This window comes from Pipistrellus kuhlii, unplaced genomic scaffold (assembly GCF_014108245.1).
Source record: "Pipistrellus kuhlii isolate mPipKuh1 unplaced genomic scaffold, mPipKuh1.p scaffold_m20_p_7, whole genome shotgun sequence".
Taxonomy (NCBI): domain Eukaryota; kingdom Metazoa; phylum Chordata; class Mammalia; order Chiroptera; family Vespertilionidae; genus Pipistrellus; species Pipistrellus kuhlii.
In genome coordinates, this window is record NW_023425573.1 from 25124540 (window position 1) to 25267537 (window position 142998).

The following is a 142998-nucleotide window of genomic DNA, read 5'->3' on the forward strand; positions in this document are numbered from 1 at the left end:
CTCCTACACGCAGAGGTGTTTTAAAAAGCCAAGGGCAGGGCGCAGCCTCCTCCGGAAGCACTGGAATTAGACTTGGGGTCCCGGGCTCCAGGGAGAGCCCTCCCAGGGGGCTTAGCGCTGCGCAGGCCACCCCCTGCTCTGGGCTCACACGGTGCAGGCCAAGCCACAGGGAGAACTGATGTTCCGGCTCAGCCCCGCGTGGAGGCCGGAGGAGAGAGAGAGGCGGAGGCGCCGAGAGCCAGGGCCATTGCTGGGGTCCCGCCTGCGGCTCCACCTGCGGCTTCCCTGTGATGGGCGCCCACAAAGCCCTTTGGGCTGAGCTGAGTGGAGATGGGTGTCTGTCCCAGCTGCGGGGGAGTCCGGCCTGACTCTGTAGGCGTTGAGGCGGGAGGGGAGGAAAGGGCAGGGGCCCCACGAAAGGGAAGGCGGAGGCAGCTGCGTGCATTTCCGCCTTTCTCCTCCCCTGGGTAGGAGCTGGGGCGCGGAGGTGGGTGTCGGGGGTGGGATGGGAGGAGGGGCGTCATGGGTGGGATGGGAGGGGGCTGTCGGGGTGGAATAGGAGGGGCGGCGTCGGGGGGTGGGATGGGAGGGGGACGTCGGGGTTGGGATGGGAGGGGGTTGTCTGGGGTGGGATGGAGGGGGTGGTGCCTGGGGTCCGGCGATGGGAGGAGAACAGAGATGCCCAGGCCCCCGGGTGGGGACACGTGGTTTCTGGGAACCTGTCCTTTGACCGCGGGGCTGGCACCTCCAAAAGCCGGTCCCTGGAAGTGGCCGCGGGGGCCGGGCCGAAGCCCAGTTTCCGCCAGGCTGGGCCAGGTCCGGTGGGGACGGCTGCTGCCTTCAGGCCGCACCCAAGACCCCGCTGATCCCTCCTCGCGGGACGGAGGACCTGCTGCGCTGCCGGTGTCCGCTCCTCCCGGGGGGGGCACAGGCCGGAGCAGCTGGCGCCCGGGCCCAGCCGCTCTCCTGGGGGCTGGCCGTGCGCCCAGGCTCCTGGCGCTCCCCCTGCACCCCCAGACCCTCCGCCCAGCGGGTCCCACGTGGAGCGCCGGCCCAACCGCCCAGGTTGCCGCCCGCACCTCCTGGCTCTCTGACTGGGCAGGTGTGACAGGGGCAGGTGTGACGGGGGCAGGTGTGACGGGGGCAGGTGTGACAGGGGCAGGTGTGACGGGGGCAGGTGTGACGGGGCAGGTGTGACGGGGCAGGTGTGACGGGGGCAGGTGTGACGGGGGTGTGATGGGGCAGGTGTGACAGGGGGCAGGTGTGACGGGGCAGGTGTGACAGGGGGCAGGTGTGACGGGGCAGGTGTGACGGGGCAGGTGTGATGGGGGCAGGTGTGATGGGGGCAGGTGTGACGGGGCAGGTGTGATGGGGCAGGTGTGATGGGGCAGGTGTGACGGGGGGGGGTGTGATGGGGCAGGTATGACGGGCAGGTGTGATGGGGCAGTTGTGACGGGGCAGGTGTGATGGGGGCAGGTGTGACAGGGGTGGGTGTGACGGGGGCAGGTGTGACGGGCGGGTGTGAGGCCCCAGGTGACTCTGCGGCCGCCCGGGGGGAACCACTTGGAAAGGTCCCAGCGACCTGCCAAATTCTCTCCTCACTGCCCATACTTTAACTTTTGGTTTGGTGCGACCTTTAGTAAAAGGCTTCATCCCATCTTAGCTTTGGTCTCAGGCTCGGTGGAGGCCCTGGGTCTTTCATTACTGGTGGGAGAAGGGAAATAAGGGAGTGTTAATGGAACTATGTGCACTTTTTATCACCATGAATTACTCTTTTTATTAAGATTAATTCGTTGTTTACTTGGTAACCCAGCTATCACTGTCTCACACACTCTCACATCACAGGCTCCACTATGAACACAATAAATGATCCTGTGACGTGGGTCTGGGGCAGGCAGGTAGGACTGGCTCTCAGGCTTGGACCAGGAGGCCAGGGCACGCTTAGTGGCTCCAGGAATCTCATCTGAAACATTCCATGCAAAAGGCAGGGACAGCCACAGAATTTAGGATGTTCTGTGTGTGCCATGTTAGCTGGTCCTCGAGGCGTGCAGACCTATCAGGAAATCACCCAAATTCAATCACTTTAGCATCTACTCTTCCAGTTCAGGTCAACGCTCTTTGCTCACCTCACATGCCCCACAACGTGTGTGCTTTACATATGTTTGGAAACTAGTGGTATTCCTCAAAAAATCTGAAGTGTCTTTATCTGGGAACACCACCGATGAGAGCCCAGCAGAAGTGTGCTTTCTTTGAAACGATCTCAGATCCAGATTTGCTCCTTGGGAAGCTCATTTTAAGGCCTGTGTCTTTTCTGTCAACCTCCTGCAGCCCACAGAACTCCTGGGGCCTGTGATGTGACTCAGATCTCTGGGAAAGGCAAGGACAGCACTCACCGCCCAGGTGGAACTCTGGTCTCCCTCACTGTCAGGCCTCCCTGCGCTCCTGCTCCCTGACAGCTCCCGTGGGGGCTGTATTCCCAGCAGGGTGTGCTCTCCTTCCAAGAAATCCAGCAGCTTGTGAGACGTGCCAACACCCGGGTCCTCTGCCTCTATTGTGGACTCTGGGCCAGGAAGAAAGGTGGATCTGCATTCCTTACAAAACACAACTTTCCTGGAAGGGATTTTTTTCTTTTTTTTTTCCTAAGCAGTGCCTTGCAGTAGTTCATCTTTTGCTTGGTGCCTTGTGTTTCAGTAGGCTGCTTGTTCAACCTTCTGATGAAATCCAGATCCTGCGCTTGCTCAGAGACATGTTCTTGCTCGGGGCGCCCCCTGCAGTCAGTCCAGCTGGCTGCCAGGCTTGTTGGAGCAGGTCAACCTCAGAGGGCTTCACCCCCTCATCCAACTCAGGGGTTACTGCGTACCAGCTCCCCCCTCACTGGGATTTGTACCCTCTTCCTCTGCTTTTGTCTCAGGTCTTTGCCTGTCAGTAGAGACAGCCTCCGGGCATTTAGTTGCCTACCACAGCTGCAAAGATGACTTCATTCAAAGCTATGTAGCATGCTGCAGGGATTCATGGCTTCCCACCCCCCAAGGAGCTCCAGGGCCAGGCCCACAGTGGGGTGTTGGCTGCAGAAAACTCAAATGTGTCATTCTTTTCTTTTATTGATTTTTTTATTTTTATTATTATTTTTTTTTACAGAGAGGAAGGAAGAGGGATAGAGAGTTAGAAACATCGATGAGAGAGAAACATAGATCAGCTGCCTCTTGCACACCCCCTACTGGGGATGTACCTGCAACCAAGGTACATGCCCTTGACCAGGATCGATCCTGGGACTTTTCAGTCCACAGGCTGACGCTCCATCCACTGAGCCAAACCGGTTTTGGCAGATGTGTCGTTCTTAAATGCTTCTCCAAAGGCAGCTCCTCTACCTTCGCCATGCCCTCTTCCCTGTCTCCACCCTCTTGGATGCATGGAAAAGAAAGCACGGAGATGGGAAGACGGAGCCCCACCACACAGCCTCAGGGTCTGGAAGAGAAGGATTTCTCCATCTCCAGCCAGAATTGGGCAACTTCAGTTCAAGAGCACAAGGTACAAGGAGAGATAAGATTAGCATTCCAGAGGATATGTTTATTGACTTTAGGGGGTGAGGGGAACATCGATGATAGAGAGAAACATGGATTGGTTGCTTCTCTTACAGACCATCGAACCTGCAACCTTCTGGTGTACAGGACAATACTCCAACCAACTGAGCCACCGGCCAGGGCTCCAGTTTTATTTCTAAAAAACAAATTTCGTGCGGGGGTGGGCGGGGAAGGTTTTTCCAAAAATCACTGCAAACTGCTGAGGTGGCGTGGAACCCTTGTGCCAGAAGCTTTAAGCAGATCTTGGGCGACACGTTCTGAGGTGGTCCTGGGTCACTCCAGGAAAATGAAAAATAACGAATCCCATCTTTTTCCGCGAACACTGCCCAGTGCATCTTCTCTAGCGGGTTTCGTTTTTCCTGGGGTCCAACTAGCTCCTGAGGCTGGAGCCTGAGCCTGTTGGGGCTCATCGCAGAGCTGGGAGCAAAGCCAGGGCCCGTTGGCGGGAAGGAACGAACTGGCGCATGGCAGTGGTGGAGGGTAGAACCCGACACACCGACACACAGCGGGCGACCCCCAGCGGGCATCTCCGCCTTACTTCCGCCCCAGGAAAGTTTGCCCCTTGAATTCCCAAAGCTCCCGCTTTTCCTCCCAGTATGCTCCGCGCCCACCGTGCCCGTGATTGGCTGCGCCTCCCCCACGTGACGCGGAGCAGGCGGTGGCGGTTGCCGGGGCGACGGCTGGAGAGTCGGCGGCCCGGCGGGGAGGGCGCGGTTCCCCGCGGCAGAGCCCCAGGTAAGCACGTCCCCGATGGGGCCGGGCCACACCGAGCCCGCGGCCCCGGGAGGGAGGAGCAGCGGTGGGACCCGAGGCCGCGGTGCTGATGCGCCCTCTCCCCAGAGAGAAATCCCGACTTCTCGTTGCGGTCCCGGGCGTGGGCCGAGGACAGGCCCAGCTGCTCCCCGCCACTAAATCCCTGATCTTGGCTGCAGTGGGGCCACCCTTGGCGGGGGTCCCTTCAGATCGGTAGTGGCGGTGCGAGCGGGTGGCCTGGGACTTCTGAATTCACCCCCTCCGTTATCTCCATCATCTAACCACCCTTTCCAGGCATCCCGGTGAGGTCCAGATTTCATTCACTCCAAGAAAAAACGGGATGCTTGCTGTGCAAATTCTTCTTCCAGACACACCCCGCAGTCTTACCCTTAGTCACAAACCCTGTTTATTATTTAGGAATTCAGAGGCTGCCACTGCAGCCCTCAGAAGTGAAGAAGTTTCCTCTAGTTTCTCCATGAAGTACAGCAGTGGCTCTCAAGCCTGAATGTGCATAAAGATCACCCGGAGAGCTTGATTAAAACAATTTGGGGCGTGAGATCAGGGTGGTGCTGGGAACCTCCATTTGCACAAGCATCCCAGGTGATTTGGATTCAGGTGGTGCAAACCCAGGATAATGCTGTGCAGTGGATAACGTTGGTCTGGATTTAAATTCCCACTTTCCCACTTACTAGCCGAGTTCTTCCTGGATCAAGCTCTGACCAGGAACCAAACTGGCAACTTTTCAATAGTTGGGATGATGCTCACCCAACTGAGCCACACTGGCCAGGTCCTCAACCTCATTTTTATCTCAACATCCTGGCCACACAAGTTTCTCCATCCTCCTTATTGTTAGGCTTCTTTCCCTCCATTGTCCTCATCCACTCACGGTGTGGTCATGCACCACCTCCAAAATTTTTATTTCAAGAACCCTCTCTGACCACCACCCTCTTTAAAGCTCACTTTAAGTACCTCTTAAGCAGATCTTTGGCCCCATTTCCTTTTCTCTGGCTTACAACTCCCTATGTACCTTCCTACCCCCTTCTTAGCTTCAATGCTCCATCACTGTTGTGCTTGTTTTCACTTTCCCCTATCTTCTGGGAAAACCTCACTCTGATTAACCTAACTCAGACACCGAAGGTGGAGAAAACTAGAAATTGTGCACACTTTTTGTAAATGTTTAATATGTTTATTTAGGAGCAGAGGGAGGGATTAGTGACTGTGTTCATTTACATCAGATTAATTCTAATTCCTTCCTTAAAGTAGATGAATTGACCTTATCATTAAACTCTGTTCTGTTCTAAATACACTTTGTGGTTTTGACTATTTAAATTGCATACCACATTATAGCACATTAGAAAACTAAATAAAAAAAAACTAGTCTTCCACACTATCACCAGCAATCTTTGACTTTCTCATTTACACCATCCTCTAGTCCTTGTCCATATTCATTGTAAGTGTAGGAAGAATTACTGTTACTAATTACATAGAAGAAAGAAATTACTTTTGACTTTAGGGATCCCATTTCCTAGTGCTGCTATAATAAATTACCATAAGCACAGTGGCTTCAAACAACACAGGTTTATTATCTTACATTTCTGGAGGTCGGAAGTCTGAAATGCGTCTCACTGGACTAAATCAAGATGTTTGTAGGGCTTCTAGAAGATTCCTGTATTCCGTGGCTCCTGGCCACTCCTCCGCTTATAAGGCCGGAAAATGGCTGGTTGAGTCTTTGGCATCGACCCTCTTGTTTCCCTCTTTCCTTTGGAAGGAGCCCTGTGCTTACACTGGACCTACCTGATAATCCAGGCTACTCTTCCTGTTTTTTTAAATAATTTTTACAATTTTCACCCGAGGATATGTTTTTATTTATTTGAGAGAGAGAAAGAGACAGAGAGAGAGAGAGAGAGAGAGAGAGAGAGAGAGAGAGAGAGAGAGAGAGAGAGAGAGAGAGAGATTGACGTGAGAAACAGTGATCATTTGCCTCCGGTAGATACCGTGAGGGTTCAAACCTGCAACCTAGGTATGTGCCCTGACTAGGAATCGAAACTGCAACCTTTTGGTGTACTGACAATGCACCAACAGCTAAGCCACCTGGCTGGGAATATACTTCCTATTTTATTTTATTTATTTTTTAAAATAAATTTTATTGATTTTTTACAGAGAAGAAGGGAGAGGGAGAGTTAGAAACATCAATCAGCTGCCTCCTGCACACCCCCTAGTGAGGATGTGCCTGCAACCAATTTACATGCCCTTGACCATAATTGAACCTGGGACCTTGAGTCCAAGGCTGACACTCTATCCACTGAGCCAAACCGGGCAGGGCTATTCTCCCTATTTTAAATCATGTTTGGCAACCTTAATGTCATTGGAAGCCTTCATTTCTTTTGCCTTATAATATGACATATTGTCAGCTTCTGGGGATAAAGATGTGGATATCTTTGGGGACCATTATCCTGCACTCCACAGCCACCTTTTTGTGACTTCACAAATGTTTAGAATGAAAGCTTTTGTTTAATATTTTTGCCTTGTAGAGATTTTTGCTGAGAATTAACAGTAACCTTTCAATATGGGGGATATCCTGGCTCATGAATCCGAATTGCTTGGACTAGTGAAAGAGGTAGGTATGTAATACTACAGAGAAAGCTCGCGAAAACTGGTAAAGCTTGCATTTACAATGCGGCAGGCTCTATAGTGCCTTGCCCGTCTCTTCTGTCATTACATCCCAGTTATCTATTTTCCATGACACAATTTTCCCTGTGTTTACATTTTGTTTTCATAACTAACTAAACTGAAATCTTAAAGCTGCTTTTAGAATTCTTTTAAAGAAAATTATAAGAGCAACACATAGTTATGGTAAACAGCCTGAAAGTATAAACATTGAATTTCCCTGTTCTGCTCCTGCAATGACCATAGCTAATGATTTAAAGTATTATCTTTCCAGACTTTTTTCTATGAATACTCAAAATACATCCACAGGCCTGTAATTTGTTTCACAAAATGGGATGGTCCCATACACATTGTTCATGTAGCTTGTCATTAGTCCGCCAACAATAACAGCCTGCACGTCTCCCTGTGGTCCTCACCTTTTTTAATGCTGTAGAGCTGTGATCTGTAAACTGCGGCTTGTGAGCCACACGCGGTTCTTTGGCCCCTTAAATGTGGCTCTTCCACAAAATAACACAGCCTGGGCGAGTCTATTTTGAAGAAGTAGCATTAGAAGAAGTTTAAGTTTAAAAAATTTGGCTCTCAAAAGAAATGTCAATCATTGTACTATTGATATTTGGCTCTGTTGACTAATGAGTTTGCTGACCACTGCTGTAAAGCATTTCATTGAGTGGCTGCATCATAACTCCTTATCTGGTGCCTATTGATGGATGTTTTGGTGTCCCACACGGAAAGCTTTTGAAGGGTAGGACCCACGCCTTATGCTTTCTGGTGTCCTCTGCTGCTTTTAGTGTGGGTGGCACATAGTTGCTGTTAAAGGAACGGTCGCTACTGCTTTACTGTGAGATCCAGCTGTCCACTGGGCATCGAGAGGTGCGGCCGTGGAGCAAGGATGAGGCATCCACCTGGAGACACAGCTTTGGGATTTGTTGGCATGCTTATGAATAAATTATTTTTTTTCAGTATCTGTAGATACTTTAATAATAAAACTATTTCAACATAAAAAATTCAGAGCCTTCAAAGTCATGTATGTGAACAGCAAGCTATCTAAAAGCATGCATGTCTAAAAGAAAGAAGCAGCAGGACAAAAACTGTCTATACTCAAATCAACAGGAGAGCTTTTTAAGAATGAAAAACTTAATAAGGTTCTTTAGGTTATCAATGCATGAATAAATTCTTAACACAGCGGAGGGCTGTGGACAGGCCTGAGGACAGAGTCACAGGAGAGGAGGGAACAGAAAGGTGCGACTGACAAAGTGGGAGGCGGGCGGAGTGTCACGAGCAACGGTGGAGCCGTGGTGCTGGATGCAGGGCTGGGGCGTCAGGATCAGCAGTGCTCTGTCCGGAGGCCGCTGATTGTACTGCCCATCTTCTCCTGACTTCTCTTCAGCAGAGGCATTATCTCTCATCCCTCTGTTCCAAGTAACAAATCCCCAGAGACCTACCTGACCCAGAGCCATCAGGCTGTCTGCCCATCACTTACTTTTTCCGATGGCTGCAAACGTGATTTATTTCCTATTAATAATTATAATGAATCATGGAGCTCACATTTTCATTCTGAAAGCCAACTTATTTTGTGTAAAGAAGCATTTTTTATGTTACCGTCTTTTAGTGTATATATGGAAAGTACATTCTAAGCTGGATCCCAGATTCTCCCCATAATGACAGTCCCTTAACCCCATTAGATATTGGTGATAATATTGAACTGGTGTAGTTACATCAAAGGGAGTTACATTGTTGATGTTAAAACAGAGAACTATACATTTGTGGTCTCTTTTATAGTATTTAGATTTTGCTGAATTTGAAGACACCTTGAAAACATTTTCAAAAGAATGCAAAATGAAGGGAAAAGCATTACCTAAAACAGCCCGTCGCTCTTTAAGGGACTCCAAATCATCGATAATCCAGGTAACATTTTACTTTTTAAAAATTTCTGTTGATAATCAAAATGCTCCCAGTTCGTAAAGAATGCTGCTGCTTGAGCATGTTGGAATCTCTTTGGGGGGCCCGTCAGAGTGTGAGGTATTGGGAGGGCTGTGAGAATTTTGGGTGACGGAAGAAAGGACACCCATGATTGGGCTTCAGTCTGATGTCTCCTCCACAGAAGGACCTCATTGCTGCGTTTGACGACGGAGCCCAGAAAGTGTTCTTCGATTTGTGGGAAGAGCACATTCCCAGCTCCATCCGGGATGGTGACTCCTTTGCCCAGAAGTTGGAGTTCTACCTTCACATCCATTTTGCCATCTATCTTCTGAAGCGCTCCGTGCGGAGACCTGTACGTTCCCTTGTGAGGCAGTTGGTCCGAATAGTGTGTTAAGGGAGAATGATAGCTGTTATGTTTCCTAATGAGCATTAATTTAGTTTATGGCCATTTTATCATAATGCTGAGGGTAGGTGTCTTGTGTCCTGATGAATAATTTTCTACCTCATTCCCAGCAATTTCGTCTTTCTTTCTTTCTTTTTTTCATTCTTTCTTTTTCTGTTAATCCTCACCAGAGGATTTTTTTCCCATTGATTTTTTATTTTATTTTTTTTAGAGCAAAGAGAAGGGAGGGAGAGAGAAGGGGGGAAGGAGAGGGAGAGAGATACATTTATGTGAGAGAGACATATCAATGGTTTCCTCCCATACATGCCTCAACTCAGGCTGGGGATTGAACCTGCAACCCAACTATGTGTCCTTGATCAGAAATCAAATCTATGATCCTTCAGTGCATGGGCTTACGCTCTAACCACTTAGCAACACACTGGCCAGGGCAGCAGTTTATTTTCTAGTTTACATAGAGAGTTAACAGTTTCTGTAATGAAAGCTACATTGTTTTTCTGAATACCTCAAGTTTTTGAAAACTCAGCAAACATATGCATGTATGTCTAAGAACACATATGTAGACCACATATATATTAGAAGACAAGTTTAAGCATTAACAGTAGAAAAACGGTATGCCTGTGCATTCGTTAAGTTTAGCTTCTGAAGTCTTTCCCAGGCGCGGCTGGGGACCTGCAGAGAGGAGAGGGCGTCGAGGCTGCCGGGCGGGTGAGCCTCCCGGTGCAGAGCCACGGAAAGGGAGCAGGGCCGCGCGGACATTGGACCACGTGCACTTGGCTAGTGGCTTGTCCACGCTCTACCTGCTGCTTGAGGACCTGCGTTAAATTATTGAACTGTCAGAGGGGTCAGTGATGGAGGGAGCAGCCCTACAGAACATTATAGTAGCCATTCTTAGAAGGCTGTTCCTAAGATAGCACTCATGTGGGTACCATCATGGGAGATTCTCATTTCCTTTGTATTTATTTATATTTTCTAAGTTTCCCATTGATATAAGTTTTAAAAAATAAATAAACATGATATATTTTTTACCTCTGGTTCTTACAATGTAGGTGCAGTGAGATGCTTTGATTATTAGAACAGGCTGTGAGGGGGGTGTCCTGGAAGGAAAATGCCAAATTCAAGGCTGGAGGTGCAGGAGGAGATGGAAACCCTGAGCAGGACTTGCTTGGTTTTCGTGTGGAATTAGTGCAGCAGGCAAGATCACTGCTCAGTCACCGTAATGAAGGAAAGGCGTGTGATGTGGAAATTTGTTTAAAAAAACTACTCACCTTTTGAAATCTCTCCTACGGGAATCATGGAAATGCTCACAAATATTTATGATCTCGGGAACGTGGAAACTGTGTACCTATCTGATAATGGGGAGTTGGTTAAATTGTGACAGACACACTAGATGAAGTTTTGTCCTGCCATAATACGATGTTTATGATGAATCGTAAGGCTGTGAGAAAATGGTAATAAAGTAAAAGGCAGTATATTGAACATATGTCTGTTCTCTGATATTCCTGACGGTTTCATGAAGGTGAAATTGCGGGCGCTGTCGGAATGACCGGAGACAGCGCACTTGCCGGCGCCGAGGCTGGAGAGAGATGTTGGGGTGGACGGTGGGCTGGGCGGGCTGGCGTCAAGCAGGGGACCTCAAGTGAGCATCTTCCCTTTCTCATAGGACAAAGAGGAATTGGATGAAAGGATTTCTTATTTCAAAACCTACCTGGAGAGCAAAGGGGCAGCACTGAGCCAGACCACTGAGTTCCTCCCTTTCTATGCGCTGCCGTTTGTGCCAAACCCGATGGTGCACCCGTCCTTTAAAGAGCTCTTCCAGGTGAGTGGCGGCCTCTGAGCCTTAGTCTGCAGCCTGTGGCTTCGCCAAGTTCACGCTGGTGCTTCCGAAAGGTGCTGTGAAAGCTCAAGTTGGCTTATGTTGCAGTTCAAGAATACTCAGATGATTTGCTTTAACTTTCCTGTGCTATAAAGGGTGATTTTTTTTTTTTTTGGTTGCACCATGATTTATTAAAATAGACAAGAACATAAATATTTTTACTATACTAATCTCTTAAATCATTCTGTGTATACTTTTTCAGTATTGGATGGATAATTCAATTACATTGACAGTAGCCTGAAAAAGAACTAGAGTACTTTACGTAATTGCTGGTCATATATAGATTTTTAATTGGTTTTAGAGAGAGAGAAAAAAAAAAACACACATCAATTTTTGGTCCACGTATTTATGCACTCATTGGTTGCTCCTTGTATGTGCCCTGACCAGGAATCAAACCTGCGACCTTGGCATTTTGGGATGACCCTGAAATGAACCAGCTATATATTTTAATTTGTAATAAAATTCTCACTTATTTGGTGTATATTTGGTTACCTGATTTGTACTATTATTTCCATCAGACTATTTACCTATAGGTCTTTAAAACATTTTTTTAATTGATTGACTTGAGAGAGAGAGATAGAGAGAAGTTGTTCCACTTACTTGTGCATTCATTGGTTGCTTTTTGTATGTGCCCTGATCCAGGACCCAACCCACAACCTTGGAGCATATTGGGACGGCACTCTAACCAACTGAGCTACCTGGTCAGGGCCTGCCTATTGCTCTTTTAATTTTTGGTGGGTCCGGGCCAGGCAGGGGGTGGGCCAGAAGGTGGAGCCTGTGAGGCAGAGGCGGGGCAATGCATGGGGGCAGGGCAGAGGGTGATCTTTTCATTGTTATACTTTATTTTATTTTTTAAAAATACATATTTTTATTGACTTCAAAGAGGAAGGGAGAGGGAGAGATAGAAACATCAATGATGAGAGAGAATCATTGATTGACTGCCTCCTGCACGCCCTACACTGGGGATCGAGCCCACTACCGGGCATGTGCCCTTGTCTGGAATCGAACCTGGGACCCTTGAGTCCAGAGGTTGACGCTCTACCCACTGAGCCAAACTGGCTAGGGCTCTTATACTTTATTTTAGTTAAAATTTCAGCATAATATTTATTTAATAAGATTTACCTATTATAGTAATTTTTGTTGACTTACTAAACTGAATATGTCCCACAGAATTTTATTGAAGTGTATTTTGAGCCTGAACTGTTTTGATATAGATTGTTTATCTAAAGATCTTATACTGTTCCCAAGAATCTATATGGAGCTTACTCCTCTGCCATTGAACATTGGATGCAATTCTCCTGAATTGCATTTCAATTTCCTATTCCGTTATGATCCAGTAAAACAATGTTCTCCCTCTTTAGTAGCAGCTGACAAACCAGAGGCTGACTGATTCACCAAAGCAGGCTTGTTGTAAAGTAGCCTACATTGAATTCTGTGCTTATTTGTTTTGTTTTTGGTCAGTCCAAATTTAGTTTTACCACTTTCTTCTCCGAGAAGGTTGAGATAGAAGGGTTAGGAAGGTGGTAAACTTGACAAGGATAGCAGATTTTCTCACAGTAAAGACTTCAGTTTGTGAAAACTATGACATAGCAGCATGGCTACAACTTAGCTGAGGGTGAGGTGAAGCTGGCAGTCAGGCATTGAAGACCATCAGTATTCATGGAGCCGTTTTATTCCTTTTTTTTTTTTTTTTTTTTTCTGTTTGCTACTCCCTACATATGTTCTAATAATGGTCATCATAGATACTTCAGTGTGTATGCATAATAAAATCTAAAGTTAATGTCTTTATTTTCTTTCTGACCTTACAAGGTTCTGAGAATGTGTTAACCTCATCATCCCCTTTCCAATTTATGTGCTATTATCGTCAAATATTTTAGTTTAACCCCACAAGTTAGACTTTTTTGCTATTTTATGCTGTCAGTGTGTGCATAGCTTTGTCCTCACCTTTGCCCATATTTTGCTTGCTATCTCATCTCACATTGAGGACCTTCCATCTGGGATCATTTTCTGCTCCAACTTAAGAACATTCCTTTAAAATCCCCTTTGGTTGTGGCCCCTTCTTTCAGTTCTCCTTTGTCTGCAAATGTTTTGACTGCATTCTTGAGTTTGGGGTAGTAGACTTACAGTTACTTTCTTTTAGCACATTGGAGGTATCATCATTTTGTCTCCCAGCTCCTATTGCTGCTATTTTGAATTTGGCCATCAGTCTAATTGCTGCTACTTTATAGGTGGTCTGTCTTTTTTGCTGGCCTTTAAGACTACAATTTCACTACAGTGTGTTTAGGGACACCCAGATGTTCTGTTTTGTTTTGTTTTTTTGTCTTGATTTATGCTGGCCAACATAGCAGTCCTTTCATGGGATTCTTTTCTGTACATGGAGTGGCCAGATTATTATGATCTCTGAGCGCATAATAATCTGGCCACTCAGTGTATTAATATATCCTATATAACAGTGTTTTTCAACCTTTTTTGGGCAAAGGCACACTTGTTTCATGAAAAAAATCACGAGGCACACCACCATTAGAAAATGTTAAAAAATTTAACTCTGTGCCTATATTGACTATATATAAAGTAATTCTCTTGAATAGGAATCAAATAAACACAAAGAAAGTATTTTATAATTACTTTATTATGAAATATTAAGTAAACAAAATAGTGAAAAATTATAAAATTCTTGTCTTGTCTGCACCTACGGCACACCAGGCAACATCTCGCGGCACACTAGTGTGCCGCGAAACAGCGGTTGAAAAACGCTGCTATATAATAAAAGGCTAATATGCAAATTGTCCCCTCAACCAGGAGTTCGACCAGCAGGCAGGCTGGCCAGCCAACTGCCCATGTCCCCTTCCCCTGGCCAGGCTGGCTGGATCCCACCTATGCACGAGTTCATGCACTGGTCCTCTAATATATATATATATATATATATATATATATATATATATATATATATATATATACACATACACACACACACTGAGTGGACATATTATTATGCATTCAGAGATCATCATAATCTGGCCACTCAGTGTATGTGGAGCACAGAGAGCCTAACATTGTGTTAGTTTCCTGCAGCTGCCCTTGCAGAGGACCACAGACGAGGTGTCTTATAACAACAAAAACTTACTGCCTCACAATTTAGGAGTCCAGAGGCCTGAAATCCAGGTGTCTGTGGCAGAGCTGGCCTCCCTGCCAGGCCTCCAGAGGAGGGTCTCTCCTTGCCTCTCCAGCTTCTGGAAGGTTCAAGTGTTGCTTGGCTCGTGGCAGCATAACTCCAGCCTCTAATCTGTCCTTACATGCCATCTTCTCTCTGTGTCTATCTGAAATTTCCTTTTTCTTATAAGGACACCATTCATGTTGGATTAGGAGCCCACCTTCTCTAATACAACCTCATCCTAACTAGTTACGTCTTCAGCCACCCATCCCCAATGACCTCACATTCTGAGATTGAGACACAGTTCAACCCATAATACACACATATTATAAATAGTTATGCTGTGTCAGGGAATTATGAAATCTTTTTAAAATGTAAGACTTTTCTGCTTATCTGGCAGTATTTTTTGAAAGGTAACACATTGGATGACTGGGTGAGTGGGGCAGGAGGTGTGGGTGAGGATACAGAGCTGGAGGAGAGCAAATGGGGAGGGCGGGAAGGTCTGTGGGCGCTGGGCAGGAGCTCGGGTCCGTGGATAGGAAATTTTGGTGCTGCAGCTTCATTTTGGTGGAACTTCTTAGTTTGGGTAGTAGATATTTTTATATAAAGACTGTGAGGAAAATTACCCTGAGAAAGGTTGTTGCTTATGACACCTTTTTCTTTCACTACTTATTTTTTTCTTCTCAGTGAGCATTACTTAAGAGAAATAATTTATTTTTAAGGAGCAAGTCAAACTAAAAATATATTGTAACCCCTGACACGATGGAGTACGTGAAGCACTGTCTCTCTTCCTTACCCACATGAGGTTTGTGGAAGCGAGTGCCGTTCTTCGGGAGGCCTTGGGTAACGCGGTGGTCATTGTGTGCCTGCCAGAGCCACGAGTGCCTGAACTGTACTGGATTCTTTTGGGTCATCAACCTAATAAGGTTACTTGTCATGCTTGTGTTTAAGTCACATGAAATATTCAAATCATGTACAGGGTTATTTTCCCCCTGTTTATGAAAGAACTCTGTTTTTTCCTTCCAGCTGGGACTTGAATCTGCTATAAATTGGTCAGTTGTCCTAAAATCTGTGTTTTAAGCACCACGCCACTGCCAAAACAGCTAGCTTATTTAACCCTGAAGGCCACAACTTGATGATGCTGTTGGCATTTAGTGACCTAGCTTTTATTTTATTTTCCTTGTTCTTTTTCCTTCAGGATTCTTGGAGTCCAGAATTGAAGTTGAAGTTGGAAAAGTTTCTAGCTTTAATTTTTAAAGCCAGTAACACGCCAAAGCTTTTAACATTATATGTATCCTTTCAAAGCCGGTGGAGACCACCGTGGTGTTAGAGTGCTCGCTGGCTTAGACTGCCTCACAAACAGGGATAACTGATGAGGCCACTTTCACGTGCACCGGTGAATGAATTAGTAATGGGAGGGTGTGCCGAGGTCCGTAAAGGGTTGACTTCTGTGGCATTGGGTCTCTGAGAGTGGGTAGGGCCTTTTTTTTTTTTTTTTTTTTTTTTTTTTAAAGAGAAATGAGAAAAGAGAGGGAAAGACAGAGAGAAACACTGATGTGAGAGAAACGCATTGATTGATTACCTCCTGCACATGTCCTGACCAAGACCAGGGCTGGGAGGAGCCCTTTACTGAAATTGAACCCAGAACCTTTCAATCCATAGGCCAACAACACTCTATCCACTGAGCCAAATTGGCTAGGGCTTTAAAATAAATAAATAAATAAATAAATAAATAAATAAATAAATAAATAAAATATATTTTATTGATTTTAGAGAGAGAGACAGAAATATCAATGATGGGAATCATTGATCAGTTGCCTCCTGCAAGCCCCCTACTGGGGATGGAGCCCACAACCCAGGCATGTGCCCTTGACTGGAATCGAACATGGGACTCTATCCATTGAGCCAAACCAGCTAGGACTAGGGTCATATTTTTATGTCATGTGTTAGTAGGAGGGTAGAAATGTCTTTTTTGAAAAGTACTCCTTGGAATAACTATCCCTTTGTAAAAAACTGTTTAACCATTTTTAAGGCCTTGAAGCCCTGGTTCATGGGTTATGAGATCATATAACTTGTTATTCAAATTGGGACTTTTTAAAAAAAAATTGATTTCAAAAAGGAAGAGAGAGGGAGAGAGAGATGAGACATCAATGATGAGAAACAACCATTGATTGGCCGCCTCCCACATGCCCCACACTGGGGATCGGGTCCACAACTCAGGGATATGCCCTGACCAGGAATCAAACCGTGACCTGGTTCATAGGACAACCGGCTGTGCTGTTTTCACCCAAACCCCAATTTCCTGGGATAAAGCGTTAGCACCAAGTGACAGTTAAAGGGTATGAATTCAGATTTGCACATTTATCGTAGTAGAATGTTTTGGTAGCAATGGGGAAGATGTTTTGAAGGGGGTAAGGAGGCCAGTTAGGAGGCTGTTGAAATAGTATAAGACTTGGATGTACAGGGAGGCAATTAACATGGAGAGAAGAGGATTTATTTGAGAGCGAGTTGCCCAAGTGATGAGAAGCCAGTAACCATCTTAGCTATTGGTAGCACATTAGGGAGGAAGTGGCCTTCGCTATGCTGACAATCCTCTTTCCACCATGCTGGGGTGGGAGACCCCGAGGACTGCATCCTGAGTGCCCATTTTCCTGAACTGCTTTCTCATTCCAGAAGGAGAATGGACAAAGTCACAAAGGTAAACCCTGCCATGTAGATTAACGGAGTTTTAAATAACAGCCTTGCCAACTCAAGTTTTAAGTAGTGAGATGGAGAGAATTCCAAAGACTTGGAGAATAAGGGTTTTAAAAGTCTAAATATTTATAAAATGCTTTGCAATTATTTTTATCTGAGATTCCTTGAGGCCCACTCTTCAGGAAGGCTGGTGTTTTAGCTTCGTCTTGTATGTAAAGTAACTAAGACGGAGAAATGAAGCAAATCCACGCGCCATGCGGAACTGCAGCCGCGCAGTTGGAAGAGCGGGGAGGGCGGGCCGCGGGATCATTTTAGTGTCTTCCGCTTTCTCCTTGAACTAGATTAATAGCAACATGGAATACCCATTCTTATAAAGCATTCCCATCTTTTACCTTCAAGGTAGGAATTCCAGTCTTAATTTTTTACCATTAAAATTATGTTTTTCCATGATTAGTCATTTTTACTGGAACTGTCACTTTTCAGAAAGATAAGAAAGATTGTAGTTATCATGAAATTGGCCAGAGTTGGGGTTCTATGCCTGAGTTTGTCTTTGATACTGCATTATAAAAACCACTCACATGTTTGTGCTGAAAGTACGGGATGTGCTTCAGGCGTTGGGTAAGGATAGGCGGCATCAACCTCAGTTCCAGCAGGTGGAGTCTTACCACATGCAACAGAGCATTTCCCTCCTCACAGCTGAGTAATGTTAGTGAGGATTTCAGAACTTCCTGCCATTGTCCTTCCTGTTCTCTTTAGAAAGTTGACATTTTCTAAAGAGAGGAAACATTGATCAATGAGTTAGGTCTTTGCTTTCCAGGGACTGGACAAGTGAGGGATGCTTTAGTGGCTTCAGATAAGAAGAGTTTAGAATTAGGGGTGTCGAACTCAATCAGAGAAGGGGCCAAAATCTAAAATCCAGCCTAAATCGCGGGCCGAATGGTTTACTGAACAGTCATAAACTGTCATTGTGATGGAAACGCAGCGGAGTGCAGTGATGACAGCGTGGTGCGGGCCACATTGCAAGGCCTGGCGGGACGGATTTGGCCCGCGGGCCTTGTGTTTGACACATGTGGTTTAGATGTTTGTTTTTGTGCTTGGTAGCCATGCAGATCCCCAGCCCAGCAGCTCTGAATTCTGGTTCTGCCAGCTGTGCTGCCCCTCTTAGAACCCACTGACGTTTCATGGAGGAGCCGCAGTCCTGTGCCTGAGCACGGAGGAGCAGGGTGCGGATGCGGCCTCCTGGGGTCCACACGGAATGGTCCCGGGGTTGCCAGGCTGCAGCCGTAGAGCTTCTCAAGATGCTGTGCCCCCAGCACAGTTCTATCCGAGGACAAGCCCTCCAGCCCATCTCTCAGCTGCTCAGGCCTGCTCCCTACAGTGTTGGTGCATTTCCCAGGCCCTGGCTGGGCAGCTCCCGTGCAGCTTTCTCACACCAGCACAGCTGGAATCGTAAATTAAGCTGCGTGCTCGGGTCTTGCCCTGCAATGCCTGGAAACGTTTCTTTGCCCCACTGTTTCTACTGCTGTTGCTGCCTCGCATACCACCTCAGGTGTGAAACAACAGCATCATTTTTTATTATCATCATCTTGTGTGGGAACTGGATTCAGGCAGTTCTCCCTTGCGATGTCTCCAGGGTGCAGACGGAGCTGGTGCAGCCATCGCCAAGGCATCCTCACCACGTTCACACATCTGCCGGCTGGTGTTGGCTGTCGGCTGGGGTCTCAGCAGACCCCTTGACTGGAACACCCACATGGACTTCATGTGTCCTGAGCCTCCTCAGGGCATGGTGGCTGGGTTTCCAGGATGAATGTCCCCAGAGAGAACCAATGGAAGCCGTGTCACCCTTTCTAACCCAGCCTCTGAAGTGACTCAGGGTCATTTCTGCTGCATGCTCTTCCTTAGAATTGAACTCCTGTGGTCAGCCCACATTCAGGGAAGGGGAATTATACCTCACCTCCTGGTGGGAAGGAGAGTCAAAGACTTTGCAGTCATATTCTAAAACCACCACCCCTCTCACGGGTCCCAGAGAACTGCCTCGGCCCCACACTCAGGCTGCTCAGCTCCTGCTCAGATTAATTCTCTGGATGCCCTGGCACTAGGGGAAGGAGGTGGTGAGAAACTGCTTCCAGATTCCTGATTTTCTCCAGCCCCTGAGACCCCAGCATACCCTGCAGTATTTGAGGCTAGCTTTCTGCTGGGAACAGTGATGTCTCTGAAAAGTGGCCCAATTTTGCAGGCAAAATAAACATGGGAGGGGAGTGCAAATAGAAGAACCTGTATTTTGCTACAGATCTTTTCATTTGAAATTTCAGCAAGGAGACCAGGGTTTTTGAGCCTTCTTTAATTTTGTTTTAATTGAGTTTTCTTAGGAGAGCCAAGCAAAATTGAGTCTGGCAGGCACAGTGTGTTTCTGTGGCTGAACACATCCCGAAATGCAGTATTGCCTTGCAGGTCAGACATTAGCTCTGCAGAGCACGTGCACCAGGGGCAGGCCCAGTGTCAAGACAGCCAGTGGTCACCTCTTTGTCTCTTCCTCCCAAATCTATAGTTGCACTGACCATAAGGCACAGACATGCTTCCAATTTAATTCTAGGCTTAGGTGTTGGGGGGAAGGGGATTGTGTGTGTGTGTGTGTGTGTGTGTGTGTGTGTGTTTAATCCTCACCCGAGGAGCTAGAATATTTTTAGAGAAAGTGGAAGGGAGGAGGGCAGAGAGAGAGAGAGAGAGAAACATTGATTGGTTGCCTCCCACACAGCCCCAACAAGCTGGGGATTGGATTTGCAACTGAGGTACATGCCCTTGACTGGGAATCGAACCTTCCACCCTTCGGTCCATGGGCTGACATTCTAACCACTGAGCAAACCAGCCAGGGCAACAATTCCATATTTTAAAATGATCATTTTATCTTGAACAACTAAGGGATCTCTAAAATGAAATCTCATCTACTTCTTTAAAAATTTTAAAAGCAGTGCACTTAAATGAAGGAGGAATGTTAGCAAGGGGAGGAGGCTCGACTGACTGGGGAAGATCGCCACCACTTTTCTTACTGTTCCATTGCTCAGGAACAACAGAAAACTTTCTGTGCCCTTAACTGGCGTTCTTTCAGAGTGCTCAGACCTTGTTTAAAATTCAGAATGCAGTTCTTCAGACTTTGGAAATACGAAGAATCTCAATAAATTTCACTAACATGAGTAAGCCAGTTTCATTAAAATAACGTGGAATAAGACATCTCCATTAAAAGTTGAGCTCTCACATTGCAAGGCGTCTTGGCCTAGATTTCCTTGTCTCATAAAATGTTTGGCAGGATAAAAGAGTCAATTCTGTTTAATGCTCAGAAGTAAAGTTGGTGTTTTGTGCTGTGACTCAAACAGCTTAAGTCATGTTCAGGTCCCATTTGTCAGCAGCGAAGGTGTCTGCAAGGTGATGGCTCTGGAGAGCAGGCTGTTTTGCTAAATGGTGCATTTGAAATGGTCACAAACGTGTCAGCCCAACTGCCTTCTCTCCTTCCTGCAGGCTGTGGGCAGTTAGATAGATCTCTTTTCCATCAGTGCACCATACTTTGAAGTTGTCACAAATTCCAGTTCTGGGTTTCTAAGGCAAAAAATCCATAAATAGTTTCTTACATTTACATTCATTGTATGGTGAGTTTCGAGGTGAAGAGTTCCTTAGTGCGTCCCCTTTACAGGGGACTACTTGGATGACATTGATGTTTGGGAAGTTATTTGACCCAGCTAATGGGTTTCGGTACTTCATTCAGTATCTGCCACTTGGTATGTGATGAGAAAGTTCACACAGACACTCTCTAAACTTATTACTATGAAATGGAATTATCAGTATCCTTTAAAATTTTCATTGTTGGAAGTTCCAGTTTATGTAATTTTGAGTTTTGTACATATGAAAAACTTTTATAGTACTCAGTGTAGGGAGAAGGTAGTGACCCCCTTTCCCTAATAATATTTAAGGAGAAGCTTGATAAATGACCTCCAGGGATGTCTTCCAGAAGTTCAAGTACTGAACGTAAGTTTGTGCTAGGTGGCCTTTCAAAGTTATCTTTCACTACTCAGATTTGATGGGTGCTAAATAATGATAGTAATAATTGTTCATTATTGTGTGGCTAGAGGCCCAGTGCATGAATTCGTGCACGGATGGGGTCCCTCGGCCTGGGCGGAGATCAGGCCCATCGGGGAGGCCAGTAGGGGATATGGTGGGGGAGGGACTGCAAGAGGTTGGTCAGCCGCAGGAGGTTAGTTGTGGGAGCGTACTGACCACCAGGGGCAGCTCCTGAGTTGAGTGTCTGCCTCCTGGTGGTCAATGCATGTCATAGCAACCTGTTGACTGCTATGTACATAAAAGCCTAATAGTTGCTTAGGCTTTTATGTATATAGATATTTGGGGTTTTAAGAGTTAAAATATTTTATTTCTGCACATCAATAAAAAATATAAGCTTTTGAAATACAGTTTGTATATATGGGTGATCCCCATGGCTGTTTAAGACACAAATTAGGAGGAACAGATAACAGGACAGTGGCTCTGGAGTGTTAGCATGTGTCAGAGCCATTGGGGAACTGTATAGATACTCACCCCCTCCCAGGGGCCACAAAATCAGTCGCTGGAGGTGAGGCTTGATCATCTTTATTTCTGGATGATTCTGATGTATTTCATGTTTGCAGACCACTGCTGTAGGATATAACCTTCTACCACTTTTTAAAGATATAGAAATACATTTAGAAAATATTTGTCCCCTTCCCATGAAAGGAAATAATAATAGTTACCATTTATTGATCACGTGCTATAGGTTAATATTGTGCTAGGCACTTTGAATGTATTTGTTCATTTAATCCTCACAATAACCTTTTGAGATGATTATCATTTCCCCCATTTTATAGCTTAAGAAATGAGACCAGAGAACTTAAATATCTTGCCTCAGTTTATCCAGCAAGAAAGTGATAGAGTAGGGATTTGAGCACTGGTCTTTATAATTTTAAAATATCTCTGTATACATGAACTGTGTTCTAAAGTAAAGACTTTAAATATTACACAGAGGCTGGATTGGGACAATAGTGAGTTAACTTGGGTTTTTCCATCCAAAATGTAGCATTCCAGGGAAGGGGAGAAGTGTGGTGGGTCAAAGGAGTGTTGGCACTGCTGAAGAGTCGCCTGTCCCAAATGTGCCCAGCAAGTGCTGCCCCTGGGAGGACTTGGGGCCATTCTAAGAAGGAAGCCTAGAACCTTCCGAGTTTGCCTGCTCTTAGTGGATAGTTTATGCTTTAAGAAACTGGCACAATGAGCCCTGGTTGGTGTTGGTTGGAGCATTGTCCTATACACTGAAAAAATTCGAGGGTTCGATGCCCGGTCAGGGCACATACCTAGGTTGCGAGTTCAATTCCTGGTCAGTGTGCATGTGTGAGGTAGTCAATCAGTGTTTCTCTCTCACATAGTTGTTTCTCTCTCCCTCGCCCTCTCCTTCCTCTCTCTCGAAATTCAATAAAAACATACTCAGCCGAAGCCGGTTTGGCTCAGTGGTAGAGCGTCGGTCTGCGGCTGAAAGGTCCCGGGTTCGATTCCGGTCAAGGGCATGTACATTGGTTGTGGGCACATCCCCGGTAGAGGGTGTGCAAGAGGCAGCTGGTCGATGTTTATCTCTCATTGACATTTCTAGCTCTCTATCTCTCTCCCTTCCTCTCTGTTAAAAATCAATAAAATATATATATATATATATATATATATATATATATTTTTTTTTTTTTTTTTTTTTTAAACCATATACTCAGATGAGGATTAAAAACAAATCAAAAAAGTGGCAGAATGAGCACCTGGAATCTTCTAGATTCCAGTTTTTCTCCAGCATCAGTCTAGCAGCCCTAACCTTTACTTAAAATGAAGAACTGCCTCACAGTTATGAATTGTCCCCGAAACAACCTTACAGAGAAAAAACACACAAGTTTGGTTCAACCATTTTGCTAGCTGACTATAGAATGAAATGTTGAATTTGTTTCTTATATATCAAGAGGAGAACTGAAAGAAATTGTGTGGGGTTCGGTCCAGGAGAAAGATTTTATTAGGAAAACTAGAGATGATTTAATTGAACTACCAGAGACAAAAAATAAAAAATCAGTTATTGCAAAGCACTTTGTAACTAAATGTGGCATGAAATAGAAGGAAAGTGTTAGACACAAATAGTGTCAAGTTCATTGTTATAGCAAAATATAATAGGCATGGTATTCCCTTGAGAGGAATGTTTTTTATTTTGCAGGGCTTTTTACTTTTGTTTTATTTTGTTTTAATATAAATATAAATATCTCCCTAGAAATGTTGCAGCAGCTCCACCAGCAGCTGCTAGAAGCTGAGCGAAGGTCAATGACATACCTGAAACGATACAATAAGATCCAGGCAGACTACCACAACCTCATCGGAGTCACGGCAGAGCTGGTGGATTCTCTGGAGGCCACGGTCAGTGGCAAGATGGTAAGGAAGATCCCCAGCGATTCATGTCTTTTCACAAACCATGTTGATACGTGATTCCTGGACACTCTCAGATGTGACTCTGCCTCTCTGATTCACAAAGCCAGAGTGCACACAGGAGACCAGGCTGACCTACTATGCTGCTTACAGCATTTTATACATTTTTCCTGACACGTTATTGCTCATGTCTTTATTTCTCTACCTGATTCTTAATATCAGTAAAGAATGAATTGGCAACAGAAAAAGACTATGTAGTGGCATAGAAAGAAGAGGGCAGTGACCTTCTAGTAATAGGAAAGCTATAGATTTCACACGCTGATTTTGGATCCAGTTACCTTTCTGAACTCTGTTAATCTGATAGATTTTTTTTTTTAATTGATTCTCCTGTGTTCTAGGTTAGTAGTCATATCATCTTCAAATAATATTTTTGTTTTGCTTCTTTCATTATATATCTTTTTTCCTTCTTAGCATATTGTGGCTAAGACTGTGGGACATTCTTAAATAACAAGATCGTGGGTATCTTTGTCTATTCCTGATTTAATGGGAGTGACTCTAGTGTCATACTTAATAAAAATTAGAATAATAAAATCTCTGTGTGGTAATAAAAAAATTGTAAGTGGATGTAATTGGAGGTTCACATGCAATTTTAAGAAACAATGCAGAGAGAGTCCTTGTAGAGTTTCCCCCGTTGTAACATTTTGCAAAAGTATAGCATAATGTCTCAACTAGGCTATTAACACTGATACAATCCATTGCTCTTATTCTGATTGCCCTAGTTTGCTTGTGCATGCACGCATGTTTGTGTGTGTGTGTGTGTGTGTGTGTATTAAGCTTTATATAGTTATTTTTTTATTTTTAAATATTTTTTTTTATTTTTTTACAGAGAGGAAGGGAGAGGGATAGAGAGCTAGAAACATTGATGAGAGAAAAACATTGATCAGCTGCCTCTTGCACACCCCCTACTGAGGGTGTGCCCACAACCAACGTACCTGCCCTTGACCAGAATCAAATGTGAGACCCCTCAGTCCACAGGCCAACATTCTATCCACTGAGCCAAACTGGTTAGGGTGCTTTATATAGTTTTTATCACTAATGTAAGTTTGTGTATTAAAATTGTTTTTAACAACTTAAAATATGATTACAAAATATATATTGTAAAAATTTCAAAAATATAGAACTTTGCAAAATTAAATTACCTGTAATTGTGTCATTTAATAATAACACTTGTTAACAGCCCATGCTTTTTTCAATATTTATATACATGTTTTACAAAACTGGACTCTAGTTCACATAGGTTTCTAATTTACCTGGAAACAACCTAAATGTTTAATAGCCTAACCACTGGAAGTGAGGCACTGTGAAGAATATTTTATGATGTCATGAGCACATGACTGAATGAATATTAAGGCGGATTAGAAACCTATGCTAAGGTCCTTCAAGGAGGCCGTGCTAATCTGATAAACACTGAAACAGTTCATTCTCTTAACTTGTCAACCATGGGCATTATCAATAAAATGTTTATATTTTGTGAATTTGATCAATGAGAAATAGCACCTCGGGATTTAAATATGCATTACATTGATGACACATGAAATTAAACATTTTTATATACTTTAAAAATATGTACTTTTCTCGCCCTAGCTGGCTTGGCTCAGTGAATAGAGAGTCAGCCTGCCAAGTGAAGGGTCCCGTGTTTGATTCTGGCTTAGGGCATATGCCTGGGTATCGGGCTCAGCCCCCAGTAGGGGGCGTGCAGGAGGTAGCCAATCGATGTTTCTATCTCTCTCTCCCTCTCCCTCTCTCTGTCTAAAGTCAATAAAAACGTTTTTTGTTTTTTTTTTTTAAAAAAAGCAGGAAACAGTATCAGGAGTAAGGGGTTGATTCAAAGTCTCTAAGCCACAGAAAACTTTAGAAAACTAAAACTGAAAAGTATGCAATGTTTTTGACATTTGGAAGGACATTGGTGGTGCTTTACTGAGAGCTCATGAGTTAAAGCAAAATTTCCTCTCTGACCCTTAAAGAAGTCCGCTAGAGAGAGCTGTGACTGCCAGGCTGCCTCCGCTGTCTCTGGGTGGGTCTCATCCTTTGACCAGCCGAACTCAAATGTCTTTATAGATCACTCCTGAGTACCTGCAGAGCGTCTGCATTCGCCTCTTCAGTAACCAGATGCGGCAGAGCCTGGCGCACAGCGTGGACTTCACGAGGCCTGGGACGGTGAGGCTCTGTCCCCCTGATCTGCCCCATGACCCCAAAAAATATTGTAACTAGTCCTACTGGCGTGACTTCGAGGTTGAGCATCAACCTATGATCCAGGAGGTCATGGTTTGATCCTCAGTCAGGACATATGCCCAGGTTGCAGGCTTGATCCCTAGTGGGGAGTGTGCAGGAGGCAGCTGATCAATGATTCTCTCTCATCATTGATGTTTTATCTCTCTCTCCCTCTCCTTTCCTCTCTGAAATAAAAATATATATATATATATTAAAAAGATAATGTAACTAAAAAACTGAAAGAGCAGGATAAATAAACATTCAGAGGCTGCCCCTCAGCTGATATTGGGGTCTGTAAATTCCCAGGAGGAGAAGGCAGTTTTAAAGGAATGAACAGTTGGAAGACAGCCACCTGGGGAGAGGCGTGTTCTATTCTGCCCAGTGGCACTGCTAGTGGGTGCCAAGTGCTGGTACCAACAAGGGGAAAATATAGGCAGGAGTGTTTTTTTTAACTTTTTACTTGGAATAATTGCCAACACAGAAAAGTAGCAAAAATTGCACAAAAGACACTGGGTAGCCTTCATCCAGATTCAGCAGAGTTTATCCATTGGTTACTTTCTGTCCTTTACTTTCTGTCTCTACACAATCTGTTTTCTGAAGCATTTGAGGGCATGTACCATGGCCCTTTATTCCTAAATTCTTCAGTGCAGAGTATATTTCTTAATAGGAATATTGTCCTGTATAACATGTGATTATCAACCTCAGTAAATTTAATATTGATTCAATATTCTTCTCTAATCTGTGCATTTTCCAGCAGTGTGAGCTGAGCCATTCATGTCCCTTACAGCTTGCTGCCTATTGGAAGTCCAGGGCTATGCATTGCTGTCACATCTCTTAGCCTTCTTTACTCTTGAACATTTCTGCGGTGTGTTTGTTTTTTTTTTTACTTTCATGAAATGGAGATTTTAGGAGAATATAGTCCTTTCCCTTTTCTAAAAATATAACCTTTTGTGTTTGATGTTTCCTCGTGATTAGGTTGGGTTTGCATCCCAAGCCAAATACTACATAGGTGCCATCGTATCCTTCTTGGGCTGCTCATGTGGAGGCCTGTGCTGTGGAGTTGGGGTCCTAACCAGAGGAGCAAGTACTCTAGTCTAATCTCCCAGGGAAGTTTTCAAAGTTCATGAGCCCAGGTCCCTGGAGCTCACACCACCCTGCTGCCTGGTCCAGGGCTGAGTGGAAGCAGCCAGGTACATTGGATTAGGAAGGAGGAGCCAGGGGATCCTGAGGCATCCCATGGGTCAGAGCAATGACTTTCAATTAAGGGGTTTGCCCATTAATACTGGGGTCTTTATAAACATACTAGGGCCAGAGAAACCAAGATGGCAGCATAAGGTATACACCTGTATGTATAAGAAAAAGCTAAAGGAGTTCACCACCACCAAACCAGGATTATATGAAATGCTAAAGGGTATTCTTTAAGAAGAGAAAGAAGAAGAAAAAGGTAAAGATAAAAAGTATGAACAACAAAGTAACATTAAGTACATACCTGTCAACAAGTGAATCAAAAAATCAAGTGAATAAAAAATCTGATGAACAGAATAAACTGGTGAATATAATAGAATCAGGGGCATAGAAAGGGAGTGGACTGACAATTCTCGGGAAGAAAGGGGTGTGAGGAGTGCGGGAAGAGATTGGACAAAAATCTTACACCTATGGATGAAGACAGTGGCGAGAGGTAAGGGCATGGGGTGGATGGGGGAATCTGGAGGGGAGCTATGGGGGGAAAAAAGAGGAACACCTGTAATAATCTGAACAATAAAGATTTTTTTTTTTAAGAAATAATTGGAAACCCAGGATAAAACATTAAAAGAAATTCAGCTACCATTAAAAAAAAAAAATACTAGGGTCTTTTGTAGTATTAAAAAAATAATTTATTCCCACCTTGGCTGGTGGCACAATAGTTATAGCATCAGCCTACATAACGAAGGGTAACAGGCTTGGTTCCGAGCCCTGCTCCAGTTGCATGTGGGAGGTAACCAATCAATGTCTCTCTCTCATCTGAATGTTTCTCTCTCTAACTTTCCCTTCCACTCTCTAAAAAGCAATGGAAAAAATATCCCCAGGTGAGGATTAATAACAACAAAAATAATAATGATAATGATTCTAGGAAGGAAGGTGGGGGAAGGTGGGTGGGTGGGAACTCATCCACCAAAGAACTTGTATGCATATATGCATAACCTATTGACATGGACAATAGGCTGGTGAAGGCTTGGGGGTAGGGAGCAGGGATGGCCTGGAAGGGATCAATGGGGGGAAAAGGAAGGCATATGTAATACTTTCAACAATAAAGACTTAGCCCTAGTTGCTTTGGCTAAGTGGATAGAGCCTTGGCCTGCAGACTAGAAAGTCCTGGGTTCAATTCCGGTCAAGGGCACATGCCCAGGTTGTGGGCTCAATCCCCAGTAGGAGGCAGCCAGTCAATGGTTCTCGCTCATCATTGATGCTTCTATCTTTCCCTATCCCTTCCTCTGAAATCAATAAAAATATATTTTTAAAAAACAATAAAGATTTTAAAAACAGAAATAAAATAAATTTAAAAGAAAACAAAGATGAAAAAATGAGGACATATGTAATACTTCCAACAAAAATAATGATATTCTAATATATGTGTATGGTGTCAGATGGGTACAAGATTCATTGGGATAATCATTTAGTGAGTCATATAATTACTGGAGTGTACATCTGAAACCTCATTCTCAAGTAGGTTTGAAACAGATTATTATTATTATTATAACATTAAAAAACTCAAATATGAGACATGAAAAAAATAAATAAAAGTAAAGAAGTTGTGGTTAAAACTCATAGGAACAGAAAGTAGACTGGGGGTTTCCTGGGGCTGAGGGGTGGGGAAATGGGAGATGTTGGTCAAAGGGTAAAACCTTTGGTTATAAGATGAATAAATCTTGGGGTTCTAACGTATAGCATGGTGACTATAGTTAGAAATACTGTATTATATACTTGAAAGTTGCTAAGAGAGTAGATCTTAAATGTTCTCACCACAAGAAATAAAAGGTACCTGTGTGAGGTGATGGACATATTAACTAATCTTATGGTGGTAATCATTTCACAATGTATACACGTATCAGATCATCACACTGTACACCCGAAACTTACAGTGTTATACGTCGGTATCTCAATAATGCTGGAGGGGGGTGGGGGATAAATTGTGGTTAAAGGAAAATAAAGGTAGGAATAATAAAAGTAAACCAGGGCTGAGCTAGTACAAAAATGCATGTCATAAGTTGCTGTACATCTAGAGAGAGGCATATTTGGCTCTCAGGGCTTGTGCAAAAAGGGACATGTGAGCAGTTACGTGATTTATAATGAAGAGAAAACAGTTCTCTAATATTTATTATCCACTGTTTGCTGCATTAAGCAGCCTAGAAAGCACAATAGTAACGTGAATGCAGCCACAAGTTCCCCAAATAGACCATGTCAGCATCACTGAAGTTCCTAGGTGTCCTGCAGACAGTGAAAACTTTCCAAGTAGGTGTGTTACTATTGTAAATTAAAAACATTTTAAAATATTGTAAATTAAAAACATTTATTTTATTTTTTTTAAATATATTTTATTGATTTGTACAGAGAGGAAGGGAGAGAGAGTTAGAAACCTCGATGAGAGAGTCATCGATCAGCTGCCTCTTGCACACCCCCTACTGGGGATATGCCCGCAACCAAGGTACATGTCCCTGACCAGAATTGAACCCGGGACCCTTCAGTCCCCAAGCCGATGCTCTATCCATTGAGCCAAACTGGTCTCGGCTGTAAATTAAAAACATTTAAACAGAAGGTCGAACAAGTGGCTATTCTGGTGCTAAGACCTGAGAATGATTTCGCTTGTGAATCTTCATAGAAAGGACGTGATAATGAGGTGAAGAGCAGTGACCTTGACCATGTCCCGTGGGCGCGTGGGGAAGTGGCCTCGCAGGTCTGTGTCTAACAGGACCACCCCTTTCTTCCCTGCCTTCCATTTATCCATTCATTCCAGGTTTGTGGTATAGAATCCCATCCTTTCTCACATAGGCAGGAATGCCTGTATTTCCATTTTCTGGTGGTGGAGTGGTACACCAGCTTGTTTAAAACTGCTACCATGTTAATAAGGAGCAGTGTAAAGGGAGAAGGGCACAATATAGCTGCCACTTTATCCCATTAGAAGCTAACACGTGTCCGGACCTAGTCCTGCCCTCCTTCCTGTTAGGAGCCACGAAGGCACAGAGCCACAGCCTGAGAAGCCAGGGGAGAGAGGAAGAGGTCTGTTTACTTAGGCTCATAACCGTTTTCATTTTACTGGGCTACTCAGGAACAGACAATAAAAGCTGCAACAAATCTTTTATTGTTCCTAGTAAATTTATCTACAAGATGATAAAAAGTGGATCTGAGTCATGGTAAAAGTACCAGAGAACATCGTAGTTGATTAGGTGTGGCTAATGTTGTCACACATCAGATTTATAATATGTGAAGAGAAACTTAGGGTACAGTTTAAGATGGGATGTCTAGTGACTCAACTGATAGGATTTAGGATGGAAGGATAAGGTTGCTTTTCTTTTCTTTTTCTTTTTTCTTTTTAAGGGAATAAATTCTACTCTAGGTCCAAATAGTTTCATCAATTTCAAGACCAGTAGGCAGGCACAGACCAGCCTCTTTTATACCATATTTGGTCAGCATCTCCTTGGGTGCTGGGTCTATCCTGAGTGTTCCACATCATTGCACTCTGAAAAGGGGCTCGGCTGGGGCCCATCAGAAAACTGCTAGGCTCTATCAAGTTCAGCGCATTTGGTACCAGCTTCTGAATCTGGATTTAAAAAAATCTGGCCTTCTGCAACCTCATTCACTGCTGAAAATTCAAAAGGGCTCAGGAAATAGCACCTTCTCCACTAAGTTCTGCACCAATTGAAAAATAGGACAAAGAAAAAGGAAAAAGCTGAAAATATCTTTGTCAATACTTATAAAACTTATATTGGAGAATATGGATTTTATTTGTAGGCAGGTGGGTTTCCCTTTTTTCTTAAATATATATTTTTATTGATTTCAGAGAGGAAGGGAGAGGGAGAGAGAAATAGAAATATCAGTGATGTGAGAGAATCATCAATTGGCTGCCTCCTGCACATGCCCACTGGGGATGGAGCCCACAACCCAGGCATGTGCCCCTACCGGAATCAAATCTGGCACCCTTCAAGTCTGTAGGCTGACACTCTATCCACTGAGCCAAACTGTCTAGGGCTCCCCCTCCCCTACTTTTTTTTTTAATTAAAAATTATGAAGTTTTATTCAAGGGTCTTAGGATTTGCAAAATGAAAACATAGCATATTCCAAGGAAGAAAGAAAAAAGCTGAGAGTTTTAAAAAGCACACATTTGAGAATAGTCCTGCATTCTTAGTCCCAGATTAGTTATCTTAAGAGACACTTGCATCTCCAGCACAGGAACATCCTATCTAATAAAAGAGTATTTTGCAAATTAACCATCACTCCACAACAAAAATGGCGGCTTGCTGGGGTGTCTGGGCCTGTCCACCCAAGGGGGCGGATCCCACCTTCCTGACCCACCAGTGCTGCAGAGTCTGGGCCCCTCAGCCCCCTGCGGACCAAGCGGCGGTCAGACAGAGCCAGGACAGACTTGCAGGAACCAAGCGGTGAGCCTGTCAGCCCCGTGGGGGTTTGCACAGACCAAACGGAGAAGCTGGATCTGCCCCCAGACACGGCAGACAGAGCCCGGACAGCAGGGCTTGGGAGCTTTCGCAGGGTGATGACTGTGAAGCCAGGCCCGGCAGACAGAACCTGGACAGCAGGGCTTGGGGGCTTCCTTAGCACAGTGAAGCCTCAGGACCAGCAGACAGAGCCCAGACAGTAGAGTTTGGGGGCTTCCTTAGTAAGGTGGTGGCGGGAGCACCCCAGGCCCCACAGACAGAGCCAGGACAACAGGGCATGGGGACTTCCTTAGTGTGTTGGTGTTGGCGAAGCCCCCAGGTTTGGCAAACAGAGCACACTGCAGGGATTGGGGCTTCCTTCTCATGGCGTATGGCGGAGGCAGGCAGAGAGCAGGGCATGGGGGCTTCATCTCCATGGCTGAAGCGAAACCCCCAGACCCGCAGAGAGCAGAGAACCATGGGAGTGGGCCTAAGCCATCAGTAGGACATCCCCTGAGAGCTCCTGGATTGTAGAGAGTGCAGGTTGAGCTGAGGGACCCCCGTGCTTGAATTTCATGCACAGGGCCTCTAGTTATTGATATAATTCTTCAGAGGTGTATCAATGGTATTTAGGTAAATCTAGGAAACTGATGGTTCCCTACTTTTGAACCCTGGAATTAAAGAAACGTACCCACCCGTCATGCACAGCTCTGGCCAAGCCTCTTACCACCACCACCAGGAGCAGAGCTGCCCTGTGCTCTCTGAGCAGGCTCATGGCCTGGAGTGAGGGGGTCGGGAGGGAAGGGTGAGGGTCACACTGGTGGAGGCCCTATGGAGGAAATTCGCGAGTGGGAAGAAATGTGTTTCCGTTCTGCCTAGTTCATGTCCAGTTAACTGTGTTCAGCAGTCTGCTCGCGGTATTCGAGCTGGCAATCAGCTCCAGGTGCCCCAGAAGGACTGATAAGAATGGGATTGATTTTTTTTGAGACCAGAACTCTCCCAGGTGGCCTCTCCCAGTACAACCGCCTGTAACTACCCTGACCTCAGGCTTGTCATTTGGTCATCCTTACCAATCATCTGAGATCAGCCAGGGAAAGGAGTAAGAGGGAAACTTCTTCCTCAGGACACAGTCTCAGTTTTCTAAGATTACACAAGTGATACCAGAGTATGTGTGCGCTGGAAGATATAACAATGTAGTAGTAAATGGAGCAAAACACAAATCGCTTCCCTTCCTCACACTCACCACACCTCGCCTTCCTCTCTCAGTAACCTGTTGACTCCGTTTCACATGCATCCTTCCAGACCTTTAGAAATTAAATATAACTAGGGTTTTATTGCACATAGCATTCTGCAGCTGTCTCTTAACAGGGCCTTTTAAATCTTCCATATCCGCTTAGCATGTTTGTATTTCCCTTGCCTCCTAGTTTTAATTGGGAACAGTAGCACATTAATCATTATTCTAGCAGATATTTAGGCCGCTTTTTAATTGTTTGCTATTTCTAGTCTTGCAACATGCATCTTTATATGCTGCAAAAAGCATCTGAGAGCATCTTGCTCTGTCTTTCTCTTATTAGCCCCCAATCTGCCCTGGGCAAGCATGAATGCAGAAACAGTCTGAAGGTGATAATCTGAGTGTAGCCCCTGAGTGAATCCCAGTCCCACCGACTGGCACCTCTGGGTTTGTGGATTCATTGGAGGGGGAAGTTTCCATTTATGCATCCAGGGAAAAGGGCCCATTTGAGAATTAACTCTTCCTTTCTTCAGCAACTCCAAGTAGACTCATTGGAAATACAAGTTAAAATACTTCCAGGTGTGACAGCATTAAAGCCATTAAAGGCCCAGTGCATGTAGATCTTAGAAGGCATCTACCTCTGCCATCAGCCACCTTGGTTAGCAATGAACCCAGCGGGGGTTGCGGGGGATGGAGTGGCTCTTTTCCAGGACAGCCTGGTGCAGCTGCTCAGGGGTCTTCCTGAAGCTTCCATTGTGGGGACCGGGACTTTGGCTTGAAGGCCAACATCTTCAGTCTCTGGATTCTCCCTTACGTGCCTTTCTTAGCAAGGTGCCTGCCCTGGGCCCTCATCACCACTGCGTTTTGAGGCAGTCTTTTGGGGCCCGAGCTCTGATTGTCAGCGAGGGGTTGCACAGCTGGCTCCCTGTCCCTGCTACTCCTCATATACCGTGCTGTCCCGTACCTGTACTAACCTTGGTGACCCGAGGACTTGAACACCTTTGATCTCAACCAGTTGGTAGGGTGTAATTGCACAAAAGCTAATGGCATAGGGTGACTGTGCCATTAGCTTGGCTCTTTCCCTGATCGCTAAGCCCAGGCTCCGTACCTTCTCCCCATGAATGTCTGACAGGCAAGTCACATTGTCTCTGTCTAAATCCGAGCTCATCTTTTTCTTCCAACAAGTGGTCTCTCCCCACTGTGTTTCCTGTCTAGTGAATGATACTCTGGCAACCCCTGGGAACCATTCAAGGCCCTTCCCATCAAGTCCAAAATGCTCAGCACGGAGTCCGTGGCCGTCCCTGATCTGATGCCCATCTGGCCTCCAGGCTCAGCCCAGGTTCAGAAACCCCCTGAGCTCCAGCACCCCAGCTCCATCACTTCCCCGGGTGTGGGTGTAGCTGCATGTTGCTCTGTTTTTCTCTTATTAGCCCCCTTATTTGCAGCTGGCCCACAGGTCCCTGAAGCAGGTGCCCTGGATGACCTGGGGAGCCCGAGAGGCTCCTTCCCGAGAAGCTTCTGTGGAGCTTGGGAGCTCATTCGGGCGCTCGCCCACTCTCCACCTACTTAGCTCCATTTCCAAATCTCATTCGCAGCTTTCTGTGCCAGCCGCCCCCTCCTGCTCACACAACCCTGCATTTCACGTTGTGCGAGTCCCCCTTCTCATTACAGTGTTGGCCTTCCCCACGGGATGGGATGTTCCTCTGGTTCTCCACTTCCTTCCTGTGGCTAAGGCACATTTCCTCATGTGTCCCACTGAGATCTTTAACCTCCCCTGAGTAAACATTCCCCTTGAGGGCGCTTGCCAGATGACCTGCCTTTGCTGTTCCCCTGCTGTCTTTTAATTAAAAAAAAAAAAAAAAATCAAGGGTTAAAAATTTTTTAAACATATTATCATGAGCCGTTTAAAAGCAGGGCGTGGTGACTCCAGGGTGGGAACCTGCCTGTTGTGTAAATCCTGCGGCGAAGCAACAGATAAACCAGTGGAGACACCAGTGCAGGATTCTGAGTGCCCACGTCAGAAGTCAGTCTGTTCACTCCCTCATACAACACATGTCGGTGAGTGCCTCTGTGTGTCCAAGCACTGTTCCCGGTGCTGGGACACGAGGGTGCTGAACCGCCAGCAGCTTTGGCACCAATGTCTGCTGAAAGAGAGACACCGAAGTGTTGCAAGATAATCACAAATCAACATGAGAAGCGTGGGTGATGACCATTCGACATATGAGGCCCCACAGATGGCTGAGATTTCCTCTCTTTGCCTCTACTTCATGTTTCCTGGAGTTCTTTAAAATCTATCGCCAACATATCATTTCACCCGCAGAGAAGTCAGTATTTCTAACAGAGAAGGGCTTTGAAAAGCAAACCAGATTATAACCACAATGTCTCATACAATAAGCACCGGTCCCCTAGCATCATGTAATACCAGTGCACTCTGTTCTATTTTCTCAAAATATCGTTTTGCATTTGGTTTGAGTCAGTTCATACAAGTGCCACCCAAAGCATTGGTTTATTTCTATTTTAGTATATGTTTAATATAGCATTGTGTGTAGTGGCCAAAAGGGAGGGGGGACACGCAATGTGGATACCAATAAAGCGGGCGATGATCTAGATTACAGAGGAGTGGGATGGGAGGGGATTATTTATCTTTTTCTACAAACACCTCTATATTTCTATAAGCACTTCTATAGTGTTTGACTTGGTACGAAGTGGCAATGTGTTCTTTTTATACTCAAAGATAACATTTTAATAAAGAAAAAAACAAGGTAATTAAATGATTTTTATGGCTTCGTCCTCTCTTTTGTCTTTGACCTGGCAGCTTTAGTACCTCTGGGAGTTTGGTCAGGAGAACCCACCTGGGATTTTATAGGTTGTTCCTGGGAGTGGAGTAGCCCCAAACCAAGGGGTGGATGGCTTGGGAAATGCATTAGTAGTGTATTGATTAACTTCGACTTGGGCTAATTTTTAAAATATATGATTCTGGTTGGAGAATCCTGGTAGACCAGAAACTTTGCAGATCTGTAGGTTTTGTGCTGTTACAGTAATTCAGGGTCAATGCACAGCCATCAGTGAGTAACACGGTCTGTTCTTTTTTGTTCCCTCGCCCCCACCCTCCCAGGCTTCAACCATGTTAAGAGCCTCCTTGGCACCCATGTGAGTAATTGCTCTTAGAAATTGTTATTGTGGAATAGCTGTGGGTAAATTGGATTTCCAAGTAACTTTAATAAATGCTCATCTGAACAGCTGAGCTCCATGTGGATAGTAAAGGAAATACCAGTAATTATAAGTAATAGTATTAAGCCAGAAGTGTCTTTTAATCTTAATTGTATTTGTTTTGGTGAGGTAACCTCAAATAGAAAAGCTTGTTATAGAAACTATAGGATAGTTTCTATAATATTCTCTAGAAATCGATTTAATTTACTGTCACCAGGCAGTCAGCAGAGAGTTACAATGTCTAAATTTTGTGTTCTCTGTCGACGGGCCGCAGATAGCATTGTGTGAGCCTGAGCATTTCTATCCAGATCTATTGTGTTGTCACCGTGGGGGTGTCTGACGCACGGGACCTTCACCAGGCATGTGTTTTGAACATCCCCTTTGCCCTCTCTTTCTCTTTGAACGTGTGTTGCTGAGTAGGAAACTGAAGGATGTCCCACTGCTGCCCTCCTTGGATTATGAGAAACTGAAGAGGGATTTGATTTTGGGGAGCGACCGCTTGAAAGCTTTCTTGCTGCAGGCTCTGCGCTGGGTACGTATCTTGTATCTTTCCCGCGAAGCTGAGAAAAAGACTGCTGGCTTATCGGGCTGCTACCTTGCTCGCATCTTTTAGCCCATCTACTGAGACCTTCCTTCCTGCTGCCTGCTAACACCCGAGCTAAAGTGAAAACAGCTCCTGAAGTATAGCCTGGCCTCTCTGTAAAAACTCCTACACTGGCCTCACTGTGGCCGTTGCCTTTCTGAGGCCGTTTCTCACAAGCAGTTCTAGGCCCAGGGGACTTCCTGTCACCCAGCCCCTTCCTGGTTGAGTCACACTGACAGCTGGTGGGGTCAGCCTGGTTCTCACAAAGCCCCCGGTGTTCACGGCCACACGAGCAGGCCTCAGGGTGAAAACTACTCCCATTCCTGTGAGGGAAATAGAGTCTAACTTGTTGCTTCTCTCCCCGCTCGGCATGTCAATCATGGGTAAGACAGTGGTCCTCAAGCTCTTTGCTCTCAGACCCCTTTACTCTCTCAGAAATTACTCAGGACCCCAAAGAGCTTTAGTTTACGTGAATTTTATTTACCAATACTTACAGTGTTAGAAATTAAAACTGAGAAATTATAAAATGTATACTTATCAATCATTTAAGATGAACAATGATAAACCCAGGCTATAGCAACCTATTTTTTTTTTTTTAATTTTCTTCCAAAGCAAAAATAAATAAATAAATAAATAAATAAATAAAATTAGAAGAGCAGCATTGTTTTATAGTTTTGCAAAATTCTTTTGTCTGGCTTCGTGAAGGACAGCTGGATTCTCATATTTGCTTCTGCATTTGATTTGTCACAGTAACACTTCACATAGCCTCTGAGAGACTGTGGGTGAAAACAACATTATGCTTAGTAGTAGAATGAAAACAGTGGTGACCATATAGACTCCCCAAAAGGCCTTCGGAACCCTAGGTTCCCCAGACTACACTTTGAGAAGTGTAGATCTAAGCTAACACTGGTTAGCTGCTGAACTGGACGATGCATTCTAACTCACCCTGGAATAATGTCAAACTCCTTCACGGGCCCCCGAATTTCAGCATGCCTTGGCATCAGAAGGCCTTTGAGCAGTTTCCCCATCTGGATAGAAAAAGGTCTGTCTCCTCTCTCGCACGTCCAAGGCCTGCGTGCTTCCTGGGACAAGGTCTGGAGTGCTCCGCAGAGGCGCCAGGAGCAGCAGGAGGAGTCCTGTGTCAGTCGCGATGTCTGCTCATCTGCTGTGTTTGCGGGAGCTGACCAGATGGGTGTGGCGGCATGATTCATCTCTGGTGGCCATCCCGGCCCCATGTTTGCCTCTCTGCTCAGGGGAGCAAACTCATCTTGTCTTTGGCTCTTCCAATCAGTCGGTGCTCCTGAGCCTCTTGGTGAGACAGGATGTTCCAGAAAAGATAAACAGGTGTCTTGAGTTTTGTCTGTGCCCCCTCCAGCATCTCTACTCCAGCCCCGTGCCCCTCATCCCACCCAGTGCCCCAGGCCTGACCTCAGTGAACTGGACAGAAGGGTGGCACCCACAGATGGGGCACGCCTGGCACCACCTCCTTTAACCTAGTCCTCTCCCCGGTTGGGCCTCCCTCCTTGGCTATGTTGGCCCAGTCTCTCAGTGACACCAGCCTCCGCCTTTCAGTTCTGGGGGCTTGTCTTTTACACGGCAGCTTGACCTCCGCCAGAGCAGGGCCTGCAGTCTCAGGGATCATCTAGTAAGATTTTCCTTCAAAAGTAAGGACATTTGCTCATGTTAGACATGTGGTTTTCTTATATCCTAAACTCATGCCAATCCACAAGCATGCACCATTTCCCATGCTCCATTTTCCTTCTAGCCCTGCAGGCAGTAAGGAAATTCTAACTTAAAACAGCACGATTTAGGCTTTTCAGAATCTACAAAATTCTACCTAACCACCCTTACACACACACACACACACACACACACACACAGTATTGCTGTGTCAGTCCTAATAAAATCTATTTTGTTGGTATGGCTTTCATTTTGAGCCCTCTACAACTTCCCCTGTGCCCACCCCTGTACTTCCCCTCTGCCCTAAGCTGGCCCACACTCTCCCCACCACACTCACATCCTCTGTGCTGGCTGACAGTCTGCTCACCCTTCAGAGACCAACTCTTGAACCCCTTCCTGAAAAAAAAAAATCCTCTCCAGGCATTGGTGAGTGCTCTCTTATCTGTACATGCACAATCCAGACATTTTCTCACTTCCCTGAAAATGTCACATGTGTAGGTTAACTCCTACATCTCCCATATCATCCACTTAAAAGTACATCATAATTTCTTTTTTTTTAAACATATTTTATTGATTTTTTTACAGAGAGGAAGGGAATGAGATAGAGAGCTAGAAACGTCGATGAGAGAGAAACATCGACCAGCTGCCTCTTGCACACCCCCTACCGGGGATGTGCCCGCAACCAACATACATGCCCTTGACCGGAATCGAACCTGGGACCCTTCAGTCCACAGACCAACGCTCTACCGCTGAGCCAAACCGGTTTCGGTACATCATAATTTCTTATTAGTGGATAGGTTGGCTGCTTACCTCGCTCTGCAGGATGTTACTTATTCTGTTTAGTTAAATGCTTAGTTACTGGGACTGCCGTTTAAAACATACCCACTCTGCAGACATTTTCCTCCACAGTCAGACTTGTTACTTTTGCTTCTCTTTGTTCAGCGCTTGACCACATCCCTTCCAGGAGAGCAGAGGGAGACCGTGCTGCAAGCCTACATCAGCAATGACCTCTTGGACTGCCATGGCCACAGCCAGGTGGGTGAGCGATGGGCCGGGGCCCAGCGGGGCCTTCGTTCCTCGGGAATGGTCCTAGCTGTTGGGGAGATGTCCATTTCTGCATGTTTCAACCTGGTGACTGTGTCAGCCTGAGCTCCTAAGCTCTGCTCTTCACCCTGGATGTCAGCCCCCTCTTCACGTCTGATGAAGAGTTTTAAGAAGTTAGAACTGCTGGATTCAGCTATGGAGCTCTGTTCTGCCATGTTTCCTCTTCTCAAATTCCCAAGTCTTTTCCTCACCCTAGTTTATCTTGAGCCCTGAAATCTCAGCATGATTTATGATCGGCAAGGTAGGTAAGCAAATTCAGTGTTTCTTCTTTCTTTTTTATTTTGGAGATATGTTTTTATTGATTTTTACACAGAGAGAGGAAGGCTGAAGAAGAGAGAGAAACATGGGTTGTCTTTCGTACATGCCCCAAACAGGGATTGAACCTGCTACCTAAGTTTGTGCCCTGACCGGGAATCAAACTCACAACCATTTGGTGTATGGGATAATGCTCCAACTAAGTCAGCCACCGGCCAGGGTGCAAATTCAGTGTTTTTTCACCTGGGCCTGCCTTAAAATGTGTCCAACACCATATTTGTATATATAATAGCTCTGGGCCAGCTTGTTCTAGTGGGAAAATGTAGGATTTGGAGTGAGATGAACTAGTTCCAGACCTCTGCCCTACCCCATACCCCCTATGACATACCTTTCATGGGGTGTACTTGGGTTCACTGGGCACTTAGCCAGCCCTTTCAGTCTGACAGCTTTAGTTCTGGGAACTTTCCTGAGTTATTTTGTAGCTGAGTCCTTCGGTTCTCTCTCTGTCTCTCTTTGAGTGTCGGACCTCCTCTTGAACTAATTCTCTCTCTTTTTTTTTTTTTTTTTATCTTCTGTCTCATATTTTCCTTTTTTTTTTTTTTTTTAACTCCACTTTCTGGGAGATTTTTTTATCTTTATTTTCCAACCACTCTGTTGAGATTTTCATTTCCTTTTTTATAGAATTCTTTTGTTTTGTAGGTAACATTAACTCCTGATACCTTTAAGTATTATTAGTGACATCTTTTTGTTTACATTTTGTTTTCTTATCCCTGCCTAGTCTCATTTCTTCTAAGTTTGTTCCACTAACCCCTTCCCCCTGTTTATCTTGGCCCTATTTTCCATGTTAGAAACTTGGACTTCTGGTAGACCTTGGTTATCTCCTAATGCTTAGAGTGGAGGACTGAAAAGCCTATTGGGAATTCTGATTGTGAGGGCAGGGACTGTAGACAGAGACTCCCACTGGGAGTGAGCCAGGTGGGCCATGCGTCAGGGGCGCTGACTTCAGGACTGTAGTTCTTTCTCTTGGGCCAGGCATTTTCCTCCAAGAAGAGTTTTCTGGTCTTCCTCCTAAAGGGAAGGGTCTGGTTCCCAATGTTCTGGGAGCCAGGTAGGGGAAGAGGACTGGGTGTGGCTCTTTAGACCCCCTTTTTGGTGTAGAAGCCCTTCTCACCTGGGCTGGTGTCCCCCATCCAGAAACTCTTGTTACCATAACAAGAGAGCACCCGACCTCTGGTGAGAGGAGGACAGCATGAGCTGCTTCTTTAACAGCTTTCATTCATTCATAATTATTTTCTCACATCTTGAGCCTTTGAGGATTAAGTGATGTAAGTGAGGTTACCTTCCCTTTTTTAAAAAAAATATATTTTATTGATTTTTCACAGAGAGGAAGGAAAAGGGACAGAGAGCTAGAAACGTCGATGAGAGAGAAACATCGACCAGCTGCCTCCTGCACACCCCCCTCTGGGGATGTGCCCACAACCAATGAACATGCCCTTGACCGGAATCGAACCTAGGACCCTACAGTCCGCAGACCAACGCTCTATCCATTGAGCCAAACTGGTTTTGGCGGGGTTACCTTCTTATTGCCCACATAGCATTCTTGAGTCTACTAAGTCTTTCCGTCTATATTCCCACTTCCAAAATTGTGTTGTTGTAATTTCTTTTGCTGTTCTCTCAGATCTTGAGAATTTGTGTCATTCTTTAAAATCCATTTACTATAGTTTTACTGTGGCTTCAGGGAACCAAACTAGAAGTGTGTGTTTGATCTGTCATCCTAACCTGGAAAAAAATATCAAAATAAGAGAAAACCGTATATTGCTGGCTTTGTATCAATCATTTTTTAAATAAATTTTTTCATTTTTCAATTATAGTTGACATGCGGTATTATATTAATTTCAGGTATACAACATAGTGGTTAGACATTTATATAACTTTGGAAGTGATCACCCTGATAAGTTGAGGACCCATCATATAATTCTTTTAATTTAAAAGTTTAAATGACTGGTATTCATCAGATCTCAGGAAAAATCAGTTGGCCATCAAGATTTCCAGACGAACTCTTTGGCTTTAGCCTGTTTATCTCACTTGTAATAAATTTGTGCAGAGTAAGGCAACAGCGGCCCCACGGAGGAGCCACGGTTGTCTCTCCCGGTCTCTGATTCCCTTGTCCCTGCCTCTCTGCTGCCCCCAGAGGAGCGTGCTGCAGCTGCTGCACGGGAGGAGCGACGTGGTGCGCCAGTACATGGCCAGGCTCATCAACGCCATCGCGTCCCTGGCAGAAGGTGAGACTCCAGCTTTTCTTCAAAGAGAAGAGCTAGGCCTTACTGATGCATTTTTTCCCTTTAAAAATGGACGTTCTTCTCCAACTTTTTTAGAGATGATGTATGTATGTTTCCTCAATTTATGCCTGTTTAATGCATATAAGGTTTTTTGTGAAAATTGGATGTTGTCATATTGCTGTACTTTATGCCAGAGCAAATTTTGACGGTTTTGGAGTTTCTTTTGTAAGCCTTCTGGCTTTACTTTATAAGCTTCCTGGTCTTATAACTGTACATTTTGGATTGCCTTCAGTTATATAATAGATAATACATTTTCTATAATTTTCTATGTCAGTATATTAAGGCTGGTGACACAATTAATGCTGATCCCAATAATTGCATCATTTCCTGCAAAAGGCTAGAAGGTTTAAAAGTTCCAAAGATAGCATGCCAGTGTGACTGAATTCAAATGATTTTACAAAGTGTCGTTATCTTCCAAGTTTAAGTTGAGCTCTTTTGAGAGTGAATAAAGGGAGTTTCAAATTATGACTATAAGATACTCCAAAAATGTGTCCCTTCATTTATTTGTACATTTTCAGCTGTTTAGTAAACAGTTATCATAAGCCAGGGTATGTGCCAGGGACCAATTATATAATACTGTTGAAATTTATGTCCAAAATTAGCATTTCTATCAAGCCACGAGCCCACAACAGGCTAGTGATAATTCAAGCCCTACTCTAGGGTTCCAGGCCTGGTCCCCAACCTCCCTGGGCCATGGGCACGTCCAGAAGGAGCAAGGGGTGTGGCCAGAAAGCACTGCTGATGGATTCATGACCCACAGGTTTCCCTCCCCGTTCTTCTCCTCGATCTGACTTTCGGGTTCACGATTTCAGGTGAACAAAGGACAATGCTCCCCACAAGAACACAGTGGTAAATTAGGTTTAGATTACAAGAAAGCGTTTTCTATTACTTGATAGTTGGTTGACTAAAACCAGTTTTGCAGAAGAGACCCAATGCACAAAATTCGTGCAGGAGTAGGCCTTCCTTCCCCCAGCTGCCAGCACCGGCTTCCCTTTGGCTCCCGGGACCTGGGCTTCCCTCGCAGCCCCAGCTTTGTCCAGAAGGTCATCCCGAAGGACATCTGGTCTAATTAGCATATTACACTTTTATTTTTATAGATAGGTTTTTTAGAATCTAAAATTATATAAGCTCTGCATGTGCTAAAGGCAAAGGTTTCATAGAAAGTGGTTTTGGAGCATGAACTTAACACAAGAGCAGTCTTCCCTCTTTTACTTGTTCATCTCTGGTTGTGTTACCAGGTCGTCTCTACCTTGCCCAGAGCACAAAGGTGCTGCGGATGCTGGAGGAGAGGCTGAAGGAGGAAGACAAGGACGTCATCACCAGGGAAAATGTGCTCGGGGCCTTGCAGAAGTTCAGTCTCAGGTGCTGACCATGCAGCAGGTCACAGCAGCTCCTGCAAAATCAAAGTGGGGTTTTCAGAAGCCGCTGTTTTGTGTTTATTTAGCCCAATGACACCCCAAAAGGCAGATGACATTTTTCAGCTAACATCTAGGCAGCTCACCTCAAATGTGATGGAGGAAGATGATTTAAAAGAGCTATTGTAGCCTGCTAGTGAGCATGATTATGTCTCAGCTTCACAGATCCTCAGCCTTCCCATGGTGACAGTCTTGTGTCCCACGATGAATAGTCACAGCAGGTGGGCGAGGCGCTCCAGGACCTTGTCCACGTGTCCCAGAAGCACACCCTGGCGTCTCAGCCCTGACACTGTTGTGACTTAGAACTGCTCCGCATTAGAAATTTAAAGTCAGACACCCCTTCTTTAGCCAGGTCTGGTGTCCTCACAGCTTTCTTTTTTAATCCCTAGCTTTATTGAGGTGTGCTTTACATACCACCAAATTCACCCATTTTAAGTGTACAGTTCAGTGATTTTTAGTATATTACAGAGTTGTACAGCCATCACCATAGTCTAATTTTAGAACATTCACATCACCACAGAAGGAGCTTCATGCCTGTTTACAGTCATTCCTAAGTCCGACCCTGAGCCCAGGTACCCACAACTCTGCTTCCTGTAGACTTCCCTGTCCTGGATGTTTGATTAACTGGAATCAGATAAGGTGGCTCCTTTGTGACTGGCTTTTTCCACTTAGCACAGTGTTTTTGAGGTTCATCCATGTTATATAGCATGTGTTGTGCTTTGTTCCTTTGTATTGCTGAATGGCATTCTATTATGTGGAGAGACCACAATCCTCAGTGAGTGGATATTTGGGGTTCTTTCCACTTTGGGCTATTATGCAAGATGCCCCTGTGAACTTTGCATACAAGTCTTTTTATACAATATATTTTGGTTTTTTAAAATTGATTTCAGAGAGGAAGGGAAATGGAGAGAGAGAGAGAGAGAGAGAGAGAGAAGAGAGAGAAAGAGAGAGAGAGAAACATCAATAATGAGAGAGAATTATTGATCAGCTGCCTCCTGCATGCCCCCTACTGGGGATTGAGCCCACAACCTGGGCATGTGCCCAGGACCCTTCAGGCTGACACTGTATCCACTGAGCAAACCAGCTAGGGAGCATACGGGTCTTTGTGTGGCCATGCTTTCATTTCTCCTGGATAGGTATCTAGGAGTGGAATTGCTGGATCCTAAGCTGATTCTTCCAGCATCCACAGTCCCTCATGACCACCTTGCTTTCTCTTTGATTTTATTAAGAATTCTATTACCTCGAGTCCTCAACCTTTCCTGAACACACTTCCTTCCCATCAGTGTGAGTGACCTGCCAGTCTGCCAAATGACAATCTACGTGTGTGTATGCTTAGTGGGAAAAAGTGGCACGTAATCAGCTCTTGCTTTTTGCCAGGTTCCTGCCAATGAAAATTTCTTATCCTGACTCTATGAATTGAAAAGAACTGTGAATAATCTCCAGAGTTATTACTTCCTCAGATCACATAAACACTTCATTTCTGTTTGTTTAAAAAGATAATAGCCAACTGGAAAATTTTTAGAAATTCAATAGCTTAGTTAAATAACAGCTAAGATAAGGGGAAGAAATACTTCCGCCTGGCAATGCAAATATTTACTTACAATTTTTCCTTTTCCTCCAAACAGTCATTTGAGCTTTTTGTTCTGAAAACATGCTAATGTTTTCCATGGTCTCTACAATGAAGGTAGAAAGTAGCTAGGCTTACCAGGAGTGTGTGTCCTCACTGTATGCTCCTAACAGTCACCCGTGGGTGCGAAGACCAGCACGAGCAGGTGCCATCCACTGGCAGTCTCACCATGACCTGTCCCTCAGGAGATGCACAGCATTGCTTAGATTTTCAGAGAATTCAGACAACTTCTCATGGTGGTATCAGGCTCAGGGTTATCAGTTCTTAAGGCCTGCGTGCTGATAGGCACCATGGCACATTCCGATGAGGCACTGCATTTTGTAAGCTGTGACATCTGGACTTTGGGGGGAATATAGTTCTGTGTAAATTGTATTATCCAGGTCACTAAGTCATCCTTACTCTGTAGAGATCTGAATCAAAATGGTATTGAGCTGGGCTTTTTTGTTTTGTTTTGTTTTGGTTTGGTTTTTTTGTTTGTTTGTTTTTGCTTCTCTCTTATGTTTTCTTTATTTTTTCACAGAGCAGAATGCCTAAGTTAGATGACAGTAGACTGGAGTTCAGTAAATATTTGTTTGTCAGTGAACTATTTCTATGGCTCTGCTTCCTGGGTTAAGTAGACCAAAAACTATCAATAAATATTTTAAATATTGGAAAGGAATTCAAAGTAGGAGGCCTCCTTACTACCTTATCTTTCTTTAAACTCTTTTTTTTTTTTAAAGTATTTTATTGATTTTGTACAGAGAGGAAGGGAGAGAGATAGAGAGTTAGAAACATCGATGAGAGAGAGTCATTGATCAGCTGCCTCTTGCACACCCCCTACTGGGGATATGCCCGCAACCAAGGTACATGCCCTTGACCGGAATCGAACCCGGGACCCTTCAGTCCCCAAGCCGACGTTCTATCCATTGAGCCAAACCGGTTTCGGCCTTTCTTTAAACTCTTAATCATACCCATGAAAGGTAAAGAATTTGTTGTTTCAGTTGTATGGGTCTGACAGTGAAATATTCCTCCACATCAGTATCTCGTGCACTTGTTCTTCTCTGACATGCCTTGCTGTTGCTGTGTCCTCCTATATGAAGTTTCTCACCAGCATGAATTGACCTGTGGGCTGTTTCCCCCAGGCGCCCGCTGCAGACAGCCATGATTCAGGATGGCCTCATCTTCTGGCTGATCGACATTCTGAAGGAGCCCGATTGCCTGTCCGACTACACGCTGGAGTACTCGGTGGCCCTGCTCATGAACCTCTGCCTCCGGAGTGCAGGTCTCACAGCCTCCCAGCCCAGGCCCCGGCTCCAGGCCCCAGCCCAGGCTCTGGTGTGTGGGAGGGGAGAGGTCCTGACCCTCGAATCTGATGACCCAGTAGCCTGTCATGGCTTCCTCTAGTCTCCCTTGTAGAAAACCAGAGACAGGAGGAGTGTAAAGCATTTCCAACTGGGTATCAAGGTGTGAATCCCTGAAGCCAAAATACCAGTCTGGCCTTGGAAAGAATGTTTTATAGCTATATAGAAATTTCCAAATACGTATATAACCACCTATATGCAATATGTATATGTAGTAGCTGCATTAAGAGGGAATTAAATTAATTCATGTTTTTCTTCATCTTCATTGCGTGACTCAAAGGTAGGAGGTTAAGAATTAGAATCCCTTCTGTCTGAAGGCAGAGAAGCATGTTCCCAAGATTGTACAGGATTAAGTTGGTGGCCTAGCCTGCTGCCTGCCCTTAATCACAGGTCGTTCGGGTACTTGATCAATAAAGGTAATGATGTCAGCTTTCTACAGGCTCCGTCCCACTTAAGCGATGTGTTCCCTGTGGTGAAAGAAGCTTCCTTAAAAGAGGTGCCAAGGCCAGCCTGAGGCTGAGCTCCGCTGAGCAGCCCAGTGTTGGCAGGTGGCGTGGCTACGTGGCTCAGGGCTGTTTGTAAGCAGCTCCTTCGCCCTCGGATGCTTTGTGAGCTGAGGCACGGTGTTGCTGACTGAGTAAATGACTGCTTCAGTCTTCTGTTTTAAAACTAGCCTGTGCTCAAAGTCAGAGCCTCTAACCATTACTAGTTTATAGTCAGCTTTTCTCACTACCCTTGGTTTATCTGCAGTGAGTGTTTGGGTGACCTGTGTGATTTTGATGGTGATGGTCTGTGTGAGGCAGAATTTCACTGTGATGAAGAGCTTGTGCTCTGCCTGAAGGAAAATAACCCCATTTGCTGAGCACAGGGGTTGCCAGTCTATTCCTGTACTTCGTTCCACGTCATCCTTTGAGGTAGATATTAATGGTCTGCGGATCCCAGAGGAAGAAATTGGGCCCAGGTTGGTTAAGTGACTGACCCAAGGTGACACAGCTCATAAGCAGAGACTGACCTGGAACTGTGCTTCTGAGTTTAGACACGTCATGTTTGTTTTGTTTTGTTTTCTTAAGGGAAGAACATGTGTGCCTCGGTGGCAGGCCTCGTGCTGAAAGTCCTTTCGGATCTGCTGGGCCATGAAAACCACGAGGTACTCAGCCACCAGGGCTTGGGAGGGCTGGCCGAGGACACTTACCACACTCTCCCTGCTGAGAGTATTTGTATAAGCTGCTTCAGAGCGTTCGTAATTTCTGAATTCTAGACTCAGGAGCAGGAAGTCTTCCCGCCACGCCTCCCTTATTGGCACACCACCAGCACCGGCCTGTGCGGCTGCCTCCTCAGTTATTTTTCTCCTTGTCTTCCATGGTGCTTCATTCCCCGCATGGTGATTTTCCTCTATTGTGATTAACATGTGTCTGTGGACATGTAGGTAGTCTGAAAATGCATTAATGTTATATGTGTTTATTTTATATAAATAGTGTTGCAGTCTAGATCTCATTACTTTCCTTACATTTTCCGTGTTTTCGGGACCTTTCTGTGTTGCTCTGTACACATCTCTGATGAACAGCTCTCACTACTGCAATATGGGCTTCCATTCACAGCCCTCCCACTTTCCCTGCCCCTTCCCCAAGGTGCCCCCTCCCCAGGGTGCCTGCTCCCCAGGTCTGCCCACTTTGGTTGCCTCCAACTCTTGCCACCTGTTAAGTGCACCTCTGTGAGTAAAACAGGAGAAACAAGTATAAATCTCAACTACACCGGCTCCAGTCCAGTGGTGGAGGCACGTGAGGGGCAGAGCAGAGCCTCTGAGCTGGTGTGAGAGGAGGAGTCATAGTTTTTTAGTGGGGAGTGCACCCAGCAAAGTGAACTATTAGAACTGGGGCTCAGGCACAGGCATGTCTCAACGAGATGAGGGCGTCCCCTACACAGTGTGGACTCTGCAGTGTGCACTTCATGGCGGCAGGGAGGGTGGCGATAGAAGCCAAATCCTGAAGGGTACTGCGTGCTGCACTAAGGAGGTGAGAAGGCCGAGGGCCCAGGCAGACTGTGGCCGGTGGCCGAGGTAGGGAGAGCGGGGATTTGGGCAGTGGTGTGACAGTTGGATTAAAGGATGCGAATTAAAGGTAGAGACTCGTTTGGAGTTTGATGTAGCCTAGATCATGGACATGTTGTCTGAACAAGGACAGTAGCATGCGGGTGGGAAAGGGGTTCCCATCAAAGACAGTGTGGGGACTCCACAAAGGAGAGTAAAAACAGAGAGGAATCGGTGATGACTCTTGAGTTGCCAGCCTGGATGACCAATGGCTGATTCTGAACTCTTCGTTACAGCTGTCACGGGGACATGCAAATGGAGAACATCTGTCATTTGGAGACACTCACCGTCCTCATCAGCCAGAGGGTCTCAACTGTGCTGTTTGATAATTGCGTTGTATAGTATGTGAGAACTTGCAAATGACTGTTTTTTTCTCCCCTTAAAGATACAGCCGTATGTGAATGGAGCGCTGTACAGCATCCTCTCTATCCCGTCCGTTCGTGAGGAAGCGAGAGCGATGGTAAGAAACACTCTGAGACCTGTCCGCTTCTGTCAGTGCCACTGTCACTGTGAGAGCAAGGGCTTCCTGGGCCAGCCCCACTGAGGGCTCTTAGATAGTTCATGAACCCCCAGAATTGTACACTAGATACATCAGGATGTCCCCCAAAGTGGACACACACTTTAACAGCCGATGGTTCAATTTTGAAAATGAAATGTATTTGAATAAACACAGCCTTTATCATTTCCCAGAGTGTGTGTATACATTTTTCTGGGACACCCTATATTTGCAGTTATTTTATGAAAGTCTGTAGCTTTTATCAGATTCTCAAGGGATCCCTTCAGTGATTAAGAACCACAGTGTTAAAAACTTTCCAGCAGGTTTATTTTTGGAAAGTTATCGACATTCTTTTTTAAATTTAAATGACTCATGTAAATTTGGGGCTTGGGGGATGCGTATGGATTTCGTAGTAGCAGAAGCTTAGCAGGAGAATGGTGAGATGGAGAAAACATCACTCAGATTCACCTGCAGGATTCCTGGAGGAGTCATGGCAGCCTGAGAATTGGTACAATCAAAACTCTCTGAATCTGCAGACATTCTAGAGCAGCCTAATGGACAGAAAGGCTGGAGAAGATGGCATACAGCCGGACTTGTCTTGATTGCTAAACCGTGAATTCAGTTTTTACTGTGTCTACGTTAGTGCTTGTATTCAAAGTATACAACAAGCCACAGGTGGTTAGTGTCATGTCTGGCGATGACAGATGTATTTAGATCTGATCCCCCAAACCTTGGAGTTTTGTCCCTGGGATGGGATAGAGAGTGTGAAACCCCGTTAACAGTGTGCTTATTAAATGCTGTGATAGTCCAGCTGTCATGGTTCAGTGGTTGAGCATCGGCCTGTGAACCGAGAGGTTGTGGTTCGATTCCCTGTCAGGGCACATGCAGGCTTGACCCCCAGTATGGCGCCAACAAGACATGGCCTTCCACTTTGTTTTGCTTACTTAGAAGAATTGTTCAATTTCTAGTTGGTCATCTAAATTACACCATCAGTTAGACCAGAGATAACAACTCGTTTAGCTGTTCTGTGTGGTTGCAGTCAACAGTGGGCCTTAATTGTCTACTGCTTTTAAATTAAAAATTTGTTTAATTTTTTTAAGAACAGGGGAGAATAAAAGTGATTAAATTCTGCATTATAGTCATTCAGGTGGGAGAGAGGAATTGTCAGCCAACCAGGGCACAAGGAACAAAACCTGGGCTGCAGAGAAAGAAAGAATGGAGGCGACATGGAATTAAAAGGGTGAAAGGCAGCATGGAGGAAAGACCTGCAGGGTGGAGAAGGCAGAGGGGATGGCAGTGAAGGGACAGGGACCAAGCAGGGAGGGGAGACACGAAGTTGTAAGATGTTAGAGAGGGTGGTTCCTAGAGGTCATCCTGGCCAGGGGTGATGGGGAGGAGAAGGAGAGGGAAAGAGCTCAGAGACTGTGACCATGACCAGAGGTCTTAACTGGAGCCCTAGCAGGAGAGGACAGAGCAATAACAGGGCAGAAAAAAGGTTGACTAAACAAGGTATCTAGGAAATCCCCAAATGTTTGGAAATGAAAGTGTTGCTGCTTGTAAGAGCTGTCTATTGCTGCATAACAAATTACCCCAAAGCTTAGTGGCTTAAAAACGTTTTTATCCCCCTCTGTTTCTGTGGGACCAAGTTCAGGAGCCGGTAGTGGAATGGTCCTGGCTGAGATTCTCGCATTGTGTTAGCCAGGATTTCAGCCCGGGCAGCCCAGGCTTTAGTTCTAGTTGAATCTCTTCAAGTTTTCCTTTATGATTTCAGACACGCCTTTAGACAGCCTCTGAATTACTGTCTTGTGGGACCACTTGGGAAAGGTGTAAGCAGCATAGCCTCCCTCTGGCATTTTAACAGGCGTTGGAGTCAAGGTCGGGAGGAACCCAGCAGCCTGAGCAGGGAAGCTTCTGGACACAGCACCTAAGTGGCTGCCTACTTAACTGTTCTTAAGAGAGGCCTCTAAGGGAGATTGTGGCCAAACTCTCAAAACCCTGAGATGTCCCACAGTTCACTCTTACCCCTGAGGAAGTTTTTCAATTGATAAAGGAATTAGATTCTTTTTGCATGTGACTGGAATAAAGCTAACCAGGCCATGAGGGGGGGAAAACATCATAATCTCATCACCTTCCTCAGCTCCTCGTGTGCTGGGGAAGTGGAGGCAGAGCCGCCTTCTCAGCCTGCTGGTGTTCTCGGAGTGCACAGCCCTTTCCGAAGGCAGTTGGCCGTCTCCGTGAGAAACCACTAAAACCTCTGACTCGTTTATTTTCCTCTGCTCATCTATGCAGAAAAGGAGCTTTACCAGAAGATACACATCTCAACGTGTTTTTGTTTTGTTTTGTTTTTAATTTATTGCCCACCAGCATGGCTCAGTGGTTGAGCATCATACTATGAACCAGGAGGTCACAGTTCGATTTCTGGTCAGGACACCTGCCTGGGTTTCAGGCTGGATCTCCACTGGGGGCCTGCAGGAGGCAGCCGATCAATGATTCTCTCTCACTGATGTTTCTATCTCTCTTTCCCCTCTCCCTTCTTCTCTGAAATCAATTTTTAAAATGTATCTTTATTATTGAAAGTATTACAGGTGTCCCCTTTCTCCCTCTACGGCCCCCCTCTACACCCCTTCCCCCCGGGTCTTCACCGTGCTATCAACACGTTTGTAATAGCGAAAACTGGGAGCAGCACGAGTTCCTGGTAACAGAGGAATTGCTAATGAAACAATGTCCTTTTGCTCGCAGGACTAATAGCTATTGACGATGATAATTAGGAAAAGCAGTGTGAGGCAGTGCGGAAAAATGAGAGATAAAAGCAGACTATATGACAGTATAACAACTCTGCTTTTGCAACTGTGTAAAACATTTGTGTACTTGTGGGAAATGACCGAGGCTACATAAAAATATGTTAGTACCAAGTGCTACCACGTGGTTTTAAATAATAGGGAGAACAAGATACATGAGTGCCCTGGAGCCCCTGTGAACTTGGAGAGACTGTCACAGTCTGGGCCGGAGAGCAGAGCAGGGCAGTGGGGCTGCCCTAGCCCACCGCACCGATGGGCGGGAGCGCTCCCCGGGGAGGTAAACCTGCCAAACGTTCTGCCGGGCTGGCGCAGACCAGGTGCCCAGTCAGGAGCTGGGTTAGCAGCCGCAGGGCCAGGAGGATGCCCACGTGCTCCATAGGCTGCCCCAGTAACAGCTGGACCATGGCAGCTTGTACCATGACCCCAGGCCCATGGCTCACGCCTGTGAAGCAAAGAGAAAAAGCTGCCTCTGCTGGACCCCAAGGACTGGATGCCCCTGCTTCCCACCTGTCACATCACCCACTTTCAAACCAGTCTCACGCGGGTACATTGATTGGCAGAATCTGGGTCCTGTGCCCATGGGATTGTTTATTAAGAAATCTTTCCTCAAATGGTCCTTCTAATTACAGAGAAGGAAGTTGTAATTTTCTTTTCTTTTTTTTTTTAAACCCCAAGTAACAACTGAGCTAGAGCTACTAGTACATGCAAGAGGGCAAGTGGGGGGGGGGGGGGGAGATTTTTCAATATATGAGCAGATGATTGTTTGCAAAAGTCACGTCTGGGAAAGAAAAGATAGAGGAGAGCCTGAGTGAACATCTCACTCCGCTGGTGAAAATATTAAAGACATTGACCTTGACTGGTGAGTGGCGACCCTGTTCTTTGGCCTTTTAGGGCTTATACTGCTTTCGCTTCATATGCTCTTCCTTCTCTGGCCCTCACCTTGGGGGAGGTGGAGAATGCAGAGACCAGTTTAGGAGATGGAGAGGCATACACTCAGCTTTCCTGACAGTGAAGGGCCTATTGCTTTGGTCAGACAAGCCCAGGTGTCTGACTGGTCCCGCAGGAGCCCTCAGCACTGCTGACCTCGCCTGCTTTGAAATGCTCATATTGACTTAAGGGCTTTCCAGAGCTCGTTCCTCCCTACCCTCCTTCAGGTTCTCCTGAGCGCTTACCGACCTCTGCCTGCTAGCTGAGTGTTTCTGTTCCCTACGGTTCCGTCCTCACCCCCTTCTCACTCTGCTGTCACTGGGAGCCTCCTTTACCTGCCAGCTGTCTCTTCTGAGCCACAAGCCCCTCAACAAGCACAGCCTCACCCCTTAATTGAGCATCGGCTGGGTGCTCGCCATTGGACTAGACACTATAATTTTAGGCTTAATTTACAATGAAATGCACAGTCCCTACATGTGCATTTGACAAATATATTCACCTACAAAACCAACACCCAACTATATTCTTTATCTTTAAAACTCTCATGTTAGCCGAGACCAGTTTGGCTCAATGGATAGAGCGTCGGCTTGGGAACTGAAGGGTCCCGGGTTCGATTCCGGTCAAGGGCATGTACCTTGGTTGCGGGCATATCCCCAGTAGGGGGTGTGCAAGAGGCAGCTGATCGATGACTCTCTCTCATTGATGTTTCTGACTCTCTATCTCTCTCCCTTCCTCTCTGTACAAAATAAATAAAATATATTTTTAAATAAATAAATAAATAAATAAATCTCTCATGGTAGCTCAAGTTGCTGTCCTCACTTGGAAGTTAAGAGAGGTAAAGTAATGTGACCAAGGTCACACATTAATTGGGGAGAGCTAGGATGACAATCCAGATTTAACCTCTTTAGAAGGTGATGATGCTCTGCTTTATTTATTTTTTATTGATTTAGATAAAGGGAGGACAGGGGAGAGAGAAACATCGATTTGTTTCCCACTTATCTATGTGTTCATTGGTTGCTTCTTGTATGTACCCTGATCAGGATCAACCCCACCATCTTGGCGTATCAGGCAATGCTCTAACGAACTGAGATACCCAGCCAGGACTGATGCTCTGCTTTACATGCTGATAATCACCATGTTTAAATCTACTCTTGGCGCTTCTTTAATTCGGTGCTAGAGCTATGGATTCCAACATGGCCTCCATGAGAAGGGAACTTGTTAGCTCATGTAACTGGACAGTCCAGGCATAAGTTTCAGGCACAGCTTGACCAGGGTCCACACGTTACTAGATCCATTTCTTTGCCTGCACCTCTGTACTCTGCTTCCTCTTTTGAGTTCATTATTAGGTACTCATTTCCCTTGCGGTGGTGAGAAGGCTTCATCAGGCCATACATACTCATTCAAATCATGCAAGGAAAGAGAAGGGGAAACAGACACTTAACCTCTGCATTTCCCTGAAATTCTGTTAGTATTGAAAGTTATGATGTCAGTATTTTGTAATAAAGTAAATGACATATAATGTAATGACTTTATACTTCTTTTGAATAATAAAATATTTACTGCTTTTAAGAAGGTCCTATTTGTTCACTTATTTCCCTGAGCATAGATTTTTACTTTGCAAAGACCAAATTTGGCCCTAAAATCTGGAAGGCAGTGTATAAATTTAAGGAAAACACAGGAAAGACCCTCCTCCCTCCCCCCAAAAAAAACAAAAACAAAAACCAACAACATATTGCCAAACTAAAGGAAATATTTATGCAGTAAAATTGTATGATAGATGTGTGTTTTTTTGTTTGTTTCTTTGTTTTTTACTAAATGTGTTGTAATTGGGTCAGATAATTGACCAAAAAGGAAATAATTTCACTGTGCATTATAAAAAGAACAAAAGTAACTTAAAACACTGAGCTGAGGAATTTTCTTTGTGCAAATGGAGGAAGTGTTTGGGGGGATTAGCTGAAACTATGACATGTTAACGGCTGCTCTCCAATGCCTTAGGGAATGGAGGACATCCTTCGCTGCTTCATGAAAGAAGGCAACGCTGAAATGGTCCGCCAGATCGAATTCATCATCAAACAGCTTAATTCAGGTCTGTAATTCATCATCAAACAGCTTAATTCAGGTCTGTTTGATGCAAGAATCTAGAATCTATCTTTTGAATCTTTCACATGTGCCAGAAAGATAAGAGAGGGCTTGTCATATCTTGGAGCTTATTCAAGAGCCCAAGCAAACCCAGAAACAAAAGTTCAAGCAGACAGTGAAGGCCACATTGTCCCCAAATCAACAATCATTTACCACAGTGTAGGCAACAAAACCCTTCTCTGACTGTAAGTTCCCTTTATGTGGGTCTCTCCTAATTCTCCCCCCACCTCCAAAGAGTGGCTTCCCTGAGTCCTCTAATGAAGATCAGATAAATAATGAAGACGGATGCCGATCTTCCTAGCGCCTCTGTAGAAAATGTGATCCTCCTTTCACCTGCACTCATTCACTCCAGGAAAAGTTATGTTGCCATTGAGAGCATGGGAGGATGTGATCTTTCTTTCCAGCTTCCTCCATTACCATGACAACCCACGTCCCATAATGAGCAGAAAGGCTGGTGAGGGATGCCTTGGATGGGACTGGGGTGGTGGGGAAACGTTTAGCGCTTCCTGTGGATTCCTGACTTGTACATGTGCCAGGGGCACCTGGCACTGCCAGCATCTAGAGGCCAAACATGTCACTTATGTCTCTACCTGTCCTTCCTGGACACCCAGCATCCACATCACTGAGAGTCCAAGTGCACAGATCTGCTCAGCACATGAACAAGGTAGAAAAGGAATCTCTCTATCTCTGCTCTGACCCCAAGTCAGCAGTATGGCCGAGGCCAGGCAGAGAGATGCCAGATGCCCTTCCCTGGAAGAAGCCTGCAGGTGGCTCCTCCAGCTCACGGTGCACAGCCCAGCTGCGCGGGGCAGCCCCTGCTCCAGTTAAACCAGAATCCCTGGGGGCCCAGCTGCGAATGGTGTTTAGAGCTTCCAGGTGATTCCAAATGCAGCCAAAGCAGCGAATCCCTGTCTTGGAAACGGGAGGCATCGGAGGGCCTCACTGGGCTCCTGGCGGACAGGAGGCAGCGGGACAGCAGCCAGGAGTCTGAGAGCTCGGCTCACTTCAGGCCGGGGCCCATTTCCACCTGAACCTCTCCCTCCGGTTTTCATGGAGCAAGTATAATCCATCCCAGCATCAGGCGGACAGCAATAGGACTTCATTTTCTGCCTTTGAGCCTCCATTCTGCTGGGTGGACATAAGAAAAAAATTAAGTGAAAGAAAACCTGGCTGAGGTTACTCCCTAACCTTCTGTGGGTAGCAGCCCCAGCTTGGGAAGGTGGCGAATGGCCGGGGAAAGCTGTTCCCTGTCTTCTCCAGGGTCACCACCCTGCTGAGGCTTCCTCCGGGACCAGGGCTCCTCTGCAGCCCAGGGTCCTGCTGGTCGGGACTCCCCTTCGGGGCCGATGTGTTCAATTTACCGACACTCACCACCTCGCTTCCTGGTCAGCCCTCCCACCTCCCTGGCAGCCAAGAAGCAGGGTGGGCCCCTCGCTCTCCATCTCTTTTCCTTCCATAAAACGGGCACTTGGACCAATTTGCCAAAGAATGTGAGCAGGGAGGGGTCAGTGTATGTTTCTGTCCGGGATGTGCTTTGGCAAGAAGTTATCTGGGCAGAGCTGGGCTGTGTAACCTTGTGTGCTCAGGAAAAGCTTGGGAAGTACCTGGTTAACTCAGTAAGTTCCAGCTTAAAGGAAGACTATCTGAAGTATTTCTCTTTTATCTCAAGCACCTGAGTTATTCTGTATCCAAAGGACAATGGCAGGGCCCAGAGATGATTCCCCAGGAGTCCGCTTCTCTGACACAGCATTAGAAAGTCGAACATTTGGAGGGAGGGCCAGACTTATGAGCACAAATACCCTAACAAGTGAACCCCCAGCCACGTAATGGACCTGGGGGGGCGGGGGGGGGGGCTGGAGAACGTCTGACCAGGCGGCCTCCTCCTCTGGGGTGAACGAGCAGCAGAGTGGGAGGCAGCAGCAGTTCACTAGTGTGAGCCCCGTAAAATGGCATTGCCTTGTTCTAGCTGAGTGAACATAAAACCTGTGATTGGGTTTTCATGCTTTCAAGTCCCTCTCAGTCCTCCAGCGCTGTTTTCCCAATAGAGTTTGGAGATCTTCAAGTACAGAGATCCCAGTACATTTTGGAACCTAACCCACAGGCGGGGAGGACTACTCTGGTGAGGCCTCAGGGGTAACCCCGCCCTCAGCTAGGGGAGCAGATACTGGCCGGTCCCTGAAGAGAGGACAGGAAGGACTGACCCGGCCTCACCGCAGGGGCACCTTCTCGGGGAAGGAAAGGTACTGGCAGCTGCTGAGCCACGCCCTGGTAGTTACTGGGGAGCCACAACAGGGAACTGTGTGGGGCAGGGCTCATGCCCCCTCCCCCCAGAGAGGAAAGCGGAGGTCTCTAAGCACTTCAGTTCCCAGGTCTTGGTTGTTCTGAGATAGGATTAGACTGAACCAGCAGGCTCAGGGATGGGACTATGGCTGGACCAGCCTGTGGCCTCATGAAATGTCTGAGCTTCTTTTTTTAAAGGCATTTCCATATTTGAAAAGAAAGGTTTGTCACTGATGAACATCGCAGCACCTCCATTTTGAAAGCCACTTGCTTGCAGGCCCTTTGGGGAAGGTGGACTTCGGTCATGCTGTCCGGGGGCCGGTGGGGAAGAGAGTCAGGTAATTACGCTTCAGTGACAACAGCCTCCTGTCTGCAGAGGAGTGGCTTTTTGACTAAACAGATTCCACGACAACAGCCCGAGAGAGGCATGGAGGCATGCAGGCCCCACAGGTGTGTCCTGCTGCCTGAGGGCCCGCTGCGTCAGGAGGGCCTCGCAGGGCTCAGGGAGGGCCTCACAGGCTCCTGGTGGACCGGAGGCAGGGGGCAGCAGCCAGGAGTCTGAGAGCTCAGCTTCCTTCAGGCCGGGGCTCATTTCCATGGAAACCGGAGGGAGATGTTCAGGTGCAAGTGGGCCTTCTCTTTAGAATGAGGGCTGTTTCGAGGACAGGCTGGGTTGTCCCAAGGTTTCTGCCTGTTCCCTTCTAGGAAATGGCTTGGGGCTTGATTAGTTAGGGTGAGTCTGCCACCAGTCTCTTCAAGAATGACAGCCTTTGATTCCTTCTTTCCTCCTACTTCTTGTTTGACTTCCTTTCCTCTTTCAGGCATTCTTTACTTTCATGTCATCTGTTCAAGAAATGAGTGATAATGAGGAAGGTGCAGAACGGATACAAAGATGAGTACGTCAGGGGCGGTGTACCAGGGACTCACTATCCAGTGCAGTGGGTGAGGAGGATACTCAGACAAGTCAGTAGCCTTCGTCAGTAAACACGGATTGTCCAAAAGTGGTGGTATGACCAGGTTGTAGACAAATGCCGAGTGTGTTCAGGGGAGACACTGTCGACTGCTCAGTGAGGGATGGAGGAAGGCTTCATGGAGGAAGAGTAACAAGTTCTATGGAATGCCTGCTGTGGGCCTGCCCTGGGCCAGGTGCTTTAGTTCTGGTATGTTGAAAGACCCTCCCGACAACCCCAGGAAGTAGGTGGTCTCATACCCATTTTACAGACAAAGAAATAGAGGCTCATTCTTTCTGTGACTCCATTGTGCTACTAACGTATTCCTCCTTTGTAAACTCTTTTAAGATCTAGCAGTGAACCCCGGAGTCTTCAGGAACCCTACCTGCCATGACCACTCCCCCTGGATTAGCCTGTGGTCTCATGAAATGTCTAAGATTCTCTCTTTTTTTTAAAAGCTTTTCCATATTTGAAAAGAAAAGTTTGTCATTGATGAACATTGAAGCACCTCCATTTTGAAAGTCACTTGCTTGCAGGCCCTTTGTGGAAGGTGGAAAAAACATTGGGTTTAAAATTCAGAATCATTTTGAATCTCAACTCTGTGACTTACTGGGAATGTGGCCATAAGTCCCTTATCCTCTCTGTGTCTCCATCTGCTATAAAATGGGGGTAAGAGGCAACAAAATCTTCGTTAGAGGGGCGGAGCTTGAAGATGGCGACCGAACAGTCGGACTTGTTCTGACTCTGGTCCCAGAACAGATAGAAACAGCGTCTGAGTCGCTCAGGGAATGTTGATTGGCAGCTAAGGGGCTTCGGAATTCTCTAGGAAGGTAAGGAAAGGTCCGTTGGACAAGATTTCCTGACCAAGAGGCCAGCACTGCCGCGGCTGCAGCGGCTCTCCCAGCGAGCTCTCGCGGAGAGAAGGCAGCGCCATCTTACCAGGAAAGGAGGAGCATCCCTGAGGCCTGGAAAAACACACAGCGGGGAGGTCCATCAAGCAGCTGAGAAGCCCGAATCGGCACGGGCGCGTGGAATCCAGGGAGTTCTTCGGTCACCCACGGAAAGGTCAGAGTTTGCGGGGACAGCCTAGGGGACCGGGTCCCGCGGCCCAGGCAGCTACGGTAGCCGGGGAGCTCCAACCCCTCCCTCAGGGTAGCCGGGAGCGCGCACTACCGGCCGCCGAGCAGCACCCAAAGAAGGCTGCAGCGACACCTAGTGCTGGGTTTGACGTAATCCTCCCCAGAAGCGGGACTTTTTTAAAACGCCACAGGTCACTGGACAGAGCGTTAAGAAGCTCGGCTGTTTCGCCAAGGGCGGAACATCTGGACACCTTGGTGCCTGATCCCCTTCACCCCCTTGCTTCTGAATACTAGGGAAGGACTGCCCAGTTGGACATATCCGGGGAAATTGCAGGGGGAAATTGCCTTCCTGGAAACAAGGGATCTGTACCAGAAGAGATAGTCTGGGAGCCAGCTGGCACCCTGCCAGCTAGAGCCATAGAGAAAGAAGACCAGAGCAACCAAAAGACTGGGAGGTCAAACCAGTAACACTGACACCTAAGAGCTGAATTACAAACTGCCCCCCCCCTTTTTTTTTTTTTTTTTTTTTTTTTTTCCTTCTCTTTTCTTTTCTTTTATCTTTTAATTAATCAAAAATAAATGGACACAAATAACTAAGATATAGTCTACTTAAAATTAAGGATTACCTTACAAATCTGAGGTGCAGTGGAATGCTGGGAACTGCAAGACTTTTTGGGCCGAGAATCAGGAGTGCCAAATACATTAACAGAGGAAGTGAATGACCACTACTGGACATTTTTATGCTAATTTTACTATTATTTTATTTTCATTTTTACCTCTTCTATTTAATCTTCATTTTTTATATCTTTTACTTAAGAAACGATTTTTTTTCCTTACTTGATTTTACCTTTTTAATTATTACATTTTTCAATCTCTATCATCACTATTACTACTGCTATTTTGCAATTTTTTTTTTTTTTTCCCTCTTCAGTACCATTTTATTTTTTTTCTTTATTTTACCTTGGGAGTAACCTTCATTCTATTTTAATCTCTACTATAGCATCATTCAACCCTATCTCAACTCGACCTTTACACCATCACTCTCTTGCTAAACTTTACCCTTTTAGTCTACGGTTTATCCTATCCCTTTCCGGCTTTAGTTTTTCCTCCATTCTTTCTGTATACCCCCTGCTAAAACTCTCACTATACTTATAGACCTATGTTCCAATCCCTGATCCAAGTGTATAAATACCAATCTCTGCACTATATTAACTAGTTAAAAAAAAAAAAAAAAAAAAAAAAAAAAGAAAGAAAAACTGTTCTCCCCTCTATCCTTTTCGCATTGTTTGTGTGAAGGTTGATTATTGTGAATTTTTAGGCTTGTTAGTGAAATTGTTATGATTATTACTGTGTTGTTATTGTTGCTTTGTATTTTTTTAAAAAAAAAATACTCTGTTTTTGTTTGTATCTTTTACTTCTGTATATCATAGCCTTACTTAATAATAGGGGATATTGTAGTTTGTATTAATCTCCAAGTATTGTTACTGGCATTAGCTGGGTTCAGTGGTTGTTCTATGGCAGTTTTCTCCACATATATATAGTTTGTTTCCCATTTCTCTTTTAGTTTGCTTCTTCTCTCTCTTTCTCTTTCCTCTCCTTTCTTTTTTTCCCTGTTTTCCAACTTTATTTTGTCATTACTTTTTTTCCTCTTTTTATATCTCTTTATCCCTCTTTTTTTATTTTATTTACTTAATTTTTTTTAATTTTAATTTTTACTTTTTAAAATTTTTCTTTATTTTATTTTTACCTTTCTTCCTTCTCTCCTATCCCCTAAGTTGCCTTTCTCTAGTGGTCACCTTTACTAAAGGTTATTAATATTGTAAGTACATTCCTGTTAAGTGCCTCTTGTGTTGTACCAGGTAGTGTTTGTATTTTCAAATTTTAAATCAACGCAGGAGAAGGAACACCACATAACCAGACATCCTGAGAAGAGAGGCCATGGGGAGACAAAAACATAGTCCGCACATGAAAGAAAAGCAGGCATCACCAGAAAAGGAAGTAAACGAGCCCGAGGTAAGCAGCCTACCAGAGCAAGAATTCAGAATAATGATCATAGGCTGGCTAAAAAGAATGGAAGAGAAATTTGACAATAACCAAGAAGAAATGAGGAAGAACCACGAGGAATTGAAGAAGAACCAAGAAGAAATAAAAAATGACATCGCTACCATGAAGAACTCAATAGAAAGCATCAAGAGTAGACTAGAGGAAGCAGAGGACCGCATCAGTGAGCTAGAAGATAAGATGGAAAAAAATACCCAAGTAGAGCAGCTTCTAGAAAAAAAGATTAAAAAGCAGGAGGAGAGCCTACGGGAGCTTTGGGACATTACAAAACAAAATAATATTCGAATAATAGGGGTTCCAGAAGGAAAGGAAACTGAGGTAGACATGGAAAAAGTATTTCAAGAAATAATGACAGAAAACTTTCCTGAAATAGAGAAGAAAAAACCCACACAAATCCAAGATGCTCGCAGAGTCCCAAGCAAAATGAATCCCAGAAGACAGACTCCAAGGCACATTATAATCAAATTGGCAAACAACAATGACAAAGTAAGAATCTTAAAAGCAGCCAGAGAGAGACAGAAAGTTACATACAAAGGAACCCCCATCAGACTAGCAACTGATTTCTCAACAGAAACTTACCAGGCCAGAAGGGAATGGGATGAAATATACAAAGTCATGCAAAGGAAGGGTCTGAATCCAAGAATACTGTACCCAGCAAGGCTATCAATCAAAATTGAAGGGGAAATCAGGAGCTTCACAGACAAAAAAAGACTGAAGGAATTTATCTCCACCAAACCAGTAATGCAAGAAATGCTAAAGGGTCTACTGTAAAAATAAAGAAATAGGAAGTGAAGAAGGAACACGGGTATAGAATAAAAATGGCGTCAAATGTGTACCTATCAATAATAACCTTAAATGTAAATGGATTAAATGCTCCAATCAAAAGACATAGGGTAACAGATTGGATAAGAAAACAAGACCCATACATCTGTTGTCTACAAGAAACCCACCTCAGAAAAAAAGATGCACACAGACTGAGGGTGAAGGGATGGAAAAAAGTTTTCCAGGCAAATGGAAATGAAAAAAAAGCTGGGGTAGCAATACATATATATCTTATAAATTAGATCTTTAAGTGAAAGACATAAAAAGGGGTAAGGAAGGCCATTTTATAATACTAAAGGGAACAAACCAACAAGAAGAAATAACTGTGGTAAACATATATGCACCAATACAGGAGAAACTAAATATATATACAAAAAAACTTCTGGAGGATATTAAGGGAGAGATTGACAGCAATACAATCATAGTAGGGGACTTTAATACCCCACTGTCACCCTTCGACAAATCATCTAAACAAAAAAACAGCAAAGAAATATCGATCCTAAATGACTCACTACATCAGATGGAATTAATTGACATCTTCAGAACACTCCACCCCAAAGCCACAGAATATACATTCTTCTCAAGTGCACATGGGACATTCTCAAAGATAGACCACATTTTGGGTCATAGGCAAAGTCTCTTCAAATTCAAGAAGATAGAAATCATATCAAGTATCTTCTCAGACCATAATGGCATAAAACTGGAAATTAACTACAATAAAAATAATCCAAAGAAATCAAACACATGGAGACTAAACAGCACGCTATTAAACAAGGACTGGGTTACCAGAGAAATCAAGGAAGAAATTAAAAACATCCTGGAAACAAATGACAATGAAAACACAACAATCCAAAATCTATGGGACACAGCAAAAGCAGTCTTGAGAGGGAAGTTCATATCCTTACAAGCCTATTGCAAAAAACTAGAAAAAGGGGTAACAGATGATCTAACTCTACAACTCAAAGAGTTAGAAAAGGAGCAACAAGAAAAGCCCAGTGTAAGCAGAAGGAAGGAAATAACAAAAATCAAAATCTTCGTTAGAATTGAGAGAAATAACATGTGTGGCAGTATCTAGCACAAGGCCTACCAATAATACTCGCTTACTTTCCCCTGAATTCCTCTGAAATTATGTGTTGGCTTTTAATTTTTCTCATGCAACTACTAGTGTGTTCTGGTAAAGAAAAAAAAAAGAAAAGAAAAAAAAAAGGAAAGATGTATTTAAAATCAAACTATGGCTGAAATGGAAGCAGGAGCATGATTGCTTTGATGTGACTTATTCTCACTAGGGTGTTTACAGGTCTTTGCAGAGCCCCAGGATTTTGCTGACCAAGGCGCCCAACTGTGTTGACAGTCACTCATGGATTTTTTTTCTTTGTAGAAGAGTTCCCGGATGGTGGTGTTGAATCTGATGATGATGAAGATGAAGATGATGAAGTAAGTTGGAGGCTCTTGACACCCATAGGAAAGTTGTCAGGCTATTCTGAGTCCCTTCCTTGCCTTGAAGCGTTAGTCCGGAAAAGGAGCTTTTTCTCCCTGCTACATTTCTCACGGTTCTGTAGGTTGGCTGGAGTTCAGCTGCAGGGTTTTCTGCTGGTCTTGCTCGGGGTGGAATGTGACTGCTGCCTTCTGTGTCCAAGCTGGCCACACACACCCCACGCACCCAAGCCCTCTCTCCACAGCCTCTGATCACTCTGGGGTCCAGCCTAAACTTTCTTATCAGTTGGCTGCTGGTCTCCAAGAGGGTAGAAGCCACAGCTTCTGATCCTCTTCTGGGCTCAGCGGTCTCAGAACATCTCTTCTTCGGCCTCTGCTCAGGGTGCATCCCAGGACCAGCCGGGGTGTGGGCTGGCAGTTAGACTCCCCAGCAGGAGGTTCAGGGGGGAACTAGCAGGACCATGTCTGAGGTCTGTCCCCCACATGGCGGATGTGCATCCTGCCACCAGCATGAGGATGCCACACCCGGTGGCACTTGGGGGATTTCTGGGAGGTTGAAAGATAATTCCTCAACAGGAGTGTTTTGCTTTGAAGGGGCCTCCACCTGCCTTAAATGATGGGAACATTGGGCGTGAGGCTCACAGTGAGGATCTGTAGCGTGCAAGTACAGGGTGTGGTTCAAAGCTGGCAGAACTAGCCAGTTTACTTGGTTCTTTTCATTCTTTTGACTCGGGTTTCCTCAGCTGTGAAAAATCTGCTTACATGTTGTTGTAGAGCATGAAGGCTCAGAAGTAATGTGGGTGTGTCTCGTGAAGTGGTACAGAGAACGGTGGCTCATCGGCTGGAGACGGGTTTTCAGATGACATACCTTCTCCCTGTTTTCCCTTCAGACCTAGAAAAAACATACCCGGTGCCCTCCGTAGTTCTCTGTAGCACAAAATGACTCGTGTTCCTCCTGTTTTGTGGGGAGTGTAGGCTGGGAGATGCCTTTTTACCTGGAGTGTTGCGTCTCTCCGTTTAAAAGGTGTGTAAATTTTAGAAAGTGAGAGATGCTTTCGGTTGATGTCATCCGATGGGGAGATAGTTCATTGAAGAGCCCTCAGCAGGGAGGACAGCTGCGCTGAGTGAGACCTACAAGTAGTGGTCCCTCCTCAGGCCATTGTCTTCACCGGCTGCAGGTGGCACCAGTGAGTGCTCTGGCTCAGTTGGCGTGGGGGGCAAGCACAGTCTGGACCTCAGCCCGCATCCAGGCCCTTCCCCCCAAAGGTGGGCCGAGGGGGGAGCCGGCCAGCTGCAGGTCACCAAAGAGGTAATGGCAGTAAAATCTGGTTTAGAATGAGGATCAGCACACTTTTTCTGTAAAGAGGAAGATAGTGAATATTTTAGGCTTTGCAGGCCACAAAGTCTCTGTTTCAACCACTCAAAGTAGCAATCAGCAATACATAATTGGATGGCTGTGGCTGTGGTCCCATTATGTGTCACTAAATTCCCCCCCCCCCAAATATTTAAAAATGTAAGGATCCATCTTAGCCTGCTAACCTTCCAAAAACAGGCCTGGTGGCCTGAGGGCCACCTTTCCTAAGCCAGCTCCCTGGCCCAGGCTCTCAGGACTGTGATAAGACATGGTAAGACCCACCTATGTGCCTGGCCCTTCAATGCTGTTTTAAATTATATTTTGAGTTACTATTTTATTTAATTTCAATAACTTTTTGTCATCGTGTCCCACAGTTCCTTTCAAGATCTGTTTTTCCCTTTCTGTGTTACCCCTTTGGGTGTATATGTGTGTGTATTTTCTGTTTTGTTGCTATTAATTCCTTTATTTTTGTATTGCAAGGGAAAATTCATTTGGTTCAGCTGTTCTAGTGGATGATGGAAATTCAACTTATGGAAATTTCCCTGTGAAAGTAATTATAGTCTACTATAAATGAAGAAATATAGAGATATTTTAATTTTCTGGGCATTTTGCAACATTGCAGGCTTTTATTGAAAGAGAAATGTTTGAAAATACTTGTGATAACTAGAGTTTTCAGATAGTTCCTAGAAGGAATTTTTAAAAATATATATTTTATTGATATCAGAGAGAAAGGGAGAGGGAGAGAGAGAAAAATATCAATGATGAGGGAGAATCATCGATTGGCTGCCTCCTGCACGCTCCCTACTGGGGATCAAGCCTGCAACCTGGGCATGTGCACTTGACTGGAATTGAACCCGGAACCCTTCAGTCCACAGGCCAATGCTCTATCCACTTAGCCAAACCGGCTAGTGCCCTAGAAGAAGCTTTCATGGGAGATGATAAGGAAAGGACCTGGCATTTGGGGCCAAATCACCTCTGGTAAATCTGGTCAGCAGCTCCTGGACTCTCCCTCCCTCGTGATCCTGACCGTTCACTGCAGAGTGTTAGCAAGAGTGACCTGCTCTTCTCAGCTTCCACCGAGGGCAGGTGCTACTTTTAAAATTGCCTTTAAAATTTAGAAAGTGAGAGATGCTTAGACTAAAGGAAATTTTCCAAAAATCATTTGAGCAAGTGGCACAGTTATTGGAATGTGTCTGTCACTCCCAAGGTGACAACTTTGCAGGAGACAGCAAAGTGACTTTCAGAGCCTTAGAGTCAAACGTCATCTTGCTCAGGAATGTAAAATATTCTTTAATGTAATATTTAGACCCAAAACACAGATAGACAGTGGCGCCATTGTTTTCAGTTGGCTGCTTCGTGTCTCGGAAGATACAGCAGCTCTGTTGGACAGGGGTCTTCCCCTCACATTGAGCTGAAATCCTGCACTTACAGCTTCAGCAGGCGTCCTGCTCCACTGGACACACTCAGCAGACCCCCAGGTGCAAAATCTAATGTTTTCTGTCTAATTCATGAAAATGGAACAACTTGTTCCGATTGTTAACACGTACGTAGTAGTTATGACTGATACACTTACAATTCTGTGCCAGAATTTTTAAAAATTTAAAGGTGGATCTAGAAATGTGTTTTGTGCCTTGTAGACTATCCAATATATAATGTCAGATGGAAAAAAAGGAAATTGCAAAGTAATGTGCACAGTGTGATTCTATTTCAGAAAAAAATAAACATATAAAACACACATCCTTCTGAATTATATATGTGCTTATATATGTCCATGTAGCTGAAAGTTGTGGGAGTTCCACCCTCTTTGTTACCCCAGACACTACCTGGGGTGGTAGGGAGGAGAAAGTGTAGGTAAGAGGTGAAGGGAGGCCTGATCAGTGAAAGTGGGAAGTGAGAAGGGCTCGAGGAATCAGTGGATCAGAGGTCATTTGCGGAGCAGACTGATGGCCTAGTTCCTGGCCTTCTGGGAACTTCCTGAAAACTCTAATTATTTGCGGAGCAGACTGATGGGGCAAAGGCCAAACTGAGTAGTTGAGGAGCATGAGCAAGGGAGAGAATGGAGCTGATAAGTACATACAGCTCTTTCCACAGAAGCTTAGATGGGAGACAGACTGATGGGGCAAAGGCCAAACTGAGTGGTTGAGGAGCACGAGGAAGGAAGAGAATGGAGCTGATAAGTACATACAGCTCTTTCCACAGAAGCTTAGATAGGAGATGATAAGGAAAGGACCTGGCATTTGAGGCCAACTCAACTCTGGTGAATCAGGTCAGCAGCTCCTGGACTCTCCCTCCCTAATGATCCTGACCATTCACTGCAGAGTGTTAGCAAGGGTGACCTGCTCTTCTCAGCTCCCACTGAGGGCTGTGAGCAAGAGCAGAGTGGATGGTAGCTAAACAGGGCATTTTTGGTTTGTTTTCATTTGCAGGAGCCCTGAGCATGTTACAGTGTATATTAGAAGAGTCCAGGAGAGAGGGAAGGGAGAGGCTGAACATTGACGGCAGGAGGAGAGAGACATGGCATCAGGGCAAATGTTTCCATTATTTCCTAAGTTGCTTCTTATAAGTTGCTTGGCCCACAAGCTCCAGACCCTTTCTTCAGAGAAATGAAACCCTCATTAGATTAGCTTGGACAGGACACACAAGATCATGGACAGAAGACAAGTACTATTTAAGAGGTCAAGCACATCTCATCTAGTGCTTTGAAGAAATGTATTATTTAATACAATTTATTAGTCTTTAGGTATTGGAAAGCTATCAAGCTCACAGTAGCGATACAAGTGGGGGTTTTTATTATTTTCTCTTGACATTTCAAATTTTATTATTGATAATAGATACCATCCATTGTTCTCCTTGAAGTGGCAGACTCCCCTCATTAGTTTTTGAGGAAATGTCTGCCAAAACCCAAGTCTGACGAACCAGTTTGTCTGTCATTCTTTCAGGCAAAAATAGTGTTCCTTGAAAAAAGTTCCTCATTCAGCTGGCAGCTCGTCTCCTCTGGAAAGCCATCATGTGCATCCCACTGCTACACAGATGGGCCACAAGAGGCGGGATTTAATAACATTAATTCCAGCTGTTTCATCAAGGACACTGCTAAATGAAACTCTGTCTGTCACCTTCCTATCACCTACCTGTCATCTTTATCTGTCACTTGTCTGTCTACTTACCTGGTGGCAGTGGAGAACACAGTGACTGACTACACAGGGTTTGGTAGCATTGTCTAATCGATGCTCACACACTGGTGGTTTTACCTTCATTGCTTTTGCACCATCAGTGCAGACGTCAGGGCAGCTGTTCCAGGATAAAAGGGAAAGTCAATAAAAGTGTTCAATACATTAAGTATTTTAGCCAACACCAGTTGTGTTTTGTTTCCAAGCATTTCCATAAAAGATCTTTGATGAGGACTTACTGTTGACACTGGATGAATGCAAGGCAAATAGCAAGTAAAGGCATAATTCTGCAAATGAGATATTAATTCACCATTTATGTTTGCAGCTTAATCTTTATTCAACAAGCTACTGTTTTATTGGAAAGGAGCATGCTGTAATTCTTTCCCAGCTTCTGGTCCAGCAGGCGTTAGCAACATCAGCTGTACAAGGCCCTGGTCATGTTTCTCCAACCAAGACAGTGCAATAACTTACCCTTCCAGGTTCTTTTGTGGCCTTGTTTTTTACATATTTTTTTGTGAGAGGACAAACTTTTAGTTGTATAGAAAAAAATAATAATGGAGAGAGTTCCTATACCCATCATGCAGCTTCAGTGGCTATTAAATCTAGTTTGAAAAGTTATGACATTTTCAGTTTTTACTTTTAAAGAAAATACACCTATAATTTGTATAATTGTAAAATATATATACATCTATTTTTAAAATATCCAAATTCTGCCGGAACCAGTTTGGCTCAGTGGATAGAATGTCGGCTTGAGGACTGAAAGATCCCAGGTTCGATTCCGGTCAAGGGCATGTACCTTGGTTACAGGCACATCCCCAGCGGGGAGAGGAGGTGTGTGCAGGAGGCAGCTCATCGATGTTTCTCTTTCATCGATGTTTCTAACTCTCTATCCCTTTCCCTTCCTCTCTGTAAAAAAATCAATAAAATATATTTTTAATAAATAAAATGTCCAAATTCTTTTTCTTTAAACTCTTACTAATTGGTCTCAAAATCATACCTCAGCTTCTCTGGCATGTAAAACTATTCTAATGTGTTCTGTTGCGTAAGACACAATAAGGTAAATTATTGACCCCTATAAAACAGGGAAAGATTGTGTCCATCATATTTCTGTTTTTTATCTGCAGTTTTGCCCTTGGAATAGCTTCCTTCCTCCCTAAGTCACAGAACTTTCTGATGAGTCAGTTTCACTTTCTCAGCATCTTTCCATTAGTGGTGCAGCTTTAGGTTAAGAAAGCAAGTCCTGCCAAAACCGGTTTGGCTCAGTGGATAAAGCGTCAGCCTGCGGACTGAAAGGTCCCGGGTTCGATTCCAGTCAAGGACGTGTACCTTGGTTGCAGGCACATCCCCAGCTGAGTGTGCAAGAGGCAGCTGATCGATGTTTCTCTCTCATCGATGTTTCTAACTCTCTAGCCCTCTCTCTTCCTCTCTGTAAAATGTCAATAAAATATATAAGAAAAAAACAAAAACAAAACAAAGAAAGCAAGTCCTCTCCTCTCCCTTTTATAAGCCAGAGATCAATCCTTAAAACCATAGGAAAAGGGTATTATGAACAAATGTTCTTGTCTTTTATCTTTTATTTTAGAATGAATGAGTCTTGATTTTTTTTTTTTAAATCCTCACCCGAGGATATGTTTTTCATTGATTCTAGAGAGAAAGGAAAGAAGAGGGAGGGAGGGAGGGAAGGATGGAGAAAGGGAGGGAAGGAAGGAGGGAGGGAGGGAGGAAGGGAGGGAGGGAGGGAAAAAGAGAAAAAAAAACATCAATGTGAGAGAGAAACATCAATCAGGGCATAGAACCTGCAACCTGGGTATGTGCCTTGACTGGGAATAAAACCTGTGATCCTTCAGTGCGTAGGTCCAACCAACAGCCACTTCAGCCAGGGCCACATGGATCTTCAATTTTTAAATAGTAACAGTTTTAGAGATATTTTTAAAACTCAGAAAAGTTTTTTTTTATTATAAAAATACTATTGTAAATAAAACAGTATGTGTACTTCTAGCTCATTTTTGCATAGGAAAAAGGAAAACTTCAAGATTTCAAAATAATGATTTATTGGGTGTTAATGAAGCATAGCAGTTATAGTAGATATACCTAAAGATGGCTAGGAAAAGCACAGTAGAATTACTGAGAACAAACTTAGCTATGAAAATCTAGAAAACACGGGGATACTGAAGCATACATTACATTAGCTATAGGGTTTGAGCACCAAGGTCACATAGCCTCTAGAAAAACCTCAGTAGATAAGAGAGTAAAAAAGACAGATCTTATTACATTAAAATAACTATATTGTTTTATGTATGTATTATACATACATCTGTTGTATATAATATCCTATATAATAAAGAGGTGATTTGAAAATTGACCATCACTCCAACACACAAGATGGCTGCCCCCATGTGGACACAAGATGGCCACCACAAGATGTCCTGCAGAGGAGGACAGTTGGGGATGACCAGGACTGCAGGGAAGGGCAGTTAGGGGTGACTGCCTGACAAGGGAGGGCAGTTAGGGGTGACCAGGCTGGAAGGGGAGGGCAGTTAGGGGCAGTCGGGCTGTAGTTAGGCATCAATCAAGCTGGCAGGGGAGTGGTTACGGGGTGATCAGGCTGGCAGGCAGAAGCGGTTAGGGGCAATCAGGCAAGCAGGCGAGTGATTGGGGACCAGCAGTCTGGGATTGGATAGGTGCTGGCTAGGCTGAGGAACACACACATACCCCATGCATGAATTTCATGCGCCGAGCCTCTAGTCCATATATATAAAAACCTAAGTGACCATTATGACCAGTCAACTGGTTACTATGATGGGCACTGACCACCAGGAGGCAGATGCCCGATGCAGGAGCTGCCTTCAGGTGGTCAGTGCACTCCCACAGCGAACCTCGTGCAGCCTGCCAATCTCCCGCAGTCCCTCCCCCCAGCAAGATGACCCCAATTGGCCCTGATTGGCTAGACCAAGGGACCCCACCCATGCACAAATTTGTGCACCAGGCCTCTAGTATAATAATAATAATATACTATTGTGAACATAGTTTAGACTTCAGAGACCCCTGAACAGGTCTTGAGACCTCCAAAGTTTCCCCAGACCACACTTAAAGAACCATTGGTTTATAGTTTTGTTGTATATAATGTTTATGAGTTTGGGCATTAAAAGTTTCTCTTCATGTCCTGGCTGGTGTTGCTCAGTGGATAGACCATCAGCCTGCAGATTGAAGTATTCCAGGTTCCATTCCAGTCAAGGGCACATGTCCGGATTGCAGGCTCCATCCTCAGTTGGGGGGTGGGGGCAGTGTAAGAGGCAGCCGATCCATGATTCTCTTTCATCATTGATCTCTCTCTCTCTCTCTCTCTCCCCCCCGCCACCTCCCACCCTCCTTTCCTCTCCCCACTTCTCCCTTCCTCTCTGAAATCAATAAAAAAATATATATTTTTAAAAAGTTTCTCTTCCTAAAATAGATATGATTTTTCATCTTTTCCTAGGAGCTGGAATAGTTTTTTTGTCTTATCAGTTCTTCTGTCTCCACCCCTTCCACCTGGCCCCATGTTCTATGTACACACTCTGAGGAGAGGAAGTTGGTCAGGTGCCAGGAGGAGGAGGATGCTGGTGGTGGGTCTACCACTGACCCCCCAGGTGACTGTGGTAAACTCAGACCCAGTGACCTTCCCATGTGGTTGACTGTGACACAGGAAGGCTAGACCTTTTCTTGCCTTCCTCTTAACCATATTTCCTAAAGCGTCAGTGTAGAAAGCAGAAAATTGGGTCTTGTTCCTCTTTTTAAATTCTCATCAAGGATATGTTTTTATTAATTTTTTTTATTTATTTTTTTTTTTTTAGAGAGAAACATTGGTGTGAGAGTAACATCAATTGATTGCCTCTCGTATGCTCCCCAAAAGTTTACATCCACAATCTATGTACCCCAACGGGGAATTGAAGCCCAACTTTTTTTGTGTGTGTGTGTGTACAGGATGATGCTCCAACCAGCTGAGCCCCCTGGCCAGGGCTGGGTCCTGTTCCTTTTTTAAAAATTCCATGTCACTACTTTTCAAGGTAAAACTTAATATGATGTTCTCTTTAGATACATTTACCAATACAAGGCCCTCAGTATCCAAAGGAAAGGCAGCCTCAGGCAGTAGAACTGAATCTGGCTTCTCTGAGAATAATTAACATCAAAGCACTTGGCATGGTTCCCGGGCCATTGTAAGCCCTTAGTGAATGTTCGCTCCCATTATTGCTGTCACGGTGATTATATCATCATCGCCCATACATTGGCGCTGTCGCCAGCTTTAGGTTCCCATGCCTGGCTACAGAGAACAATGCTAATACCAGTGTCCCTGCACCTGGCATCCCCTTGTGCTCTGGCTCTGATTGGCGCATGGGTGCCAGAGATGAGCATGTAGCCTTGGGCGTTGTAAAACATAGTGTATTAGCAGGAAATCTGAGGTTCAGTAAGGCTAACAGGTCAGAAGACAGTCGGCTTCAAAGAGCTAGTTTGTTACAGTCTCCAGAAGGCAGGGTGTGCCGTGTCCTGGGACTGCCTGGGGAGCACCAGGCCATGTGGCCAACAACCTTTGATGTGGTCTCTGTGGGAAGGAATGGGCAAGACAGGGGAGCTGGTTTAGGACTGACTAGTTCGAATGGTTTCAGTGGGCTCTGGGCAAGAAGGCTGACTCTGGTTATCTGGTCCCTGGTCCTGAGGTGATGAGGGCAGGTGGACAATGGCCCAAGGTGTGTCTGGAGTTGGGTGCGGGCTCTGGATTGGTTGGTTTGCATTTGAAGATACACTCCCAAGTGAGTGTTTTACTATCTCCAGGAATTGGCTAGCTCTGGGAGAGGTGGTCCTTCTAGGGTCAGGAAGGCCCCAGATGTCAGAGCATTAGAAGAGAGAAAATAAAATGCACAGTTAACCCAGGAGGCTATGAGCCTGGCCCTCCCAAACTCTGAGCCTCACCTCCCCTTTCTCCCTGAAGTGGACTCTGCAAGCGTGAAGAAGCTCAGAGACCTTGTGTGGTCTCAGACCTTCTCTGATTTTCCTGCTCCCTCCATCCCACCATTGCCACTGCTGCGGTCCAGGCAGGGACAATTGCTGCCATACTCATATCTGATCATCTGGGTCATTGATCCTCTTCATATTCACCCAACTGATAAAGGCCAAAGTCTTTCAAAAGGAACATTTATTTAAAAACATAGCAGCCCCGCCCGGCCAGTGTTGCTCAGTGGTTGAGTGTCAGCCTCTGAACTAGGAGGTCATGATTCAATTCCTGGTCAGGGCACATGCCCGGGTTGCTGGTTCAATCCCCAGTAGCAGGTGTGCAGGAGTCAGCCAATCAATAATTTTCTCTCATCATTGATGTTTCTACCTCTCTCTACCTCTCCCGTCCTTTCTGAAATCAATAAAAAAAATATATTAAAAAATAAATAAGAGCATTTCATTAACAAAACACACAAAAAAACCACAAAGCCAAAACCGGTTTTGCTCAGTGGATAGAGTGTCGGCCTGCGGACTGAAAGGTCCCAGGTTTGATTCTGGTCGAGGGCATGTACCTTGATTGCGGGCACATCCCCAGTAGGGGGTGTGCAAGAGGCAGCTGATCGATGTTTCTCTCTCATCGATATTTCTAGCTTTCTATCCCTCTCTCTTCCTCTCTGTAAAAACTCAATAAAATATATATTTTTTAAAAACAAAACACAAAACATAGCAGCCCAGTTGGATGGAGTATCATCCTCTACACCAAGATGGTGGGTTTGATTCCCCGTCACGGCACGTACCCAGGTTGTGGTTCCATCCCTGGTTGGGGCAAAACACTTGTATATGCTGCATCTATGCTTCTCTCTCTCTCTCCCTCCCTCTCTCTCTGAAATAAGTAAACATTTCCTTGAGTGAGAATTAAACAAAACACACATAGCAAATAAGAGAGGGTGGGCATCCCAGCCAAGGAATGCCAAGAGCTGGGAGCATGGGCCTGACACCTACCAAGGATGGTTCACCTTGGCCTCAGCGTGGGGCACAAGGTGGCAGACAAGGCTAGAATGGTGACCTGGAACCAGGCTGCAGAGAATGGAGAAGCACTGAGTAATTGTGAGCCCAGGAGGCGAAAGGGGGGGGAGGGTGCCTGCAAACAGAACTGTGCCTTAGGAAGAGTCATCTGGTGTCAGTGTGCAACTTCACTGCAGACCCAGGAAGCTTAGGGATACTTAGCTTGCTGTGTGCAGGCTGGGGCCAGGAGCTTACCGAGCTTCCTTTCATTTATTCCACATGCCACTCTGCCCAGTGAGTTCTGTTTTTGGCCCTATTTTATGGACAAGAAACCGAAGTTTAGGGAAGTTCAGAAACTTGTTACGGAGACAGTAATTGGTGGAACTGAGATTCAAACCCTGGCAGGTGTGCAAGCCCGTGTGCCTGCCCTCCCTTGCGCTGCACACACAGTGGGAGTGAGGTTAGCCTTGGCTGAGGGCTCCTGGAGGGCAAAACCGGCAGGAATGGGTAACTGATGGGCATGTCATTAGGCCTGAAGGCTGGCACCTTGGACCCTCGGTAGATGGGATGGTGGTGATGCCTTTAAAAAAGTGGGGAACACGGGCGTGGGGTGGGGTGCATGATGTGTAGGGTGAACTTGATTTTATGAACTAGGGGCACATACTGTTATCTCGCTAACACAGAAGATAGGGTTTCTGAGCTGGTTTCCCTCAAGTGCCTTTGTCATTGTGGAGTGCCTGGGCCATGCCTCCTTTCTCCCGGCCACCTTCCTGCATAACCTGTGGGATGGCTGACCCACCTGGCGCTGCTTCAGGTACATGTTCAAGAGCCAGCAGCAAGCTATTCTCCATGAACTGCTCTGCTGGGCCCCACAGTGGTCAGCTTGCTTGGCACGGCACAGATACACTTTTAATTCCATTACCTAATTGGCAAAGAACTGTCTGTCTTATGTCTGCATCGCTTACTGGGCCTTTTCCATTATTTAACCAAGTCCATTAAAAAAGTGTTCCCAATTAAAGCTTTTGCCTTTTTTCTCGCTCTAAATTCATTTATTTCCATAACACGGCTCCTGTGCTGTCAGACATTGGCTGGAATAAACTGCCCAACAGGCTGACTCATGGCCACTTCCCTCATTCCCACTGGTTTCTATGGGAATAGATGTCCCAGGGCTCACAATAAGGTAAGGCTCAGAGACACCTGATGATTTTCAGGCCTTTACATACCTTCTTGTCCATGGAAACAGATGCTGAAATGGTTGACCAGTGCTCTACAGTAAAACTTTTCTTATCTAGTCCTAATATATAAAAACCCAGCCCTGGCTTGTTTGGCTCAGTGGATAGAGTGTCAGCCTTCGGACTGAAGGGTCCCAGGTTCGATCCTTGTCAAGGGTACATGACCTGGTTGTGGGTTTGCTCCCCCTCTCCCCCCCAGGGGGAGGGTGCAAGGCGGCAACCAATCAATGATTCTCATCATTAATGTTTCTATCTCTCTCTTCCTCTCTGAAATCAATAAAAATATATATTTTTTTAAAAAACAGTGTCTGTAATGCCCAAAATGACCAAAAGCTCAACAGAACACCAGAAGTCAGTCCTGCAGTCAGTGCTGGGTTGCTGTGATGACCGAGCACTGACTGCCAAGGGGACTGCAGATCAGGCCCAGAGAGAGAGGCAGGATCTGATCCACAGTCTCCGTGGCAGCTGTTGATCAACAGTTGCCTCTCTTTCTCTTAGGGCTTCGCCAGCAGCTAGGCCTCAGTTTCTCTCCAGGCCTCTTCGGGGCTGCTGATCAGCCCCGCCTCCTTTATCAGGCCCAGAGATAGGCCCAGAGACTGACATAGAAACTGACCAATCAGAACCAAACCTGGGTGAACTGTGAAAAGCTAATGTGAGATCAGGCCAGCAGAGGAGAGCAGTTGGGGGTGATCAGGCAGGCAGAGGCAGTTAAGGTTGATAAGGCAGGCAGGCAGAGAAGTTAGGGACAATCAGGCAGGCAGGCAGAGGGGTTAGGGGCAATTAGGCAGGCAGGCAGAGGCAGTTAGGGGCGATCAGGCAGGTGAGCGGTTAGGAGCCAGCAGTCCCAGATTGTGAGATGGATGTCCCCCCTCTGTGCACAAATTTCATGCACCAGGTCACTAGTTTTTTATAAATACCAGAGCAATTCATGGCTTTTCCCTATTATCACATATTTTTGGAATAATAGTACCTTTTTGTAGTGAGGCATGTAGATTTCTAGTTTTGACCTATTTGATAAATCCTTATACTTAAGTGCATTCTACCTTGGCTCAACCGAGAGTTTATCAACTTGGGCACTGTTGCCATTTTTGGCCAGATAATTCTTGGTGCTAGGGCTGTCCGGTGCATTGTGGGATGTTTAATAGCATCCCTGGCCTCCACCCCATAGATTCCTGTGTTATCCACCCCACTCCAAAGTTGTGATAACCAAAAGTGTTTCCAGACATAGCTGAATGTCCCCTGGGAGGCAAAAGCATATCTAGTTGATGGCCACTGTCATTGCAGAGACTGCTCTATTCTTCTCTCTAAGAGTTTTTTTAGTGTTAGCTTTTAATTTAGATCTAGTATCATTTTTAAAAATATATTTTATTGATTTTATACAGAGAGGAAGGGAGAGAGATAGAGAGTCAGAAACATCGATGAGAGAGAGTCATTGATCAGCTGCCTCTTGCACACCCCCCACCGGGGATATGCCCGCAACCAAGGTACATGCCCTTGACCGGAATCGAACCCAGGACCCCTCAGTCCCCAAGCCGACGCTCTATCCATTGAGCCAAACAGGTCCCGGCAGATCTAGGATCATTTTTAGTTAATGTTTGTGTATGATGTGAGATAAAGATCTAACATTTAGTGTAATGTTTAATCTTGCTATTTGCCATTTAATTTCTGTTTATCACGTGTTTGTTCCTCTATTCTTCCTGCCTTCTTTTATATTAAAATTTTTAAAAGTCCTCCCCCAAGGATGTTTTTCCATTTAATTCTGGTCAAGGGCATGTACCTGGATTGCAGGTTTGATCCCCAGCCCCAGTCAGGTGCAGGTGGTAAGCAACCAATCAATTGTCTCTCTCACAGCAATGTTTCTCTCTCTCTCTTTCCCTCTCTTTCTCTCTCTCTCTCTCTCTCTCTCTCTCTCTCTCTCTCTCTCTCTCTCTCCCCCCCCCCCTCTCTTTCTCCCCCTCCATCCCTTCCTCCCTCCCTCCCTCTCTCCCTCCCTTTCTCACTCCCTCCCTCATCCCGCACTCCCTCACTCACTCTTTCCCTCTCTCCTTCCCTCCCACTCACCGAAATATCAATGGGAAAGATATCCTTGGGTGAGGATTAACAAAACAAGACCAAAAAAAAATTTAAAAAAAATCTGGAACTGTCTCTATTTCACCTTTATTTTTGAAGAATACTTTCACTAAGTTAGACCCTTTGGTCAACAGGTTTTTCTCTAACACTTTGAATATGTCATTCTATCCATTGTTCCTGAGGAGAATCCAGCTATTATTTCTCATTTATCATTGTTTCTCTATGTGATGAGTTATTTTTCTCTTTTTACTTAAGATTTTCTCCCTAGCTTTGGCTCCCAGCAATTTGATGTGCCTAGGTGTGGTTTCCTTTATCCTTTTTAGAGTTCATTTAGTTTCTTTGATATAAAAGTTAGTTTTTCACCAAATTTTGGAAGTGTTTACCATTATTTATTCAAGTATTTTTTCTGTCCCTTTCTCTCTCTCCTTTCCTTAAAATCCAATTACACACGTATTAGAATACTCAATTGTCTAATAGCTCTTAGAAGCTTTCTTCATTTTTCTTCAGTGTTTCTTCTGTCTGTTCTTTGAGCCCATTGGTATGTCTTCCAATTAACTGATGCTTCTGGCATCTCCTATCCACCACTGAGCAAAATCCACTGAGGTTTCATTTCCATTATTGCACTCTGAGCTCTAAAATCCCCACTTGGTTCCCTTTTAGAGTGTCCATTTCCTCACTGAGATTTCCTGTTTTTCACTCATTTTTAGTATATTTTCCGTTAACTCTTGAGCACATTTCTCTTTAATTCTTTAAATATTTTGATATTAGGTGCTTTGAAGCGCTTGTCTGGGCCCACTCGAAACTAGTTCTACTTGCTGCTTTATTTTTTCTGAGTACTGGTCACACTTTTCTGTTTCTCGACCACTTCGAGTGACGCCTTCGTTTGAAAAGCAGGCATAGTAGCTGATGTTGTGATTCTGGGTTATGTGGCGTTCTGCTGAGTTGGTGCTGTTTTGTTTAGCATGCAGTTAGCTTGCCTGGTCTCTGTGAAGTTCTCTCCACTGCGGTATGCAGCTGGGGTATCTGCTTATTATCTCCCTGCCCTTCTGGTCTCTCCACATAGTTTCACTGTGGAGAGATCTGAGCAGAGATTGTATCTACATACCTCAAGCCAATACGGTTTCCACCTCTGCCACTTGAACTGTGTGGAGGTGGAGGAACACAATGAAAATCACAGAAAATGTGTAAGTTCCCCAAAGCTTTTCAATTCTCAGGGCTCCCTGGAGTTCTCTGCACTTTAGAGCCTATCAGGGGTGCAGGATGTTTTATCATCTCAGTCCTTCCACGGCTCTTGTTTCCAGAGACAACCCCCCACCTCCATTTCTAGTTGCTCTGCTGCTTGTCCTCTACCAAGGCCACACCTCCAACCAGTACAGCTGTGGGTTTTCCTGCCTGAAATCAGTGGGAACTCACCTAGGCACAGGGACCATGAATGCATCATTCTTGCCTAATTTTAATAGCTCTTCCCCAGTGAGCAAACACTTCTCAAGCTGTTCTCTTCATTGGTCATCTTCCATTGCCCTGAAATGATGGTTTTTAATGAATCTGTCACACTTGATTCCTGTAGAGGGGAATTGACTGACTCCCCATGTTTCAATTGCCAGAAGCTGTCAGGCACTATTCTAGGCTTGACACTCCTAGAGTCTAGGCCCTAGGGATATAGCAATAAGCAACATAGATACTCCGTCAGGAGAAAGCAGACCTCACACAAATAAGCCGATAGGGATAATGTCAAATGGTGGCATGTGCCCTGAAAAGCAGTAAAAGAAGAGGGCGTGAGTAAGTGGGCTGCGTGGTGGACAGTGGGAACAGCACAGGTCAAGGCCATGAGGCAGAAGCATTTTGGAGAATTCTAGGAACAGCAAGAAGTGGGAATAGGATATAGAATCAGAGAAGGTCACTAAGGTCAGATCACCTGGAGCCCTGGGAAAGACAGGGCCTTATTCTGAGAGAGGAGAAACGCTTTTAGACGCTATTAACTGAAAAGTGATGCTAAGTGACCACTCAGAGTGCCGATCTTCACAATGAAAATAAAACTGCCATGTGAATTCAGGAAGTCCCGGGCAGCCCTTGTCACCCTGTACTTGAACTGAGCTTGAGGCTCTGGGAAAAGGTGGCCTGTGGATCTCATGATTTCTAGGCTGTCAGAATTGTTTGAATCAGGGTCCTAGTTGGGTCCTGACTTGGCCATGTACAAGCCTCGGTTTCTCTAAATGGGCCAATTCCTAACTACCATGAACTCTAGCGCTGTTCTAACAGCGCTCAGCTCAGTCTAACACCCCTGATACATGTTCAACAAACAGAAGTAAATCTCGCCAAGACCGATTTGGCTCAGTGGATAGGACGTCAGCCTACAGACTGGAAGGTCCCAGGTTCGATTCCGGTCAAAGGGCATGTACCTTGGTTGCGGGCACATCCCCAGTAGGGGGTGTGCAAGAGGCAGCTGATGGATGATGCTCTCTCATCGATGTTTCTAACTCTCTATCCCTCTCTCTTCCTCTCTGTGAAAAATCAATAAAATATATATATTTTTAAAAATCAATAATATATATATATATATATATATATATATTAATTTTTAAAAAGTAAATCTCTTGTGGGCATGAACCAACACTGATGTTAGTCAACTGCCAATCATCTCAGGCTTGCATCTGTAAACATTAAGTGATCTGTGATTGTTCCTTCTCCCTCATACTGTCATCTTCCAGACTCTGGCTCATCATGCTGAGGGTCACTTTCCTCTTCCTCTTCATTTCCTTTTCTTCTCCACCTGCTGGCTTCTGTCTCGTCTCCCCTCTACTGATTGCCTAGCCCAGTCTCTTCTCTTCCCAGCTTGTCCTGCATGTGGCCACCAGGCCCTCTTCCTAAAGCTCAAGTCATGCAGGGACATGAACACTTCATTTCTAAGTTGGGGAACATTTCAACATTCCAGAAAGTAATAGAAGAGGTGGAGACCTGTTCCTTCATCCTTCTGCCATCCTCCCCTTCCCAGAATTAACTGCTATCCTGAAGTTGGTGTAAATTCTATGGACGATTCTGTGCTTTTATAATCTTTGTTTCTATAAACAATATACACTTTGTTTTGTGGTTTTTAATTTTACACAGGTGGCACAATACTGTGCAATTCACTTACCAACTTGCTTTCTTCATTCAACATTACATGTTAAAGGTTTATTCGTACCAATACATGTTGCCGAGTTCATCCATCAAGTGCTGTGTGGTGTTCCATCGTGAGACAGAACCACTGCGTTTGTCCGTTCCTTTCTGAGGGACAGAGGCTCCCATTCTTGTTTCCTGTGTGAGCGCTTCTATGCGGTTCATAGCTAGACCTTGAATTGCTGGGTCAGGGGGCACAAGGGTCTCATCTTTACTAGATACTGCCAAATAGCTCCCCACAGTGGCTGACCCATTTGCAGACACTTTCACATGATCCTTTTAAAAGACATTCCTATGCCCCTCATCACCTAATAAAATTAAGTTGCTGCCTGGCCGGTGTGGCTCAGTGGTTGAGTGTTGACTTATGAATCAGGAGGTCGTGGTTCGATTCCCAGTCAGGGCACATGCCAGGGTTGCAGGCTCCATTCCGAGTTGGGAGCATGCAAGGAGGCAGCTGATCAATGATTCTCTTTTATCATTAATGTTTCTATCTCTCTTTCCCTCTCACTTCTTCTCTGAAATCAATAAAAAATGTTTTTAAAAATATTTTTTTAAGTTGCTAAAGGCAGTATCCAAAGCCCCACCCAGTGAGACCCCAGCTACCTTTGTATTTTCTTTCACTTTACTAATTTTGTTCCTTCATCTATAAAAATAAATACTCATTACACAATTGTGGAATCAGTGAGTTAATCTGTGGCAAATAATGGACACCAAAAAATGACAGTTTCCTTTCCTTCCCTACTGTCCACGTAGTGGTTCTCTCTCCCTCCTTCCTCCAGAGCCATGTGGGACAGGTCTCACCCAGGACCCTGGGCTGGGTGCTAACGCCGAGGCTGGACACTGTCTTGATCCCTGGGAGGGCAGGGCAACTTATGGAAGCCGACAGGGTCTTGTCTCGTGTAGTGTGTGCATTTGGTCATGTGTGCTGTGCCCTTCTTCCAAGTCCAAGGTGACAGGGAAGAGAAAGGGCAGCACAGGAGCCTCTCTGTACCCCCTTCATTAGGTGATTGTGCTGACACAGACTCAGTGTGTTAGCACTGAGTTTTAACATCATCACAGCAAGGGGAGGTCTAGACGGATGCAGGCCGAGGTCTGCTGGAGTTGAGGCCCACGTGTGCTGAGCTGGAGCCGAGGCCGGCGGTGGTGGGGGTGGAGCCGGAAGTAGAAAGCAGGGAGAAGAGAGGTGGGACACCCTCTGTGGGTAAGAAGGCGGGAAGGAGGCTGTTCCCAATGCAGATGTGGTAACAGCCAGCCTGCTGTCATATTCCTACTCTTCTCCATCACTCCCCCTACACCCCAGGAACTTGAGAAACACTGACAAATTCTTACTTTTCAAATCTGCTTCATACAGATTTTATGAAGATGTTGAGGTCCATCTAAACCTTATTTCTGAACATAGTGGTTTATTGAATAATAGTCTTTTCTTATGGCATTCTTGCTGACATTGTGTCCGGGGTGTGTGTGCAGTTCTGGCTGGTGGTTTCTTGTCTAGCCCCACCCCCCTACTTTACTCAGGGCTGCACACACTTAGTCCCTGAGTCAGTTCTTCCCCTGAGCCCTCCCCAGCCCCCATCAACTGAGAACACTCAGGACCCCTGTTTAGAAGCAACCACAAGTCCTCTTGCTGGTGTGATGATGACTGCTTCCTCTCTCTGTCCCACAAAAGCTTCCTGCTGTCTTTCACTTCCCCAAGTCTGTGTATTACATATTTTAATGTTGGCTTTTCACAGAGCACTTTGCCATTATCACCACATATCTTGCTGTTTCACTTAGACTTTGGAAAACGTTTAAGCAAGCAAATTGAGCGGCTAAAGCAATGGGTTAGAAGAATCAGAGAAGTAAAGACCTTAGGGTTTCTCTGGTTTCTATCATGTAGTTATTTCCTGAACGGGACTGGTAATTAGACCAGCCATCATTACCTGGACGTGTTCTGAGGATGGGAAGTTGCTGTCCCAAACAACTTTCAGGCATCATGGTGTGTCCTTGAGGATTCAGGACCTGCTCCCCCGCAGCCCTGGGCACCCCCTCCCCCCAGGAAAAAGCAAAAAGGGAAAGAAAGGTCCATTTCACTAGGGGAAATGTATTGACGCTGCCTGCCCAGTCACCTTGTCCACCCTTTCTCTCCCATGCGGAGTGTTTTTCTCTTATTTTTACAAAGAGTGAGATTTACAATGCAGTGTTCTAAGGTGTCTCAAATTTAAACTGTCGGTAGCAGTCTTATAATTATTTCAAGTGGAAAACACACTGGATACTTTTACTTGTCATATGTAAAACCACTTGAATACATTCTGCTCTCCTCATTATATCTGAAAGAATCTGAGTTTTCAAATGCATTTAGTGGTTAACCTTAGTTTTATTTTCAGGCCAATTGCTTAGAATCTGGTCAGTCTGGAGTATTATGTATCTAAAGGCTCCAGTTAAGCATCTTGTGTCATAAGATCACCGAGCTGCCATGGGGAAGCTTCGCATTAGGGCCCCTAAATTCCTCTCACCTCAAGTGCCTTTCTTATGAGGCACTCTTAATTTCTTGAAGTAATCAGTTACCCCTAAACTCTGCCTTCGGTAATCTGATGCACGCTGCTAGAGCACATAAAGACCAGTAATTTTAGTAAAATTCCTTCCAACAATGGTATTTAAAACCCCACCCTAAGGAGGGTTTTATTCTCGAAGCATTTTCTTATCCCTCACCTCCTTCCTTCACTAAGTGGATTGCGAAATGTGTTTCATTTGGCATTTCGAGAGCGGCTCGGAAAAGTTAGCCATGTGGCTGGTGCTGCTTTCACGTGAGCTCTGGCCCTGGGGCATGGCCACCCCCAGCTGCCTGCCTGGGAAGGAACTGGGGAAGTGGTTGCCTCTCTCCCGGATGGAATGCTCCAGCAGTAATTGTCAGTGACTGTGTCCTAGGTTTGCCCACTGCAGAAGGTTCTTATACATCCTCAGGGGTTCTGATCCTCTTGGTCAGCTCTCGGCTTACACTTTCCACCGCACCCCCTGCTTTCCTCACCTTCCCGAACCTCCCTCCCTCATAGTTTCCCAGAGGGGCTGGGAATTAGACTGAATAGTATTGAATTCAGCTCTTGCATCTCTTTGTTCAGTTGCACTCTCCAGCTCCACTGGCTCAGCTCAGTTTACTGTGGCTCTGTGAGTCTCAGGAGCTCTGGCGATGCCTCTGTTTCCTTTTCACCAATACCAGCGTTTCCTAGAAAGATAATGACAGTGACTTGTTTACATCTATACAGCACATGCCTTTTCAAGACCAGAGAATTTAAGTCATGATTTTAAAGGGGTCAGCACGATGACCCCGAGGGATGGATAGGGAAACCTAGGCACTGACAAGAGTCATGGCTTCCCAATTAGAGCTTGGTACAAAACTGTCTTAACCAAGAATTACCAACTGAAAAATGATTTTCATGTCCGTTTTCTTCCATTTATACATTTAACATTAACAAGATATTCTTGAAAGCACCAGTGGTATTTGCCTGTGTTTTGCTTGTAGAGAGACGGTGGTGAGTGGATGACCGCGGTGCCCGGTTTCTCTCGCCCTCGCTCACATAGTAAGCTGCAACTCGAGTCAACTTCTAGTGAAGGGTTGTGTATAGTAGGGACCAAGTGCAGACCTTGTCCTGTGTTTCTGGAGGTTAGGAAAGGCCTATCAATTACCCAAAAAACTATATGCTACTTTTTATGAAAAAACTTAAACTTGTTTTAACTCAAAAACAAAAATAACTATTTTGACAAATCCCTTACAAACTCGTTTTTCTGGCACGTTAATACATCGAGCTTTCATTGAGGTCACTAGTTTGTAGAGTGTAGTTTGACCGGCAAGTGAATGTCTCACACATGTACTTGTTGTCCAGGGTAAAGAAACACTTCGCCAGTGTTGACCAAGGTTAGCTATTGACCATTTATTTTCCATTGAAGCGGAATGTGGACGTTTGCTTTGTTTCTTAACGTTTCAAATTCCATCCTGGCAGGGAAGTGGCCTATCACCAATACCTCTGTGAAATCGCACTTCACATGCCCATTTCCAGCCGGTGCTGAAAGACGACTCCACTGCCCAGAGCTCCCTGCCACTCACTCTGACCACAGCGCCCACTGCCTTTGTTCACAAGGAGCAGTCATTTTCCTGAAATAATCAAGTACTGCACACGCTATTTGATGACTGAGGTGTTGGTGTTTTAGTAAACTGAACTCTGAGCTGAGGCCACGCTGTACATCTTCCCTCGCTGTCCAGTGCTGACCCCAGGCAAGGCCTCACAGGTGGCATTACCTCTGAGGGTTCCCGTGTGAAATGTCAGGATGGTGGGAAGCTATTGTACAATTGGCTGAGCTGCCTACTCAGGTGAAAACCCCCCCAGGAGAAGGCACTCTCCTGGCTGTGGCGAATGAGTCAGGACTAGGGAGAGGTTAGATCAACCCTGAACCTGGTGTTCCAAGGTGGATAGGAGTGGATTCTCTGTGATTAGATGGGACGGGAAGAGAGCGGGATGAGACTGTGGACTGCAGGATGCTGCTGTGGCCCTCTTCTTCACGCTCTCTCCCCTTGAGCTTAACCTGAACCAGGCACTGGGCACCCTCAGGCCTCAGATGACCTGGTGAGTACGCTTGGGCCTCCTCGGAAACAGGCATCTCTGCAGGCCCCAAGTGGCCAAGCCAAAAAGATCTGGGCAGAAAGGGGCTCCCCAAGACCCAGGCCAAGCTGTCACCATGGAGTTGTCACTGTCTCAGGCTTGTTTTCCACTTCAGACAGAACAATAATGGAAGGATCCAGAGTCATTGTAAGAGTTAGGACGGAAGGTGCTATGGAAATGGAAAGCGGGTTCCCCGATGGTTCCATAGAGGGCCCCACTTAAATGCTCTCCAGTGTGTGCTGGTGGGAGTCCACGTGACCCCTCCCACCAGAGAGGCAGGCTGCCTGACAGAGAAGGCTCTGGAGCCTGCTGGCTCTGCTCTGCCTTTGGGGACCACTTGGAATAAGTCAAACCCCCTTTTCTTCAGACAGCCCATCCAGGGTGACACCGTCTAGTGATGGCAAATGGTGCTTACTATCTGTGTCCTAAAATGAGCCTGGAGAGACAGGTCTGCGCGCGCGCGCACACACACACACACACACACACACACACACACACATACACACACACACACACACACACACACACACACACACACACACCGTTCTCCCCCGTCCCCCAACAGTCTTACCCAGAGGCAGTCCTCCTGGGAATTTGAGCTTTCAGATTCCTTGGAAACTGACTCAGATAAATCAAATTCACAAAAGCCTAGAGCATCCAGAACAATTGGAAATTCATTTGAAAATAAAACAGGGTACTCATGTTTGCAGAATAGAGCTTTCTCTTCCTGTTGGCAAGTTTAGAGGAACTAAATTACAGGGTGTTGAGTGGACAAGGAATTAGGGGAAGGATTGGTTAGATGATCTCAGGAACCATGGTCACCAGGGCGTGATGACCTGGGGCACCCCCTCTACCAGCCCCTCCCCACCCCCCACGTTGGACTGCCAGCTTCCTCCCAGGTGTACCCATCCCCCTTTCCCGCTTCCACAGCAGGCCAGCTCCCTGACTTATATGGACTCCGTCCTTCCTTGGTCAGTGCCCCTGTCAGACAAAGGTCTGGTCTGTTATGTACTGATCTTTATCATTTAACCTGCAAAGGACAGTGTATACTCGCCCAAGTCCTGGCAGCGGGTGGGAAAGGACCACAGGCCCCCATTACTGTGACTGCTGCTCAACTGGCATTTAATTACACACAGATGCGTACCAGCTCACAAATGCTATTATTTTGTTTTTAACCCCTCTCTTTTTACTTTTGGAACTTTTATTTTGAGGTAATTGTAGATTCACATGCAATTGTTAGAAATTCTACAGGACAATCCTATGTGCCTTTTACCTAGTTCCATCCAATGGTAACAACTTGCAAAACTATAGTGTAATGCCACAACCAGGATGTTCACATGGATACATTCAAGACTGTGGAGCATCTTATTGAACCTCTTCTCAGCTGTGGTCGTGGAGGTGTTTAATAGGCACCCAGCTCCCTAAAGAGGCGGGCTGGTATCCCTCGTCTGTCTTCCTGGAGAGGTATGAGCAGAAGGCAGATGGCCCCTGAGAGCCTTTGAAATGCAGACCCATGCATTGCTGTGGCTGGGCTAAAGCCTTCTCATTTTGTGGCAAGTGCCCACTGGGAACTTGTGGCGGGGATCCAGAGCATTCACCCCATGTCTCTTTTGAAACAGGAGGACCATGACACCATGGAAGCCGATCTGGACAAAGACGAACTGATCCAGCCCCAGCTCGGCGAACTCTCAGGCGAGAAGCTTCTGACCACGGAGTACTTGGGAGTAAGTACCACGTGAGAGGGAGAGATGGGCCACTGATGGCCTGAATGTTTGCCATAACATATGAGGGTTTGGTCTATTCTGCTACGATACTGTGTTTATGAGAAGTTCTGTTTTAGCCAGTGTGTTTCCAGTGGCCCTCGCTACCTGTCACAAGTAGACCTGTTGGTGAACAGAAGAGGGATTAGAATACAACTAAAGGTCACACGCCAGGGACCTTCATTTATCTGAAGGTCTGCCCATGCTTAGTAGTAATTATCTACCTGTCCAGCTTCTAAATTTTCACACGTTTTGTTTGTTACAAGGGAAGTCTGAGTAGGAGAAAAGAGCAGTATTAAGTGATTACAAATATCCTACTTCTGCAAAGTTTGCAAAAACATATGACCAAACAAAAACACATTACTAGGGCTCCCTTCTGAGACCTGGAAGCTTTGACGCCATTAGCCCGGTGGTAGTTCTGCCCTGTGTGTCAGCCCTTCATCCATGTGCTTTAGCTTCTTGGCCGTGAGATGATGGATGCAGCTCTTGAATTAAATTCATGATAAAGTCGGGGAGAAGGCCAAACATGCAGGCCAGCCAGACCCACCCCTTCCATGTGCTTTTCCCAGAGCTCCACCTGGAGACATCCACATACTTTTAACTGGTCAGAATGGGGTCACATGGCCCCTAGCTGCAAGGGAGTCTGGGAAGGTATTTTTAAAGTATATACATTTATACCTTATACTTCATAATATGTCATAATTTCTTTAAGTGATTCATCAGTACTCAAAAGCTAGAAAATCGCTTACATCGCACAGCAGGAATGGATCTCCAATGTAACCCAAGGACCTGCTGTAAATGGAAAATATATCTTTTACCTTCATTGGCATGTGTTGACCATCTTTTGCTACTGAGTAAATTACATTCGGCTAAAATCATAACGCTGAGTACCCCTCGTACTCATGAGAACGTAGAATTAGGCGCAGTTAAGCACGGTGCAGTGCATATCCCCACCAAACTCCTCCCGTTCCCCTGGGGGGACGCGCACCACACTCTGGGAAACACTGGAAGCTGCATTTTTAAATTGTGGTTAAATTTTTTTAGCAGCAGAACTTTTAGAGGCAGATTTTATTCTTTCAAATACACTCTCCATCTGTGGCAGAGAAAGCTGAGTTCCTCTGGATAGTCAGGTGGGTGCCAGGAACCCTTTCTCTTTTCTGTGGAACTCTGTGTAGACAGCAGGTTGTTGAACCAGATACTGTTTATGATCTTTCCAGCTCAGAAAGGCTCCTTTGCAGCTGAGGGACCTAGAAATCACATGAGCCACACCGCTGCTCCCCCTGCAAGCTCAGAGGGTTGTAGGACAGCTAGGAAACAGTGGCTGCTCTGAGACACCAGGCATGCCACATGCAGAGATCCTGGGCCCTGCACACTGAACCCTCTTCACCAAGAAGAGGGACCTTCTTTCCTTGGGGACCTTGACCATTCTGTCCCACAAACCAGACTTGGCTTCCTCACCCGTTGAAGGGGACAGATACCACCCACCATAAATTATTTCTTAGGTCTGTGAAAATTTAAGGACTTGGTTTGGCTGCCTGAGTTTTCCAAAGACTGAAATACTCAAATATCAGTGATATATTTTCTCTCCTTCAGGAAGGAAAAGGGAGGCTCAATCTCCAAAGGACAGTGGAGTGGGGAGGAGAAGGCAGAGGGCTGGCAACAGACTTGAAAGAACCCATGTATTCACTGTCTGCCTTTCCCAAGAGCTTCAGACTTAGGCCCCTCAGCTCTGTGTGGAGAGACCCAAGTGTTCTGACTGGCAAAACAGAGCGGGGAAGAGAAGGCTTGAAAGGTCCTAAAGTACTGTTGAGAACTGGACGTAAGGGGCCTGCTCTGTGGTGAGGCCTGAATCCCAGGTGGGGGCAGTGTGACAGGGAGGTCAGAGTGGACAGCAGTATCAAATGATTGCAGTTCAAACAGCTCTCTTGAGAATTTCACACGTTACATAAAGGGAAACAACACTACGTTTTAATTCTTATTTGGAAAGTTTAATTATGTTCCATTTCCTCCAAGAGGGTAGTGGCCTCCCTCCCACCTTCGCTCTGCTGTCTTTTTCCCTTCCCTTACCAGTGCAGGGCTAGGCCGCCTGCCTGCCGCCCACTGCCCTAGCTGGTGGCTGTCCCCACAGCACAGCTGAGGCCTGTTGATGCTTTCTATCGGAAAGTGACCCTTTTCTTCTCCTTCACTCAAATAGTTGTAGATAAACCCAAATAACTTGTCAGTACGAATCAAGAAATCACAGATATTATTCCAATTTTTAAAAATTTTAAACTTTTTTCTTTGAAATAATTGTAAATTCACAGGAAGTTGAAAAGTCTTGCAGAGAGGTCCCATGCCCCCTCACCCAGTTTCCCCCGTACCTTATGTAACTGCAGCACTTATCAAACCAGGAAATTGGTGTTGGAGCAGCCCACAGACTTTATTCACATTTCACTAATTTTCAGGGATTTCTTTTTTGGACAACTAAATTATTAACATAATATAACCATATTACAGAAAACTTGGAAAAATTACTCTTGATTCTACCATCCCACATAGCTACTGCAATCATTTAGTATCTTTGACTAAATCCTTCCAGTCTTTTTTCATACTTTTAACATAATCAAAAGCATCATTTTTATGTAGTATTATAACGTGACTTTAATGTTTTAAATAAACATTTTCTTTATAACCTAGTATTTATCAGTATAAATGGCTATATAATATTTCAAATGAACATGCATGTTTTACTTAATTATTCCCCTATTAGTTAGATTGTTCCAGTTTCACTCCATAATAATTTTGTAACAACTTTATTTACTTAACATTTTTCATATTTGAGATTCTTTCACTATGATTGACACCCAAGGATATGAACAGTTTTATGACTCTTGATATAAAATGCCAAACTGCTTTCCAAAAGAGTTATCTCAAATTTCTAGTCACTAACATTTTACTTTTTGTTAATCCTCACCCGAGGATATTTTTCCATTGATTTTTTAGAGAGAGTGGGAGAGGGAAAGACAGGGAGAAACATTGATATGAGAGAAACACATCGATTGGTTGCCTCCTGCCTGACCAGGACCCAGGCTGGGAGGAGCCTGCAACCAAGGTAATACATGCCCTTGATCATAATCGAACCCTGGACCCTTTGGCCCAAATGAGCCACCTGCCAGGGCCAAAATTGTGGTTTCTAATTATTTGTGTTGAAAAACTCAGAAAGAGTCAGGAGGCTTCAGCTAGAAATAAATAATAAAGATTTATTCAAGGGTCTTAGGGTATGCAAATCAGACACACAACTAGGCAATACCCAGCATTCCGAAAAAGAAAGAAAAGCTGAGGGCTCTTACGGTAAAAAATAAGCTCTTAAAAAGAATCAGTTCTGCATTCTTAGCTTCTGGATTGGTCAGAGATGACCATGGTCTGGAAACTGGATGTCAGGTGGTCTGGGTACTCACACATTCTTCCTCAGTCCTTCAGAAGGTTGTCTGGGTCTGTTGTATATCCAGGCACTGACACTGGGGATGTGCCCACAACCAAGGAAATGCCTTTGACTGGAACCGAACCCGAGACCTTTCAGTCCGCAGGCCGACGCTCTCTCCACTGAGCCAAACCGGTTAGGTGATCCATCCTCTTATGTGCAAAGCCTCATACTCCTATAGATTTATGTATTAAATATAGTAAGTTCTGCTTCTAGGTCAGCTTTCAAGATGCTTTCTCCAGCCCCTTTTTCTCTTTCCTTCCCCAGATCATGACCAACACGGGGAAGACGAGGCGGAAGGGGATGGCCGGGGTGCAGTGGGGCGGCGATGAGCCCCTGCGCAGGCCAGTCACCCCCAGCGGCCACAGGCACGGATACCCAGCGTAAGTCTGGGCTAGAAGGATTTACTTTCTTAAACTGCCATGTAAGATGTATGTATAAACATTTCAAAATAAATGTTTCTATTGAAAAGCATTTATCCTGCCCCAGCCAGCATGGTTCAGTGTGTTGAGCATCGACCTATGAACCAGGAAGTCATGACTTGATTCCTGGTCAGGACAGATGCCCCAGTTGCAGTGCGACAAAACCAGCAAGGGGTCAAGGTTTTCTTTTTTAATTAGTGATATACAAATGAATATCACACCTTTTTCTCTTAAACTTACAACCAGTATTTTTTAACCTACAGAAAAGTTGAAAGAATATTACAATGAAGAGCTTCTAGCTGTTAGCATTTTGCTACCTTTTCACCATCAGTTCTCTCGCTCTCGCTCCTTCTATATGTGCCTGCTATACATATATACCTTTTTTTGCCGAACCGTTTGAAAAAAAGGCTGTGGACTTTCGGCACGCATTTTCTAAGAATAAGAACATCCTATACTTAACCACATTATCACACCTATGAAAAATAACATTAATTTAATAATATTATATAGAATATCAAGATTCCCTAATTGTCCACAAAATGTCATCTCTAACTGAGGGGTTTAGTGGAGGTTTTTGATTTAGAATATAGCCAAGTGTCAACTACTAGAAAATCCAGTTTATAAACATATCTTTCTGAATAGAAGAAGTAAAAGGAACTAAGAAAATTCATCTTGTTTGATGTAGGAAAGAGGATGTTGATTCATCATTTTAAAAAATTATTTTTAAATTACCTTTTAAAATTATTAACACCCTGGCTGCACAGAGATGCAAGAATGACATAGGATATTTTAATCAGAGAGGATAAAGGGAGGTCTAACCAATGGGCACAGTTAATTCTTGAGTCAGATGTTCTAGTTTGTAGAGAAAGAAGAGATATTTTACATGCCTGGGGGCAGGTGTGGCTGTCCTGATTGGTGGGTATGGTCTCTGCAAGAAATGAGAAACCTCATTTACCTAAAACAGTGGGCCTTCCCACTATAGCAAAGCAATTGTCCATCACCCCCTCCACACATGTCACTCAGTACAGACAGTGTGCTGATTGCTGAGGGAGCACCAGTAAGTGAGATGGGATTCCTGCTCTCAGCAGCGCCTGGAGGGGAGAGAGTTGGCCCGTGTGGTGTGGTTGGAGGGGATGGGGGATGCAGGGGCGGCAGAAAGGACATTCAGGAGCGTTAAATCAGCCTCTTTAAAAAGTGATATAACTGTCCACGCACACCAGCAACCCCAAGAACCCAATGCTGCCGGGAGAGTAGGCAGACCGAGAATCTCTGACCTTGGGGACACTCTGATACTTTGTTTTTGTGCATTCAAAATACTAGTACTTTTGGCGTCAGTAACCCCACTTCTAGGGTTTTGTACTGAGAAGTCAGAATTTTACAGCGATATATACAAAGGTATTTATTGCCACATCTATAATAATAAAAGCATAATATGCTAATTAGACCCAAGGACTTTCCGGATGAAGCAGCCAGCACGGCTGGGAGGGAGGGATCCAGGCAGCCACTGGAGCTGCCAAAGCCTACTCTGGCACGAATTTCGTGCATTGGGCCTCTGGTTATTTATAAAATGAAAAATAATCTAAATGGCCAAAGTAGGAGGCTGATTACCTAAATTATATATTCACACAAAACAGTATTGAAAAATGATGTTTTAGAAGAATATTTAATGCATGGGAAGAGCCTAAGAATGTATTAGGAAATGATAAAGCAAATTAAAAATAGTGGATCTAGCCTACTGGCCACTCATAGTAATCCCAAGTTTTTGTGTGTGGTTTTTTTTTGGGGTATGTATTTGCTTTTGTTGTTAATCCTCACCTGAGGATATTTTTCCCTTGATCTTTTAGAAAGAGTGAAAGAGAGAGAGAGAAATAACAATGTGAGAGAAAGACATTGGTTGGTTGCCTTCTGTAAGCACCTTGACCAGGGCCTGAGCCGGGAGGAGCCTGCATCCGAGGTTCATGCCCTTGACTGGAATGGAACCTGGGCCCCTTCAGTCTGCAGGCCGATGCTCTAACCACCGAGCCAAACTGGCTAGGGCTGTACGTATCTGCCTTTTTAAAAAGATGTCAAAAATGTCTAGGTATTGGGAGGGCAGAACATTTTTCATGGTAAACACTGGTTTACCATGTGATTCCTTCTCCTCTCATCACTTTGCTCCACCATTTAACGCCTCTTTTGCTCCCTCTTCAAACTCACCTCCTACTGCTGCTGCTATCTCCCTGCCTCCCTCATCTCTCTGGTGACTTCCCTGGCCCAGCCTCCTCTCCCTTCACAGCCCCATGTGGTCTGACGATGACTTCAGCAAGTTATTGCTGCCTAAGCCACTGTGGCCTTCCTGTTCTGACCCCCCTCCCCCACAGAACACTGCTGACAGCCCTCCCCCTTCACGTCCTCTGCCACTGGGGGCGGTCCCTCACTCTCCCCCTCTTCCTCCTAAATGCCATGTACTGCAGGCCCCACTTGTCTGGTTTCCATGCTGCTGACACCCACCTCTCTAATTCAGCCCAGACTTGTCCCCGAAGCATCCCTGGGTGAACACACAGTCCTCTGAGCCCCCTGCTTCAGGGAATGGTGTCACCACCCAGACACTGAGCTAGAACCATCCATGGACACAGAACCCTCTCCTTCCCACGTGCTCCTCCTCTGGCCCTTCTCTGCCCTCTGAGCACTCTCCTCCGCCCAGAGCTCCTCAGGGACACCTCTCCACAGGGGTCCCCCCTCCACGACCACAGACATGGGATGCCACTCCTGTGGTTCCTGTTTCCTTTAGAGATCAAATCTAGTCAAACCCTGGCTGCCATGGTCCCTCTCAGTTGACGCCCACCCCCTCTCCCCCAGCCCTGGAAGCCCCCAGGACAGCCTGTACCTGCAGTTGCCAGTCTTTATGGTGCTTACGTAAATGTTTCTGTAACAACCCAGTGTGAGTCATTTCTTTGCCTCTTCACCTTGCTCATGGTGTTACATCCGGTAAATTCTCCCTAGTGGCCCCAGGTCAGTGTTCATGACTAGTACGCGTACACACACACACACACACACACACACACAGCATTGCCTGCCCCCTTAGGACAGTTAGGTGTCTGCTTGTCTTTGCTACTGGAACTCATTCAAGAACAACCATTTTATAGTGCCCACTCCTGCAACAGGTGGGCATGTGCTTGCTCTGATGTGCCTCCACCCCCACCCCAGGCCTCACTGGAGAGGTGGCTGGTGTCTCTTTGCTGAGGGGAGTGAGTGCTGTGCGTACAGGCTGGCCTAGGAGTACCCTGCCCGCTCCCATCCGTCACGCCTGGTTTGGGTCTGGTGCACTGACATATCCAGCAACACATGTCTGCTGGATGAATGAGTCTCTGCCAGCCACCTTCACCCACCGGGCCGACAGGAGGCAGATTCCTGTGCTTGCCTAACTCCGGTTGTCATGGCTGACATGACATGTCATGTCTTTTCTGATCGGACCCATCCTTTCACTAATCTATTTCATCCTTAGGGGACGAACCAGAAGATTGGCTCCTTAAGTTGGTTGAAATGCCATGTCCCATGTCACTCAAAGCCAAAAGATCGATAGAATTGTGTCTTAGAAAGATACTAAGCCTCGTATCACTAAACGTATAAGAGCTAACATGAGCAAGCAAGGGTACTTCCTAGTTTCTACCAATACCCCTAAAAAGTCTTGCTAGCTGCTAATAGCAAATTAACAAAAGAATGTCAGGTACTTCGACTTTCTATATTTGTTTGTGATGCTATAAGGTAGTCAGCAGACAACTGTCTCCTGGCTTTTCTGATGGCTGTTTTTCATTTTTTCCTGCAGGCTGGAAGACCATCCCGTATCCCCCCAGATATCCCAACATGCCAGAAACCGCTGCCTCCAGTCCCCGCCTACGGCCCACCTTCCAGTCTGCCAGGCCGGCGAGCCTGGAGCTTCGGAGCCTTGTGTTTCGACCTCATGTAATAACACGGGCAGCACGTGGGGACACTTTGGGGCTGCTGATTTCTAAAAAGTATTTTTCAGATGCCAGAAAAAATACATGTGCGTTGCATCAGAGATCTACAAAGTATTTTCTTTAATTTTCAAGAGGAAATTAAAAGGATATGAGCGAGCCAGATAAGACTCTAATCTCCATTCAAATAGGAAAAACAACAGAGGAGCAGGTCAGATTCCAGTGTGAGAAACATCTGAGAACTTTTATCATCTGCTCACAATAGGATCCAAACACTTCCAAGCCCGGAGCAGCAGACAGCCCGCCCCAGAGCGCAAAGGAAGCAGGCCGCTGGGCCTGGGGGCGGGTCTCCTGCCGAGAGCAGCGCTAGAGGCTCTGCCAGCTTTGAGCATCTGCTCTTTACATGGTTCGATTAGAGCTTTAAACAGTAACACGCCTTCACTAAAAGGTGACTGGCCCGATGTATCCAAAGGTTTCTGCTGCTGGGTGGAGGTTTTAGGTTGTGTGACAATTTTTGCCAATATGACCTGATGCCATTCAGATAAAAATGGTTTCAAGTTCCATAGGCCTGGACCTCCAAAGACTTGCATCTAGGGTAACTTATTTATCAGAAACATCCTAGTTTTACCAAAATGACCACCAGGGTGGCCCTCTGTCTTGCACTGATTGCCAGCATGATCCTATCTTTTGGAAAGACTTACCATGATGTTACCTGCCAGGTCGTATTGAAGGTTATCATAGACAGAGAGGGCTGGGTGGCAGCTAATGTTTTTGGCAATGTTGACATTACCAAAATGTTGACATTATTGTTATTTTCAAGAACAATTAATATTAGCCCTGACAAAGTGAAGGCCCTGGCAAATTCTGGTTCCTCGGGTGAGGACTCAGCCTTGGCAATCACTGGTCGTCCCCTGTGCCTCTCCCCGGGGAGCAGCAGCTGCTCAGTGGCCCCTCCAGATGGGAGCCCTGGGGTAGGAGCAGCTGCGTGTCCCAAGTCCCACCGCGGGTGCACCTGTCAGCCTGCTCTGAACGCTGAGACCTTAGTCCGAGTCTCCCAACCTCCACCTGCTCCTGTTTTCTCAGACTCCCCCTCCGCCCATCACCCCCCTCCCACCAGAACACCGACCTGCGTGCCCGCCACCTGCCAGAGACTGAGCCTATCAAACCTCCGCTCACCTGCTCTGCAGGCTACTCTCAGCCTCAGGCCAGCAACTTTCGCTCCCCTTGAAGTTCCTTTTACTCACCCCCGCTCTTCTCTGGGAGAAGCCAAGCCTAGGGTGACGGCTTTCCCTAGTCCCTTAGTGAGCACCTACTCTGTTTCTGGTCTAGATCCTGTTCCTCCCTCCACCCTCTTTCAGGCCTGCCCAGCCACAGCCACCCGGGACCGATGTCCCTAGGCCAGTGTCAGCTTCCCGGCTGGTCTCGCCACAGCCACCTCTTCCTCTTGTCTCCCAGCCTCTGTGAGGAGGGGTGGCAAACAGTCTTGGCTTCCATGCTTGGGATGCTGTGTTGAGACCGGTTGTGAGCTGGGCTGGGCTCCACCAATACAGGTGCCATGTCGATGAGCAAGGAGAGGAGGCCACAGGCTGGGTGGCCACCCTGATCCCATTGTCTTTATGTCATTCCTTCCCTGTCTGACTCCTCCTGGCCCTCCCCCTGAGTCCTGCTTCCCCAGCCCTTTCTGCCTCCTCTGTGCTCTTGCTCACCTGTTTCCTATCCCATCCTGGCCTTGCCCAGCCACTCCCACAGGTCCCCTCGCACACATGACCTCCTGCTGAGTCTGGCCCCCTGACCTTCCCTCATCTGGGAATTAATGCCCCATTCGGGGCCCAGTGGGGACTCACCAGTATGACCGGAAGGCCATTTTCTCAGGAAGCCCCCTTCAGGCCTATGGGACAATCAACACAAAGGTAAAACTCATGAGAAGAAACCTGTGGGACCCTCAAACTGCTTGATCAGCTGAATGCCAAAATTTTTTTTTAAATTGATTTCAGAGAGAAAGGGAGAGAGAGAGATAAAAACATGCATGGTGAGAGAGAATCATTGATTGGCTGCCTCCTGCACACCCCCTACTGGGGGGTTGAGCCCACAACCCAGGCATATGCCCTGATCAGGAATCGAACCTTGACCTCCTGGTTCATAGGTTGACACTCAATCATTGAGCCACACCAGCTGGGGAAAAGTACAATCTTTTTAACCAAAAAACTCGCCCCGGGTGCTGGAAGGAAATCATTCCCCAAGAGTAAAGACAACAATATGGCCCGAGGAAAGTTATTCTCATTTCCCCAATGACCAAGACTATCTTGAATATCAACGTCACATGCCTTGTCAGTGGGCCCTGTCTGAAATGGAGGAACAGATAGGAAACCAGTGCTCTGTCCCAGAAAGCCTGGGGGCACACAGTGGGTGCCCTTCTCCCCACAGCCCCCAGCGCTCACTGGCCGAGACCCCAGAGACCTCCAGTGTGGCGTATGGTGGCGGGAAGGGTGGCTGCTGTCTGGTGACTGAACCAAAACCCCAGAGGGTCTAGGGGGAGTTCAGCGTAGTTCCTCCTCCTAAGCCCATTGAGCAGAGAGCACAGACAAGCCGGCCATTGAAGAATGGATCAGAGCAGTGAAATTCTAGTTCCGGACACAGGCCTTGGTGGAGACTGTCCAGTAGATAAAGCCACCTGTTGGGTTTCATACCAGAAGCAAATTCCTTATTTGGAAGTCAGAGAGATGTCCCTGCTACGGGCTGAGGAGACCTGCCAGGGAGACTTTTTACATTTAAGATACCGCAGAGGCCATATCACAAAGGCGCCAGAGAGACTTTTAAAAGAACTGAAAAATTGGAAGCTGCGAATCCAGACTTTATCACTGCAGAGCTCTGACAGTGAAGTGGACCCCTTGGGCTGTAGAGAGAGAAGAGGAAATGGGGGCAGAGAGGAAGGGCCCAGGTCCCTGTCCCCAGGAGACAGCTGGGCAGTCTTCCGGTCCTTCTCGTCACTTCCCACGAAGATCAGGATGAGCCGGGCCTGGTCCTTGGCAGAGGGGCAGCTCAGGCTGCAGCTGGGAATTAGGGCACTTCCTGCCCCAGGCGGGCTGAGGGATTCAGGCCTAAAAGCGTCTGGGGCAGCTCAAAGTAGAGAAAAACCCATCCCTGGGCCTGCCAAAGCTACCAAGTAAAAATACAGGACACCAAGTAGAATTTGAATTTCAGAAAAAACAATAATAGTTTTTCAGTGCGTCTCTGTGCTCCTGTTGGAATTCCATGTCTCCTCAGCTTCTCCCTGAGAGGCAGGGGGGCCCTGGGGAGGCCACAGGGCCGATGGGCCCGCACTTCCCTGTGCCGCTGGTGTCTGGCCAGAGCGCACTGCTGCACCCAGGCTGTAGGTACTGTACGTCAGGGGGGCTGCCTAAAAAGTCCCCAGCTGCACAGATAAACAAGTCCCTGTCCATACCTGCCAGGGCCCGGCCAGGGGCTGGCCCAGGTATGTGCTTTTCTTGGCTTTGCCGCCCAGCCCAGTAAGGAGCATCCTCAAGAGCTTCCAGAACAGAAGTCCACTGAGCTCTCTCTCCTTCTCCCCAGCCTCCAGAGCCGCCAAGCCAGAGGAGTGGCTGCCAGGAGGACATCAGGGAGAGCCTCGCCTGCCCCCGGCAGGGGCCCCCAGCCACTCGAGGGAGGTGCCCTGGGCCCTGAGCAGCGGAGAAACCACCAGGTAGGAAAGGGAGGTGTCCTTCGAGGCCCAGGCTCTGGCGGAGGAAGGAGCACTCCTCTGGGGCCTGAGGCGAGATGCTGAGACCCAGGAACACAGCCACCAGGAACACAGCCACCCAGGAACACGGGGCAGAGCGGCCCTGCGCCTGAGAGCTATCTATTATCAGCCCAGAAGGGACTCATTGGGAGAACTGTAAGGTGAACACGTGGGGGGGGGGGGGGGTGACTCAGGGCAGCTTGAGGGCAGCGCCAGTCTCAGCGCTTTGCTGTGGAGAAAGGGGGGCTGGAGGGGGAAACGGAAAAAGAAGGCAGTGACATGGTTTGGCTCCGATGTCAGCCTCCTGAAGCAGAAACCAAAGCCCCCAGGCAGAGAAAGGGCGTTTTCTTCTGCACCAAAGGAGTAGACTGGCCCTTGTGGGTGACTCAGGGCTTTAGACCTAGAGAGGGCTTTCAGGGACCTCACAGGCACCTTCTCTCAGACCCAAGGAGACCTCAGGGAGAGCAGCCCCAGACCCATCGTGTCCTGAGCGCCAGGCACCCCAGCTGCCCCCTCTTCCTCCTGGCCCCGGGGCGGCAGGCCGGGGAGTCTAAGAGAAGCCAGCCTACTGTACTCAGACACTGGGCTCACTATGTATTCTACACCCTGGAACCTCTGAATTAGGGCATAGTGCCCTGGTGAACGCAACTACACCCTGGAGCCTCTGAGTTAGGACGTAGTGCCCTGGTGACTGGTCAGGCTTCTGTGCCCACGTTGTTATAAACGAGGCAAGTATTCCATGAACGTGCCCTCGGCGATCAGGGCCCCTCAGCAGTGGGCCCTTGGGAACTGGTAAGACCGTGGGAGGATGGCATCCCAGGGCCCCAGGCCTGAAGCCACCCAACATCCGCTGCTGATGGTCCTCCTAGCAGTGTAGAGGGGTCACCTGCTGGCCCGCCCTTACCCGGGCCTTACTGCAGGCCCCCACTGCTGGAAACCCACAGAAGCAGTCTGCTGAGTTCTAGAGGCCAGCGGAGCACCGGGAGCTCCCACTGCCGCAGAGAACAGGCGGGGCGTACGGAATGGCACCTACAGTGGAGGAGAGGGGAGGGCGGGGAGGGGGGCTCGAGCCCCTTCCCTCTATAGCAGATCTGGAGGGCTGAGCAGGAAGGACTTTGGGGCCTGGACTGCAATCCTGGATATCAGAGGTGCAACACGTGGCAGGATGAGCCAAACAGAGACCCGTGGGGCCGGGCCCCTGGTCTCCAGCCCAACGCCTGCCTGGCTGGGGCCTCGGCAGCCCCTCCCCACCTGGGCCTCCTCCCCTCTCAGTAGCCGAAGGTGAGCTCTGGACCCAGCTCGGCAGCTCTGGGCACCCTCTAGTCTAGAAGGAGGGTGAGGCCCCAGCAGAGCCAGGGCCGAGGATGGGCTCCTGCTGCCCTGACCTCCTGGCTCCCTGGCAGCGGCTCTGCTGGGCCGGGCCAGGGCCAGTTCTTTTCCTTTTCTATAAAAGCTGAATTCCTGCCTGAGGCCTTCCTGAGGGGACAGTCCTCTCCCCAGAAATGATTGTTTTCATAGTAGATAGGGACCCCCAAAGGCTCTTTTTGTGTTATCCGCGGTGGGGTACCCAGAAGCTTCCGTGGTAAGCCCATGGGTGCCTCTCCTTAATGGCCATCACCTGAACTCACCTCTCATTGGGGGCGGGGCTCTGTCTGAGAGAGAGGAGGAAGGAAGAGGGAGAAATGTCTTGCTGTTCCACTCTCCCCTCCCCCACTGGCCATCACCCCTGCCTGGAATCTTCTTTCCCTGCCGCCAAACCCCTCTTCTCTGGGGCTGCTCCAGGTAGAGGTACTAAGTATTCCTTCCTCCTCTCTGACCCCAAACTCTAGTCTAGGGGTGTCGAACTCAATCAGAGAAGGGGCCAAAATCTAAAATCCAGCCTAAATCGCGGGCCGAATGGTTTACTGAACAGTCATAAACTGTCATTGTGATGGAAACGCAGCGGAGTGCAGTGATGACAGCGCGGTGCGGGCCACATTGCAAGGCCTGGCGGGACGGATTTGGCCCGCGGGCCTTGTGTTTGACACATGTGCTCTAGTCACTGCACCGCATTCCAGGGCCACAGAGCCCACCGGCTCCCACAGAGCCCACGGCCGGCTCCCACGTCCTCAAAGACAAGCTGCGTGTCAGTTTGTCCCAGTGTCTCCTCTCCTGGCCTAGAACGGCTCTTCCCATGTTTGTTGGTGAATCAGGAGGAGTCAGGGTGGATAGGGGCTCCCTGCAGGGCCAGTGTCCCCCCAGCTCCGCTGCCTCCACCTTTGGGGTGAGGACAACCCCTGTCCCAGAAGAGGGGCTGACTGGGTGGGTGATGCTTAACTGCTCAGAGCTGCCGTGTGGGCAGTGGTAAATGGGAGATGGCTCTCTTTTCCACGTTGAGTGGTTTTAAATGTTTCAGCCCCAGCCCCACCCCCGTGGCTCCCAGCACTGGTCTGTCTGTGGAATTGCCTTCCGGGAAGCAGGGAGTGAAGGTTCAGATCCCACACCACGCCTGCTCCACCCTCCTGTGGCCACGGTTTCCCTTTTCTTTTCTTTCTGTTTTGCTTCTTAGACTCCTTAGCATTGACTAGCTAGGGAAGGAACGATACTATGAACCAGGCTTTAAAAATACTTTTATTTTCTGAGGCATTTATCCTGAGAGCCAAGGTGCTCTCCAGGGAAATCTGCCAGCCCAGACCTTGCAGTGTGCAGGCTTGGTTCCCGGCTGGCCCCTCGGGAAGGTGGTGGGCCGTACTGCCCAGGTGGGCACAGGGTCTTGCCCAGCACCCACCAGCCCTCCTGCTGCCTGTGAGGGGCCGCTCAGCAAGGCCCGCTCACGGACTGGAGCCCCGCTGGGCAGGAAGGGCATTTGGTGGTGGGAGAACAGGCCAGGGATGGGCTGCTCGAAGGAATCCAGTCCTCAGCTGGGAGCAGAATCAAACAGAGGTCCTGTCCCGCCACAGACAGGAAATGACTCTTCTGCAAGTATTTTGTCATTTAAAAAAGAAGACAGAAAGATATTTTTTCATCTGTCTACTGTTACGGTAAAAAAAAAAAAAAAAAAAAAAAAAAGCATTCAAATCTGTTAAGAATTTTGTGAGTTTGAGCCAAACTGTCGACAGATGCCGGGAAGCAGTATCTCAACAGCTTGGGACAATGCTCCTGAGAATGGCGAATTCATATCTTGTTTTTATAAATTACCATCAAAAGGAAAAGACCTAAGTGGGTTATATGAAATCTATTGGTGATAGATTAGGGAGATGGGAGAAAGCAAAGCAGGGAAACCTCTGGGATTGAACCGAAAGTGAAATGATGGACATGTGCTTCTTTTACAGAGATGAATACAGGATAGCTTACCATAGTTAACAGTTGGAGATTAATTTGATAACAATGAGGGCCGAGACCGGTTTGGCTCAATGGATTGAGCGTCGGCTTGGGGACTGAAGGGTCCCGGGTTCAATTCCGGTCAAGGGCATGTACCTTGGTTGCGGGCATATTCCCAGTAGGGGGTGTGTAAGAGGCAGCTGATCGATGACTCTCTCTCATCGATGTTTCTAACTATCTCTCTCCCTTCCTCTCTGTACAAAATCAATAAAATATATATTTTTTAAAATAAATAAATAAATAAATAGATAGATAGATAGATAAAACAATAACATTGAGGGAAAGACCTGGTACCATTTGTTGTGCCCTGAGGGGTCCGGAGAAAGAGAAGTTACAAGTTACCCAGACATTTCACACGTATGTTATTTTAAATCCAAAAAGGCGATAGGCTAAGTAAAATCGGAGTTTATCTTTGTCAGGGAAAATACTGGCCTAGGACTGACTACCCACTATAAACTGTTCTGAGTCAAATATTTAATTTTCAGGCCATCCTTTGTGGTTATTTTAGGTTTTTGATTTTGCACAACCGCCATGCAGGCCTTCCCTGAACTAGTCAGGTGAGCATGTGGCCCCTTATTTTTTGTCCATACACATATGCTTCCCCCCTCATATTTGTTCCCAAAAGATAGATGGCAGCTCACGATGACACATACATGGTGCATCCAGCCAAAAGCAACTGCAAACGAGGAGGCCAGAGAAACTCGGCTGGGAGAGCTGGAAACTCGTGAGGTTTTCCTACATCCTGGTGTGCTCTCTCCCAGCCCCCACACATTGCTGGGTTTTGTTATAGCACTTTCCTCCCCTCCTCTCACCAGGAAATACCAGAAGCAATAACCCACAGCTGCTAATGAACCACATGAGCGGAGTCCACTTAGGGGAACCCTGAGCATCTTACTGCGGAGAATACAGAGACACAGGCTCCTCTGCGTGGGGATTATGACTCAGCAGCATTCCAAACAGTGGTAGAGATTAAGTATCTCAGAGCCTTTTATTGCTCTTCCAGCACAATGTTCCTATTGATAAGCAGAGACCATATAAGGGGGCTGGGCCTCTCAGCAAATAGTTACCTATCTTTCAGGACCCTCCCAATTTACACACATATTGCAATGTACATTTTTTCCTAGAACCCAGCACCATGTGTTCATGCGGCAAATTACCTTTCTAAATCACAGGTGACAGTTGTCCTGAACTACGCCATGTGCTTTTACTGCTCTGCCCTAATCTGGCCTCCTCTCCCGCCAAACCACCACCATTTCCTGGCTGCCAGGCTGCTGAGCTCACCGTTCTGCAGGGGATGGAGAGCCCAGAGGTCACTTGGGGCCAGGCTGATCCTTACCAGCAACCATCAGCCCCTATGTCCCACCGTGTCCTCCCCAGCCGGCCCTGCCGCCATCGCCCCTGCAGAGTTTAGTGACAGTGACCAGCATCCTTAGTCAGCATTGTCCCTCCTGCAGCAGCCGGGGGGGGGGGGGGGGGGGGGGGAGACACTCTGCCAGGCCAAAGGGGGCCTCCCTGTGCTCTGCCGAAGGCCACCTTCTCCAATGCCGGTGGGAGAGGCCAGCCAGAGGGACCCTGCCTGAGGGTGCCCTTTCCCCAGCATCACCACCTGGCCAAACAGAGGTGAAGTTCTAGGTCAAAGAGGAGGCTGGCTTTTGTTGGGTGTGTTTGTTTATTTGTTTTTTAAATATATATCATGTTTCCCCGAAAATAAGACATCCTTCGAAAATAACACCTACTTACAGGTTTCCTTCTGAGGGAAATATAAGGCATCCCCCCGAAAATGAGCCCCCCTCCCCCAGGCTAAACATGAGAGATTTGGTCCACTGATTCTGAAAGAAATGGAGTCACAAGAAATTCACCAGGAAATTCAGGAATTGGATTGTTATGATGATGTTCCAGAAGATGATGACATGATTGTCATTGAATAAATGAGTAAATTCTTGATACTGTAGGATTCACAGTTTGTCTGGTTTGTGTTGACAACTACCGTACTACCGTACCGTATACAGGTAATAAATTTCCTTTATTTTCATTTAACAATAAATGTGTACCGTATTCTTCTTCATGGAAAAAGAAGACATCCCCTGAAAATAAGACCTAGAGCATCTTTGGGAGCAAAAATTAATATAAGACACTGTCTTATTTTCGGGGAAACAGGGTATTTTTAACATGTCAAATCCAATGAAGCAAAAACTGCTTAGAAAATTGTTTGTTTTCATTTAAATTCTTTATTGTTGAAAGTATTACATATGTCTCCTTTTCCCCCCATTGACCTCTCCCCAGCTGCTCCCACCCCGCAGCACCTCACCCCCCTACTGTCTGTGTCCATTGATTATGCTTCTATGCATGCATACGAGTTCATTGGTTGATCTCTTTTTTTGAAATATATTTTTTTAAATTTTTTACAGAGAATAAGGGAGAGGGATAGAGAGTTAGAAACATAGATGAGAAAAACAGTGGTCAGCTACCTCCTGCTTGCCCCCTATTGGGGATCGAGCCCACAACCAAGGTACATGCCCTTGACCGGAATCAAACCCAGGACTCTTCAGTCAGTGGGCCAATGCTCTATTCACTGAGTGAAGCCAGTTAGGGCAGTTGATGTCTTACTCCTCTTCTCCTATCCCCACCCCCCGCTCTTTCCCCTACCTTCCCTCTGAGGTTAAATATGTTTTTATTGATTTTTTAGAGAGAGGGGAAGGGAGGAGAGAAAGAAACATTGATGAGAGAAACATCAATCAGCTAAGGAGGCTGTCTTTTAAGGTGTATTACTCAGGGTTCTCCAGAAAAACAGAACCAACAGGATATGTGTATATATTTATATATATAGAGAGAGAGAGAGAGCGCTTTACTTTAAGGCATTGGGTCACATGGATTACTTTAAAGAACTGTGGAGTCTTGACAAGTCCAAAATTTACAGGATGGGCCAGCAGGCTGGAGACTTGGGGAAGAGCTGGAATTCGAGTCCAAAGGCCATCTGATGACAGAATTCCTTCCTGATCAGGGGAGGTCAGGTTTTTTCCTACTCAGGCCTTCAGCATATTATGGAGGGCAATCTACTTTATTTATAAAGTCAGTTATTTAAATGTTAATCTCATCCCAAAACACCTGCACAGAAACATTCAGCATAACATTTGGATAACTATCTGGGTACCATGGCCCAGCCAGGTTGACATACAAAATTAGCCCACATTAAAGGGTTTTGACACACATTACCAAATTGCTCAGCTAAAGGCGACGGCCCTTTTCTGGTTGCCCTGGGATGGGGAGATTATGAAGTCTTGAGCCCTGATGCTCAGATCTTTCTCTCCCTTTACTTCTTGCCAGCTCACTGCAGCTGCCCCCAACCCTGCAAACCTGACATTACTGCCCATCAGCTTCCAGGCCCCATTTGGCGAAGCTGCCCAGCCATCCTGAGTCTGCATCACTAGCTCCCGCGACCCTGGATGACCCTCCCTGGCCTGTGACCATGTGATGGGCCATCCAGGCAACTCAGGCTATTCCCACTACCTGGAATAGCTTCCAGCGTTCAGCTGGTCATTTTTAATAGTTTCTCTCAGTTGTTTCTTCTTAAAATATAGTTGGGTTACATTTAAAAATTGTCACGATGGTTATCACTACAACTTAAAAATAATTAACTGCTACAACAATGATGAAAAACATTGAGATTAAAATAGCTAAGTAGGAAATAATCTCATTTGAATAAGATAATAGTGAGTAAGAAAGCATCAGTGATGCAGCTGGTCTCACTGTCTTACAATCTTTGGTCACAGATCAAACAGGCTCCGTGAACTCCCAGGAGCTGGAACCATGTCTGGTTGATCTTTCATCCCCAGCACCCAGCACAGCCCTTAGCACACATGAATTAGCAACAGATGAAAGAAAAGCAAACCATCAAGGCAGAGTCTTTTCTTTTTTTTTTTTTATCAATCTTTATTGTTCATATTATTACAAAGGTTCCTCATTTCTTCCCCCCTCCACCAGGTTCCCATCCCACCCTCCGCCCCCTCCCCATCCCCCATTGTCCTCATCTATAGGTGCATAGTTTATGTTCAGTCTCTTCCTCCCTCCCTTTCCCCAATAGTAAATCCCTTTTCAGATAGTAAATCTGTTACTTAGCATTTTCTCATATCAATAATACCTCCACATGCCCAATGATACACTTCACACAAAAAACATTTCCAAATAGGTCAACCAGCCTCATCCAGGCCCCACCCAAGGCACTCACAGATCAACACCCCAGCGCTATACTAACTCAACACATCCAGATCTAAGCCTTCATCACTTGATTCAGCAGACTCTCAAGTTCCCACAAAAGTTTCCAGCCATGTCTGAGAGGCAGCCGTGGGGCAGGGGCAGGCGAGGAGCGAGCTGTTCCGGGCCTGGCTGCTCTGGGCCTGGCCTCTGTTGCTCTGGTTCGTTCCACAACCAGCTGCTCCGGGTCTGGCCACTGCCGCTCCCGACCTATTGTAGTTGCTCTGGACTTGGCTGTTGCTGCTCCAGGCCTGGCCGCACCTGACCTGGCTGCTCTGGGCCCGGTTGCTCCGGGCCTGGCCACTCCACGCCTGGCCACTCCCAGCCTGGCAGCCGCTGCTCCAGGCCTGGCCACTCCCAGCCTGGCAGCCGCTGCTCCTGGCCTGGCCGCTCCCAGCCTGGCAGCTGCTGCTCCGGGCCTGGCCGCTCCCAGCCTGGCAGCTGCTGCTCCGGGCCTGGCCGCACCAGACCCGGCTTCTCCGGGCCTGGCCGCTTCCAGCCTGGCAGCTGCTGCTCTGGGCCTGGACGCACCAGACCCAGCTGCTCCGGGCCTGGCCGCTCCCAGCAAGGCAGAGTCTTAATGAATTACAGTACGTCAATCAGATGAAAAGGCTCACAACCATCTATCTATATAAAAGGCTAATATGCTAAGTGTCCCTCCCACTGTCCGACCGGTCACTATGATGTGCACTGACCACCAGGGGCAGACACTCAATGCAAGAGCTGCCGTGATGCACAGAGAAATGTCACGGTGGACCTGGTGCCCACAAAGCAACACTTGGCTTCCAGAGCAACACCCCACTAAATCGCAGCCAATGTTGCAGAGACCCCATGGTATAAAATGCAGCCCACCGCCCAGCCCAAACCAGAAACAGTGGCTGTGGCGCCAGGTAATGACATCATATAGCAACACCCGGCTTCCTCTCCCTAGCGACAGACCATCTATTTATATAAAAGGCTAATATGCTTAAGTGTCCGTCTGGGTAATGATGTCACATAGCAGCTCTCAGCTTCCTCTTCCTAGAGACGACTAGCCTCCTTGCAGTTTCTTCAGCCCAGGAACACAGCTTGCTTTATAGCCAGGTGGAAACATTTCACACTGTAACCAAAAGTCTGTGAAGCGTTTTCCCATGCCTCATCTCATTTGATTCTCACAGAAGTCCTGGAGTAGGTAGATAGGAGACTCGGTGGAATCCTATTTTCTTTTCATTCGCTGGAAAATGGAGATTTATAAAGTTTAGAAACTTGATCCGACTAAAAAGAAGTAAGAAACGGTGGACTTTGAAAATGATTATGGAAATAATTATGACAGAGGCTACTCAGACCCATGGAGAGAGAATGGAATAAGGACATTGGATAGCACAGCAGTGTGATGGTGGGAAAGGCATACTGTGGGAAATATCAGGGGATAATATGAAAGATGATATAAAAGTAAACTTTCTTTTGAAAGAAAAAATTACCTGAAAGTCTAAAAATCTTCTCTTCTGCCTGGTGTGGAAGATTTCTTGCCTGAGCAGTCTTTATGCCAATCTTTTTCCTAAATTTGAATTTGGAAACTTTGAGATGTTTAAGTTTTCCTTTCTAATTATTAAAGTAATATATTCTCAATGTAAAAAGAAAAAGGGAGGCATGTACAATAGAAATATAGAAAAGAGTCAAATAGAAAATTCTACAGTTTCCTCCCCAAGTCCCACTCCCCAGAGCCATAACCCCCATTTGTGGGGCATGGGCCACAACCCAGAGCCTGGAACAGCCTCACTGGGTTGTCACAGCTGTCTTACAGGCAGCCCCCGGACTGAGGCGTCCACATAGAGTAGGAAAAATGGACCTGCAGTTTCTGAGCATCTGTTGCATGCTGGGAGCTGCTTATTCAACAGTGACAACAGCCCTAGGTGACAGCCTGGGATCTAGTCTTCAGAGTTACAGTCAGGAAAATGAGCACAAAAATAGTAAGAAGCCAAGAGGTGAGCATATTTCAGGTCAATGACAGCCAAAGAGCAAAGGGCTGGGCGGGGAAATCATATCCCAACCCCGGCCACGTAGCTGGGAGGTCACAGAGCCAAGATCCCACTCCCAAGACTTTTTCTCTGACAGCACGGAGTGACGGTGGCTGTGGGCTGGAGGGAAGGAAGGCACCATTCCAAGGCTGGCCAACAGTCTGCACAGCCAGGCCATCAGGCTGGGACCCAGAGGAGAGCGCCTGGGTCTAAGGCCCCACTGGGTTCAGATCTTGGCCTCACCACCTACTTGTTATGTGTGCGACTTTGGAGCCTCGGTTTCTACATCTGAAAAATGGAGTAGTAATGCCTGCCTCGCAGGATGGTTAAATGTTATCTCAGAGAGGCCTTCCCGGAGCATCCTATCTGAAATTTGCTTTCTATTGTTCCTATAACAAATTGCCACAAACGTAGTGCCCTGAACACCACGCGTTTATCACCTTACAGTTCCGTGGGCTAGAAGCCCGACCCAGATAGCTCTCTCACTGGGCTGCAGGAAAGATGTTCGTTCCTGGGATTCTCTTCTCTGTCTCTTCCGGCTCCTAGAGGCGACCTGCCCACTCTGGCTCGTGGCCCCTCCTCCACATTCAGCGTTGCTTCTCCGTCCCTTTCTCCATGGTCACACCTGTTTCTCTGACTCTCTCCCACTTTTATGTACCCCTGTGGTTTTTGGCCCACCCCAAAATTCCAGGGTAATCTCCCTGCTTTAAAGTCAGCAAATTAACAGCCTCAATTCCCATTTGTCATGTGACATTCCAGGAATTAGGCCTGGACATCTTTGCCACCATTTTTCTACCAACCACACCTTCCCTAACACTTCCTTCTCTCCCGGGCTCCCCATTCCCCGTCCCCGCTTATCTCCTCCTGAGCATGTATTTCTTTTTATTATCTCCGCCCCTAGAATGTGAGCTCCAAGGGGACAGAGACTTAAGCTTCTGGGTGCCCTGCTCTACCCAGCCCCCACCCTCTATCCAGGGCACTGCCCACCTGGCTTCTATGCTCAGAGCGGGAGTCCTTCCTTCTGCGGCTTCCAACCGCGCGTAACTTTGACTCTAGCTTGCACGTTTCGTTCTAGGGAATTTTCATCAGCCTTTGCCTACAAGCCCCGGACCCCCTGTACCCCGGAGATCCTGGACCTGTACCCACCCAAGGCCCAGGCGTCAGCCCTGACCCCTCAGTTCTCCTCACGTGGCCCCCAGCCGGCCAGCCGCCCTGGCTCCACTGCGTCCTCCACTGCGTCCTCCACGTCGTCCACGTCGTCCACGCGGGGCCTGCAGAGTAAGTCTCCCTGTGGGTCTCCTTTTCCATGGAGCAGGGCCCTGCCCCCAGGACCTGGTCTTCACTGGTCTCTCAGTTAAACTGCCTTTGGCCTTAAGGGGCTCATGCACAAGCTGATGAAGTGAGACCTCCAGGCCATGCCTCTCAGAGGTCAGATCCCCTCTCTGGGGGGCTTCCTGTGCTCAGCCCTGAAACCCGGACCTTCTGGCGGGAGGCAGCTGCTCCAGCCTCCTGTATGACAGGCCTGTGGAGGGACTGTCCCTGGGGCCCCCCTCCGCTCCTGCCCTGTGCCCGCTGTAAATACACTTTTCCCTCTCTCTGTTCTTTCCCAGCCTTGGCCAGTAGACTGCCCCAACTTCCCAACGGAGCCTGGACCTTTCTAAAGAGCTTTACTGAAAATAAGGGAAAACAATAGAGGAGCAGAACAAATAATGTCAGGCACACTCAGGATAGGGCATTCCTGTGACTGCACTGCCCCAGCCCTCCCTGCCCCTCAGCCTTCCTGACTGGCCCTGGGCCCTCTGACGGCAGGGTTGGCTCTGTGCTTCAGGGGCCACGGCTGGGAAGCCTGTCTGCTGGGGACACACAGCAAACCCCCAGCCCCTCTCCCCACCCGAGGGGCAGGGCAGGCTGCTTCCTCCAGAGGAAGTGCCAGCCAATGCTGGGAGGCCCAGCCAGAGAGGCAGGCAGGCCTCTAACCTGCCCGCCAGCTGCCCTGGCCAGGAGCCCTGCGAGTGTGACGGGAGAACAACATGTAGCTGATGGGCTGGCCAGTGGCACATCGTGGCCCTGGCGGTGTGGAGAGCTCAGTGATCAGTGAGATTTATGGCTTGTGACCTCAGCCAACACATGAGCGTATGCCAGCAAAACTCACTGAGCCCCCACACTCAGCAGCCTGCAGCCTGCTTCCTGTGAGGAGAGTGTGGCCAAACAAGTCAGGCCCCGGCCGCAGAGCAGGTGAGCGGGAGGAAGGCCTCTGTTTGTTTGCACAGAGCCGGTTGAAAAGGGGACTTGTCTGGGACAGAGGGGCTCTGTACGGACTGCCTGGTGCTCAGCTCACTCTGGCTTTTCTCCTCCAGGCAGCCAGTCTCACAGGAAGTGAGGATGGTTTCTTCCCAGCTCCCAGTGCCTCTGCAGGACCAGCCAGCTTCCTGCGCTCCGCCGGCCAGCAGCTGCAGGTGACAGTTGTCTATGAGCCACTGAAGCTTGGGGAACTGGGGGGTGGACAGCTCTCCTGACGGCCCAAAAGCAAGCCTCCCACAGCCCCGTGACCCAGGCTCCTTTCTGCTCCTGGCTCAGCCGGACAAGGAGGGCTGGGGAGGTCCTGTCGCTGTCCTTCCCGGGTCGTCCTGCACACACAGAGGAGAGGGCTTTGCAGGCACATTGCCGGGGAGACAGCGCAAGTCAGATCAGCGAGCAGGTCCATCTCAGAGCTTGTGTGGAGGCGCCCGGGACTCCACTGGAGCCAGGCCGTGGCCTCTGCAGAAACTGGCTCACCTCACCCGGACCAACTACAATGAGGCAGCAGTGATTTAGACTCAGAGAAACTCATTCTCAAGCCATATGCCTGACAGCAGACTTGATAGTCTCCTCCTCTCTTAGAATCTGGTAAGAATAGGTTTGTTCCCACCCATGACTGGGAATGTAGCTGATCCAGAGCAGCCCTGCACTCTGCACACATCGTCCCAAGGCTCCGAGGGTGGCCAGTCGGCCTGTCTCCTTACCTCCAAGACCAGAACCACAAACAGTTCCACCAGCAAAGTGACAGGTGCCCGTTGGGAGGCCTGTGACATCAGGGCCCATGTCTTAGGACAGGAAGGAAACTCCCCTGCAAAGCCAGCAAGGCCTGGGTATGGGAAATGATACCCAAGCTAACAGCAGCTTCTGACCTCTCCTAAAATAGAAATATTAAAATAAATTTGCCAGTATTGAGATGGGGTGTGTGTGTGTGTGTGTGTGAATACAGTCACATGTTCCCCCCAGGCTCTCCATCCGCCCTGCAGTGGGGGCATTGTTGTCTCACTGGACATGAGTAAAGGAAAAGCACTGCACTTTTTCAGTGGCCTTCTGACCCCTCAGGGGAGCAGGCGAGAGGCCAGGTGACCCATGAACTTGTCAGCGGTCGGAACCCTGGGTTAATCTCATGAGTTCTTGGCAGTGGCACCGGCTGGGCATGACAGAACCTCGCGACCACATCTCGAGTCTCTGGCGATGTGTGAGCCCCTCTTCTTCCCGGGGCAGGAGCCGTGGAGAACACGCCTGCCTTCTGCGAATGCCACCCTCCAGGCGTTCTCTGGATTCCTGGCCTGACCTGAGGGGGAGAAAAAGAAAACACCAATGCTTATCTCCAGTGTTGCTGATACAGGCAGACAGGAAGAGCCAGACTGAGTCCTGGAAGTGAATCACGGTGCTGGACCGATGCACGCAATGGAAAACATCTTCCCTGTTCTCCCAGTAAATCTCCACTCAGATTCCTGGGATGCCACCGACTGGCACGGCCTTCCCCTGCCTGCGGTGGGAGCTGCCGACTCCGCCACCCGAGTGGAGTCATCCTTCCCGCCCAGTGTCTCCCTGGCGTGAAGGCCGTTTCTCCCTCCCGCCTTCGGATGAGCTAAAGTCTGATTTGTAAATGTCTGGCCATTTCGAGAAAAGAATCTATTGTCTTTTAGAGATGAGGGGAGTCTCTTACTCAGGTCAAGCTACACTGAGCTCATCCGGTGTGGCTGGCTGGTTCTTCTGGGAAAGTAAATAGTGCCCAGCCGCTGAGACACACACCTCCCGACGAGGCTCACAGCCAGGGGAGACTTTGTAAAATATCAGCAACGTACCCGTTGGCATTCCGGCGGCTGCTGGCCTCACAGCGCTTGCTGGGACTGGATTCGAGCAGATCTAGGGGGACGGGGCCATCAAAGGCAGGTTTCCTGCTATTCCAAAGTAGAGCTTTCTGTGAAACCTTTTGAAAGCCAACGTGAAGAAACAATTACCGTTAATTATATGGAAAAGCTTTGGAGCGTTCTCAGACCCAAAATTCAACACCCACATGAAGTCCTTATCTCATTCACCACGACCAAAACACTTAATTGCATCCAGTTTTACACCAAGGGTAAATTCTCCTCAGTTTGGTTTGTCGGGCGCCTTGGGACTGTGCTTGCTAACAGATGCACAGAATAAGCCGCGGTAAAGCCCAGGTGCTGGCCGGCCAGAGGTCAGAGCCGTGGCAGCCGGATGCTGAGATGCTGAGTGTGGTTCCCCGGGAAGAGCCTATTGGGGCCTCTCTGCTGCTGGAGTGCAGCTGCCCCTATGACTCCTGCCAGACAGTGAACCCTGTTTTCCCTGCTCTCATTTTTTTTCTTTTCTTTTTAACAGTGAAAATCCTCTTTGGATTTCTATTAGTGAAAACAGGTACAGGCAAAGGACTTCCTTAAAATCGGACTTTGGAAAAGCTGGGGGTGCCTGCACAGGAATAAACCAAAGGCTTCCCAGGTCATCTGGAGACCTTATCTGGCTCCCAGGATCGGCCCCTGAAAGCCCCCGGGAGGAGTCTGTGGGGCTTTTGGGAAATGGTGGGCCTGCTGGAAGGCCGGCTACTGGCCCCTCATTTCTCCTGAGCAGGCATTGATCTCATTTACTTCATTCAGAGCAGCCAGAAATGCCTGGAAAGAGCTTCTATTACAATCCTGGGTGAGACTATAACAGATAGAGGTTTGAGATCCAGTCAGATACCAGGGGTCACTCAGCAAATTGGAAGGATTTAGTCCAAATCAAACTAGCTATCGATAAATAAAAAGCAGATGCACAAATAAATAAGAATGATACAAAAATTCCATGTCAAAATATTAAACTTTTTAATAAAAACAAGATCTGCCCCTGCCCCTGTATGACCTTACCTCGCTTTGCCGAATCCTAATCCTAGCCCCAATTCCAACAAAACTTTTATTATAAAAACAGATAGCCAGCCCACGGCCAGAGTTTACTGATTTGATTTTTTAAAATAGTGCATTAAAACACATAACTTGACTACTGAGTTTGCAGGCACCCCTTTCATTTTGTGTGCAAAGTGAACACTCCCCACCCTCCTACCCCGCCCGGCTCCGGGGGCCCCTCCTGCTCCCTCCGGTGTGCTGACAGATGGGAAGCAGGGCCTCGTCAGACACCGTCAGTGGTAAGTTGTGATAGGAGCGATTCCGCAAACAAAGCCAGTTATCACACCTTTCCTGGCAGAGGTGTGTAAGGAGGTGCCGTCTGAGGCAGAAGGTCGGGTAGACCAGGCTCCGTGTGGGGATGGTGTAGGCCCTACAGGTGGCATGGGTAGTGGACCATCAGCTACTCCGGCAGCCTCTGCCCACATCTGTTTCTACAGGTCCGCAGACCCCTGGCGTTGGCCTAAGTGCCAGCAGCTTTTCACTTCCGGCTGTCACCTTACAGGAACTAAGCTGCCGTCTTTCTCCCCGGGCGGCCTGATAACGGAGGACCAGACGACTGATAACAGTGGTCCAGGTCACCTTCCCACTGGGCACACTGCTGCTCACACCTCTGTCGGCGCAGGGCCAGAAACACAGCGGCCCCACCGGCTGCAGGGTGTGGCACTGCTCCTGGCTGCAGGTCCAGAGCGATGATCTGGATTCACGGGAAACCCTGGGCTTATCTGCAGAAGGCGGGGCTGTTAGGGCCTGGATAAAGTGCCTGAGCCAAAGGCAAGATGAGCAATTCCTGTCAAGGGCAAGTACCTTGGTTGCAGGCACATCCCCAGTGCGGGGCGTGCAAGAGGCAGCTGATTGATGATTCTCTCTCATCGATGTTTCCAACTCTCTATCCCTCTCTCTTCCTCTCTGTAAAAAAAATCAATAAAATATATTTTAAAAAATAATAAAATAAAATAGCACCTCATTATAATTTATTTAAAAAAAAAAAAAATGCTGGCCCCGTCCCGGTCTGCAGGAAGAGAGGCGGGGATGGTGACCACGCAGAGTCTCCGGTGGGACCAAGGGTGATGCCACAGTGCCACGGTCACCGTCTCCTGGGGGACCAGACCCGCTCCACAGCCTCAGTTGTGAAGGTCAAAGTCCATGGGGAATTCTAAGGTCACATAAGGCAGGAGCAGCAGGAGGCCAGGCAAACTGAACCAAAAAGTTCCAGATCATAGTTGCCATTAAATACAACTTCTCAGAAACTCGGTCTGGCCCAGGGCTGAAATGCAAGAAATCTTACTGCCAGAATGTGAGGTTCAGGACTGTGGCCTGGAGGGGAGTGGAGGGTGGGGGGAACTTGACATGACCTGGCTGCCTTTGTGCCCCACCAAGGACCACTCTGGCCTGTCTGCTCTACACCCTGGAGAGTGCATGGAGCCGTAGGCCCTGGGACAGAGAGGAGCATGCGCCAGGAGGCCCCCTTTCTCTTCCCTACTGTGACCCTTCGGTCCCGGGGTGAGTCCCTGGTGCCCTCCCTTATTTCCAACCTGTCTTCCGGCTGGGGCGGGGGGTGGACCTTACTCACACACACCCTGGTCGCCTTCTGTGTTACAGCATCCAATCCAGGACTGGGTGTTTTCTCTGCTTGGTTGATTCTCCAGCATCTTTAATCAGAGGCTCCCCACACTGGCAGGGACCTCCCAGGTCCAGGAGAGAGAGAGAGAGATCCTGGGTCCTACTCTCTAGAGTTCTGGATCCCCTGGCTCTAAAAGCCCCCCTCTTGCCCCCACACTGACGCACTTCTGTCCAGCCCCTCCTCTCTCGTCTATGGGGGCTGCTTCCAATGCTCCCGAGTCAAGTAGACAGCAGGGAGAGGGCCTCCTGGCCCTGGCTCCTCTCTATCCTGGTACCTCTGGCTCCATGAACTCTCAGAAGCGAGATGGCATCCTGGGTCTAAGGCCAGCCTCAAGCTAAAACTAAGCTGTGATTCAGAACTGTTTCCACAATTGGGCCAAATGGCTTCAGACACAAATCCCAGCTCTGAGGAGACCTTTCCTGCCCTCTCCCGGTCACTGCACAGGCAGGTGAGCTCCGAGAGGGAAGGAGGCCGAGGTGCTCCCCACAGGGTCCTGTCCAGGGGGACACATGCTCAAACCTAAATGTGCAGGAGCCAACTGGCCAGGGAAGGGGGAAGGGGCCTGGAACCTGCATTTTTTTTAAAAAAAAATCCTCATCTGAGGAGAAACCAAGATGGCGGCATAGGGTAGACACCCAAATGCAGCCTACCACAACAAATTTGAATTTAGAACTGGAAAACAGGGGAGGCATTGCCCTGAAGCACCAGATGGCTAGCTGAGAGGAGGCTCTGCCATCTGGGAAGGAGAGAGAAGGCACACTGAACCTCAGGAACTGTGAAGGTATGGAGAACTGTGTGCGCAAAAAGGTGCTGGCTTACTCCCAGCGTGCAGAGAGGGCGGGCCAGGCTGAGTTCGCTACTGGCTTACTCCCGACGCATGGACTTAACTGGCTTTCTTGATCGAGAGGAAAACAGAATCAGCCTATTGCTCTGATAGATGGCCCTAGACAGGGAGAAGCAAGCCTGTCAGGCAGAGGGCAGAGATCTCTCGGAGGTGTGTGAAGCCAAAGGCCATTACTGCAGGACTTGGGGAGGAGCCGACTGCAAAACAAAGCTTGTCTGCACCAACTGAGACTCCGCCCTATCTGTGGCTGAGCACAGAAGCTCTCCCAGAGGCTGGCTTTCTCTAAGGAGGGTCTGGCCAGAATACAAAGCTTGTCTGTGCCTTTACCAAAGAGGTGCGCGCGCCTGCAACCAATCTTCCAAAACTCTCCGTAAACAGGACTTTTCTAAGGCAAGACTGACAGGGACCAAAGATTGTCTGCTCCACCCCGAGACCCGCCCTATCCAAGCGGAGTACAGAAGCCCTCCTAGCTGAGACACTGCTGATCCTCACAGCCAATTGGCTTGGAGATCAAGGCTTCCCAGTGATACCAACAATAAGCAAGGCTTAACAACAAGACTGCACACACAGCCCACAAAGGGCTACACCAAGACTGTCCACCACAGGTAACTGGGAAGGCTGTGCTACTGGGCTCTACCAGAACACCTAGCACACAAAGCTATTCCATCAAATCAGGGAAACAACTAAAATGCAGACAAGAGGAAGAACACAAAGGAAGGAGATGGAGGAAAAGAAAAGATTGGACATTGAGTTCAAAACTACAGTTATAAGGTTATTCAACAATATCCTAAAAAAGGCCGATAAAATAAATGAGACCTATGAGGATATGAAAAGGGAGCAACTAGAAATAATAAGGATCAACTAGAAATGAAGAAAACATTGTCTGAAATAAAAAATATTATACAAAGTCCTAAAAACAGGCTGGAAGATCGCAAGAATCAAGACAAAGATTTAGAACACAAAGAGACAGAGGACACTCCTCTGCAGAAGCGAGAATATAAGAGAATCCAGAAAGTTGAAGATAGTGTAAGAAACCTCTGGGATAATTTCAAGCGAACCAACATCAGAATTTTGGGGATTCCAGAAGAGAGAGAGCAAGATACCGAAAGAATACTGGAAGAGCTGAAACCGGTTTGGCTCAGTGGATAGAGCGTCGGTCTGCGGACTGAAAGGTCCCAGGTTCGATTCCGGTCAAGGGCAGGTATGTATATTGGTTGCGGGCACATCCCCGGTAGGGGGTGTGCAAGAGGCAGCTGGTCGATGTTTCTCATCGACGTTTCTAGCTCTCTATCCCTCTCTCCTCCTCTCTGTAAAAAAATCAATAAAACATATATTTAAAAAAAAAAAAAAAAAAAAAAAAAAAAAAAAAGAATACTGGAAGAAATAGCGACAGAAAACTTCCCCCACCTGGGGAAAGAAATAGACTTACAAGTCCAGGAAGCCCGCAGAACCCCAAACAAAAGGAATCCAAGGAGGACCACACCAAGACAAATCATAATTAAAATTCCAAGAGCAAAAGACAAAGAGAGAATATTAAAAGTAGCAAGAGAAAAGCAGGTAGTTACCTATAAAGGAGCACCCATACGATTGTCAGCTGATTTCTCAACAGAAACCATGCAGGCCAGACGGGAATGGCAAGAAATATTCAAGGTGATGAATAGCAAGAACCTACAGCCAAAAATACTCTACCCAGCAAAGCTATCACTCAGAATAGAAGGACAGATAAAGAGCTTCACAAATGAAAAAAAGCTAAAAGAGTTCATCACCGCCAAGCCAGAATTATATGAATTGCTGAAGGGGGTTCTTTAGGAAGAGGAAGAAGACAAAGATAAAAACTTATGAACAACAAATACGTAACTATCAACAAGTGAATCTAAAAACCAAGGGAATTAAAAAAACCTGATGAACAATATTAACTGGTGAATATAATAGAATCAGAGGCACGGAAGGGGAGTTGACCGACGATTCTCGGGGAAAAGGGAAGTGGGGGTGTGGGAAGAGACTGAACAAAAACTGTGCATCTATGGATGAGGACAATGGGGGATGGGAAAAGGACAGAGAGTGGGGTGGGAACCTGGTGGAAGGGAGCAATTGAGGGGGGGAAGAGGAACACATTTGTAATAATCTGAACAATAAAGATTTATTTTTTAAAAACATCCTCATCTGAGGAAATATTTTTCATTGATCCTTAGAGAGAGAGTAGAAGGGAGGAAGAAGTGGAGAGAGAGAGAGAGAGAGAGAGAGAGAGAGAGAGAGAGAGAGAGAGAGAGAGAGAGAGAGGGAAATATTGATGTAAGAGAGGTACATTAACTGGTTGCCTCACGTGCACACACACCCCAACCGAAGCCACAGATCAAACCTAAAACCCAGGTACATGCCCTTGGGTGGGAATTGAACTCGAGACCCCTTCAGCTGTGAGCAGACGCTCTAACCACTGAGCAAAACCGGCCAGTGCTGGAATCTGCAGTTCTATGAGCAGCCCCACCACATCCTGAGCCCCAGGGCTTTGGGTCTCACTTCAGGGCTCCATCCGGAGCCCCCACACTCTGGAGTGCCTCCTGGCTGTGCCTTCCCCACAAACCACAAAGTCCCTCAGGGAGCCTGTGTCTCAGTCATCTTCTTGTTCTTCCTTTTCACAGCTTGAGTGAGGCTCTGCTGACATTCAGTGCACTGTACGTCTCAGTGCCCACGGTGGCTTATGCAGATACCCATGGAACCATCACCACTAGCCACACAGGAAACAGACCCATCACCCCTACATCTGGGACTGGAACCCCATGTCCTTTGACCCTGCCAACCTTCACAAGCTCTGACCAAGCCACTGCAGGACTGACCCCCAGGCAATGGCTTTCCCCCGGGACCTCAGCCCTACTTGGGGGAAGGGAGGGGTCCAGAAGGAAGTGCCCCTGAGCCTCCCAGAAGAACTGCTTCAAACTTCCCAAGGCTCAGGTCCAAGAGGGCCTGTCCCTCTGTCACAAACTGCTGTCCCCCAGCCTCTGGGTGCCTCAGTTTCTGGGTGCCTCATGGTCTACCCGCCCAGGGGAGCGAGCTGTTTGGGAAACAATGAAGGTGTCATAAAAATAACGCGTCGGGAGGAGTCTCTGGTTATGGGTGACAAAAACCACCAACAAAAAATCACTGGTGCCTGTAACCAAATCGAGGGAAGCAGGGTGGCACCGGCTCTTAGGGCCGATGTTGTCTTTCTAGTGCTGCTGTGACCAGTTACCACAGACTTAGCCGCTGGAAACAACTCAGATTTATTCTCTCAGACTTCTGAGGGTCAGACATCTGAGTTGGCTCTCCAGTTTCTCTGCTCAGAATTTTACAGGGTTCAGCTCAGATGTCGGCAGCCACATTCTCACGGGGTGGCCCCGGAAGACTCTGCTTCTACGCTCATTCGGGCTGTGGGCAGAGTCCAGTTCCTTACGGCTGTAGGACTGAGGTCCCCTGTCTTCACCATCAGCTGGAGGTTGCCCTTAGCTCCCAGAGTCTTCTGTCTGATCTCTGGGCCAAATCCCTCCCAGGCCTGGAACCTCTCCAACTTTCCCTTTTGCTGTATCTCGGTTGCTTTCAAGGGCTCTTGTGATTAGATTGGGGCCCTGGACTATCAGGCTCATACCCTAGTTACTCTTAATTACATCTGCACCCCTTCTGGCCACATCCTCACACAGCCACGGGTCCTGGGGGTGAGGCGGAGGACATGTTTTCGAGACGGGCCCTATTTGGCCAATCACGGGGCCTCTAAGCCAGGCTCCTGCCCTTTCAGTTCCTGTTCTGCTCTGAGTGTTTGGTTCTCTCACTGCAGACAGAGGGGTGCAGGCGATACCAAGTTTCCCCAGTACACTCAGTCGCACCCTCGAAAGCCCTGTGATCAGAGAGCACAGGCGTGTCCCTCTCTCAGTTCCTCTTTGAAACTCCCCGGGCAGAGCCCACCCCTTGGCCGGAGCACACCGTCAGGGTGGGTGGGGGGCCTACGGCACTGTGACAGCCCAGCCTGAGAGAGGAGAGGTTCGGGGTGCAGACCCAGAGTCTAGAGAAGGGCAGATGCTGCGACCATCGTCAGATGGTGCCCACTTGACCCGTCGCCAGGGCACCCGCTCAGCCACCTCATCAAACTCGTGGCACCCCATGAGGCCCATCATCCTAGTCACCTTCCTTACCAAGACCAGGACTCAGCTTCGCCACTTGCCAGCGGGCTGGCCTCTCCCAGGGCCTCAGTTGTCTCCTCCGGAAAATGGGGATAATAGAAAGTCTCGCCTGGCCAGGCTACCTAGAGCCGCTGGGGAAGCAGACAGAAAGGTACGTGAGAAGAGGCGCTCTGGGACTGAGGAGGCCCTGGACTAGAGCCTGGGAGGGACTGAGGACGCTGAGTCTCACTGGCCCCGGGGGCTCTGTGCCCTCGGTGGTAGCGGCACCATGGCGACAGCTGTCCCTCGGCACTGGTGGGAGCGGGCTGCCCAGAATGCACCTGGCCAGCCTCCGGGCCGTGAAAAGGCAGCCATTCAGGGCCGGCCTGGACAAGAGCCAGGTGACGAGAGACAGGAGCCCTGGACGCCGCAGAGGGAGGGGGCCTCGGCACGGCCTCCCCTGGGCCACGCTGCCAGGCCGGGAGGCCCGCTGGCTCGCCAGGGAGGGGGAGGCACCGGGCAGGAAGACTGAGCTAGTGTTTGAGGCCCAGGGGCTGAAAGGAGACTGTGTGTGCCCAAGCCAGCGGCGGAGGGCGGGGGTGTGAGTCACTGGTGGCCTGGGCAGAGGGGGCAGCCCAGCTGTCCAGGACGAGGGGGGCACCATGCCCACCCTCCTGTGAATGCGTGTCAGTGTCAGTTTGAACGCGGGTTCTGGGGGTGGGGCCGGGGCTTTGCAAATCTGTCTGGGCCGCCCAAGGCTCCCTGAGGTGGGCACACCCAGTCATCATCTGAATGTGGCCAAGGTCAGATTGCCCTCCTCCCAGCCAGGGTCTCCTCCAGGCAGCCAATGCTGGTAATTCCTCCCTGGGCTATTTAAAGACAGGCCCTGGCGCCTTCCTCCCCTCCCCGCCCCTCCTCGCCCCTCCCCTCCCCTCCCCTCCCCAGTTTTGAAAGATAAGCAGGAGTTCACTCACCTTGGAAGTGGGGCATGCATCTGAGCCGAAGGAAGCTGGGATGTTGGGGGATGGGGGGAGAAAGCCAAGGTGGCTAGGCTAGCGTAAGGGTGGGGGTAGATGTGGGCGTGGGGAAGTGCCTGGAGCTCCTGGAAGCAGGGGTGGGCACAGACTTGAGGACCAAGAACAGATCAAAAGAGGCCACTCCTGGCTGCAACAGGGGGCTGCCTGGTCCCAGCCCATTCCCATGTTCCCAAGGGCCCACCACACAGGGATTCACCCGAGCAGATGAGCTGGTGGAGAAGAGCCCCTCCCCCTGGGAAAGGCCATGGGCGCGCGCGCATGTGTGTGTGTGTGTGTGTGTGTGTGTGTGTGTGTGTGAAGGTGTTTGTCTCTCTGCATGTGTCTGTGTGTGTGTGTGATGAGTATCTGTATTTCTGGATGTCTTTAGGTGTGCGTGTGCATCTCTCTGGAAATGTGTACTTTTTTTGGTGTGTGTGTGTGTGTGTGTGTGTGTGTGCGCTCCTCACTGGGTATGCAATGTCTCTTGTGTACATGTATATATGACTGTGAGGGTATGTGTGTACCTCCCTTAAATATATGTGTCTGGATGTGTTTGACCTACGTGTATCTGAGTGTTGTGTGTGTCTCTGAATGTGAGTATGTGTGTCTGTGTGTGTGTGTCTGTCTGTCACTGGGTGTGTGTTTAAGTGCCTGGGCCTGTGTGGCCTATGTCTGTGTCTCTTGCACACCTGTGTGGCTGTGTGTGAGTGTATGTTTGTCTCTGTGTCTGTGTCTGTGAGTCCAGGGCAGTGCTTGGGGAGCACCCCTTCCACTCCTGCCTAGCCTCTGCACCAGCCTCCTCCAAGCCCACGGACCTGGGGCCAGGGCCTTTGGAGCCTGGCTTCTCTTAGCTACTGCCCAGCTCCAGCCCCGCCCAATGGGCTCCCACGCCTCAAAGACATGGGGGAATTGGCTGCCCCAGACCAGCCAGTGGGAACTTAGGCTCAGAAAGGGGGCCACATAGTCCCCCCTCCACCAGCTAGCCTGGGGCTCCTCTCAGCCGGGGCTCCTTGTCAGGAAAGCATGCGGAGACGTTTCCCACAAGCCACCACTCCGTTCTTCCTCCTCCAGGGCTCCGTCTCGGAGGGTCTGTGTGGGAGGGGGGTTTAAGAGTCCAAGAGGCTTGGCCGAGCAGGCGGACTGGCTGGCATCTCTTCCCTTGCTCTCTTTATTTCCACAAATTTTTAAATTTTTTAGAGAGAGAAACATCGATTCTGCACAAACTAGACTGCACTTTACATATGCATTCATTGGCCGAAACCGGTTTGGCTCAGTGGTAGAGCATCGGTCTGCGGACTGAAAGGTCCCAGGTTCGATTCTGGTCAGGGGCATGTACGTTGGTTGCGGGCACATCCCCTGTGGGGGTGTGCAAGAGGCAGCTGGTCGGGGTTTCTCTCTCATCGACGTTTCTTGCTCTCTATCTCTCTCCCTTCCTCTCTGTAAAAAAATCAATAAAAATATATTTTAAAAAAAATACATATGCATTCTTTGGTTGATTCTTGTATATTCCCTGACCAGAGATTGAGCCCAAAACCTTTGAGTATCAGGATGATGCTCTCTAACCAATGTAGCTACCTGGCCAGGCAGGCTGCCCTGCTTTCCCTGAGGGATCTGCCCCCTTTCAGGAAGTTCATATGAGGCTGCTACTCCCAGGACCTTGCCCCAACGGTTGCCATTAACTAATTAATATTAATAAAAGCAAGAAAGCAGAGGGAAGTCAGACCTTATAAGCATGATCACCTGAGAAGCCCCACCAGGTGTTCGCACAGCATTGTTCCTCCAAGGGGATTGGCACCCTCCCCTCCCCCGCAGGCTGGATGTTGGGGAAAGAAGGCGGAGATAGGCAAATAGACAGTAGAATTCCGGTGGCACAGGGAGGTGCTTGCCTGTCAGTCTAGCCTGGAGAATAATGGGTTGGCTAGAGGGTGCACCCCATCATAGTGAGAAAGCGGAGAAAGTTCGTTGGTTAGTTTGAAGAAGCTCCTGGTCAAACCCCCAAAGAACACAGCTGTGTGGCTTAGTGGTTGAGCATCAACCGATGAACCAAAAGGTCACGGTACGATTCCGGGTCATGGCATATGCCCGGGGTTGCAGGCAGCCAATCAATGCTTCTCTCTCATCGTTGATGTTTCTCTCTCTCCTTCCCTCTCCCTTCCTCTCTGAAATCAATAAAAAAAAATAATTTTAGTTCCCCAGTTTCCTCTCTCTAGCCCTCTCTTGCTCTGTGACCCGAACTTGCCCATTCGTGCATTCACGTGTTCTCACTCCACCGCCGTGTGGCCTCAGCAGCCGCTGCCCATGCATGGCCATGCGGACCCCACATGCGGGATGCTGGACTGGACAGGACTTCACTATGGAGCAGAAATGACGGGCAGTGGCTTTTATTCTGGCCCTGCTGAAGACACATTTGGGTTTTTTCCATGGCAGGATGGAGGGAAATGGAACATTGGAAACTCAGGAGTTTATTTCCACTGAATAAATATTACTCATTCTCCCATGCAAGTCTCAGGAAATTCTTCTCTTCACAACACTGCAAGAATTACACTTCCACCGATAACACAACCCCAGCAGCAGACACATGACTAGAGCCTGGCCAATCACACTAGACATGATCATTGGCCCACGTCTGGGCATAAGACTAAAGCAAGACCAATAAGAGTCCTTCGCTGGAATTTTATATATGAAGGTTGGGAAGGCGGGATGGGGTGGGGCTCTTTCTTCTGGGGTCCTCAAGATAGAGTGGTGAACACCTGAGGCCATCTGCAAGCCTGCCTTTCTCCTAGGCCTCACGAAGAAGCCCCAGGTTCAGGAGAGAGGCAAGAGGTAGGTGAACCGCCCTGGCTGGTGTGGCTCAGTGGGTTAGAGCATTGTCCCTGCACCAAAAGGGGGTGGGTTCAATTTCCAGTCAGGGCACATCCCCTGGTTTCGGGTTTGATCCCCAGGAAGCGCAACCAATTGATGTTTCTTTCTCACATCAATGCTTCTCTCTCTCTCTCTCCCTTTCTCTCTAAGATCGATTAAAAGAAATATCCTCGTGAAGATAATAGATCAACCAAAGGACTTGTATACATGCATATAAGTACAACCAATGGACACAAAACTCTGGGGAGGGAAGGTATGTATGGGAGGTGGGGGGACAATGTTAAAATATGCACACAGATAATAATTTAATTTAAAAAAATGTAAAAGAAAAAAAAATGAAAGAAATATCCCCGTGTGAGGATTGAAAAAAATTTGTCTTCAAAAATTTATTTGTTTTAAATAAATAAACAGTAGGTGAACTGTACAGAGAGTGGGTTGTGGGGAGAGGACAAGAGAGAGCAAAGGACAGGCAAATAAATTCCTTTGCTTGAGCTACTTGGAGTTGGGTTTCTGTCACTCACACCCAGAGGCTCCAGGGCACCCCTGCCTCAGCCAGGGCCTGGGTCTCCAGGATGCACAGGAATGCCCTCACACGTCTTGTTGTCCTGCCCTTTCCCACTCTTTAAGCACCGAAACCCCTCCGCTTCCTCAGCTGCCACTAGGAAAAGTGAATTCCTCAGCTCTCCCCCTCTCTGCCTCCAGCTTCCCCATTCCGTGTCCCTATCCCCAGGCTACAGGAGGAAGTGTGCCTCTGCGGGCCCTTGCCCAGGGCTGACCACGGGACTGGGATTGGAGGGCACAGTGCCAGTAGTTCCCATACCTGCCTGCACATCAGCGTCATCTGGGAAACTGGAAAAGTACCATTTCCCAACAGACTCTCCGCAGGCGGCCCGGTGACTCTGATTCTGAAATATCCTACGATGAGGGCAATGTCACCTTCTTGGCTGCTGGGTCAGCCTGGGCTCCGTCGGGATTTGCCCGCAGAAGAGCACTCGGCAGCAGGGTGTGTCCTTTGTGCTGCTCACATGCAAATCCTGAATGGAGACTCATTTAACTCCCCCCAGCCTCTCGCCCTTGTGACTGGAGCTTCTCTTGGACCCAATCTGCCCTTGGGTGAGGGCACCTCCCAGACTTCAAACCAGGCCATCCATACCTCGGAAACCCTTCCTCCCTGCCCCCTGAGCTCCTCCCCCGCCCCCCACCTCTCTGCAAGCTCCTTCTTGGCCCTTTCCTCTTCCTCCTTTGTGCGCTGCTTCTCTTCCCCTCCTCCCTCCTCCTTACTCCTTCCTTCCCCCTCCCCTGGGCCCGGGCAGTCCCTCCCAGGGTGCCCTGCAGAGAGGGTCAGGTCTCTGCAGTGGGCATGGGTGGCCTCAGGGACCAGAGGTAGGTGGGAATGCTGGGCCGCACCCACGCCTCCTCCCCACGTGGTATGTTACAGTGGAATCAGTGCCACCCCACTTAAAGCACAAAACAGACCTCCCACCACTGCCCGGGAGCGCTGGGGAGCCCCACTCTCCGTCAAAAAAGCTCTCTCTGGGCGAATTCCAGGACGAAATAGTCCAAAGCTGGCTAACCCTCCAATCAGATCATTGTATGGGGTGTCCTGGACCAACTGGGGAGAGTTCTGGGCCCAGGACACTGCTCTGCTGAGCTGCTCGGGCAAGTATTTCTTGCCTGGCACACATCTTCAAGGACAAGCTTTCCACCAAAGAGAGGTGGCTCCTGACACTCCCGTGCCAATTGACAGACCCTCTGGTGCAAGTGTAGCCACCCATTGGAAGCACTGGCCACGCTGCCCTGGAGGGCGGGCTTCTGCTCAGGGCAGCTCTCCACCGGGCCTCGGCCCAGCACCACTGAGCACCAGGCTCCTCCCACCCAGCTTTGGGGTTCTCTCTCCCCCACGTCAGCCCCACATTGCCTGGTTAAGGGATGACCGAGAGCAGCCTCTGGCCGGTCAGGTGTCTCCCCACACCCAAGGGGAAGGCATGTCCTTGGTCCCAGGCCAGCACCGGTTACATGAGATACGCAGGTCAGCGTCTCCTGCATGGTGGCATCCGGGGGGGCTGGCTGCTACTAAACCAGCAGGGTTTGGTTATCCCGGCTGGTTCTGGAGGATGGGTGGTGGCTGACATAGAGATGGAGAACAGGGATGGGGAGGGGGGAGGGAGGGAAGGGGCTGGTAAGGGAAAGTAAAGTGCAAAAGAGGTGTAGGGAAGGGAGGGGGGAGGAGAGGGAGGAGGAGCTTCTTGGGCTTCTCCAACATCAGGCCTCCCTGAGCCTCCTTGTCAAGGGCAGAACCTCCACCTGAGGGGATCAGGGGCCCAGTGACACCACCTCCACCGTCACCACCCTCTGGGACTCCTGCCTCCCACCCGGCTAGCTTTTCCCATCCCCCATCCTCCCTCCACGGCTACAGACCAGACCAACCCTTACCCTCACCCCACCATCCACCCCCATATCTCCTGGTTCTGTAGCTTCCATCTGCCTGGGTTGCGGGGCGGGACAGTTTCCATCTACAGACTGATCTCCCCCTTCCCATTGGCCCTGCTCAACCACCTCAGCTGCGGTTTGAGACAATCAGCGGGGATCTGCTAGGGCTCTGCCCAAAGGGAGGCCAACAGCCTGCGGGGAGCCTGTTAGACTGCCTGAAATGGGCCTAGCCTGTTCCACATCGTCCACCCCAAACCTCAGTCAGGGGCTGAGCAATTAATTGTCATCCAGTCCCCAGTCTGAGTTCCACCTCGGCACAGACGACATGAACCCGTGAGGACAAACTGTTCCTCTCAACAAACCAGATTCCACTGACAAACTCCCCCCATCACCACCTCCTTGGGCTTGTGGGGTGGGTTATCAATATTAACAATAACAATATTTGCCGAAACCGGTTTGGCTCAATGGATAGAGCGTCGGCTTGGGGACTGGGGGTTCCCGGGTTCGATTCCGGTCAAGGGCATGTGCCTTGGTTGTGGGCATGTCCCCGGTGGGGGGTGTGCGGGAGGCAGCTGATCGATGACTCTCTCTCATCGATGTTTCTGACTCTCTATCTCTCTCCCTTCCTCTCTGTACAAAATCAATAAAATATATTAAAAAAAAAAAAAAAAACAACAACAACAATATGTATAGCAGCCAGCCTGCTGGGATGCCACCGCGGAGGAGACGCTGATCTTCGGATCTCATGTAACTGGTGCTCACAGGAGACTGAGTCTCACGGGGACAGGCCACCAGCCCCTAATGAGAGCCAAAAAGTACAGAGCTGTCCCCTCTGGTCCCCAAACCTGGGCTCAGAACCCCTTCCCAGAGAATAGCTGTGTCTGCCCCTCACCAGGCCCTGAGGAGACCCCACAGCCTCTGGGGGAAAGGTCAGTGCTGAGGTACTGCGGGCTGGCCCCAGCCAGGCCTGGCCCTAGCCCTCCCTCCAGCTCACACTTCCAGGGTGAAAGGTGAGAACCCAGCACCTGGGCAGTGAATGAAGTACCTGGTGCCCCGTGGGGCAGGTGGCCAGTGGGGTTATGAGTGGGAAGGTGCTGGTCGCAGGGTTTTCCTGTGGAATTCTTCCTGGAAGGCCCTCCGCATTTCTTGATTAGAGCTCACAACATCCATGAAAATCCTGTCGCACCTTGGATTTCTCCGCCCTCTCTAGAGAGCCCTTGAGCCTTAAGCCAAAGGCTCCTAGGGCTTCGGGGGCCTGGGTCCCAGCTTCAAAGCAGCTCCCTGTCATGGCCGCCCCTGAGAGAAGGCGCCGCGCCTGCTTCCGGAGCCGGGCAGGCCTCCTGGATTTGCTTATTAATGATGGAACCTGGCCTCCTGAGTCTCCCCTCTCCATTTCCTCCTTTGTAAAGTGGGGATCACAACAGTATATGCTGCTAGGGAGTCAGCTGAGAAGCTGCCCAGAGCTGAGGTTGGCATCTTTTCGCTGCTGGAAGAATGTTCGCTGCTAAAGGCTTCCCCTTGGGCTTAATCCCACCGGCCTTTTTCAAGGTCCTCCCATACGCTGCGTGGTGGGACCTCAGCTTGGAAGGGACGGGCACAGACATGGGGAGAGGCAGGCGGAGGGAGCGCACCTGCCAGAGGATTCGGGAAGTCGCCTGGATGGGACCCCGTCGTCCCAGGCGCGGCTGAGCCGGGGCGCCCCTCCACGCCCGTCCGGGCCGGCACCGCACAAATGGGTGAATAAGGGCTTGGGGGCAGGAAGGGTTTTGAGGGACGTGTTTGCTGATGGAAAGAGAAGGTGGCGGAGCGGGGCAGACAGGCCCTCGGTGGTGAAGGGGAGCTCCCGGGGCGGGAGGCGCCCGGGCTGGGGGCGGGCTGCTGCCTGGGGTGCGGAGACGGGGGTGCGCCGGGCAGCCTCTGCGCCCCAACGAGGACCGTCCGAGCGGAGCCGGAGGGCAGTGCCCGCCCCGGCCGCGGCGGCGGGAGATGGACGGCGGCCGGGTTCACACGCACCAGACGGGACGGCGGCTCCCGGGCGCCCCGCGGGGAAGCCGCTCTCCCGGGCGAGGTCCGGGCCCGGCCGCCCGCCTTCCGACCGAGGACCCCGGGCGGCTCTGCGCGCCGCAGCCCCGGCTCCGCCCTGAGAAGGGGCGGCCGGCCGCGAAGGGGTTACCGCACCTGGGCCGCCGCCCTGGCCCCTCCCCGCGCCGCCGAGAGAAAAGTGCGGGCGGGGGCGCCGCCCCGCCGGCCGTCCCGCCGCCGCTGCGCCCGGAGCCGCCGCCGCTCCTCGCCGCCGGCCGCCATGTCTCTGGGGTGAGTGCGGACCCGGGCCGCCGGGCCCCTGTCCCGGGCCGAGGGGAGGGAGGACAGAGGCGCGGGGATGCGGCCGGGGTGTCCGGGCGGCAGTGGCCGGGGACCGGAGGGCTCCGCCGCGGCCGCCGGAGATGCCCGACCGTGTGCGCGCCTGGACCCGCGGTCGGCGGCCCGGGACCTGGAGCCCGTGCGCTCAGCCCGCACCCCAAGGGCCTCCTGCATCTGGGCGACCCTGTCCTCTGCCCCCAGTGGCTCTCCCTCCTCCGGGGCCGCGCGCTTCTGCCTTCCTCAAGGCTCGAGCGACCGAATCTACAAACAGACTCACATCCCAAGAAAGCGCGCTTCGCGAAAAGGACGAAAAGCATCACTCGAGCTCTCTCCTTCCGGAAGCCCCGCCTCTCACTCTGCGCAGCCTACCCTCCGGTCACGGACACCCTTCAGAAGGCCAAAGTACTCCTCTCCTCCCTCTACGCTGCTCCAGCTCGCTCTCCCCTCCTCTCCCCTCCTCTCCCTTCATCTCCCCTTCTCTCCTCTCCTCTTCTTTCCCCTCCTCTCCCCTTCACTCCCCTTCGCTCCCCTTCTCTCCTCTCTTCTCTCCCCACCTCTCCCCTCCTCTCCCTTCATCTCCCCTCCTCTCCTCTCCTCTCCCCTCCCCTCTCCTTTTCTTTCCCCTCCTCTCCCCTTCTCTCCCCTTCTCTCCTCTCTTCTCTCCCCTCCTCTCCCCTCCTCTCCCCTGAAGGACTTTTTCCCACAAACCGTGTGGGACGGTGCAGGGGAAACCAGCCTGTGGTGGAGGGGCCTTGCCGCATCCCCCTCCCCTGGGGTGACCCTCCTGGAAACCCCCTGGGCTGGAGAACCGAGCACTCTGCTCCCCACCCTCCCAGGGTCAGTCTCAGGTCACACACCCCAGCCCAGGACCTGAGGTGACCCAGTCCATGCAGAGGAAGGAAACCTTGGGACCACATGGGAAACTGTCACCCCCATGTCTCCACAGGAGAGACCAGAGCAGGTGGCCTGGCCACCCCCAGATTATGAGCTGAAGGAAGAGGGTGCTGAGTCCAGCATTCCTGGCAACACTCCAATTTCTGCTTCTGAAGTGGGTGGGATAGGGGTCTCTGGGCAAGCAGGGTCCTTGGAAGGTGGGGTCGGGATGTGTTGCCCTCCCAGGCAGTGTAGCATCGCTCCCGGTGTGGTGTGAAGGGCGGTGGGGCCGGGCTGGGGCTTCGGGGTGGTGGTCATGCTCGATGCCCTGGGCTTTTATTCTTGTTGGGTCAGATGGATGGGCTGGAGGGAGGGGGGACAGGCTTCCTCCGTCCCAGGCTAGAGCCTGCTCTCCGAAGCCCCCCCACCCCCTCAGTATAGAGCTCTTGGCACAGAGCAGGTCCCGTCTCTGCTCCGCCCCCGGTTCCCGGACGGTGCGCAGGATCTGCCCAGGAAATGAAAGTGATGGGCCCAGGTGCCCTGCTGCGTTCGGGAACTGGGCAAAGGTCTCCCCCGGAGGCAGTGCCTATAGAATGCTAATCCCCGGCTGCACACACACTGCCTGGCCGGCGCCTGGCCAGAACCCTATTTCAGGGAAGAAGAGACCACGGATTGGAGAGGTTAAGGGAGCCCCATCGAAGTCATTTAGCTTGTGCCAGGCGCCTGCCCCTCCGTGCTCCTCTTAGGCCAGTGGCTCTCAGCCTTCCTAATGCCGCGACCCTTTAATACAGTTCCTCATGGCGCGGTGACCCCCAACCATAAAATTATTTTCGTTGCTACCTCATAACTGTGATTTTGCTACTGTGATGAATTGTAACGTAAATAACTGTTTTCGGATGGTCTTAGGCCACCCCAAAGGGGTCGTGACCCACAGGTTGAGAACCGCTGCCCTGGGCTGTGTGGCTCCTTGGTCTCGGAGGAGGGAAGTCAGGGTGGGAGAGGAAGCAGCATGCCCCTCTGGGGCTTCTGGGAGGATCACGGGGATTCATCTTTTCCTCTGTTCTTCCCTCCCCCCCCAGGAAGAAAATTGTCTATAAGAGTGTGTGTCTGTCCCTGGCCCTGCTCGTGGGCATAGCTGTATTCCAGCGTAATCTGGCCCCCGACCAGTTTCTGCAAGAGCCCCCCCCACCGCCCACGCCAGGGCCCCCGAAGGCCCAGAAACCAAGTGGACAGCTGGTGAACCCCAATGACTTCTGGAAGAGATCGAAGGAGCCGGTCTCCCCCGCGCCCATGGCCTCGTGGGGCCCCCAGGCCTGGGAAGTGACCTCCGCCAACTGCTCGGCCAACGTCAACCTGACCCACCAGTCCTGGTTCCAGGGCCTGGAGCCCCACTTCCAGCAGTTCCTGCTCTACCGCCACTGCCGCTACTTCCCCATGCTGCTCAACCACCCCGAGAAGTGCCGCGGCGACGTCTACCTGCTGGTGGTCGTCAAGTCGGTCATCACGCAGCACGACCGGCGGGAGGCCATCCGCCAGACCTGGGGCCAGGAGCAGGCGTCGGTGGGCGCGGGCCTGGGCGCCCGGCGCACCCTCTTCCTGCTGGGCACGGCCTCCAAGCGGGAGGAGCGCGCCCACTACCAGCAGCTGCTGGCCTACGAGGACCGGCTGTACGGCGACATCCTGCAGTGGGACTTCCTGGACAGCTTCTTCAACCTGACCCTCAAGGAGACCCACTTCCTCCGGTGGCTGGACACCTTCTGCCCCAGCGTGCGCTACGTCTTCAAGGGCGACGACGACGTCTTCGTCCACCCCACCAACCTGCTGGAGTTCCTGGCCGACCGGCGGCCCGACGAGGACCTGTTTGTGGGCGACGTGCTGCAGCACGCCCGGCCCATCCGCAGGAAGGACAACAAGTACTACATCCCGGCGCCGCTGTACGGCAAGGCCAGCTACCCGCCCTACGCCGGCGGCGGCGGCTTCCTCATGGCCGGGGGCCTGGCCCGCCGCCTGCACCGCGCCTGCGACACCGTGGAGCTCTACCCCATCGACGACGTGTTCCTGGGCATGTGCCTGGAGGTGCTGGGCGTGCAGCCCGTGGCCCACAAGGGCTTCAAGACCTTCGGCATCTCCCGGAACCGCAACAGCCGCATGAACAAGGAGCCGTGCTTCTTCCGCTCCATGCTGGTGGTGCACAAGCTGCTGCCCGCCGAGCTGCTGGCCATGTGGGGGCTGGTGCACGGCAACCTCACCTGCTCCCGCAAGCTGCAGGTGCTCTGACCCCGGCCGGACCCCGGCCGGACCCCGGCCTCCGCGGGAGCCGCGACGCCAGGGCGGGGGGGAGGGGGTGGGAGCGCTGGTGCCCCGCCCGGCGGTGGAGGGTCTGGATCTGGGCCTGAGGGAGCACAGGCAGCCGGGGGGACGCTCTGCAGAAAGCGGAGCTGAGGCGCGGGGCCCGTTGGGAACAGCCCGGCCTGGAGAAGGTCCTGCTGGCGGCCCTCTGACCTGGTGGAGGCCCTGGCGGCCTCTGGAGGAACCCTGTGCTCAGGTACCTAAGCGAGGCCAGGCCCTGGATGGCTGCGTGGCTGCCCTCTTCATTCACAGAAGGTTCCTCTCCTGTGAAACGCCTCAGTCTCCCAGCGGGCCCGAGCAGCCTTTTCAGGAGCAGCTCAGCCCCACACCCACTCCGTGCTCCTCGGTCTCCTGGAGACAGAGCCTCAGCCCCTGGCACACCCTCCCTCCCTCCCCCCGGGCCTGCCTGGAGTTGGCTGCGCAGCCCCTTCTGCTCTCAGGCGGCTTGAGTCCTGGCTGCGTCCTGTGATGCTCGGACCGGCCCCTGTCTGGAAGGGCCTGCCCCTCAGACTACCTCAGCGACCCTCAGAACCTCCGATGGCAGCAGCCCGCCCCCCGCCCCCCGCCGACGCAGGGCTCGGCCCCAAAGTCACGGTGCTGCCCGCCCAGCCCAGCCACGGGCCCCCCTGCGGCCCACTGAGGTCTGAGTCCCCGGCCAGGAGCCAGCCGGTTTGACCCTGGAAGTGGACATACCTCTCTCACTGTGAAGCTCTATTTATGAAGAATTTGGAGGAAGAAGACGCCAGGCCCTTCCCTCATCCCAGACACCCCCTCCCTGGGCCACCCTGACCCTCGCCCAGGGCACCCCGGAGCCTGGCACAGCCCCCTCCGGAGCCCCCCTGCTCCAGGGCCCACAGACCAGCGTTTGCTCCTGTGAAGGCCAGGAAAGTCCCTCGGGGGCCGCCCCGCCCAGGTTCGGGGTCCTTGGGGCGGGCGCAGAAGGATGTCCCCTCGTATCTCGGGGTCAAGTTGCCTGGGAAAGGAGTGAGGAATTGACTGTTGGCTCAATAAAAGGGGACTGGGTTTTTTCTGCTGTGAACCTTCCTGTCCCCATTCCCATCAGAGGGCCTCTCGGGGCCAGGTTGCCAGAGATCTCTGAAAACACAGCTTGTCCTTGTTCCTGGCTGGTGGGTACACAAGGACCCGTGAGGGCCTTAGAGGGAGGTGAGTGCCAGGATGAAAGGAGAGGCCACAGGCCAGAGTCGAGAGATGTTCCCTGGACGGGTGGAGGGGGCGGGGGGCAGAGTGGGGGAGGTTTGAGCTAACAGCACATTCCCACGGAGGGCAAAGCGGGAGCTGATGCTGAGGCTGATGTTACAGGGAGTGGGGTGGGCGGGGGCCTGCAGGGGCTGCTGGGCCCCTTGTGGCCCTTCTTGATAACGTTGAAGGTGCGGGCAAGGAGGGGGTCTGGTGTTGGGGAAACCGCACAGGATCGGCCTCAGCCACCTATCTCCAGGGACGGGAGGGCAGCCACCCAGGAGAAGGGTCCTGGGCCTGTAGCCAGCCAGCAGCGGATCCCTCCCGCCTGTGCCCAGCTCAGTCACTGCGGGGGGGAGACCTGGCGCCCCACGGGGGTCAGTCATTCGTGGCTCTCCCCCAGGTGGGTGACAGAAATGGCTGGATCCTAACAACATCTCAGTCAGAGCGGAGAAGCAGGCACAGGCTAAACGGACGTCATCCTGGCGGGGCACCTGGGCAGAAGCCCTTGGAGAAGAAAAGGGAACATTGTTGTGACTTCTTCTTCCTCCTCAGCACAAACCCCACCTTGGTCATCTGGCCGCGGAATCTGCAGGGCCCCTGGTTTTAAAAAATTAAGAACGTCAAGATCACTACTGCTGAGACCTGGCCAGTTCGGCTCAGTGGATACAGTGTTGGCCTGTGATCTGAAGGGTCCTGGGTTCGAGTCAGGCTAAGGGCACATGCCCGGGTTGCGGGGAGGAGGCAGCCAATGAATGATTCTCATCATTGATGTTTCTCTCCTTCCTTCCTCTCTGATATCAATAAAAACATTTTTTTTTAAAAAGACAGAGAGATCACTACAGCTAGCTAGCTGAGAGTTAAGTCAAGAAGGCAGGCCTGCCAAAACCGGTTTGGCTCAGTGGTAGAGCGTCAGTCTGCGGACTGAAAGGTCCCAGGTTCGATTCCGGTCAAGGGCATGTATGTTTGGTTGCAGGCACATCCCCGGTGGGGGTGTGTGCAAGAGGTAGCTGGTCGATGTTTCTCTCATCGACTTTTCTAACTCTCCCTCTCCCTTCCTCTCTGTAAAAAATCAATTAAAAAAATATTTATTTTTTTTTTTAAAGAAGAAGAAGGCAGGCCCTTCCGAGGCGGGGAGGGGAGGGGGGGGGCAGAGGGCAGGGGAGCCCTCCCAAGGCGGGCCCTTGTGCTGCACACACCCTGTCTGCCCGTCACTCGCCCCTGAGCCAGGCCCTGCCAGGGCTGCGGAAAGCAGCGTGAGGCTTTGGGGCCTCTCTTCCTGGAGTGGAGTCGAGTGAGGGCAAGAGCAGGACGGACAGCCGGGGCCACGTGGAAGGGCCACTGACTCAGACAGCTCTGGCCTTTCCCAGGTTTACTGAGTTGGGTCTGATGGGGGGCGGCCTTGTGCAGCCTGAGGAAGAATGCACTGGCTGAAGGGGGGCTGGCGTGAGGGGATGAGGTGGGGTCTCCCCGGAGGCTGGGCTGGATGTGTGTCCTTCCCTCTGAGCTGTCTCTGAGCTTCCTCAGCCTCTGCCGTGGAGGGCCTTGCTCCTGACCCCGTTTCAGACCCCAGGGGTCCAGGCCCAGGCTGGCAGAGGGGAGTGGGCACCAGCTCAGCACAACCAAAGGGAAGGAAAGAGAGGCTGGAGCCCACAAGGGGGCCAGAGTAACAAGACCCCCCAGCACAAGCTGGGGAGCAGGCAGGCTTCCCCCCAGCCCTGACAGTGCTCCTGCCTCTTGGAGGAACAGCGGGCACTTGTCTGGTGGAGGAGAATGGAGGGACAGGCCAGGCTGGGGACACACGTGACAGCCCAGAAGTAGGAAACAGTGGGGCTCAGGAGGGAAGTGCTGGAGACGGGAAAGGCTGGGCTGGGGCGTCCCTGGGAGGGAGGCTCACCTTACTAGGAGTTGGGTGCTTTCTGCAGGCCTTGAGGAGCCCTCACAGCTTCCAGGGAAGAAACAAGGACAGGCAGGAGCCTAGAAACATGTCCACACCCCAAGCCTGCAACCCAGGCACTGCCTCCACCAGTCCCAAGTCCCAGGAACATCAGACTGAGAGCACAGCACATGGCCCCGCGGCCTGCCCATCACTGTCCCCAGGCTCCTTAACAGGAAGGGGCGCCTCGAAAAAAGAGGCTAGTGGAGATTTGCAGGGGGGACTGCCCACCCTAACCCTAAGCCAGAAGACCCAGCCGTTGTGCCCTTCAACCAGCTCTTGGCCTCCCAACCCAGCTGCCTGGCTTCCTCCGGCGCCTAAGAGCGCCCCCTGGCTGCCTCCAAAGAGCCGGCCTCCCCAGGCTTATGGTGTTAGGTCTGACCAGATAATTGAACTGGTTCTCCCTCTCCGAGGAACTGATCTTTAGACCAGCTCCCCAATGACATTCCCTTTGGTTTATGCCACCTTTCGCTTGCTAAGACCATTATCCTATCCCTCCGGGCCCTCCCAGGATCCAGACCAACCCAGAAAAGCCCACCTATCGTCCTTTAAAATCTCTGATTCCCGTACACCTATGGATGTGGACAAAGGGGGGGAGGTAAAGGCAGAGAGTGGGGTGAGAACCGGGTGGAGGGGAACTATGGGGAGAATAAAGGAGAAACAATTGTAATAATTTGAACAATCAAGATTTATTGAATTTTTGCCGAAGCCGGTTTGGCTCAGTGGTAGAGCATCGGTCTGCGGACTGAAAGGTCCCAGGTTCGATTCCGGTCAAGGGCATGTACATTGGTTGGGGGCACATCCCCGGTAGGGGGTGTGCAAGAGGCAGCTGGTCGATGTTTCTAGCTCTCTATCTCTCTCCCTTCCTCTCTGTAAAAAATCAATAAAATATATTTTAAAAAAAAGATTTATTGAATTTTTAAAAATGAAATAAAATTAAATCTGAGATTCCCCCTCCCTGGGTGCTGGCGCCTTCGGGGTCTCAGCCATCTGGTTCTCCAGGTGACCTAATAAATGTATAATTCTTAACCACTTTTGGCCTCGGGCATTCCTCCTTCAGCGACTCTAACATATTGATGATTATCTTGGGAAACAGACACAAAGGGCATTCTGTAAGTTTCCAGAATCTTCAGTATTTACCATCTTGATTCCCAGCAATAATGATAATTATTGCCATTTTATGGAGCACCTTCAGTAGGCCTGGCACTATGGTAAGCCCTTAACATGTATAATCGAAATAACCATAGCTCAGGGTATATATATTCCTTTATTTCAATCCCTCATGTACCCTTATTTATTTCGGAGAGGAAGAGAGAGAGAAACATCAATGAGAGAATCATTGATCAGCTGCCTCCTGCACGCCCCACACTGGGGGGTCAAGCCTGCAACCCAGGCACTGCCTCCACCAAGAATCCAACCATGAGGACCTCCTGGTTCATCAGTGGACATTCAACCACTGAGCCACGCCCAGTGGGGCCTTGTATTTTTATCTTATTAATATTTTTACAGCGATAGAAGTTTCAGCTAAGAATCCAAAAAGGTAGAATGAAATTCTTTTTCCTCCCTACAAAATCCAAACTCTTCCTCTTGGAGCCCACTTAGTCCCAAATTGTCCCGAATCTCTGGAAGTCTGGGCAGAACTCTTCAGCAGAGTCTCTCCCTCCAGGCGGTGGCGCAGTGGAGCCCACGCAGTCCTATAGTTTTTTAGATACTTACCTGGCAGGGCTGCAGCGAACCATGCTTAAGGCACAAGGGATCCTCTTAATCACCCTCACCAACTCAGCCAGCCTTTCCCCAAACAGCAGTAGCAAGAAAGGCGTGGTTAGGTCCTGTGGCTCACATTCAGCTGTAGAGTCGGCTGGGGAACCCAGCAACATTCAGGTTGTTCTTTCGAAGAAACTTTCCAGGCCTTTCCTGACAGTAAATGTTAGTCAATCCCCAACCTGAATTTGGGGAGCAGGTTGAGGGGAGATGTGTCTCAAGCTCTTTCCTCTCCCAAGGCCCTGGGCTTTGGATCCAAAACACTTCCCTCCCTGCCGCCAGCCCCTGCCACCAGCTCTGCATTCCAAGGGGCACTGAGAAGGGATGGCCCTGGTAGGCCACAAAAGGTTGTTCCACCCCAGGGCAACTGGTGCCCTTTCACCAACATTTACATAACTGAAGGAGACCACTCAAAGAACCCTACCCTTAACAAAGGAAGCCTAATTCCAGGTGACTGACTCTCCCCAATGAGGGAAGCTTCTAGAACCCCATTATGCACCATAATCAACTTAAGAAATGAGGCTCCCCTTCCCCCCAAAATGGGCCTCACAGTGGTGCACAACTTGAACTCAGGTATGTGCTGCTAACCCCTCCCACTATTCTCCCAAGACTTTTCCCCTCCTCCCTCCTCCCTTTTTCCTTGGTGGTAATGCTGTAGTGTGACCACATCTGACTGAGAATGCCTCAAGAAGTCAAATTATGGAGTCATTTATTAAAGGCTGGTGGCATACAATGGGGCTAAAGAGCTCCAGATCTTGCCACATCTGGCTTATATTGGCAGGATATCGCAAAGCTATTGATTACATCTTTGGGTCTGGAATGAAGAAACTGCTTCACAAAAAGCATTTTTACAGAAGCAAAACTGAGCAAGTTAGTTATCTAAAGTATCTACGAATCCCTGAATCAACAGAAACACGTTATCTGGGACCACGGGGCAATTTAGAATAATTGTGCTGTCCAGATTCCGGGACCACTGAGTCAACCAAAACTTGTTACACGTAGCTACTGAGACAATTTAGGATAATTGAGCTAATCTGGTTCTCAGAAGAATGTGCTTCGATGACCAGTGAGATCACAATCAATGGGATATTCAAACCATCATCAATGTAGTATTATAGCATACATAAGTTCAGAAAATCAAAATAACTTTCTATTGTTTTATCAAACAAATAAGTACAGAACCCAAACAGTAGTTTCTACTACCATACTTCAGTAGCTTCCATGTATATTCGTGGGTTTTTGTAACTTCCATGTTATGTCTGATGCTTGATTGGAAACTTAGAATTTTTGTTTTACAGAGCTTCCATTGACTTCTCTTCCTGTGGAAAAACCGGTTCTGCTTCAGTTTGCAGTTCAGTTCCTTCACACCATATAAATGTGTGATTTTGACACCCGCTGTGAGCCCCTTATAGCATTTAAGATTTCTGAATGAAAGAAATCTTAACCTCTTGTTCATTATGAATTTATCTTTTTCTAAAAGGGGTCTTTTAACACTTGCTTTTATATTAAAACTAGAGGCCCGATGCACAGAAATTATTGCACTGGTGGGGGGACAGGAGGGTCCCTCAGCCTGGCCTGTGCCCTCTTGCAGTCTGGGAGCCCTCAGGGGATGTCCCACTGATAGCTTAGGCCCGCTCCCTGCAGTCTGACATCCTTAGTGAGTCCTTACCACATCCTTAGAGCCGCTGTGCCCGCAACTGTCAGCCTGGCTTGTGGTTGAATGTCTGCCCCCTGGTGGTCAGTTCCAGTCATAGCGACCCGTCGTTCCCAGTTGTTCCGCCATTAGGGTCAATTTGCATATTACCCTTATTATATAGAATGAACCCAGACACATTAAGGAGTACAATGCACTTTTTGCATATAATTCTAATACAGAACTCGAATCTTGGAATGAATTTCACACCTTCCAGATGAACCTAGAGCTCAAGCTTCCCAGAGGGGCTCAGCCCTGCTGCTCCAGGGGCCAAAACCCGTGTGGCTCAGGGGATAGAGCATTGGCCTGTGGACTGAAGGGTCCCGGGTTCGATTCCAGTCGGAATGTGCATTGGTTGTGGGCACATCTCCGATGGGGGGCATGCAGAAGGCAGCTGGTCGGTGTTTCTCTCATCGATGTTTCTAGCACTCTACACCTCCCCTTTCCTCTCTGTAAAAAATCAATAAAAAAATATATATTGAAAGAAGAAAGGAAGGAAGGAAGGAAAGAAGGAAGGAAGGAAGAAAGACCCTCAAGGAAGCTTTGAAAATAAATGCTTGCGCCCCGGTGCCCACTCCGGCGATGTCGGGGTGAGCAGAGCCTAGGTGTTTAAACAGCTGCCCCAACAGGGATCTACCCGCTGGGCGGGGATTTGCTGACCCTGCACTGCAATCGGTGACTTATTAGGAATCTCCCCGCACCGGTGCAGCCGAATCAGAAGCACGCGGGGAATTCCTGTCCAGCCCGGGGGGCTGGAAATCGCCAGGCAGGAAAGGTGCTGGAGGTGCGGGCGCCCGAGGACGTCAGCCCAGCCCGCGGCCCCGTGACCATCGCCCATCGCTGATCCCTTGGGCTTATAGGGGCAATGGGCTGGGGGGGGGGGGGGGGGGCGGGGGGGGTGGAATCCACCTGATCTCAGGGGTCTGGGCAGGAGTGCGAGTCGCGGCACCTCGCGGTCCGCAGCCCGAAGCGCGACGTAGCCGATGGGCATAGCCGATGGGCACAGCCGATGGACAAGCCAACGGAACCTGCCGGCAGGCCCCGCCGCCCGGCCTCGGGGGAGCCGGGCAGATCGCAGGCCCCTCTGAGCTGCCGCTCGTAGCGCTGGGCCATGGGCACGGCCCCGTGAAAGTCCTGAGCATCCGGCAGGGCGGGAGGAAGGGCGGAGCCCCTGGTGCTGTGCAGTCCCAGGCGATAGCGGGGAGCGCCCCCAGCTGACCACGAAGGACAACGTGACAGTAGAACTGGTGATGTGAAATCTCTAACTTGTACCCCGAGTCATCCGCCTAAGGGCATGGATGCCTCAGAAATGTGGGAAAACTGCCAAACATTTCGCCACCGAAATTCCTAAGGGTGGGACTCCAGGGGCTTTATCCTTTCCTCTGGGCTCATCTGTGTAAGGAAAGCTTTCGAAGCTAGCAGGGATCACTGAGCTGAGGGTTAAGGTTTCTGAGATGAAAGTGTACCAAGATTGACCTTAGGGGGTGCGGCGGAGTCTCATTCAGAAGGAGGAATGACTCTCTTTTTCAGCCACCAAGGGGCTGAGTGCCGCCCTTCTCATGGACAGAATCACTGTGTCCCGTCCAGCCTCCTGGGCCTGCTGAAGTCAGAATGAAGGCCTCAGATATCTAGAAATAGTTGCTGTCTTAATTGTTTAGTATCTGGGCTCTCGTTGACAAATGATATAACCCCCCCCCCTTTTTTTTTTTTTAAATAAAAGCTAATATATAGCCAACAATGGTTAGGTTATGTTTGGTTGCAAGTGACATAAAATTCAGCTCAGTTTGAAACTGTAAAGGAGATTTGCCAGCTGGAATGAGTGAAAGGCCAAGGGTTCAGGGTTGGTCTGATCAAGCTGCTCACCCAGGATAGAGATGTAGAACAGATGCAGATACAGACTTCCTGGAGCCGCCTGGCTGTAAGTGATGGGTTGAGGTCTGAGCTCAGGCAGCCAGGCTGCAAAAGCTGCACATTAACCACCACTCAGAACCATGCACACAGTCTGGGAGGTTTGAGGCAGGTCTAGAAATAGCTGACCATCCTCCACCCTAGCTGCCTGCAGCTAGCTGAAACCAACTGCTTGCTGAAAGGCCCAGACTCAGATCAAATCAGCCCTGCTCACCCAGACCCAGTCAAACATTTCTTGCTAAATATGTTTTATGTAATTTGAAGCTGTGTTGTTTGGGACTTTAAAAATAGAGTAACTGAGCCCTGGGCAGTGTGGCTCAGTTGGGTGGAAATTGCCTGTGCACCAAAAGGTTTGCACTTCAATTCCCCATCAGGGCACATGCCCCCAGTTGTGGTTTGTGGGCTCTATCTCCAGTAGGGGTGTGCAGAAGGCAGCCATTGTTGTTTCCCTCTCTCTCTCTAAAAATCAACAAAAATCAATTTAAATCTTTTTAAAAACAGAGTAACCGATAAATGTGTCTTTTATAATGAAAACCTATGAGCCATTATGCATTACAGCACACCTAGAGCTATCCTGCCTGTTCCCTAGAACTGTGACCATTAGTCAAGTCCAGATTACTGTCTTCTGCTGCCCTGGGGTGCCGGGGTGCTTTTTCCCAAGCCTTGCAAAGGGTTCAGCATTCTGGAGAAAGGGCTGCATGTGGATGATTAAGGAGTCCAAGACGAAAGATATTTTTGATAGGCATTGGGGGTCAGAGGAGGTTCCAGCTGAAGGAGCTAGAAGACTCTACCTTGACCAAGGACCCCTGCTTTTATTCAACACCATTTATCCTAAGGCAAGGTGGAAATATACACTTCAAAGGGTAAGGTATCAAAGGGTACAGAGCATTGTCAATTTGGGGAATAGCCTACAGCTGTTCAGGTGTTTGGCCAACTGGAGGCAATAAAATGCCCTGAGCTGCCTGGCAGCTAACAATAATCTTATTCAGGTTTGGGGGAATTGCCTTTTAGCCTTTTTCAACAGGTAAATTACATAGTGGCTCACCCTTGTTGAGCCTCCCAAGTCCCATCAATCTTTTGATGGAACTCTTGTAATTATTACATGCTGGAATTGGTTCTCAACATTGAGGTTGAGATTTACTGATTATCAGGGGAAAGGCTGGATCTCTGAAGAGTATAGACAAGGGGGGGGAGAGTTTAATTCTAGAACTAGGATTAAAACTAAATTTAATCAGAGTCAAAAGGAGCCATGGTTTCAGACCCAACCATACTGAACTGGCCTACATGTTGCCAGAAAGACAAAAGTAGAGAGAGCCCTTAGCATATTATGTAATCAACATAGAACAGATTAAAGTGACAAAAATTAAAGACATCAAAGACCCAACAATATCCTACATAATGAAAGGCTAATATGCAAATCAACCAACTACTGGTTGCTATGACACACACTGGCTACCAGAGGGGCAGATTCTCAATGCAGGAGCTGCCCCCTGGTGGTCAGTGAACTCCCACAGTGGGAGCACCACTGAGCCAGGCTCACAACTAGCAAGGGAGCATGACAGTGCTAAGGATGTCTGACTGACAGCTTAAGCCTGCTTCCCATGGGGAGCCAGCCTAAGCCATCAGTGGGACATCCCCCGAGGGCTCCCAGATTGCAAGAGGGCACAGGCTGGGCTGAGGGACCCCCCTGAGTGTATGAATTTTATGGACTGGGCCTCTAGTTATGAATAAGACTGAAACAAAGCTCCACATCAAACTCTGTACCACATACAGCTTGTGACTACTTTTCACACAGGAAGTTTTTACCACATATGTGTATTATAAAGAAAGAAAATGTCAAGAATCTCCCAAATCAGAAACTGGACAGGCTGAACTCTATGTCCATAATACAATAAACTAGAAATTACCCGCAAAAGAAAACTAAACAAGGACAATGACAATAAGCCTAGCCTTTTTCTTAAAAAACTGTTGGGTCAAAGAAAATAAAAAGTGTAATGGTACATTGTATTGAGATCAAGAATACCACATAATTGTATTTATGGGGATAACGCCAATTTATGTCACTATGACTTCAAGGGTGTTACATATTAAGCCTTGGCTCTAAAGCAGTGGCTGTTGACCATTGTGAAATTTTAACAACTTCATTTATTTTTAATACATTTTATTGATTTTTTTACAGAGAGGAAGGGAGAGGGAGAGAGAGTTAGAAACATCAATGAGAGAGAAACACTGATCAGCTGCCTACTGCACACACCCTGGGCATGTGCCCGCAACCAAGGTACATGCCCTTGACCAGAATCGAACCCGGGACCCCTCAATCTGCAGGCTGACGCTGTATCCAGTTAGGGCATCAAGTTTAAATGCTTTAATTATTTTAAGGAAAAAATACAAATAACTGAATTAATACCTCCATGCAAAATTTCAGAAAGAGAACTTGAAAAGACTAAAGCAAAGCCATAAAAAAGGACATAATACAGACCTAGTAAAGATGAAAGTTGAATTTAATGAATTTGAAAGCAGTCGGATTGTTGAATAAACTCAAAAATAGATTTTTTTAAGTGTTTTTATTGATTTCAAAGAACAAAGGAGAGGGAGAGAGATAGAAGCATCAATGATGAGGGACAATCATTGACCGATGTCTTCGCACACTCACATTGGGGATCGAGCCCACTACCTGGGCATGTGTCCTGACTGGGAATCAAACCATGACCTCCTGGTTCATAGATGACACTCAACCACCAAGCCACACCAGCCAGGCAAAAGTAGATTCTTTAGCAACAACAAAAACACATTGAGATAGCTGGATCTATGGCAAATTTAATAAAAGCAGAGAAAGCTAAATGGGGTCAGTGCAGGAGGAGGGGGACATGTGTAATACTATCAACAATAAAGTGAGAAACACATACATACAGCCCGACACTTTCTTCAAGTCTCTGGAGACCATTGGGCAGTAAATTCTTTCAGACTCCCAAGAAACAATCCATTCCAGTGTATGTAGCCCATTTCTGACACGCAATACTCATTTTCTGAAGTTAGTATAACCCAGTTCCAAACCCAGCAAAC

The 142998-nt window shown here is 48.2% G+C and overlaps 2 protein-coding genes across 4 annotated transcripts; both read left to right on the plus strand.

Moving 5' to 3' along the window:
* The first annotated feature begins 4184 nt into the window (after window positions 1-4184).
* Window positions 4185-112807, plus strand: ARMC9 (armadillo repeat containing 9). Of its 3 annotated transcripts, XM_045575377.1 has the most exons (26): window positions 4185-4316; window positions 6866-6951; window positions 8781-8906; window positions 9103-9273; window positions 10985-11140; window positions 15547-15639; window positions 17022-17046; window positions 23350-23507; window positions 25620-25718; window positions 27818-27838; window positions 35746-35780; window positions 36261-36372; window positions 39046-39138; window positions 41654-41744; window positions 43040-43163; window positions 45965-46104; window positions 47254-47330; window positions 48655-48729; window positions 54486-54576; window positions 63200-63255; window positions 86455-86559; window positions 90323-90438; window positions 94283-94419; window positions 97983-98112; window positions 108832-109034; window positions 110114-112807. In XM_045575377.1, the coding sequence occupies exons 2-26, from the start codon at window positions 6901-6903 to the stop codon at window positions 110134-110136; spliced, it is 2508 nt and encodes an 835-aa protein (XP_045431333.1). In that variant the 5' UTR covers window positions 4185-4316; window positions 6866-6900; the 3' UTR covers window positions 110137-112807. The 3 variants fall into 3 exon arrangements, with proteins under 3 accessions (XP_045431333.1, XP_036277339.1, XP_045431334.1); XM_036421446.2 differs by lacking the exon at window positions 27818-27838; XM_045575378.1 differs by lacking the exons at window positions 27818-27838; window positions 94283-94419; window positions 97983-98112; window positions 108832-109034; window positions 110114-112807 and having other exon boundaries at window positions 90323-90512.
* A 15246-nt stretch (window positions 112808-128053) lies between these two features.
* B3GNT7 (UDP-GlcNAc:betaGal beta-1,3-N-acetylglucosaminyltransferase 7) lies at window positions 128054-132466 on the plus strand. Its single transcript, XM_036421454.2, has 3 exons — window positions 128054-128170; window positions 130171-131378; window positions 131464-132466. The coding sequence occupies exons 1-2, from the start codon at window positions 128160-128162 to the stop codon at window positions 131366-131368; spliced, it is 1209 nt and encodes a 402-aa protein (XP_036277347.1). The 5' UTR covers window positions 128054-128159; the 3' UTR covers window positions 131369-131378; window positions 131464-132466.
* Window positions 132467-142998: the final 10532 nt, after the last annotated feature.

What these genes read in the sequence shown, in the direction of transcription:
- ARMC9 (XM_045575377.1), top strand. Translation starts at nt 6,901, where the DNA reads ATGGGGGATATCCTGGCTCATGAATCCGAATTGCTTGGACTAGTGAAA. An exon ending in TGCTGCAGGCTCTGCGCTGG is followed by an intron (nt 36,373 to 39,045) that starts GTACGTATCTTG and finishes CTCTTTGTTCAG; the next exon opens with CGCTTGACCACATCCCTTCC. An exon ending in CATCAAACAGCTTAATTCAG is followed by an intron (nt 54,577 to 63,199) that starts GTCTGTAATTCA and finishes TTTTCTTTGTAG; the next exon opens with AAGAGTTCCCGGATGGTGGT.